Below are 144,179 nucleotides of genomic sequence, written 5' to 3' on the forward strand. Positions count from 1 at the left end.
CCATCCTTCTATTAATACAGCCTACAATTGCATTGGCTTTTTAAACTTAAAACTATAATCCTCAGGCTTTTAAGCATGCAGCCCAGGGATGAAATGCTCCCAGTTCGGAGCAGATTGCCCGATCCGGTAGCGATGGAGGAGGGTGGTTCGGAGAACCGGTAGCAAAAATCCCTGCCCCCCCTCCATGCCCAGCTGAGCTGTGCAGTCATCAGAGGCTTTCTTTTTAACTTTTAAAAGCATTTTTTCTACAACCTCTTTGGCCGAAAAAATGCTTTTAAAAGTAAAAAAAAAAAGCCTCTGATGATCGTGCGGCTCAGCTGGGATCGTCAGAGGCTTTTAAAAGTATTTTTTTACAACTTCAGCTGAAGAGGTTGTATAAAAAATGGTTTTAAAAGTTAAAAAAAAAGTTGGCCACGCCCACCCAGTCACATTACCTCCCCACCAAGCCACGCCCACAGAACCGGTAGTAACAAATTTTACATTTCACCACTGATGCAGCCTATTTTTTAAAAAATACCTTTTTAAAATTTATTATATCTATATCTCTAGCCAATACTTTCAAGAAATCTCGCAAGCATGCATGCTCTTTTATCTTTATTTATATCATTGGTTCCTGTTGACTATGTGGCTGTGTTTGCTTTTTAAGCAAGCGCAACCAGTTTTGTTAATTGTGGTGTACTTCAAGCCCTCAATTGTGGAGTATGTCAAGCTCATAAACCATGGTTTATGGCTGAGATCCCCCAATCTGATAAGCAAAAATCCAAAGAGGCCATATTAGGATTTGGGAAGCCTAAATGAAGCCACTAGGAAAAAATATTGCACAAGAGCATCATTAAATTGCTTATTTTTAAAATAAGCATGTGTACATGCATACATGTGATGCATGTATATGGAACTCACTTCTCTGCTGTGCATTGAAGTGCCCTCTCATTTGGCAGGTTCTGTGCAAGCCAGCAAGAGAAGTATGGCTGCTATAAAAATCATATTATAATCAACTCCCTAAAGCAGTGATACCATATATAGGCCTAAAGCATTCCTTCAAATCTTGTTCAAAGCATGCACAAATATGTAGTTTACCTTGTTTTTCTACTTCTTAACCTTTGGTAATTCTTACACTAGAAAGCTGATTTGTAGGTTGTATCCATGTATCTGGGCAAATGCATTGGCCATCAGACATTCGGTCACAAAAAGTTTTCCAATTTTCCATAGATGGCAGCAAAGTACAGTCTTGAAGATAGAACATGAATGATCTCTACCAACTGAAGCAGCAAACTCAATGTAATAGAACTGTCTTTAAACCTAGTTTTTTCCTGTAAAAATAAACAGAATTTCCTATAACCAAGAAGCTTAGTTATTATTTATAAATTTATATACCGCCCTTCTCCCTGAGGACTCAGGGCGGTGTACAGCCAGAATTAAAAAAACATGGAATACAAATATTAAAAACAATTAAAATATATATAAATTTGGCCCAAAATTAAAAATACAAACCAATTAAAACATTTAAAATTTCTTCTTAAGCCAGCCCGGCTTGCTGGAAAAAGTGGGTTTTAAGGGCACGGCGGAAGGCGCTAAGGTCTTGGATTCTCCTTATCTCTGGGGGCAACTGATTCCAAAGGGTAGGTGCCCCCACAGAGAAGGCCCTCCCCCTGGGGGTCACCAGCCTGCATTGATTGGCTGATGGCACCCTGAGGAGGCCCTCTCTGTGGGAGCGCACGGGACGATGGGAGGTCGTTGGTAGCAGCAGGCGGTCTCGAAGATAGCTAGGCCTGATGCCATACATACAGGCTACCTGTAGTCATCTGTGAATTAGTGTCCAAAAGAAATGTACTTTAGATCCTTTAAAATCACCTAGTTTTCTCTTCTAAAGGTGTCCTTTTAGATCCAATAGCAGGAAAAAGATAATTTTGGTTCTTATCTGATCTAAAGATGAAGTTGCATCAAACCAGGATTGGTTTAGCCATAGTTTAAGCTACAATAGGCAAATAGGCTGAAAAAACAGCTTCTATCCCAGGCAGTGGTAAGTTTCAAATTTTTTTACTACTGGTTCTGTGGGTGCGGCTTAGTGGGCTTGGCATGGCTTGGTAGGTGTGGCTTGATGGGCATGGCAGGGGAAGGATATTGTAAAATCTCCATTCCCACCCCAATCCAGGGGAAGGTTACTGCAAAATCCCCATTTCCTCCCAATCAGCTGGGACTTAGGAGGCAGAGAATAGATGGGGGCAGGGCCAGTCAGAATTTTTACTACTGGTTCTCCGAACTACTCAAAATTTCCACTACCGGTTCTCCAGAACAGGTTAGAACCTGCTGAAACCCACCTCTGACCCCAGGGCAATAACCATATTGAATTCTACGGTATAGTGCAATATCGGGTTTTCAATTTCAGTTATATATAATGTAAAGGATGTATGTTTGTGCTTTTATTTTTATAGTTATAATGTACACTGAAGACGGCATTTAATTTCGTTGTACCATGTGCAATGACAATAAAGTAAAGTAAAGTAAAGTAAATTAATAGAATGTATTGAGCTGTGGTGGCACAGTGGTTAGAGTGCAGTACTTCAGGCTACTTCTACTGATCACTGGCTTGCCAGCAATTTGGCAGTTCAAATCTCACCAGACTCAAGGTTGACTCAGCCTTTCTTTCTTCCGAGATTGGTAAAATGAGGACCCAGATTGTTGGGGGCAATATGTTGACTCTGTAAACCGCTTAGAGAGGGCTGTAAAAGCACTGTGAAGCGGTATAGAAGTCTAAGTGCTATTGCTATTCACACAATGTACTAAACTACTTACCACAATTTGCACATCTTAATAGGTTGAACTAGCTTTTCTAAATGGTCCCTCTCTTTGTGATGGTCTCTACATCATCAACCAAATGACTGAAGACAATGACTGAGGTGATGGTGAATGAGATATGATCTTGGACAGCAGGGAATACGGCTAACTTTTTCATTCTGTTTTCAGCCACTTATCTAGCTGTGTTTTTCTTCAGTACAGTATAATCCAATGTTTGTCAATCTTAGCAATGTTAAAATGTATGGACTTCAAGTCCCAGAATTCCCCAGGCAAGAAAGGAATTCTGGGAGTTGCGGTCCACACTTTTTAAAGATGACAAGCTTGTGAAACATTAATCCATACACTGAATGTTCTACCATCTGGTATCTTACAAGGTGCACAATATTCTGTCAGCAAAAAACAATGATGTATCTTTTAGAATAAATAAAGAATAACTGTCAGGTTTCGAGGTCGTCTCAAATAAATTGCATTTCAAACAAAATCTTTGAAGAAAAAACTCCCATTTATTAAACACGACATTCTAGCTCCAACTCATCGCAGCCAACACTGACTTCCAGACCCAAAACCCGCCCTTTCTGTTCCCCACTCCCCTGCACTCATTAGCCATCTTCCAAGTCACTCTACCCCTAATCTACTGCTCCAGCTCAAAGGAATTTCCCCCCTCCCATCCCATCTCCTAGAGGATATTATCTCCAGGGAAAATAAGTAGGTGAAAAGTCAAACGTCCCTTTTCAGACGCCTCTGCTTCTCCTTCTTATGTCAGCACTAGAGTAAATGCAGCTTGAAGTGCTGACAATAACATTGATTCCTACACAAACTCTGTGGAACACAGTCCATACACTCAATGAAGTGGACTGGAACCCATAACAGCTTAAAAAGAAGCATTATTCTTTAAAGTGATACAGGGAGGAGGTTATGATCACTGGCCATGTTAGATCCCCACTGCATGGTCTTGTAGAGAGGATTTTCACAACATCAGGCGGCATCTAGTTGAGTGTGGACGACCCTGAAAAAAAAAAGAAACCTATGCAGGATTAGATTTTATTCATAAATCGGCAGAAGACCAGGAAGAAGTCTCAAGGCCATAAAGAAGACTATATGGAAAATAATCTTAGAAAACATTACAGTTTTATCAATTTTTATTGTGGTTGTTTTGGTGGTGTTGGCATTGTTTTTGTAGGCATCCACTGTTGTTGTTACAACCATGAGTGACTAAGACTTTTCTTTTCTTTTTTTAAAAAACAGGTTTTATTGGTTTTTTTCTCCTCTCCCACATTCACCCGCATCTTTTTTTTTTTTTTGAACAGAGTGTTGGCCGTTTCTTGTCTTATACAATTAATCAAATTCAAATACATTTTACTCAATTACGGTTCTTGCCAAAATCGTCTTCCCCCCTTTTCTTTTTCTTTTAAACATATCTCAATATTTCTATACTTGCATACATAAACACCATCTTCATTTGTCCCTAAATTCTAACTTTACTGCATATTTATTCTCTTTTATCCTTAAACAGTTCATTCTTTATCTGAATAGATTTATATTTGTTTGTTCGGCGTTGCCTTTCTTCCACTTCATCTTTTTTTTGTACAGCAATCTTTCTCCTCAAACCTACCCTCTCTCTCTTCCCTATCCCTTCCAGGGGGGAAGAGAGGCGGAGAAGGAGAAGGGAAGGGGAAATAGAGAAGAGAAGAAGAGGATGGGGAAAGTGACTAAGACTTTTCAAATGAATAAATACTGTAAATGGTAAACCGTTTTTGTATTCGATGCAACATTGTAAGCACCAGAAGTCGAGCTTAATGGAAAGGAATTTTTTAGTTTTTCCTCTTAGGATTCGCCTTCCCCTGAAAAGGCAGTGTGTGGGTACCTTCAAGTCAATTTTTGGCTTCTGGCGGTTGCCTGGTCTAGTCCCTGGAATTTTCTTGGCAAGGTACAGGTAGTTCTTGCCTTACAACAGTTCATTTAGTGACCATTCAAATTTACAAGGGCACTGAAAAAAAGTGACTTATGGCCGTTTTTCACAGTTACCACCTTTGCACCATCCGGATGGTCATGTGATCAAAATTCAAATGCTTGGCAACTGATTCATACCTATGACCGTTGCAGTGTCCTGGGGTCATGTGATCACTTTTTTTGGAGACCTTCCGACAAGCAAAGTCAATGGGGAAGCCAGATTCACTTAACAACCAAGTTACTAACTTATCAGCTGCAGTGATTCACTTAACAACTGTGGCAAGAAATGTCGTAAAATGGGGCAAAACCCACTTAATGCATTCTCACTTTAACAACAGAAATTTTGGGCTCAGTTGTGGTCATAAGTTGAGGTAAGTCCCTGTATTTCAGAAGTGGTTTGACACTGCCTCCTTCCTAGGGACTGAGGGAATGATTGGCCAACCCAAAGTCAACCGGGGAGCTTCATGCTCAAGGTAAGACTAGGTGGCGCAGTGGTTAGAGTGCAGCACTGCAGGCTACTTCAGCTGACTGCTAGCTGCACTTCAGCAGTTCAAGTCTCATCGGCTCAAGGTTGACTCAGACTTCCAACCTTCCGAGGTGGGTAAAGTGAGAACACAGATTGTTGGGGGCAATGGGCTGACTCTGTAAAATGCTTAGAGAGGGCTATAAAAGCACTATGAAGCGGTATATAAGTCTAAGTGCTAGTGCTAGTGGTAAGACTAAAATTCATGGTCCCACTTCACCATAACCCTGGTGCTTTCACCACTGCACCCAACTGACTCTCAGAAGAAGGCAGAGATGCTTTCAAATGCAATTTTGGATTAAGGATGACTTAACTGATCATTTGTATTACACAATAATATGCTTGTTACATCTACCAGTGAACAGGCATGCCATTTTGAAGGAGGGGACATGGACTTTGGTTTTTGTTGTTTTTTGTTACTTGATAAATAACTTGCAGTAGGTTATTTCTTGCCAATGCACAAGTGAAGTCTTTCCTGGGGATTTCTTTTATTCTTTTGCCTGTTCTTGCTTTGGAATTTACATCATCATTATTATATGATCTCAGACCATAACTAAGCTCAATTTCCCAGTGCACACTGAGCTTGCATCTAATAGCAATAGCACCGGGGTGAAATCCAGCAAGTTCTGACAGGTTCTGGACAACCGGTAGCCGAAATTTTGAGTAGTTCAGAGGACTGGCAAATACCACCTCTGGTTGGCCCCTGAGTGGGGTGGGAATGCAGCAGGAGTGGTTTCTACTTACCTTTACTATCCGTTTGCAACGGGGCCACGTGCGTGCGCTTGCTTTGCTCACGCGTGCTGTTCTGTCCCCCTTCCTCACACAGGCAAACGTAATACCAAGCACGCCTGCCAATATTTTATTAGGTAAACAGATTAGAATTCCTGGCAGACCAAGGTTTTGGCAGCAAACTGCCGAATGCCTGCCAAGACCGTTTTCACTCCCATAAAGCAGAAGAGGACTTATCTTCAGTCCGTTCCAGGAGCAACAAATTATCCACGAGACAAGAGTTTAGTCAATGTTCAGTCCAAAATATATCCAAGCCGAATTTCAGAGATCACGATGTGACTTTCAGGGTTTAACTTTGTCCGTCACAAAGCCTGAAGAGTAATCCCACCCACTTTTATTCCTGGCTCTGTGACTCAGCTCAATCTCTGGCCCTCCCACGCCTCTTCCGTTGCTGCGCATGCTTCTCCCTCTGACGCTGCCTGGGATCAAGCCAGGATTCAACATCCTCGCTCCCTATCAATTGTTGCTCCGATATGCCTTCCTCCTGGCACATCCCAGGCTGTTCCTCTTGGCCTTTGGATGGAACCTGAGGCATTGCCAGAAAGGAGGGTTCTGGAGAGGGAGGCCTTGTCAGTTCCTCCCCATCACCTTCTGAGTCCTCCTCCTCTGTTAGGACAGGCTCAGGAGTCGGGGTCACAACACGCACACTTCTGCACATGCGCAGAAGCTTCCTGATGATGTCTCGGTAGGTGGGCGGAACCTCCTGCCGATTTTACTAGGCTTGCAAACCGGTCCGAACCGGGTGCAACCCACCACTGGAATAGAGATTTTTCAGTATCCTTCCCCTGCCATGCCCACCAAGCCACGCCCACAGAACCGGTAGTAAAAAAATTTGGATTTCACCACTGAATAGCACTAAGACTTCTATACCACTTCACAGTGCTTTACAGCCCTCTCTAAGCAGTTTAAAGAGTCAGAATATTGCCCCCAACAATCTGGGTCCTCATTTTACCGAACTTGGAAGGATGGAAGGCTGAGTCGGTGAGATTCGAACTGCCGAACTGCAGTCAGCCAGCAGTCAGCAGAAGTAGCCTGCAGTACTTGCATTCTAACCACTGCATCACCATGGCTCATATCTAAGCTGATATTGGGCTTGAGGCTGATTCACAACCTTGTTACACCAGATCAGTGGTGGGTTGCCCCTGGTTCGGACCGGTTTGCAAGAACCGGTAAAACCATTGCCCTGGATGTCATCATCAGCGATCTGCTCATGTGCAGAAGCAAGGTGTGCAGGCGAGCGAAGCAAGTATGCGTCTGTGATCCTGTTGCGAACCGGTAGTAAAGGTAAGTAGAACCCATCCCTGCACCAGATATAGATCCAGCAGAAATGTTGAAACTAGGGCTGGAAAGACTTAAATCTTACTTTCTTATTACAGATTAATCTACACATTTATTCAAAAATCAGTGCCAGTGACTTCTGTGGATTTTAGAGAAACCAGTACAGGATTTATATTTCTGTAGAAATAGGTTGTAGAATACTGCATCATGAGCCACTCTGGAACAACCTACTGTCTCCCATCATCCCCAACTTCCCCACCCCCCATGTTTTATTCCAAATTTAAAGAGAACGTAATAACACAAACTAGTGTAGAAGAAAGAGAAGAAAGAAAAAGAAGAAAAAATGTTTGTGCCGAAAGGATAAAAAGAAAAACTTTCAAATATATATTTGTATTTGCACCAAATAAAGGTATGACCGTAGTTATTTGTTTTGTATCCTGCCTTTATTTTTACAAATAACTCTCTATGATTACAAAAAAGTTCACTTTTTTCTAGCACCCTATTTTTTCTTAATAGTCATGTTTATTTTTTTCCTGTTTCGTGAAAAAAAAAATCTATAAGGGGTTTCCAGGCAGCCCCACCTATCATGGATCATGCTAATAAGATAGAGGCAATATCTTTCCCCCAGGAGTTGGGGGGGGGAGAATGGGGATTTTGCAATATCCTTCCCCCAGGAGTGGGGAGGGAATGGGGATTTTGCGGTATTCTTCCCCTGCCACGCCCACCAAGCCACACCACACCCACCAAGCCATGCCCACAGAACCGGTAGTAAAAAAAATTGGATTTCACCACTGCATTACAGTATCCCGTCACATGATCAAAATTCGGGTGCTTGCCAACCGGCATGTACCTACGATGGCTGCAGCATCCCAAGATCATGCAATCGCCATTTGGAACCTGCCCAGCCAAGCTTCTGATTAACAAAGTCGATGGGAGACCCTGATTCACTTATAGAAGGCACAGTTCACTTAAGAACTGCAGTGAAATTTTGGATATAATGTGTTGCTTGAACAATGGGAAAATATGTGGATGAAGGGTTTAAAATTTACATTAAATTATAATTCAAAAGAGAATTTTTATAAGAGGATGTATCGCTGGTAATTAACACCAGATAAGGTATCTAAGATGTATAAAGGTATGTCAAATGAATGTTGGAAATGTAAGAATAAGGAAGGGACTTTTTAATCATCTATGGTGGACAGGTGATAAAGCAAAAAAAAAAATTGGAATACGATTCACACCCTAATACAGAAAATCCTGAAAATGGAGATAGAAATGAAACCAGATTTTTTTTCCTTTTGGGACTAATGGAAAAAGAACTGGAGAAAAAAATTGGAACTTTATTATTATACATGTTGACAGCAGCAAGAATATTGTATGGGCAAAAATTTATTTATTTGTTCAACTTGTATGCCACCTTTCTCCGAAGACTCAAGGTGGCTTACAATGCATTTAAAAACCTTATATAAACATTAAAAGTTTAAACCATTAAAAACAATTAAAACCCATTCACACCATTCATGGCTGGATCTCTCCAGATCGCAACAGCGAGATCAACAGCCCCAGGCCTGCTGGAAGAGTCAGGTCTTCACCGCTTTCCGAAAGTCCAGTAGGGTGGGGATGGTCCGGACCTCAGGAGGTAACTGCTTCCAGAGAGCTGGGGCAGCCACAGAGAAGGCCCTCCCCCACGGGCCCGCCAGCCGGCACTGTTTAGCTGACGGGACCCAGAGGAGACCAACTCTGTGGGATCTTACCGGTCTCTGGGAGCTATGTGGAAAAATGGAAAGACACCTTGATATCTACCATGGAAGAATGGTTGCAGTTGATGGAGTTAGCAGAAATGGCAAAACTGACTATTCGGATCAAAGAAAAGAACATAAGTACTTTGGTTTCCACGTGGAAACCGCTTCTGAACTTCATGCTTGATGTGGAAAAGAATGTAACTCTGACTTTGGGTTTTATAGATTAGATGGATAGATCTTTATAGACTTGTTCATATTATTATGGAAAAACAAAAAGCTGTGATTTGATGCTAATGCCTTATTCTACTGCAACAGAGAGAGTTGGAAGTCAATGCTTCTTTTTCTTTCTGCCCGCCCCCCCCTCCTCATTTTTCTTCCCCCTTTCCCCCCTCCTCGTTCTGCTCGTTCATTTGCTTTTGAATTTTGTATTTTATAATATTTAATAACTTAATAAGAATGTTTGAATTCAAAGGAGATGAAAAAAAATCCTGCAGTGGTTTATTAAACAACCATGGCCAAAAGAGTCATAAAATTGGGTATCACTGACTTAACATGACCCCTTGCTCAGCAACAGAAATTCCAGTCCCAATTGTGATTCTTTCCTGCCTGGACTGCCTCTAAGGCAGTGTTTCTCAACCTTGGTAGCTTGAAGATGGGTGGACTTCAACTCCCAGAATCCCCCAGCCAGCAGCGCTGGCTGGGGGATTCTGGGAGTTGAAGTCCACCCATCTTCAAGCTACCAAGGTTGAGAAACACTGCTCTAAGGGCTAAAAACATGAGCCAATATTGTACAAAACTAACTTTTATACTTCTGTCACAATCAGCACCCCAACACAGCAATACCGGTAGGAGGTTCAATCCCACAGAAGCTTATGGAGTGTTTTATTCCACTCTTAACCACAGTTGTTCTTAATTAGTGGTACCCATGATCTGTAGGTGGAAGCAACTCTCATCCAAAATTGGACAAGAGCCAGAGGGTGTCTCAAAGGGAAGTTCAGCTGGTTTCTAGTTGAGCGCATCAAGATTGTATTGAGATAAGCCACTCTGGTCTAGTGGTTAAGGCACCAGGCTGGAAGCCAAGTGAATGCGAGTTCTAATCCTGCTTGTGGTATGAAAAGCAGCTGGGTGACTTTGGGCCAATCACTCTGTCTCAGCCCAACTCAACTCACATTGTTATTGCTTTGGGGGAAAAAAGAAGTGGAAGGAATATTAGTTATGTTCACTGCTTTGAGTTACTCGAACAAACCTCACTTAACTGCCTTGCTTAGCCACAAATTTTGGGCTCAATTATGGTCGTAAGTCGAGGATTACCTCTAATGCAAAATGTTACATATCTGATTTTTTGGGATAAATTTTCAATTTAGGCCTGCAGTGATTCCCAATGTGGAATCCACGCCCCACAGGGGGGCAATTTGATTTTTAATGGGGGCAATTGGAACCTTGTTTAAACCAAGTTAATGGCCTTTTAGGCTTCCTCCTGTGAGTAGGAGTTCACTTTTTGAATAGTAAGAATTATATGTCACGGGGGAAGGGGGGCATCAGGATTTTCGAGATGCTTAGGTGGGCCATGGCCAAAAAAAGGTTGGGAATCACTGGTTTAGGGGAAGATTGTTCCTAACAGTGCCTCAGCCCAGTCGGTTCCCATTCCTTATTTTACAGTTAGTGTAACAAAAACTGCCAGTAATGTGATTACAAAAAAAGAAAAGTTCTTTCCACTTACTGTATCCAAGAAAGGTAATACTGTAACAACAGAATGCCTATAAGCAGTTATTTCTGAAAGAATGGGCATTTTCTCTCCATCTTGGCTCAGATGCTTTGATCAATAGATGGGTGCAACTCAAAATACCGCATGGAAATGTGAGAAGCAGCGGTCTAGATACAAGAGGAAGTTTTCAGGAATTTGGCATCTTGGCCAAACAAGGCCCAATAGCAGCTCTGCATTTTCTACTTTTCCAAAGTCAGAACCATTTTTTTTGAAAGGTGAGATGGAAACTACCAAGCCCCAGGCCTTCAAGTCCAAAAGGGAAACTGAACTGGGCACTCTGTCTCTTCCTTGATGTTTGTCCATCTCCTTATCAATAAAGCAAAAAAGTCTACGAAAATTCTCAACCATCCAAGGTCCTCATTTGACCCTTTCCAAACATCAACTGGGCTCTCTTGGGTTTTTTTTTTCCCCCTTTGAAAACATTTCACTTCCAAGAGCTTCTTCAAGTTCTTCTTGGATAAGAAGTGAAACCAAACCAAAGGAGAGAAAAAAAAAATATATCAAGGAAGTCCAGTTGCCTTTTAGAAAAGCATCTCTGGGACAATAAGCAAAATGGAACACCAGCGGGAGCCTAAGAGATGGTCTACATCACCTCCAGATGATAATGGGGCTTTTTTACCTTCCACAGCTCCAAAAATACCAGCTAAAGCAGGGGTCCCCAACCTTGGCTACTTGAAGCCTGGCGGACTTCAACTCCCAGAATTCCCCAGCCAGCAAAACAGCCAGCAAAGCAAAGCTTGCTGAGGAACTCTGGGAGTTGAAGTCCACATTTGGTGGTTATTAGGATGCTGTTATCTGCTCTTCTTTATCAATAGCAATTAATGATTGTTGCATCTTCGGCATTTGGATTATTGCACCTTTTAATTTTTAACTTTAATTTTTTTAATTTTAATTTTAATTATTATTATTATTATTTATTTCTATGCCGCCCTTCTCCGGAGACTCAGGGCGGCTTACAATGCGCTAAGCAATAGCCTTCATTCTTTTGTATATTTATACAAAGTCAGCTTATTGCCCCCACAATCTGGGTCCTCATTTCACCTACCTTTGAAAGGATGGAAGGCTGAGTCAACCTTGAGCCTTGACGAGATTCCAACCTGCAGTAATTGCAGGCATCTGGTCTTAATAACCAGCTTAATAACAGGGTGCCTTAGACCACTGTACTACCAAGGCTATTTGTTTTATTAAATGTATAACTATCTTTGACTTGATAAATGTTTTAACTGTGTTTTACTGTTGCAATTTCAAGGAGTGCCTTGGAAATTTAGTAGTATCCATGAATCAATCATCCTCCTGGTTCTTGATTTACAACTGCAGGTAGTCCTTGACTTAAACCAGTTCGTTTAGTGACTGTTTGACGTTACAACAGCACTGGGAAAAAAAGCTTTGCTGGCTGGGGAATTCTGGGAGTTGAAGTCCGCCAGGCTTCAAGTTGCCAAGGTTTGGAGACCCCTTTGAGGTAAAGCCTCTCTCGCCACCTGTTGATTCTCGTCAGAAAAATCAATAGCGTCCCTTCCTCAGGCTGGCAGCGGCACCGGCGCAGAAGCCAGGCGAGCGGGAGCGCCCAAGCCGAAGAGCCGCCGCCTCGGCTGCACTTGCGCAAGTTCACTTTCGGGGTTTTTTTTAACCCGCCGCGCCAGCCCCACCCGGAAAGTGGGTTGCGGGAACTCAAACTCTCCCTCCTCCTCCTCCTCCTCCTCCTTCTCCTCAGGCGGGTCAAGCGCGCCCTCCCATCTCCGGCCTTTTTTTTTTCTTTTTTTCTTTAAGGGCCCCGCCCCCTTCCTCTTCCCCTTCGGGCGAGCTGCCTCCCCCACTCCCCCCCCTCAGCTTTCCCACCTTCCCCCGCCTCGGCCGGTGACGTCATATTCGGTTCTGCCAGCGCCATTTTGAAAGGAGGAGGAGGAGGGGGGGCTGGGGAAGGAGGAGGAGGAGGAGGAGGAAGCGGAGAGCGGGGAAGCCCTGGAGAAGCGAAGCCGGCCTTGCCCTCCCCCCCCTCCCCCCGGCGGGCGCGATCCGCTGCCATCCTCCCTCCACGTTCTCTCCGAGACCGGCCCGGCGAGAGGATTGAGAAGCTGAGAGGCCGCTTCCTCCCGACCGCTAAGCATTGGGCGCCCAGCATGGCAGGTAAAGGGGCCAAGGAGCCGCGTTCTGCCCGGGCGGGCGGGCGGCTTGAGGGAAACGCTGCTTTGCTCTTGCAGAGCCCCACTGATTGCCCGAACTGGGCGCCGGCCCTTTTGCTTCTTTCTCTCACCCCGTTGCTTGTTCAGCGGAAAGTCCCGGTCGGCTTTTAATTCCCCCCCCTCCCTCTCGCTGCCTCGGAGGGTCTCCTGAAATGCTGGCCTCCCCCTCCGCCTCGATCCCCCTTGAGGAGGGACGGCCGGCCGGGATCGGGTTTTGAAAAAGACGCCTCTGCCCGTCAAAGCGGGCGGCTCGGCTCCTTGGCGAAGGAGAGGCAGAAGTTGGAGCGGGGGGTCCAACCGAGGCGTGCGCGGTGGGTGCCTCTATCTGTGTGTCGAGGAGGGTTGGGGGGTGGGGGTATTGATCTTCCCCCTTTCCCCCCCCCCCCAAGCCTCGATAAGGCTTTTTTTTCCCCCACCCCCGGGCGGGGATTCAGGGCTGGACCGGCAGGATTGCTTTGCACGCCCCGTGTTTGGGAAGTGAGGGCAAGAGGGGCGCGTCGGGAAGGGAAGGGAAGGGAAGGGAAGGGAAGGGTGGGCTCCTTTGCAACAAGCCAGCGTGCTCCCATGCAGCCGCTTTCGTGGGAATAAGAGAGACGTGCAATCTTGGTGGGAAACCGAGGGGAGGGGAGGGGAGGGGAGGGGGAGGGCGGGTTTGCTGCTGACAGCTTGAGCAGCCTACATGTGATTAGTTACGTGAAGCTTACATCTCTTCCTGCTCATTTGAGGGAGGGGAGGGTTCCCCCACCTTACTAGTGCTTGGGGTGGGGTGGGGGGTTGGCATGAAAATGCACCGGGGTGGGGGGGGCTTAAACACCAGCTTCCTTCTCTTGCTTTCCCCATTTATTTATTTATTTTTTCCTTTTTCCTGGAATTCGTTTCACCCGCACCCAGTTGCTCTAATTGCTCCAGGTTTGAAAATGGAGCACAAGAGGTCCTATTTAGAGCTGCTTTGCAGCCCTGGTGTGCCCACAACACCTCTGTGCATCCACCCGAACCTGGGTTTCTTTTCTTTCTTTTTTTTTTTCATCAATGGAAGCAGAGCAGGGAGTTACAGCTGGATGGGGACGGCCTAATTTTTTTAAATTTTTTTTTCTGAAATGAGATGTACGTTTTTCATTTATTTTTATAGAAGATCTTTGGGTTTCCAGGCAAAGCTCAGCTACGGGCCTCGGCTTTTGCTCCTTCAAGGATGCGATTCGGGAATACTGTACACGCCTGTGGATTTATTCCCATTTTCTAAACATCCTTTCCCATTTCCAGATATGGTCAAATGATACAGGACATTGTAACAGAAGGGAGATTAAAATAGAATACTTTTGTTTCCACTTTTCCTGTGTTCTCCTGCTTGTTCTTGAGCCAGGAAGGAGTAAATAGTTGCTTCAAACTTTGTTCTCCCTGTTGAGTTCAGCCTTAAGCAGAAAAGGGAGAGAGAGAGAGAGAGAGAGAGAGAGAGAGAGAGAGAGAGAGAAACACTTTTGCACCGTTTTGCATTTGATTTGGAGGGGGGGGGCGTGAAAAAGAAAGGGTTCCATTTTGACAGTCCTCTTTTCAGGAACTAGAAGCTACCAGCTTGTAAATTCTTCACCGTCTTCTTTTCCTGTATGAACCCAACCCAAATGACTGACTTCAAATGACATGAAGAAGAAATGGGTGGTGTCTGCTGGGTGTTTTGTACATGCCTTGGCGGCAAGGTTCAAGTGATTCATTGTTTTCCGCCTAGGCAGAAATGTTCCTGAAATTTTCTCTTCGATCCGTCTTTTACGGTAGTTTGAAACTTACTTGTAACTTTAAAGCAGCCTGACAACCTCTTCAGCTTTTGAGGTTGTAGCTTCTGCTTTGTATTCCTTTTTTTTTTTTTAAATCATGTTTTATTTCTTTCTGATGCACATAGGAAAGGTTCTTGGCTTAGGTTTCTGTTTTTTTTTTTTTCTTTAGGCGGTGAAGTTTGCTGTTCCTGCTGCTGCTAATGATAATGTTGATTTATTGTTTTTAAATACGGTGGTGGTGGTGGTGGAAATGTAGCCAGGTTAGGGGCGGGAGAGGATTTAATGTAGAAAATGAATTTTTGTTCGTTAAGCCAAGGAAGCACTGCATTTTTTTCAGGGAATTCTAGAAGACATCCGAATTCATTTCTGGGAACTGTGGTGTGATTTTGGGAATGTATTCAGGAATGTAGTTTTGGAAACTGCTAAGAATTAGCTGAGAAATTGCAGTGATTCTGGGCCGGATGGATAGATTTGCTCTGGGCTAATTCGAACCCAATGCTTAGGTGGCAGGTGGAGGAAGAGAATGGTTTGCGAGGTTTATCCGTGGGGCTTCAATCTGTGCTGAGAATATCCTTGTGGGTGTGTAGAGTTTGCCTTTGCAGCGTCATTCGCTGCACTGTTTATCAGAGCGGAATGATAAGACGGTGCAGCCAAATTTCAGACGATGGGGTGTGGAATTACGTTGATTTAACTTCTGTTCTGTTTCTAGGAGCTGGCGGTGGCGGGAATGACATTCAGTGGTGTTTTTCTCAGGTGAAAGGCGCTGTGGACGATGATGTAGCGGAAGGTAAGAACAAGTTCTGAGCCCCCATTACCATTGCTAATGAGAGCACAGTGGAAATGCTGCATTCCTGGGATAGTTAAATCTTTTCCTATTGTTGGGCCTAGAGAGAATACCCTGGAAGTTTACTGAAGTGTCTTGAATCTCGCTTAATAGTTGTTGGGGCATTCATTTTCTTTTGGCTCGGTATTAAATGGTTAGAATCAGGGCAGTTTTTGAAGGGATGCTAAACATTTTTCTCATGTCTCTTTTCTCTGTATTGGAACTTGCATGCTTTGAAAATAATTTGGAAAAGACGCTTTGATTTGCACATGGCATAGTACGTCTTCTCTATTAATTAAAGCAGCCCAATTTTTTAAGGGATTTGCTGGAGTCTGGAAAAGACGTGGCTGCTTTAAGAATTGTATTAATTTTAATAAATTAGGGCAAATTTAGGTATGCTTATAAACATGAAAACAAAAGATATAAGTATTTTGATGAATGGCAGATGGTTTTCTGGTCAATGCAGCGTGTATATGTGGGTGCATACTTACGTGCATTATAATACACATTGCATGCAAGTGTGTAAAATGACCTTTCATTCCTTGAGTTATTGCATTTTAAAGAAATCACCTGTGGCTGTTAAACCTGGACAATTAATCACGCATTGTGCTTTTCTGAATAGATGCCACTATTAGTGTGAGCACGTGGTGTTACTAAGCCATGCGTTCTTGCTGTAGAGAAAAAATGTAGCAGGAAAATGGAGAATGATTTCTAGTTTCTTTTTAATGATATATTTCTGGAAGCATTGGGAGAATTGGAGCATGCATAGTATGGGTCAAGAGATCACACTGATAAAGAAACAGTAGCAGTTTCTGGAAAATAGCTGTGTAATCTAATCTGCTTGAGCCTTCTAAGAAGGGAAAATGAACTTTTTCCTTGAAGACACATCTAAGTCCAAAGATTTGACTTTCCTTTTTCTTGAGGGTGGGTAAAACTTAGATGATAAAGGGCCTTGCCTTGTGTGCAGATGGATTTAGACTTTATTTCTGGAAGCAAAACTTCAGCCTGCAACTTTCAAAGAGCTACTGTGGTTTGAGTAATAGTAATATCCCAGAGATACGTAGTGTATTAATACATGTGCCCCCCCTAAACCTTTGCTGGAATCACATATTCTGCTTAGCTGTACAGGTAGTCCTCGACTTATGGCCACAATTGAGCCCCATGTTTCATTCGTTAAGTGAGGTTTGCCCCATTTTGCGACTTTTCCTGCAACAGTTGTTCATCTTGAATCGTTGCAGTTGACAATTTAGCAACTTGGTTGTTAAGCGAATCTGGCTTCCTCGTTGATTTTGCTTGTCAAAAGGTCGCAAAGCGGGATCACGTGACCTTGGGGCACAGCAACGGTCGTAAGTATGAACCAATTGCCAAGCATCTGAATTTTGATCACATGATCATAGGGGTGCTACAAAGGTGGTAAGTGTGAAAAATGGTCATAAATCACTTTTTTTCAGTGCCATTGTAACTTTGAAAGTCACTAAATGAACTGTTGTAAATCGAGGACTACATGTAGTACTGTTTTATTGGTGAAATATTATTGTGCATTAGTTGACAGTGCAGATCTGTAACTCTCTAGCGCAAGATGCACAAAAAGGGCAAAACTTGGTTCAGAATAAACCTTCATATTATTCCCATGCTGCTAGACCTTTTTTTTAGGTCAGCAGGGGGAAAAAAAAAATCTATGTTGTCAAATAGGAGAAGCTGGTTTGTATCTGCCCTTCTCTTCCCTCCCCATAATGGCTGCTACTGGGCCATCTGCTTCCTTTCTCTCTCATCTTCTGTCCCTTCCGAGTTCCCTTCAATTCCTGATATCTTTGGCCCCTTCCCCTATTCCCTCCCCGTAATCCTGCCTGCCTGGCTCAGATCAGCCCAATTTTGCTCTGTTTACGGACCAGAGCAAGCTGTTTTGTGCACACAGTGTTTTGTACCTCCCTATTTCCTCCAGCAAGTATATTCTACGGTGGATACTGTTGCTAACTAGAGCTGAGTGTATGGCTTGCTAAATATGCATCGGTAAAGCCTACTGACCATTGCTGTATGAATTACTGCGCTATTGATCTGTTGCAGCTGGTGCAAAAGGAACGCCCATTGCTGTGAATGCTGCCTGTATTGAGAACAAGAGCAGGCTGGAATGATCTGGGCTTCTTTTTCCCTCTCTGGTACCGGAATCGTGCTGGGGAAAAACAGTCTGAAACTTAAAGAACATAGCCTAAATAAAAGAAGAATTAGGGGTGACATGATAACAGTATTCCGGTATTTGAGGAGCTGCCACAAAGAAGAGGGGGTCAAATTATTCTACAAAGCACGGGATGGCAGGGCAAGAAACAATGGATGGAAATTAATCAAAGAGAGACGCAACCTGGAATTAAGGATAAACTTCCTAACAGTGAGAACAGTTAACCAGTGGAACAGCTTGCCACCAGAAATCATGGGTGCTCCAACACTGGAGGGTTTTAAGACGAGACTAGATAGTCATTTGTCTGAAATGGTGTAGATCCGTGATGGCGAAACTATGGCACGCGTGCCACAGGTGGCACACGGAGCCATGTCACCTGGCACGCCAGCTCAGCCTCTCTAGTAGTCTCTGGAGGCTGGGGACAACAAAAAATGTCACTTCGTGTCCAACCGGTAGTTGGGAAACAGGCTGTTTCGGGCCTCCAAGGGGGTGGGGAAGGCTGTTTTTGTCCTCCCCAGATGCATAGAATGGATCTGGAGCCAGGTGAGAAAGAAAAATGGGCCTACCGGGCCATTGTGTGCCAGGAGCGGGGGGCGGGGACATGCATGCATGCACAGGGCAGGGCGCATAGAATTATGGGTGTGGGCACGTGCACGCTTGCGAACCTCCCCTCCCCCTTTCCTGGCACGCGATGGCAAAAACGTTAGCCATCACTGGTATAGATTCTCCTGCTTGATCAGGGAGCTGGACTAGAAGAGCTCCAAGGTCCCTTCCAGCTCTGTTCTATTCTAAATTCTAAATAGTTTCATAACATCCGAGTTAAAAGCAGGTTCCTTTTAGGGTGAAGATTGGTGTAGATCAGGGGTGTCAAATTCGCCTTGGTGGCACAGCAGATTAAACTGTTAAAGTAGCCCTTAGCTGCCAGCTGCCTGCAATTACTGCGAGTTCAATTCTCACCAGGCTCAAGGTTGACTCAGCCTTCCATCCTTCCGAGGTAGGTAAAATGAGGACCCGGATTGTGGGGGCAATAAGCTGACTTTGTATAAAAAAGAACACTGCTTGGGGGGGGTGGGGGTGAAAGCCCTACTAAGCAGGTATATACAAAAGTATGAAGGCTATTGCTTAATGCATTGTAAGCCGCCCTGAGTCTCCGGAGAAGGGCGGCATATAAATCGAACCAATAAATAAATAAATGTGACGTATCATGACATGTTCCTCCTTCACTAAACTGGGTGTGGGCGTGGCCAGCGCTTGATGCATCTGGCCCCCGGGCCGTGAGTTTGACACCCCTGATGTAGATAGTTCTCTGTATAGCCTCCTAGAAATTTATTCTCAGTATGGTTGAATGGAGAGAAGCAGGCATATAACTAGGGCTATAAATGTACCAAAGTTGATGAAAATAAATACATATAGATAGTCCTCCACTTACGGTCACAATTGGGACCAGAACTTACACTGCCAAGTGAGACAGTTGTTCAGTGAGTCAGGCCTGATATTATGACCAATTTTGCCATGGTTCTTAAGCAAATCACCACAGTTGTTAAATGAATCGTGCGGTCGTTAAACAAATCTGGCTTCCCCCCCATTGACTTCGCTTGTTGAAAATGGCCGGGAAGGTCATCGACGGTGATCACGTGACCTGAGATGATGCAATCGACATAAACAACACGCCATTTGCCAAACACCCACATTTTGATCATGTGACCATGGGGATGCTGTGACAGTTGTAAATGTGAGGACCAATTAAAAGTCACTTTTTTCGGTGCTGTTGTAACATTGGACAATTGCTTAACAGATGGTTGTAAGTGGAGAATTACCTGTATTGAGAATATTCATAACAGGATCTAAACCAAGCACATACCTACATGGATGATAGAAAAAGAGAAGGACCAGGGGAGACATGATAGCAGTCTTCCAATATTTGAGGGGCTCCCACAGAGAGGAGGGGATCAAACTATTTTCCAAAGCATCTGAAGGCCAGACAAGGAATAATGGATGGAAACTGAACAAGGAGAGATTCAACCTGGAAATAAGGAGGAATTTTCTGACAGTGAGAACAATCAACCAATGGAACTTAAATTGCCTTCAGAAGTTGTGGGAGCTTCATCACTTGAGACTTTCAAGAAGAGACTGGACTGCCATCTGTCAGAAATGGTGTAGGGTCTCCTGCTTGAGCGGGGGGGTGGACTAGATCAGTGGTCCCCAACCTTTTTATCACCGCGGACCAATCAGCCTTTGATAATTTTACCGTGGCCCGCTGAGCGCGCGCAGGGGTGGGGGCTTTGGGCCACACGTGCGTACCTGCGCGGGGCTCTCTTCCCTGGAGCCTTTGCGCACGTCCCAGGAGCTTTTGCGCACGGCCCAGGAGCTTTTGCGCACGGCCCAGGAGCCTTTACGCTGCAGCGTTCATGTCCCCCGGCCGCTGCGCGGCCCGGTGCCAGGTACTCCACGGCCCGGCACCGGTCCGCGGACCGGGGGTTGGGGACCACTGGACTAGATGACCCACAAGATCCCTTCCAACTCTGTTAATCTAATCCTGTGGGTGAGATACATTTGCCAAAAAGTTGGGGAGAGTTTTAGCTGAGGATCTTTGGTTTGTCTAAGCTGGGAAGACAACTTAATTGACATTTAGGATGATAGGGGCTGAAATATAGTTTGCATATCTGTGGTTGAATAATCAGTAGCAGGCTACTCCTGACACATGAATCCATACGTGAAGGCTTATGAATGTTAGTGACTAACTTCATATAGCATTCTGAGTTGAAGCCAAGCAAAAACCTCACAATGGCTTATTGAGATGCGTGATACTTGTTGCAATGATCAAATAAATATTGTAAGAATAAAGATACTGAGACCCATCTGTTATTGCTAAATTGTAACTTTTAGCCTCTCGCAAACTCCTTATATTGTCTGAGATTGCTCGGAATGATAACACTAACATTATAACACTAATGTTCATAACCCTTCATTTAGGGATCCATGGGTTCAGACTAGTATATACAATGTATACAATGAGAAGAAATGCCACTCTCTTCTAGGGCTGTTGATGTTACCTAGTTTGGTAATGAAATGTCTGCGAGAAAACAAACTTAGAGAGCAACAAAGACTCCACAATTCAGGCATTTTCTGTAAACTACACTTATTTTCCTGTTATTTAGCATCTTTTTTTTTTTTCAAGAAAGTTTTCCCCACTCAATCTATTTCTGAGGGTTTTCTCCCTATCTAAAATTGCATTCAACTTTTATCCATAAAAATGGCTGACTGAAATGAACAAGTTTTCTGTTTTACATGTTTTCTGTATTTTTTAAAAAATAAAAACTGATCTTAATATGTAGTTCATATTGCACATTTTACAGTCAGTGTTAATTATCAACAATCCCAAAGTTGCCTGAGAAGCAGATAGCTTGCAAATACAGTGAGAAGAGAACTATCTAGAATTAAACTGAAATTAATAGACAAAAGATATCACAGAAATGGTTAGCATCTGAAATGATTGATTTTTATTGGGGGTATTTAAACTGCTATGCAAAAAGCAGTAATCATAGTGAGAATTGGGACTACCTTGAATTTGTGATTTCAAACCAATGGAAATAATTTCTTTTTCGGAGAACATTTTATTTATTTAATGCACTGGTGTCAGTTATTGGGGAAAACTATTTACACTTGAAACAAACAATAACATGTTACATTAAATAACTAACCAATTATATGGCATGAATCCCTGAGACTGGTATTCACCTGTTTTGCCTTTAAGATTTTCAAGTCTCTTGAAAATCTGTGAGAAGTTGAGATGTATGTACAATTATATTTTTCTTTGTTCAAATTCATTTCCTTCAGGAGCTTAAGGAGGCATATTCTGCGCCTCAATTTATGACTGTAATGGAGTCTGGAATTTCTGTTGTAAGTCATGACAGTCATAAGTTGCACCTGCGTGACCAGATCCGATTTCATAACTTTTGTTTTGCTGCACACAATGCTTATTGTCTTCTAATTGCAATGGTTTAGAGATCTAATAAATAAATAGATTATGTAAGACAGTTTTCCTGTTACTGTTAAATTAATAATACAGTGGGTAGATAATCCCTGATCCCATGATTGCTGAATTAATCTGTTTTTAAAAAAATTGAGATCTAGCTTGCCCAGGCTCAAGGACTTTGAAGTGATTATGAAGTGTCAATGAGTTGATTTCTTGTCTGCTTTGTCAATCTTCCTGTTTGTCTAAATCATTCATCTGTTTTCCTTGAACTGATTTTGCCCGTTCATTCATTTGCTCTGTCTCAAAATCGGGATATTAAATCAGGGTATTCAACCCTGTTTAATTTTGCTGCTATTACATGAGAGCTATACAACTCTTTACCATGCCTGACTTTTCAAAGGTAGCTTCCAAGAATGAACCTTTAGATGAATGAATGGATGATTTACTGACAGACTTCTTGATACTGTGGACTACTAAGACTAGAATAAATGCTTCTTCTTTTCCTTTGAATTTGCAAGCGGTTCTCCCGTAACAATGATAATTAGTTCTGGAATTTATGTCACTAAACGATGCAGTCATAAAGCATGACATCATGTGGCCACATCAATTAGCATTGGCAGTTTCAGCAATCCCTGGTTATTGATATGAAGTGAATCACCGATTGTTAAATGAGGACCTCATAGAATCATTCCAACAATTCCTGTCAGCTTTCCCATTAACTTTGTATGTGGGAAGCCAAGAAGGAAGCTCACAAATTGTATTGTGTGAATGCGACTCTAATGGTCAAAACTCCAAGCTGCTTGTTGAGCACTCAGATCAGAAAAAACAGCTCTGTGATGCCTGGAACTTTGAGAACTGCTCATGATTATCACTTGTTTGGTGTTGTAACAAGATTGAATGGTCAGTGAACAAGTCATCATTAAATGAGGACAGGGTGGATAAAAATTGATGGTTTTTAAAAAAAATATATCAAAAAAATCTGATTTTTTTCATTTAAATTGGATTTTTAATTATTTTTAATTAAATTTATTTTAATAAAATGCTTTTGGAGTAAAAATCTATCTAAACATATTTTTCAATTTAAGATACATCAATAATTTAGTTTATTCAGCATGAAACGGAGCTTAGTTATGTAGCATGAGGCTGTATATTCTGCAATATTGGGACTGTCGGTCAGAGGAGGAGGAGCTGCTGCGGAACAGTTGCTCTTTAAAAATCATGATTTAAATCGAGCTGATTTAAATCAAGCCTTTTTACTAGTGATTTAAATCATGATTTAAATTGTGGTTTAAATCGACTTGATTTAAATCAAATCCACCCTGAATGAGGAGCTCCTGTCCTTTTAATTCTTTGAAAGTAGGTGTGTAAATTAGTTGTTTCCTTGTGGTATAGTTTGAAATCATGAAGAAGTTCTCATCTCCACATCTTCTGTGTACTACAGGTATTTCTCGATTTATGACCACTGTTGTGCCTAAAATGTCCATTGCTGAGCGGGACATTTGTTAAGTGGATTTTGTCCTCTTTTATGACCTTTCTTGCCACGGTTGTTAAGTGAATCATTGTTAAGTTGTTAAGTTAGTAAGATGGTTAAGTGAATCTGCCTTTCCCATTGACTTTGCTTGTCAGAAGGGCGCATGACTCGGGTCCTGCCACCGTCATAAATATGAGTCAGTTGCCAAGTATCTGAGATACTGCAACAGTTGTAAGTGTGAAAAAAGGTCATGTCACCTTTTTCAGTGACGTTGTAACTTGGAATGGTCACTAAATGAACTGTTGTAAATCGAGGACTACCTGTAATGAAGTTTTAGCCCAGGTCCATTATTTTATGGCATGTCTAGTGCAGATTTCCTTCTTATTTGTATCTTAAGAAGCTACTCTGTGGATTATCTTCAGTGTTCAGGGAAAGATTGAAATTTATTGTGATACTTTTAATGAAGGAAAGAACCCCAATCTTAATTCTTATGCTAAGGTACCCAGTTATGATAACAAGATAATCTGAGTTGCTGCTTTTAAAAAGATTGAACTAATTCAAAACCAACAGGACTGGAACTGTTTAATTTGTAGGAACTGCTTCTGTCTTGGCAGGTGATCTGTGAATCTATCTGGGTTTCAGATAGGAGCCCTTCTAATCTAAGATGATTATGGGGTGTCAGAGACCAAGACATTAGTTATGCTTAGCTCAAATGTTCTTTGGGTGCCCCGGTGCTGGCACTCTGATCAAATCATATTAGATCTCAAGATTGTCTCATCCAGTCTTATGAACATGTTTGAAGGATGGATTTTTCTATCAGTTATTTGAAGATGCAGCCTTAGTGCACCAAGGAGCTTTGGTGGCGCAGCGGCTAAAGTGCTGTTAAAATAAAGCCAGCTGCCTGTAATTACTGCAAGTTCAAATCTCACCAGGCTCAAGATTGACTCAGCCTTCCGTCCTTTCGAGGTAGGTAAAATGAGGACCCGGATTGTGGGGGCAATAAGCTGACTTTGTATATATATAAAAAAAAACACCGCTTAGGGGCCCCCCGAAAGCTCTACTATGCAGGTATATACAAAAGTATGAAGGCTATTGCTTAACGCATTGTAAGCCACCCTGAGTCTCCGGAGAAGGGCGGCATATAAATCGAACCAATGAATGAATGAATGAATGAATGAATGAATGAATGAATGAATGAATGAATGAATGAATGCATATAGATTTACGGCCACAACTGGAACCAGAATTTAGATTGCTAAGCAAGGCAGGTGGTAAGTGAGTCACACTCAATTTTACAACCTTTTTTTGCCATGGTGGTTAAGCAAATCAATGCAGTTGTTAAGCGAATCATGTGGTTGTTAAGTGAATCTGGCTTCCCCCATTGATTTTACTTGTTGGAAGCAGTTGGGAAGCTTGCAAATGGCAGAATGCTGGAACAGCTGTTAAGTACATGCTGGTTGCCAAGTGCCTGGATTTTGATCACTTGGTCATGGGGATGACCATAGCTGTCCGCAGTCCTGCAGCTATGTGAGGACTGTTCATAAGTCACTTTTTTCACTGCCTCTGTGACTTCAAACAGGCGTTAAACAAATGTTTGCAAGTTGAGGTCTACTTGTAAAACGTATCATTAACCATTCTAGAGAGACATGCAAATAGTATGCGATGCATGTAGAAGCTATTCAGTTTTCGAGTAAAAGTTGGCCAGAATGCAACTGTTGAAAAGTTTCTAGGTGAAGGTTCACTTGTGTAACAGACAGCAGTTAAAAGTAGATGACATCTTCTAACCATGTTCCTGCACCAAATACAAAATATTTCATCATCCTCAGAGATGCAAGACACCAATAAATCTATTGTTGATTGTGGCAAAGAATGGGTGGAGAGTGATAAAGATAACCTGGTTTTCTCAGCTAAGTCCTTGTTACATCCATTGGGTTGCCTCTGGGAGTTACAGTCTATCACAGTGTTGGCGAACCTTTTCGGCACCGAGTGCCGAAAGGTGATCTTCCAGTTTCCGGCATGTGCATGAGCACCGGCCAGCTGGACTTCACACATGCATACACACCAGAAACTGGGAGATTATCTTCCCAGCGCGTGCATGCGTGCGCCAGAAACTGGAAGATCATCTTTCCAGCATGCGTGTGCTGGAAACCGGAAGATCATCTTCCCAGCGCACGCATACGCACTGGGTCGCTGCTCTTTTGGTTTCCAGCGCTCCCGTGCACGTGAAGACCACCTGGCCGGAACCCGGAAGAGCATGGTGAGATGGCTCTGTGTGCCACTTCCAGCACGCGTGCCATAGGTTCGCCAACACGGGTCTATCACATCTTAAAGTCACCAGGTTGGGAAGTCCCTTCCTGCAGACTTTTGGAGAAAAGGAACTGTCTCTGAGCAGAATATGTGTACAATTGGTTGTGGGTTAAGCCAAATTGGCTTTGGAAAGCTTTACAGAGCAGATGTGATCTGAATTCAGTTTCTTTTCCCCTTTCAGCTCACTGTCCTTGTCCGAAGATAGTATTCTGTAGTAGCAGGAAGTGCTCTGCCCGCAAAGCTCTCATCCACTCTGGTTTCAGGAAGGCTTGGCAGGCTTCTTGTTATGAGAACTGTCAATAAATGAGGATGTGTGTAGCTCAGGGTTGAAATAAGAGGGTCCTTGGTGCTCTCTGAGCATGGTGGTTTTCTTGCAGATTTCATTACCCAAACTAGGTCACATCATCAGTGCTAGTCTAGAATTGATGAAGCTACCTAGCACTGCTGATGTGATGTAGTTTGGGTAATGAAACATCTGCAAGAAAACAACCAAGCTCAGAGAGCACCAAGGAGCCCTTAATAGGACTGTGCAATGCTTTGAATAAAGCAGAGACATCACCCTGCCAACAAAAGTGCGTATAGTCAAGGCTATGGTTTTCCCAGTTGCAATGTATGGCTGTGAAAGTTGGACCATAAGGAAGGCTGAGCGCCAAAGAATTGAGGCCTTTGAACTCTGGTGCTGGAGAAGACTCCTGCGAGTCCCTTGGACTGCAAGGCGATCCAACCGGTCAGTCCTAGAGGAGATCAACCCTGACTGCTCTTTAGAAGGCCAGATCCTGAAGATGAGACTCAAATGCTTTGGCCACCTAATGAGAAGGAAGGACTCCCTGGAGAAGAGCCTAATGCTGGGAATGATTAAGGGCAAAAGAAGAAGGGAACGACAGAGAATGTGGTGGCTGGATGGAGTCACTGAAGCAGTCAGTGTGACCTTAAATGGACTCCAGGGGATGGTAGAGGACAGGAAGGCCTGGAGGAACGTTGTCCATGGGGTCGCGATGGGTCGGACATGACTTCGCAACTAACAACAATAACAACAAAAATGCTTTGAACGTAGAAGTTGAGAAAGGCATGCAGACTCACCTGTTCTATACTTCCCAAAACCAAACACATTTTTTTCTGGTTCATGCTGGAGCTATGCGGTCCTGGGAACAGACACAATTGCTTTAAGGCAATAAGAACAGATCCTCATGAATGTCTTCATGCTATTTTCTTTGAATCCAAAGGGCTATATGGCACTACTGGTACTTGCTGTCTCCTATAGATCTGTACTGTCTGGACAATTGTTAGGAATGCATCCTTATTTTCTCTAGTCCAGAAGTGTTGCCCCTCAAGCTAATTCAGATAGATATCATCACAATCATATTTCCCGCTTGGACTACTGCAATGCTCTCTACATGGGGCTCCCCTTGAGGAGCACCCGGAGGCTCCAGCTGGTCCAGAATGCGGCCGCGCGGGTGGTTATGGGAGCGACGTGGCACTCCCATGTGACCCCCCTCCTGCGCGAGCTGCACTGGCTCCCGGTGGTCTTCCGGGTGCGCTTCAAGGTTTTGGTTACCACCTTTAGAGCGCTCCATGGCATCGGACCGGGGTATCTATGAGACCGCCTTCTGCTACCAATAGCCTCTCACCGACCAGTACGCTCCCATAGAGAGGGGCTCCTCAGGGTGCCGTCGGCCAAACAGTGTCGACTGGCGGCCCCCAGGGGGAGAGCCTTCTGTGTGGGGGCACCTACCATCTGGAACGAGCTCCCCCCAGAGATACGGAAGATCCCGGACCTGCGCACGTTTCGCCGTGCTCTCAAAACTTTTCTATTTCAGCAAGCTGGCCTGGCCTAACTCCCCTCTTTTAAATTCTTAAATTTTAAATTTTTTAATTCGTGATTTTATAAATTGGGTGTTTTAATCTGTGTTTCGGCCGAAATATTTAATAATTTTAAGGGATTTTTAATATTTGTATTGTCTGTATTTTATCTTGGCTGTTCACCGCCCTGAGTCCTTCGGGAGTAGGGCGGTATAGAAATTTGATTAATAAATAAATAAATAAATAAATAAATATTAGTTCTGCTTTAATTATAAGGATACACAATCTTGCAAGCCCATCCTTTCTCTTCCAAAAAAATAAAACACTCCCCAAAATAAAAACTATCGCAAAAATTAAGGTTGGTCCCTTCTCAGATGCTTTGTACATCCCTTTTGGACTCAAATTTCATTTATCAGACTGTTATCTATACCAGGAGTCTCCAACCTTGGCAACTTTAAGACTTGTGGACTTCAACTCTCAGAATTCTGGATGTTGAAGTCCACAAGTCTTAAAGTTGCCAAGGTTGGAGCCCCCTGATCTATACAGTGGGTCTTCCTCCTGGGTCTCCCAAGGTCATTCTCGCATTCCATTTCAAGAGTTCGCAAACTTTGTAACACTGTGAGCCCCCTGAAATTATAAAATAATTTGTGTAACCTGCCTCTCCCCACAATTGGATTGTCAGAATGTGCTCTGACAGGGTCTCCGCTCTTCCTAGGCAAGTTGTTGAGAGAGTCCAGCAGGTAAGAGGATAGTCTCCCCTGTTGTGAAATGTTGTTCCCTTGCAACAAGTAGAAGAGCTCACACTGCCTGAAACAGGCACTCAGTTGTAGTGCCAAGGATCCAAGATGATGGTGATGATGAAGATGATGTTGATAATGATTTTATAACTTGATCTCCTCTTCCTCCAAGAAGAACCATCTCCTGAGAAAGATGAGACTATGCTAAAGTGCTTTGATCCCGGGTAGAACATCATGTGGGTTTTCAGATTGGGTCTGTTCTAGAAGCTGTTACTATAAGGGCAAAGGCCGTCAGAAGAAAAACAAACGTTGGATCCTGGGCTCAGCCTGTATCCAGGCAAAGAGTAAATGAGAGTAACCCCCTCTGCCCCAAATTAGTTTCCTTTTGCTCTAGAGAAAGGAGAAATACAAGAATTTCTCAATGACACAATTCCTCTCCTTGGTGACAGCCCTGTTAATAGGAACTTCTAGGAATAGAAGGGGAACTTACCAAATTTGCAGATAATACTAAATCTCAAATTGTGTTTGTTGATCCGATTGAGAACTGGTAGAGAATAATAGTATTCTCTGTGAAGTTCACACAGATACGAAAACCATTTGCATGGATTATGGGTGAAACTCTAATCAACTTTCACAGTATTGGTTTGTAGCAGAAGCTGGATCTTAATAGAGGTTGTTATTATTTGTGAAATTTATTTGCCACCTGTCTCACTGCGGGGTTACTTTAGGCCAGGGGTCTCCAACCTTGGCAACTTTACAACTTGTGGACTTCAACTCCCAGAATTCCTCAGCCAGCATTCTGGGAGTTGAAGTCCACAACTCCCAGAATTCCTCAGCCAGCATTCTGGGAGTTGAAGTCCACAAGTCGTAAAATTGCCAAGGTTGGAGACCCCCTGCTCTAGACGGCTCACAATAATAAAAAGGAAGAGCCTTGGTAGTACAGTGGTCTAAGGCACCCTGTTATTAAGCTGGTTATTAAGACCAGCTGCCTGCAATTACTGCAGGTTCGAATCTCGCCAAGGCTCAAGATTGACTCAGCCTTCCATCCTTTCTAAGGTAGGTAAATTGAGGACCCAGTTCTGGGGGCAATAAGCTGACTTTGTATAAATATTGAAAAGGATGAAGGCTATTGCTGAGCACATTGTAAGCCGCCCTGAGTCTCCGGAGAACGGCGGCATATAAATCAAATTAAAAAAAAAAAAAAAGAAATGAAAAGAGGGTGAACAGAAGTAAGGTAATAGATCAAAATAAACAATGAAAAAGAACACAAGAAGTAAAAAAGATAAAGGTTTCCTCTGAATGCTCCAACACTGGAAATTTTTAAGAAGATGTTGGATAACCCTTTGTCTGAAGTGGTGTAGGGTTTCCTGCCTAAGCAGGAGGTTGGACTAGAAGACCTCCAAGGTCCCTTCCAACTCTGTTATTCTACTCTATTCTATTCTAAATCCCCATTCTTTTTCCTCCCTTTCAGTTTCCACCAGCATCTCAATGTTTTATGCTTTGATTATTTTCGTGCCTATTTTTTCAAACAGAAAAGCAGGACTTGACTGTTCTTGGGTTTATGAGCTGCTAATGAGAGGAGGGGTTTTGGGGCTAAAATAAACAGGCTAAAGTATGCCATTTCCTTCCCACGGATGACCACAGCATCATTTTCAGAGAGGAAAGGAACTCTGCTGGCCGTTTGCTCCCACAGCGAAGGTTCCTGAGACGTCTTCCTATTGCCATTGATTTGCACAATGTGTCACTTTTCCCCTGATTGTGTTTTTCCTTTTTTTCAAGTGTCAAAGTCCCTTGATAGATTAACTTGGCCTTCCTCCTTATTTTGAAAAGGTCCTGACATTTTGGCTTTCAGTTCAGCTGAAAATGAAAGAATTGGGCAGGCCTTGATGAATTCTAAGAGTCCCAAAGACAAGAAAGTGGTTTCACGTATTAATCCTTAAACTGCAAATGTGAGTTTGCCTTGAGCTCTGCCCAAGGACATCTTGAAGGGGAGAATTTTTCGGTGGAACAGCACATTCTCTGATGTATAACACAACATTAGATTTTTGCACTTTGATCTTATTGAGAAATGTACAGTGAAGTAGAAGGAAGGCATCTGTCCGAAATAGTTTTAAGAGCCTGTTGATAATATTCAAAATTGTACGGGGTTTTTTTCCCCCATGGACTCTGTTCTTCAGAATTGCTTCAGCATTTGGTTTACATAGAAGACGTTGATGGATTTTATTTGTTAACCCGTTTGCTTATAGTTGCAAAATAAGGAGAACTGAACAGGTGAGAATAGCTTTTTGGCAAGTAAGTTTGTTTGCTCTCTTTTGTTTTGGCTTGCTGGCAGGATTTACCTTTGATGTTTGTGTGTTGTTATGTCTTGTTGAGTCTTTTGTGTAGAATAGAACCCTGGACAGTGACTTCATTGACAATTGGAATAATAGAAGTCTTTGAACTGTGGATTTACAAAAACATGATTTTAACACGTCATGGGTTGAATATAAAATACAAGACAGTCCTTCAAAGCATGGACAAAGATAGGGAAATTGTGAAGAAGAGGAAATGGCACCATCCATTGTTGCTATTATTATTATTGTTATTTATAGTGTTATTAAAGTGGTATTTCTTAAACTCATGTAATAAATGTGTGCAGGTTGATGAATAATCTGAAATTTCATGAAAGAGTTTATAAGTTGAAGAGTTTGAGGACTCTAGTGTATATCTTTGCACAAGATTTGTCAAAATGACAATGTCATTATTTCTGAAAGTGATATCAAAAAAACAAGTAGCATCGCTAGTCACCAAATTCCAGTAACAGATGGCATTAGAAGAAGCAGCGTCATGCTTACTGCTTATGAGTAGAAACTTTTATGAGATAAGGGAATTTCCTCCTGGATTGGACAAAAGCCATGTGCGTCTGTCTGTTGTCTGTCTGTCTGTCTGTCTGTCTGTCTGTCTCTATCTATCTATCTATCTATCTATCTATCTATCTATCTATCTATCTATCTATCTCATCTTCCAGCAGTTCCATGTCATGGAGTGGCCAGTGAGATATTAGATGCACGAGAATTCCCAAGCACATTTCTGAGCTTGGAATGTTCCATTCCAAACTTAAAATGTTCGTTCCAAGAACTTGCCCTCATTCTCAGAATTACGCTCAGCCACTTCAAGCAGCATCCTTTCCAATCTCTGCTGTTCCAATTCCTGCAATTGGAATGTTGTGGCAGCATATCAATGTGCAATGCCCCCCCCCTGCATTTCCCAGCATAGCTGGGATACAGCAACAGAAACAGCTGCGTCCTTGCTTGGTGGAGAGGAAAGGAGTGGTAAAACACAGGGTCAAACAGAAGTAAGGTAGGAGAAAGTGGTTTGCTGTTTGCAGCCTGCTTGGTAAGTTTTTGTTTGTTTTCATGCCTTGTTACAAGGTAATTCCTGGAGGGGTTTATTGTGTTGTGCAAGAGGTGTCCTTACCTGCAGAATAAAACAGGTAACTGCAATTGAAATATATTAGTAGATGAATACAAAAATATGTTTATGCGTATGCTGAATACTGTTGTATGTATCCCAAGCAGCCTTCTGTGGCTCAATCCTTCTGAATTCTGAAAGGCTGAGGTTATTTCCCTTGCTTAGAGCCTGGGTGTGTTTTGTCTAGAGCAACTTCTAGTTTTGTCTAGAGAAACCTCTTACAGTTTTTCCTCAGCAGAAGACAGCAAACCACTTCTTTTCCGTAACAAACTGTATTGTTTTGGCTTGGCCCTAAGCCTTTGAGAAAAAGCTGACGGTTTCTCAAAGACTTTCTATCATGTACACTTTGCAACAAGTTGAGTGTCGACTCAGGTTCATTCTTACTAAGAAATTGGGAAACTTGGGGTTGAAATCTTCATGGTCAGCTTTTAGCATCAAATTTGCAAGAAGAAAGATGAGTTGGACTTTCCTTAATCCCGTGTCATACTTTCTCGGTTTCTGATTCATTCTTTCTCATCCTTTGTTGTCTTAAGCATTTACTATGGTTAAATATATATAAAACAATTATATTATGAATCTATCAAATACTGAATTTATTATTGGGGATAGAATTGGCTATTGTGTTGGTGCAGTGGTTAGAATACAGGATTGCAGGCAAACTCTGCCCACAGCCAGGAGTTCGATCCTGACCAGTTCAAGGTTGACTCAGTCTTCCATCCTTCCGAGGTCAGTAAAATGAGGACCCAGATTATTGGGGAGAATGTGCTGACTCTGTAAACTCTGAGAGTGCTGTAAAGTACTATGAAGCGGTGTGTAAATCTACATGCTATTGCTATTATTTTTCTGTTGATGTGATGTACAAGGATTATTCTTTCTCTCCCTTGCCCTGCCATCAATCTCCATGAAGCACAGAAGCAGACAAAATGCTTAGTTCTACACAGGCAAGGCTCAAGTCAAAGTATAGCTCCAGGCTGAAAAACATTGCCTGCATTTGTCTTACAAGAATGAAAAAAAAAATGCTTTTAAAAAAAAAAAAAGAGAGAGAGAGAGAGAGAGAGAGAGAAGAACAAAGGTACAAAATATAATAAGATTTTAAAATATGTCAACCGTTCACTGATTATGCATGATTCTACTTTCTGTTGCTAATAAAATTGGAAGGAAAGAGAATTGCATTTTCATGAGTTGAACCTTTTTTCTTCTGTCTTTTTGTTCAGGAGTTCAAGGCAACCTAGAGAGTGTTCCTTTCTATTATACCCTTTTCACCACAACAACCTTGTAGGTTGGATTGGAAAGGAAGACTTATCTCAGATCACATGAAGTATTGGTACCAGTTTATAAATCCTTAGTAAGGCCACACCTGGAATACTGCATCCAATTTTGGTCACCACGTTACAGAAAAAGATGTTGAGATTTTGGGGAAAAGTGCAAAGGAGGGCAACTAAGACGATTAAAGGCCTGGAGACTAAAACATATAAAGAGAAGTTAAAAGAATTGGGTATGGCTAATCTGGAGAAAAGAAGGACTAGGGGTAACATGATAGCAGTGTTTCAATATTTAAGGGGCTGCCTCAAAGAAGAGGGAGTCAACTTATTTTCCAAAGCATGAAAAGGCAAGACAAGAAGCAATGGATGGGAACTAATCAAGAAGAGAAGCATCCTGGAATTAAGGAGAAACTTCCTAACAGTGAAGACAATTAACCACTGGAAAAACTTGCCATCAGAAGTTATAGGTGCTTCATCACTGGAGGTCTCTAAGACAGGACAGCCACCTGTCTAAAATGGTATTCTGATTGAAATCATTTTATACTATGTAAATCTGCAGAGTGAGATCCAAGAAGTGGACCTGTTGCAAAGCCCCAATACCAAGGGGATTTAGTGCCAGCAACTGAAGGACAAGCCTTCTTAGTAATGGCCCCTCTTCTCTGGAGGAACTTATCCTGGCAAGACAGATGCATTTGGCATTTGCAGGAGGGCGTTCTCTGTGGGAGCCCCGACCCTCTGGAATGGATTGCTCACCGAGCTCAGGATAGCCCCCGACCTTCTTTCCTGCCATCGCGAGCTGAAGACGTGGCTCTTTGGTCAACTCAACTGATCCGTTTGGGGATACACTGTTATAATTTTAAACTGCTTTTAATAGGGTTGTTGATTTTAATTTATTTCATTGTGATTTGTATTGGAATTTGTCATTTTGTAAGCCGCCTTGAGTCCCTAGGGAGAAAGGCGGCATATAAATCGCAATAATAAATAAATAAATAAATAAATAAATAAATAAATAAATAAATAAATAAATAAATAAATTTTCATTATTCTCTCATCAGAATACTATCTGGAGTTGAGTGGGTGAGATTATTGTCTTATTTATTTATTTATTTATTTGTTTGTTTGTTCAACTTGTATGCCGCCTTTCTCCGAAGACTCAAGGCAGCTTACAATGCATTTAAAAACCATATATAAAACATTAAAAGTTAAACCATTAAAAGCAATTAAAACCCATTCACACCATTCATGGCCGGATCTCGCCAAATCGCAGCAGCGAGATCAACGGCCCCAGGCCTGCCGGAAGAGCCAGGTCTTCACCGCTTTTCGGAAGGCCAATAGGGTGGGGATGGTCTGGACCTCAGGAGGTAACTGGTTCCAGAGAGCTGGGGCAGCCACAGAGAAGGCCCTCCCCTGCGGGCCCACCAGCCGGCATTGTTTAGCTGACGGGACCCTGAGGAGACCAACTCTGTGGGATCTTACCGGTCGCTGGGAGCTATGCAGCAGAAGGCGGTCTCGAAGATACCCTGGCCCTGAGCCATGTAGGGCTTTAAAGGTAATAATCAACTCCTTCAATTGTGACTGGAGACCAATAGGGAGCCAGTGCAGCTCGCGGAAAATTGGTGTAATGTGGGTGTACTAGGTGCACCGCCGACAGCTCTCGCGGCTGCGTTCTGGACCAACTGTAGTCTCCGAACACTTTTCAAGGGTAGCCCCATGTCTTGTTTGTTTGTCTAAGGTTTATTGTTTTAAAACTATTATTAAACTGAAGTTGATCAACCTCTCAGTTAAGCAACTTGAATGGCAGAAAAGTGGGAAGGAGGGTCACTCGCTTGGTGGGTTTATGTACTGTATGCTCTTAAGCTGATTAATAGATGGACATTATTTCTTTAGAAAGTAAACAAAAGGAGATGTAAATAAAAATAGAAGAACAAAGTACAACTATCAGAGTGCAAATGGATAGACAAAGAATCTAAAATATTATAAAGGCTATCGTCTTCCAATTACTTATGGTATTATACTGTAATATATACCATAACAAAAAATAAACCAACCCCCCCCGTTTTTTGCACACATGTTTTCTTGATACTTTTTTTGTAAACATAAAAAGTTCCATATCTATCTGAACAGTGTGTTGTCTGAGCACAATTACCATGTTCTCCCAAAAATAAGACCCTGTCTTATATTTTTTTGAAGCCCGAAATAAGCACTTGGCCTGATTTTCAAGGAGGTCTTATTATTTTCGGGCGCTTGGAACAAGACGGGGCTCCTCTTGCCGTCTTATCTGATTTCCAGCTCTGTCTCCCTAACCCTAACAAGAGGAAATGGCGGGGATTGGCTGTGCATGCGGTTAATTATTTTTGGGGAGGGCTTATTTTCAGGGGAGGGCTTATTATCTGGGGTGGTCTTATTTTCAGGAAAACACGGTAGTTTTAAGTAGAGATACAACAACAATAGTAAACATAATAAACATCAATATTAATCACAAAGTAATAATACAATTAGTTTATCCATCTTGAAAAATTTTCACTACAAATTTTTTTGTTATCTTTTTAATCTGTTTAATTTCTACCCTATGTTTCTGTTGGTTATCCATTGGTAAAACAAGTCCCATGTTAAAAAGTATTCTGTTTCTTCCTTTTCCTTTAAATGTTAAGCTATCCATCTCAGTACATTCTAATATTTTTTATAACACTTTCCTCTGTAGGGATCTCATTTTTCCATTGTTGTGCAAACACAATTATTGCTGCCATTAACACATGTAAAATTAAGTATGTATTCCCTTTATTATACTGTTCTGTTAATATACCCAACAAGAAAACTTTATTGAGCTTTAAGCTAAAGATACCTGTGAACCCGATACAAGTCACTTTCTAAATCAATAAACTACAATAGCCACTACTTAATTTAAAAGTATGTAAAAGGAAGCAATAGTTTTTCTGCATTGCATTCAAAACTGAATAGATCCTGTGTATGCGTGCACATATAGGAGTCAACACTGCCTAAAATGATTATTGTCAACACTGCCTAAAATGATTATTGTCAACAGAGAACAAAGGTTCTCTGTTATACACGTACAAATCTTTGAAGTGATGCTTTCCTTTGAGGAAGGTTTTGTGTGGCATTTCTCTTTCCAACAGCATGTGTATATATGTATGTATGTATGTATGTATGTATGTATGTATATTTGTGTGCAAAAATATACAGTAGGGATATACAGCAGATTGTCTGTGCCTAGAATAGACACATGGCCTATTTCTTTTGAAGGCATGAGATGTAATTTAGGATTTTTGTAAACAACTAATGGTGGTGTGCAAATAAAACACAGACAGCTTTGAACTTAAAGAGGAAAGCAAACAAATGAATTTTCTTGAAATTAGACCATAGGACTAATAAATACAGCTAGTCCATAACTTACAACCATCTGTTTAGTGACATCTTGAAATGGCAAAGAAAAAAATGACTGATCTTCATGCTTATGACTGTTGCAGCGTCCTGACAGTCACCTGATCAAAATTTGGCAGCTTGGCAATGGGCATTTATGAGCCGCGGTGGCGCAGTGGTTAGAGTGCAGTACTGCAGGGTATTTTTGCTCACTGCCAGCTGCCTGCAATTTCAAATCTCACCAGGCTCAAGGTTGACTCAGCCTTCCATCCTTCCGAGGTCAGTAAAATGAGGACCCAGATTGTTGGGGGCAGCAGGCCGACTCTGTAAACCGCTTAGAGAGGGCTGGAAAGCACTGTAAAGCGGTATATACCGGTAAGTCTAAGGGCTATTGCTTGTAGTGTATTGTATTACAATACTTGTAGTGTCCTGGGGTCATATGGTTGCCATCTGCAGCCTTCCCAGTTGGCTTCCAATGAACAAAGTCAGTCGGGAAGCCAAATTTGCTTAACAATGACATAATTCACTGAACAACTTCAGTAATTCAGAATAACAGATTTGGAACGGGCCTTGGAGGTCTTCTAGTCATCCCCCTGTTCAGGAAACCCTATTCCATTTCAGACAAGTGGCTGTCCAGTCTCTTCTTAAAAACTTCTAGTGTTGGAGCATTCACAACTTCTGGAGACAAGTCATTCCACTGATTAATTGTTCTCACTGTCAGGAAATTTCTCCTTAGTTCTAGGTTGCTTCTCTCCTTGATTAGTTTCCACCCATTGCTTCTTGTCCTGCCCTCAGGTGCTTTGGAGAACAGGTTGACTCCCTCTTCTTTGTGGCAGCCCTTTAGATATTGGAATACTGCTATCATGTTACCCCTAGTGCTTCCTTTTGTTAAACTAGACACACCCAATTCCTGCAACCATTTGTCATGTGTCCAGTCCCCTAATCATCTTTGTTACTCTTCTCTGTACTCTTACTAGAGTCTCAACATCTTTTTTTTTTACATCGTGGTGACCAAAACTGGATGTATTCACTCAACAACTGTGTTAAATTTGCTTAACACTTGTGGCAAAAAAAGGTTGTAAAATCAGACATGATTCACTTAACATCTTCCTTGTTTAGTGGTGAAAATTCTGGTACCAATTGTGGTTGAAAGTCACAGGTCGCCAGGGTGGATTTGATTTAAATCGAGACGATTTAAATCATGATTTAAATCACTAGTAAAAAGACTTGATTTAAATCAACTCGATTTAAATCATAATTTTTAAAGAGCAACTGTCATCTCTGCTACTCCTTTGATCCGCTGTTGACTCACCGATAGTCCCAGCGTTGCAGAATATACAGCCTCATGCTACATAACTAAGCTCCATTTCATGCTGAATAAACTAAATTATTTATGTATCTTAAATAGAAAACTATCTTACGATAGATTTTTACCCCAAAAGTTTTTTATTAAAATAAATTCAATAAAAATAAAAAAAATCCGATTTTTTTGATTTTTTTTAAAAAAAATCATTGATTTTTATCCACCCTGCAAGTCGCCCCTAATAATTTTCAAGTGCCAGTTCTCCAGTATCAGAAATGCCAGCATATGAAAGCTTTAAACTTTTCCAAGGCACTATTTAATGATATATAAGCTAAGGTCACTGTACTGAGTCTTTGTTTGTGTTTGCAACTGGTTGCACCAAGTCTTTACACATCATTAAAGGCAACTGAAATAATATGATTGTCCTCTGAACCTTAAAGGCCGAGAATCCCTTTGACTAGAAACAGGATGACTTGTTTTCCAATTCCAGGAGCAAATTAGCATCCTTTAAGCTTCCACCCATCTGCATTTTGCATCTTTGGATGGGAAAACACATTGTGTGGTCTTAGGCTTACTCCTAGAATCCTCTTCTTATTTGTTTAAGAAACCACTTAAAGGTGATATCTATGAAGAGGACCAACAGTGACATATTTCTGTATTGTGTACCAGGATGGATTTGATTTAAATCGAGTCGATTTAAATCATGATTTAAATCACTAGTAAAAAAGGCTTGATTTAAATCAACTCGATTTAAATCATAATTTTTAAAGAGCAACTGTCATCTCTGCTACTCCTTTGACCCACTGTTGACTCACCGATAGTCCCAGTGTTGCAGAATATACAGCCTCCCGCTACATAACTAAGCTCCATTTCATGCTGAATAAACTAAATTATTTATGTATCTTAAATAGAAAACTATCTTACGATAGATTTTTACCCCAAAAGTTTTTTATTAAAATAAATTCGATAAAAATCAAAAAAATCTGATTTAAATCAAAAAAATCCAATTTAATTCAAAAAAAATCTGATTTTTTTGATTTTTTAAAAAAAACCATTGATTTTTATCCACCCTGTTGTGTACCATGGTCTAGTGAGACGTGAACAGTATTACATACATTCAGTTACTAATAACTGAATAACTGTGCCCCCACAGAGCCTTCTCTGTGGGGGCACCTACCATCTGGAATGAGCTCCCCCCGGAGATACGGAGCTCCCCCCCGGAGATATGGAGATACGGAGGATCCCGGATCTGCGCTCCTTCCGCCGTGCTGTGAAGACCTTTTTATTCCATCAAGCGGGCTTGGCCTAATCTCTTCCCTTTTTAAATATGTAAATTTTAATCTGTTTTTAAATTATTGGGGTATTTTAATTTGTCTGGGCCAAATAATTTAATTTGATTTTATCGGGTTTTTTAAATTTTGTGTATTTATGTATTTTATTGTTGGCTGTTCACCGCCCTGAGTCCTTCGGGAGTAGGGCGGTATACAAATCAAATAAACTAAACTAAAACTAAACTAAGGTAAGTATTTGAAGGACAGGGTTGAACTGAGGGGGTCCTTGGTGCTTTCTGCACTTGGCTGTTTTCTTGCAGATGTTTGGTTACCCAAACTAGGTAAATTCATTAGTGCTAGACAGTCTAGTACTGATTATGTTTACCTAGTTTGAGTAAAGAAATATCTGCAAGAAAGCACCAAGTACTCCTCAGTTTACTTATTATTATTATTATTTTTTTTGACATCCTATAGTGTTTCAAACACAAGTTCAAAATTAGGATCGATTCTCTCCGCAAACCTGGAGCTCACGGAACGATTTTGAGCCAGTGATACTCAGCTGAAATTATTATTAGGTAGGGAGGAAGGGAGCTCTATATATACCACCGTGAATTCCAGGTTGCAGTAAATAAATAAAGCCATTCTCTCAGTCTAATCATTTATTTATTTACTTATTTATTTAATACGTTTATAGAGCCATCAATCTTCTAACCAACTTGGAAGCTCCCCATGAACATTTATGTTCAGCTAGCTGATCTCATATGTCACCCTAAACCAGTGTTTCTCAACCTTGGAAGCTTGAAGTTGGGTGGACTTCAACTCCCAGAATCCCCCAGCCAGCACTGCTGGCTGGGGGATTCTGGGAGCTGAAGTCCACCCATCTTCCAAGCTTCCAAAGTTGAGAAACACTGCCCTAAACCAAACAGATCAGTGATTTAGTGTGTTGGTGCTCCTGACCTTCCTTTCATCTAGTATAGGTAGTCCTCGACTTACAACCACAATTGAGCTCAAAATTTCTGTTGCTAAGTGAGACAGGTGAATTTTGCCCCAGTTAATGACCTTTCTTGCCATGGTTGTTAAGTGAATCACTGCAGCTGTTACGTTCACAATATAGTTGTTAAGTAAATCTGGCTTCCCCGTTGACTTTCCTTATCAGAAGGTCGCAAAAGGGGGATCACATGACCTCGGCCCAGTTTGATCATGTGATCATGGGGTTGCTGAAATGGTCATAAGTGTTAAAAACCAGTCAGGTTACTTTTTTCAATGCTGTTATAACTTCAAACCGGTCACTAAAGTAACTGATATAAGTCCAGGACTACCTGTCCTTGTAGAATGGATGGATTTTTTTCTCCTTCCTTTCAATCATTTCCGATTCTCAGAGACTGCCTACAAAAGTCCCTGCAGTTTTCTTGGCAAGGTTTTTTTTTTTTTTCCTTCAGGAGCCTTGGTGGCGCAGCGGACTAAAGTGCTGTTAAGTAGCACTTAGCTGCCAGCTGCCTGTAGTTACTGCAAGTTCAAATCTCACCAGGCTCAAGGTTGACTCAGCCTTCCATCCTTCCGAGGTAGGTAAAATGAGGACCCGGTTTGTGGGGGCAATAAGCTGACTTTGTATAAAAAAGAACACTGCTGGGGGGGGCCCAAAAGCCCTACTAAGCAGGTATATACAAAAGTATGAAGGCTATTGCTTAACACATTGTAAGCCACCCTGAGTCTCCGCAGAAGGGCGGCATATAAATCGAACCAATAAAATAAAATAAATAAATAAATTGGGTTTTCCATTGCCTCCTTCCTAGGGCTCAGAGAAAGTGAGTGGCCCAAGGTTACCTAGCTGGCTTTTGTTTCTAAACTAAAACTCAGGACTAAAACTCACGGTGCCCCAGTTTCGGGCCTGATACCTTAAGCCCCTGATGGCGAACCTATGGCACGCGTGCCACAGGTGGCATGTGGAGCCATATCAGTGGGCACGTGAACTCAGCTCCGGCGCGCATGCGTATACCGGCCAGCTGATTTTTGGGCCTTCTGGGCCCACCAGAAGTAGGGAAACAAGCTGTTTCCTGCCTCCAGAGAGCCTGGTGGTGTTGGGGGAAGGCCTGTTTTTTGCTCTCCCCAGGCTCCAGGGCCTCTCTAGGAGCCTGGGGAGGGCAAAAACAGCCTTCCCCACCCCCTTGGAGGCTTTCCGGAGGCTGGAAACAGCCCATTTGCTGACTTCCGGTCCCACTTTCCAGCCTCCAGAGGGCTTCATAGAATTATGGGTGTGGGCACGCATGCGTGCTCCCCCCCACTTTTGGCATGCGATGGCAAAAAACGTTAACCTTAAGCGCTACACCCAAGTGACTCTCTGGATGGCTTGGATACTTGTTTGCATTTCAAAACACTGACCTTATTGAAGGCCGTTTCAGGGAAGAGGAAGTTATTGACGGCTTTATTTTTGTATCTGGAATACTTCTAGGAATAGGAGGAGCGCTATGATGTTCAGCGCATGGCATGTAGTAGCTTTCGGCTGTAGTACTGGAAAGCAATGAGTCTATTGTGGCTGCTTAGAAATTAAGATATGCTTGTGTGTGGGAACTGCTGGTGCTGCTTGATTTTGAATACAGGCTGCATCTGACCTTTATGGGCTTGGAGAAATTGCTTTTGCTTCTGTTACTGGAAAGATTTGGAGGAGGGTTTTCGGGCCCCAGAGGTTAAAAGATACAGGGAGGGGCAAATCAGTCACTTGTTTTGCTTCCCATTTGATGCCCTTTGCCAATGGCAGCATCTATAGCCAGATTTAATCATTTTGTTTGGTGAGGTTCTCTGTTTGGGCCAAGGATTCTTGGGAGGTGGAACCAGAAGACTGTTTCCTTATTTCACATCCTCACATCTAACCGGGTTGACACGACTCAAGTATTCAGTTACAGATATAAGACATAGTCAAGTGACCTTAAGGGTATTTTAGGATTTTATGGACTCCATCCAATGTTGAGGCCGTGTTGGAAGCTGCACAGTATCTGGATAACTTTTCTAGGAATTGGAAAAGAGTTGGAGAAACCTTCTCCATTAAACTCAAGAAATTTAAAGATTTTTTTCTCCCCAACTCTCCTAAAGGTTGGCATGGATACTACATGCTATCTGTAACAAACAGCTCTTTGTATTATTTTTGAAACCTTTGAACTTTTCTTTCCTTTACGACATGTGAATTAATGACCTGGTTTTCCACTTAAGCTGAGCCTTGAGGGTGAATCTAGACCATGGTTTAACATGGCATTAAAGGGTGCTTTAAGATTAACCTATATTGTAGTGTCTTCAGTAATCTCAGATCATATTTCATCATCATCATGGACAACAGAGAAGTTAAAGCAGAAGACCAACCATGTATAGTGATTTTTGTTGCAATCTATGTCTTTGGTTTCAGACATTTATAAAGGACAGGGTAGTGCTTTTAGGATGGTTATGACATTGAAATCAGTTAGCAAGCGATGTCATCACTATTCCCCAGTTAGTGCCAAACATGGCTTAGCATGTCTTGGAAATACATCCTCTGACTGGGCTCACAATAGAACATAGAATATGGTGGCGCAGTACTGGAAGAAGGAAGGTTTACCTACTATTCAAGAATGGACATTAAAAGTAGTAAATTTAGCAGAAATGGCGAAAATTTCAGCCATTCAAATGAGAAATATATGTTAGAATGGAAAAGATGGATTGATTATATTCAAGGCAAATATTGGACTAAAAAATTTCAAATAGCTTATGAATGATCAAAGAGATTTTATAAAGTACTTAAATTTAGTTTAGTAAAAGGGGAGTTAAAAGTTCAAGAGGGGGATAGGAGACTATAGATAATTAGCTTATGTTAGCTTATGATTGTCAAATGTTATACCCTGTACTTTGCTCTGGGAAGTGGGGGGGGGAGGGGAGGGAGGGAAAGGGGAGGGTTGGAAGGGGAGCAGGGAGGGGGAAGGAAGAATGTTTGTAAAACTTTTTAATAAAAAAAAAATAGAACATAGAATAATAGGATAGGAACAGAGAGTCTATATCCGTGATGGCGAACTATGGCACGCGTGCCACAGGTGGCACGTGGAGCCATATCTGTGGGCACGCAAGCGTTGCCCTAGCTCAGCTCTAGCATGCATGAATGCGCCGGCCAGCTGATTTTCAGGCCTTCTGGACCCACTGGAAGTCAGGAAACGGGCTGTTTCTGGCCTCCAGGAGGGTGGGGAAGGCTGTTTTTGCCCTCCCCAGGCTCCACTTGTAACCTTTTTGTTGTTGCATGCCAAAAGGGGGGGGGAGCGCAGGGGTGTCATGCGTGCATGCGCGGGGCGGGGAGGCATTAAATTATGGGTGTGGGCATGCGGATGTGCGACCGCCCCCGCTCCCCCCCCCGCTTTTGGCACGCGACGGCAAAAAAGTTAGCCATCACTGATCTATATCATTCCAAAAAATGATTGTCCAATCTCTTCTTGAAAACCTTCAGAGATGGAGTATCCACAACTTCTGAGGGCAAGTGATTCCAGTGATTTAATTGTTCTCCCTTTCAGGAAATTTCTTAATCCCAAATTGGATCTCTCTTTTAATGGTCTTCCACCTGTTATTTCTTGTCCTGCCCTCAGGTGCTTTGGAGAATAACTTGACTCAATGATCTCTGTGACATCCCCTCAAATATTAGAATACTGCTATCATATCATCCCTAATCTTTCTCTTAAAGAATCCCAGAAGTTGTCAGTGGACAATTACTATATTATAGCCAAGAAAACTCTCTGGTTCTGTCCATGTGGTTCTGTCCATGCACCGTTGAGCCTGAAAGACTTAATTTTACCAGAATTGCCTTATACATCATGGTCAACTTGTTTACTGGGCAAAAATTAGGCCAGAGAAGCAAGTAGTAGCATGTATTTGGTGTGTGCCAAGTATTTTGCCTTCATTTTTCTGAAATAGGTTATGAGAACTGCTATTGAGTGAACGATATGGAGACCTTGTGGAATATTATGGGAGATAGCCGAAGACAGAGGCAATTTCTGAGTTAATTAGGATCAAATGAGATTATCATAATGAAAAATGCTTTCCCTTTTTCTAAATAAGGGAAAATCCAACCAAACCAGTTTCACGTATTGTCCTAAACCCAAATGTGACTTGTGTGGTTTTGGCATAGCATGTTGATTAAGCAGATCCTGATGTTAAGGAAACTATGGCTTAGTGCAGTGTGGTTGACAAACCACAATGGCTGGGTTTATTCATCCCACTAAGCCAGAACAAAAGAAACTACATTATAATGTATGCAGACTGTTTTCTGAGTTGCTATTTCACGTGTACAGTGAATGATTGACGAAGGAAGGACTTGGGTAGTTCTTCATAAAGAATTTATTTGGTCCTTGAAACCCTTTTCTGTCTGAAACCCTTCAATGAAAGGCCTACATTAAATGACTGAGATTTGCTGTCTCCATCTCTTGAGAATCTTCCAGACAAAATGGTTTTCTGGTCTTGGAAGTGTGGCTCGCCTTTCACCACCATATTTCTCTCTCCCTGTTTTATGTGGTTGGGTTGGGATGGGTCTGGTTTAACGTTAATGTAAGGCCTGTTCATGTAGAAAACATTAGCTCCTCCTTTGCTGTCTTCCAGCTCAACAAGATGTTCTTGTGAGGGACAGAAACTGCCTTGCTGTGTGTGAACTCTTGCATGAGTGGAGGCATCTCTGTGCTGGCCAAGAATAGGTCACAAGTTTGCCTGGAACTCAGTCCTGAAGTGGCGAATATTTTTAATTATCCTTGCCTTTGCTCAGCAGCCTCTCCTCAAAAGCTCTTACTTGTTCCTCTTTCCCTCTTGCAGAAACAACCACCAACCACTCAGCTAAAGTTCGTTTGCAGAGTGCAGTCAAACAACAGAGTTATTGTTGGCCTTTTTGGCCATGTGAAGCTCTTTCATTGTTCCCGAACCTCTGGTATCCATGCACAGATTGCCATTTATGGCTGTCGTCCTTTCATCCAGGCTCTCCTATTAAGGGAAGATTGTCTAATTCTGAAGAAAAATCCTCAGAACAAGAGTCCTTGCTGACTTATCTGTATTTTTGTGCCATGCCAGCATTTTCTCTTCTGTCTTTTCTAACCGTTCTCCTTCAGTTTGATGGCAAAGAAATGGCTTCTTATTAATTTTTTTTCTTTCAAGGAGGGGAGAAAAAATTGGACATTCTCATGGGTATCGTTTATATCACTAGTTTTACTTATAGCTAGCATAATAGTGTCCTCTTTTTCATTCTCCAGGCATGCCTTCTTGTATGCTTCCCCCATGCCCCCCGAAACAATTTCTGTATTATCACCTACTGGATAAGTCAGCAGGCATCCAATAACTGCAACTTTTTAAAGAATGCACTCTAGCCAAATTAAAACAATAAAAAAAGGAGTAAAATGGCAAATGTTATATCTTCTGCTTAACTTAAAATCCCTTTCTCACAAATCACAACAACCACGGCGTACAATTTCAGTATGCTTGTTGCAGTTTAAATGTATTAGGAAACAATTCTATCTTTAACAACCCTGAGTTTGGAATATTGCAAAAGCTTTTCCATTATTGCAGTTTGCCAAACTGTTAATAAATAAGCCATTTAGATCACAGCGGTGTTTGGCAGTAACTGTACAAGCAGCTGGATATGAGCAGGTTCTATAAGTCCAATAAAGCAGTTGTTGTGGGGTGAGTTTTACACTTACTGATAATAGCAAAACTTAAAATCTGAAAGATATACAGGTAATCCTCAATTTACAACAGTTCATTTAGTGACCATTCAAAGTTACAACAGTACTGAAAAAAGTGACTTATGACAGTTTTTCACACGGCCGTTGCAGCATCCCCATGGTCACATGATCAAAATTCAGGTGCTTGATTCATATTTATGACGGTTGCAGTGTCTTGGAGTCATGTGATCAGATTTTGTGACCTTCTGAGAAGCACATGGGGAAGCCAGATTCACTTAACAACCATGTTACTTATTTAACAATTGCACTTAATTGCACTTAACATTCACTTAACAACAGTGGCAAGAAAAGTCATAAAATGGGGCAAACTTACTTAACAAATGTTTCACTTGGCAACATAAATTTTGGGCTCAATTGTAGTCATAAGTTGAAGACTACCCGTACTTCATTGGATAGGAAGAAGCATTCTTGGCCAATTCTACACAGTATTGGCAATGGCTAGGTCTTTGAACTAGTTGCATGAAGTTAGAAATCCTTGTTGCCCCATGGCAGCTGGTTAAGGATTGGACATTTAAGGGTCCAGCAAAAATGTTGCTTTCCTGGTTGTGTTCTAAATTGTGACTCTTCCACACCATATGAAAGGAAATGATTTCAGATTATTTGGTAAATTAGATATTAACTCAGGCTGCTGTTGGAAGAAATAACCATAGTTATAGATTACAGAATAAGGATTGGAAGGGACCTTGGAGGTCTTATAGTCCAGGGGTCTCCAACCTTGGCAACTTTTAAGACTTGTGGACTTCAACTCCCAGAATTCCTCAGCCATGCTGGCATGCCAAAGACTGGTGCCAGTCCATGGACCAGGGGTTGGGGACCCCTGGGCTAGACCTATCTATCAAGAGCAACCAAGATGATTAGGGGACTGAAGGCTAAAACATACGATGAACGGTTGCAAGTATTCAGCATGGCTAATCTAGTGAAGTGAAGGACAGGGGAGACATGATAGCAGTGTTCCAATGTTTGAGGGACTGCCACAGAGAAGAAGGGGTCAAGCTATTCTCCAAAGCACCTGAAGACCAGACAAGGGATAATGGTTGGAAACTGAACAAGGAGAGATTCAACCTGAAAATAAGGAGAAATTTTCTGACAGTAAGAGCAATCAACCAATGGAACAGAAGTTGCCTTCAGAAGTTGTGAGAGCTTCATCACTGGAAGCTTTCAAGAAGAGACTGGACTGCCATCTTCAGAAATGTTGTAGGATCTCGTGCTTGAGTGGGATGTTGGACTGCATTCTTCCAATTCTGTTTAATCTGTTGTTATTATTATTAGTTCCCCCAATTGTTCATTATATGCTTAGCCTCCAGATACTTATCTCAAGGTTCATGGCTCAGTAGCAAAGTAGGTTGAAGGCTGAATCAAAGACCATCTGAATGCTGTGTTTTTTCAATTGTATTAGTCAAAAGACATGGGCAGCTGCAGGTGAGTTGGGCGACAGCTCGCGTGCCTGGAAAAATGGCTCTGCGTGCCACTTCCGACACACCGGTGGTGAAATGTAAAATTAGTTACTACCGGTTCTGTGGGCGTGGCTTGGTGGTGGTGGTGGGGTAATGTGACAGGGTGGGTGTGGCCAACTTTTTTTTTTACTTTTAAAAGCATTTTTTCTACAACCTCTTCGGCCCAAGAGGTTGTTAAAAAAATGCTTTTAAAAGGCTCTGATGATCCCAGCTGAGCCGCGGGATCATCAGAGGCTTTCTTTTTTACTTTTATAAGCATTTGTACAAAAAATGCTTTTAAAAGTTAAAAGCCTCTGATGATCCTGCGGCTCAGCTGGGCATGGTGGGGGAGGGCAGGGATTTCTGCTACCGGTTCTCCGAACCACCCACCGCCATCGCTACCGGATCGGGCGATCCGGTCCGAACCGGGAGCATTTCACCCCTGCGGCACACGTGCCATAGGTTCACCATCACTGAAATAGGATATGAAAACAAGCAAATACTGCTTTTTATTGTAAACATATTTTGCTTTGTTTGTTTGGTTTAAATAGAAGGAAGGCAACCCACACTGGATTTATCTGGAATAAATCCTTGGGAAATGCCGATATGTTTAAGACTTGGTTAACTTTTCTTTTAAATCAAAAATTTTAAATCTGTTTTTAAATTATTGGGATGTTTTAAATTTGTCTCGGGCTAAATTGTTTAATCTGGTTTTATTTCTGCTTTTAAATTTTGTATTTATGTATTTTATTTTGTGCCTGTTCACCTCCCTGAGTCCTTCGGGAGTAGGGCGGTATATAAATCTAATAAAACAAACAAACAATCAAACCAATTCTGCCTGCTGTAAAGTGAGCCTTGTAGGAGAAGGACAAGCAGAGATGGAGTGGAGTCAAGAGAGGAATCAGCCTGGAGTTACATTCCCACAAACAGTCTTAAATCCAATCTCTCGAATTCCCTTAACTCTTATCTAGTTAGTGCTGTTAATTGACTAGATTCTTGTGTGTGTGTAGGCATGAGCAATAAATCAACTTAGTGTGGTCCTGATTCTTTGCATCGGAAAGCCTTGGTTTTATATGGGCACATCTCAACATGGTTTATCACTGCTTTCTTTCAGGACTATTTTTTGGGGGGCGGGGTTGCTTCTCACTCTAATCTACAGACTTGGTAATCGCTTCTTGTCATCTCCAAATGCTAAAAAGTTGTAACTCTCATTTGCTTTTCTGACATCAGTTGAGAATGACTAAGATATTCCCCACTGGTCATTATTTAAGTATACTGACCAAGTAATTAACATACCGTGTTTTAAAGTAGATATGAAATATACTGTACATATTTGTGAGAAGGTATACGTGAGGTTGTTTGCTTAATCCTCTTGATTGCAAATCAAACTTGATAGTATCTTCTGGCCTCTTAAAGACTTAACAGATACATTTTTGGAATAGAATTTCACTGGCACTTACTTCCTCTGATCTTTGAAGTTGCTGTCGGCAAAGGATCAGGCTTTTGCAGTGTTTTCTGTGAAAGGTTAGGCTCCCTTAAATGTTATTATGCCACCCATCTCTATCCAAAGTGATTCTCCAAAGTGATTCTGGGTGGTTAAATTGGAATCTTAACATCTCCATTGTCCATTTTTCAAGGTGCCATAAGACTGCTTTCATACAAAATATGAGCATGAATACTCGCCTGAAAGTTGTAATTTTGAGCTATGACTACATATTGTTTAATTGACCATATTTCTTTAAATTCTTCATAATTTTTATATCCGTATTTGAAATGTCAAGATTAGACTGATTGTATCAGATGATGCAGTATTCATCCCTGATGTGATGTACTCAATTTACTATTAATTCCGTATTTTTATGTCGAAGTACATAACAGCGTGCCAAACGATACCAGAAATGGGGAAGAGATTTGGATTTATGAATGGATTGATATTAGTCTGTCTTGTATGGCGATCAGATACAGCTGATGTGAAAAAGGATGGATTTTCTTGAAATCCAGCAAATGTTGAATTGGAAAAAAAAACAAAAACCAGTCAGCTGAAGAGAGAAAGCATGCAAACGTTGGATTTTGCAATAATGCTTTATTGAATAAATTACTGTTGCTTGGGTTTGTTCATCATTGATAAATCATAAGACATGGCTTACAAAACACAGTACAGCAAACTGCGTCAACACCAAACAAATCACTTTATTATATATTGATTAACTCAGACCAAAGAGTTATTATTCTGAGCTTCTTGAAACTCAACAGTACTGATTATACAGGTGATGAAACCACGAGCAGAAAACCAAGGAGGCAATTACTGTAAGATGAGATAAAAACCTGGAAGAAAAAGTCTTTTTCAGAAATGTTATTTATTTTTTGATTAAAAATTTGGTCAAAATAACAGCATGTGTTTTTCTTTTCTTTTGGTAAAGAGTGAGATAATCAATTAAAGGTACTTGTTATCAGCCCCTCTGGAACCACCTGTGCTTCGCAGGGCAAACACCACATACGCACAAGAGAATTTCTCCAAAACCCGGTTTAATTGTAGCTTACGCAACGGTTTACAGTAGGCGCTGAAGCCTTATACAGAGCAAAGTCGGAGACGCTTGCTTAGTCCGCTAGCATAGCTTTATAGAGCGGTTTTCAATCACCCTATATCCTTCACGCTGCACAGTTTTGAATCTGACGCTTATTCTATTTACTCTCAGCTGCGCAAGCTTATGACGTTGTCTGCAGCTCCAAAGTTGTGCAGTTGTGCCCGTCTGCAGCGGGCGCGGCTTCAAGACGTCATCTTCAGCTCACCAATCGAAATGCTAAGCATCAGACCGCTAACTGTGGATTTCCCCCCCCTTTCCATATACCGCCCGCCACCTAATATCACCGTGTAAGCAAGTCTAGGCATGACACCCCTCCCCCCTCCATCGTGTTTTGTTGTAAACTTGTTTCGGAACCCCCTCACTTGGGTGTTCATTGTGGCATTGTGTCGAGGGGTTACTTGACACTCGACACTTGTTAACTTTGCACAAGGTTACAAAAGGGGATCCCATGACATCACATCACTGCAACCATCATTAATGTGAGTTGTCAAACTCACATTTGTCAAGCATCCGGATCTAAATCCTGCGACCATGAGGATGCTGCAAAGGTCATAACTGTGATCATAAGCCACTTTTTTCAGTGCTGTTTTAACTTCAAACGGTCACTAAGCGAACTGTTGTAAGTCGAGGACTACCTATATTTACATTTCTGGAAAATTCAACAACTACTTTTAAGCTGATCAGCAATGCTGTCAGAGCTGGCTGATGCATGAAGCTAAGTCAGGAGTTCAGTTGTCATCTACCAGGTACACTTCCTGAAGCAGTTGCTCACTCACTGCATTCATTCACCTAAGTCAGAGGTCAGCAACCTGCAGCTCTGGAGCCACATGTGGCTCTTTCACCCCTCTGCTGCGGCTCCCTGTCACTCAAAATATGCATCACGACCACCAATGTGCGACATCCGCTGGCACGCGATTTGTTGAGCTTTTCAACCCCTGGTAGGCCAACCATGTATATATTCTAGAAAAGAAAAATTTCAGAAGAAAACAGAACATTTAATTCAACTACATATGCTAGTTTTGTGGCCGCTCAAGAAATAGGCACGGGAAGGGTTTTGTGGCTCCCGGTGTTTTCTTTTCTGTGGGAAACGGGTCCAAATGGCTCTTTTGAGTGTTTAAGGTTGCAGACCCCTGACCTAAGTGGTTCAAGCCTCATCTAAATCCACTGATGCAACACAACCATAGACACATGCAAGCCACAATAACATCACGTCATGCAAATGACATCCAGTCATTTTATGCTGTTAATGATGTCATCCCTCTGCCAGTGCCAACAATTATTAGTATGACTTTATTTAAAAAGACTCTTCTGAATACATAGCAAAGCATTTATGTAGGAAGCAGCCTTGTTACAATGAGAGATCTTCTTCAAGCTTACAACGTATTGATGCTGTTGAAGAAGACACATAGCCAGTACGGCCTGCGGTTGCTCATTGTTGGAGAAGAGACATAGCTGGTATGGCCTGCGGTTCCTTCTGTTCATAGCTAGATTACTAAACCTGTATCTGTATTTCCTTCAAATAGTTCCTGTGTCGCTACCCATTCAAGCCTTGCAGCCAACCTGTCAAATGTGGTTAAAGTCATTCACGCTTCCTAGCCATTCAGTTAATCATGTTGAACAGAGATTTGAACCCAGGTTTCCTGTGTCTGCATATGTTAATCCCACTAGTTGTACCGGCAGAGTCGACATGTCTGTCCTGATATCTGAGATCAGCCTGATCTCAGCTGAATGGCTCCTTAGGGCAATGGGTGGAAGAGCATTAAGAACCAACCTAGAATTGAAATTTTTGATGGCAACTGCTTATAAGGAAAATTTGTACAAGATGGTGTACAGGTGGCACCTCCCTCCTGCCCGATGTTGTGACTCCGACCCCCAAGGCCGACTTATCGGAGGGAGAAGGCTCCGAACATGAAGGAGAGGAGTTGGCCAGGCCTTCCCCCAGGACCCTCCTCTCTGGCAATGCCTCAGGTGTTTCCCGAAGGAGAAGAGATTGGCCAGGAGCCAGGTATCTCCTCGCAGTCAGACAGTGACAGATATAAGTCTTGGCTGGATCCATGCCAGCGTCGGAGAGACAAGCGCACGCAGCAGAAACGGAGCTGTGCCAGAGATTAAGCTGAGTCACTGGACCACACCCCACAGGGGATAAAAGGGGGTGAGGTGGCCATTCAGACTCTGTGACGGACAAAACTTAACTACTAGCGAGTCACATTGTATCTTTGAAACAACGTTATCTGCCTTGGATTTAATACAGACTGACTTGACAATTCTTGAGCTGTGTGTATCTTGTTTGGGTTTATCTGTCGGAGGAACAACCCCTCCCTTTATGAGTAAAGTTCTTGGCAAGCAGCTACTGGGTTGCTGCCAATCCTCTTATTGAAAGAATTTGTTGTCTGCCAGTTTTATTTAACCCCTGACTATCTGTTTGTGTGCGTGTGTGAGACGGGGACAGAACACCCGATTATCCAAAATGTTTCCTGGACTCTCCCCAAACTGTTGGAAGTGTGGGGAGCTAGGTACTTATTTCCACGTATGGTGGACCTGTCCCAGGGTAATTAAATTTTGGAAACTTATTCAGAGGTGGTTGTTAGAAATTACTGGATACAAATTACAATTGAAACCTGAACTTTACTTACTAAACATTAGGCCAGATAAAATAGGTACTAACAAATGGTATCTGATTGTCTATATTACAACTGCAGCAAGAATATGTCTCGCCCAAAATTGGAAGGGAAAAGACCTACCGTCTGAAGATTTGATTTTAGGGAAAATTATGGAATGTGCAGGAAGCCGATAGGCTAACAAAATTTTTAAGAGATCAAAAAGATTCCGCATATTTCCAATGTTGGGACCTATGGTATGTTTGGTTAAACAACAGAATAAAAAGAGGACAATGTTAGCTTAGTTTTTATTTCTCATTTGTATATTTGGACTGAAAGTAATGTATTGTGTAAGGTTCCCACCGCGATGTGTTTGTTGATAAATTTTCTGTTTGTATTTTTTTTAAAAGAAATAAAATTTATACAAATAAATTAAAAAAAACAGACCTTCTTGTCTGACAACAGACAGTTAAAAGATATTAGATTGCCCCCCCCCCAGCCTAGAAAAGAACCAACCTAGAATTAAGGAGAAATTTCCCATCAGAAGAGTGGAATGACTTGCCTCCAAAAGTTGTGATTGCTCCATCACTGGAAGTTTTGCAGAGGAGACCGGATAGCCATTTATCCAGAATGTTATAGGATCTCCTGTTTGAGCAAGGGGTTGGATTAAAAAAAAAACCCAAGATCCCTTCCAACCCTATTATTCTTTCTGTTATTGGTCTACACTTGTATCAATCCAGTCTTTGAATCTAAGAGCTAAACTTGTTTCCCCGTCTTTTTTAAACCTTGATTTCTCAAGGAGCTACATATTGAGATTGAGCTTGTGTTATACACCTGTCGCATTCCATAACGCTTTCAATAATCATTCTGTCATAATCATTCTATCCTGTAAATAGAAAATACAATCTTGTATATTTTTAATTTTAAAACAAGTGTCCCCCCCCCGAAACCCACCTATTTTGTTTTAAAGAATTGCAGAGTTTAGAACTATAAATATATTTTCAGATATACACTGCTCAAAAAAATAAAGGGAACACAAGCAGAAGACATACGAGATCTGAATGAGTGAAATAGCCTTATTAAATACTTTGTTTGTTACATATAGTAGTTTTGTGTTCCCTTTAGTTGTTTGAGCAGTGTATAAACTACTGTATGTAAAGAACAAAGTATTTAATAAGGCTATTTCATTCATTCAGATCTTGGATGTCTTCTGCCTGTGTTCCCTTTATTTTTTTGAGCAGTATATTTATTTATAAGGAGGTTTTCAGAATCCACAATTTATTATTTAAATTCATTACAAATGCATTATTGCATTTATTATTTAAATTTGTTATTTAAATTTATTGATTGCTCGACTCCATCAATATTTATGCCCTCAAACAAACATTTACTTAGGTCTATAAATAGAGGCAATTGTTAGGATTGAATATGCTAATATACCTAAAAATGTGGAGTTGGATATGAGTAAAACACTTCCTTCAGTTTTCTTTTTCTTCAACAGCAAGTATGTGTTAATTTTGTTAATAGCAAGAAATACATTAACATTCCAACTAGTGCGGTTTCCCATACTTTTTAATTCCATTGTTCCCAAGAAAAATGTAAAACAGGTCATTTGGGGGGGGGGGGGTTGCTATATAAATTTGGCAGATAATAAAGCCAAAAAGCAATGGTATATTGCTCATGGGGGAGGGGGGAATTGACAATAAAGCCATACTAGAATTAATTAAATTAATTGTTCTCCCTCACACCCCCACCCCCACTCATTTTCAACCAAAGTATCAAAATATTGCCACCATGGAGGTTGTTTCAGTTTGAAGATAACTTCTTCCAAAGCTTTTAGATAAACTCTTGACTAAAATTACAGTTTGAAGGAGAGTGTACTACTGACAATATTACTTTTACAATCAATTCCATGCTGACTTCTTAGAATTACCGTGTTTCCCTGAAAATAAGACCCTGCCTTATATTGTTTTGAACCCTGAAATAAGCGCTTGGCCTTATTTTCGGGGAGGTCTTATTATTTTGGGGCGCATGGAGCAAGATGGGGATCCTCTTGCCATCTTACCTGATTTCCAGTTCTGTCTCCCTAACCCTAAGCAGAAGAAACGGTAGGGACCGGCTGGCCATGGGTTTAAATATTTTCAGGGAGGGCTTATTTTTGGGGAAACACGGTAATTTAAAGGGACTGTCACATTTGCTTGTGTTATCTGTTTGTGTTAATATTGCAAGAGGGGGAGAGACACCTACACTCCAAGCTTATGTTGCAACAGAGGGTCACATTTCTGTATTTGGTAGGAAAAGTGAGGTCCTACACAATTACACTGATTCTTCATTGGCATTCTGGTTTGAACTTCAGAGCTGTTTGGTGAATGGATGACTTTCTCTTCAAAACATGACTTCAGGTTGTCCTAATGGAGCCTCCCCATCATGGTTGTAACTCCTGACAGTTGTAAAATCAGGTTACCCACATGGCTGACCTCTTATGACCTTTTTTGTGGTGATTACTAAACAAATGCAATGGTTGTTAAGTGAACCTATGGTTTGCTATGGGCGTGTCTTGACAAAAACCAGAAGTAAATGTCAGAAAGCTAGAAATACGTCTGAAATCTTTCCCACTCTCTCTCTGTGTATATATGTGTGAATAAATAAATAAATATCTCTGACAAGATAACCAGAGTGTTTTGGGGTTGTCTACTAGAAATATACAGACAGGATGTTTCTATCACTGCAGCTCCCTGTTAATACCATGCCTATTTTGACTCTAAAGGCCAGGACAACCAGACAAGGACCTTCTCAAGATGAAGTCACCTGTCAGACAGACAAAAGACTTAAGCCTTGTAAAAGGCTTCACCAGTTAAAACTAGCAGTTGTGAATCTTCTGATCGATACCATCTGACCATACCTCTCAAGAGTTTCATTCTAAGCTGTTAGGTATGTCTTTAGTGTAGAAAACTGAGATTTTTATACCCCATGAGTTTAAAATTTGGGTGAAATTGGACCTTTTCTTCCTTACCATGTTTCCCCTAAAATAAGACCTCCCTGAATAATAAGCCCTCCCAGAAAATATTTAACCACATGCACAGCCATTTGGTCCCCGCCATTTCCTCTGGTTAGGGTTAGGGAGACAGAGCTGGAAATCAGGTAAGATGGCAAGAGGAGCCCCATCTTGCTCCATGCACCCCAAAATAATAAGACCTCCCCAAAAATAAGGCCAAGCGCTTGTTTTGGGGTTCAAAAAATATAAGACAGGGTCTTACTTTCGGGGAAACACAGTAGATGAAATATGGGCATTATTTTTAATCAGGGTGGATAAAAATCAATGGTTTTTTTAAAAAAATAAAAAAAATCAGATTTTTTTAATTTAAATCGGATTTTTTTTTTATTTAAATCAGATTTTTTTGATTTTTATCGAATTTATTTTAATAAAAAACTTTTGGAGTAAAAATCTATCGTAAGATAGTTTTCTATTTAAGATACATAAATAATTTAGTTTATTCAGCATGAAATGGAGCTTAGTTATGTAGCACAAGGCTGTATATTCTGCAACACTGGGACTATCGGTGAGTCAACAGTGGGTCAAAGGAGTAGCAGAGATGACGGTTGCTCTTTAAAAATTATGATTTAAATCAAGTTGATTTAAATCAAGTCTTTTTACTAGTGATTTAAATCATGATTTAAATCGACTCAATTTAAATCAAATCCACCCTGTTTTTAATTGATCAAAAGATCTGGAAGAGTATGTTATGAAGACACACAAAAGGGCTGTGATGCCTATCCTTACAACTAGAGTCTTCTATTCTTCCAAGAAGCTTTCTCTGCCATCCCTGCTTAGTGTTGCTCTTATTTATCCAGGCAAGACATATCAAACAAACCTCTGGGTCATATTTTAATTTATTCTATTAAAGGGCCAGTGTAGGATCTAGCCACATTCCTGAAATGAAATTGATGTTTTGGGGTTGGTACACTGGAGCATTCTGGTATGTATCATTTTGTTTTTGTTTTTTTAATTTAAGGGAAAAGAATTTTAGATAATAACAGTTGGGTAGGGCAGGTTTCAGGAGAGTACCAAAGGAAGGCCTAGGTAGGAAGATTAATATTTACAGCTTCCGTTGTTGCCCACTGCTTTAGGACACGGCTTGAACAGCTAAGTTGCATTTGAGTTCCTTTCCTTTATTAGTTTTCAGCGATGACTTTTTGGCAGTTCAGATTCTGCTGTTCCACTGTTTTAAAAGTTCCACACTACAGAAGCCCTGACTTTGATTTATAGAGGCTGCATGGAATAGCTGAATCCACCTCCTTCGAGCAGTGGTTTATTTTTGGAAAGGAGTTATCGAAGGATGACAGAGTAAATGGTAGAGCATCTCTCTCCCCCACTCTTTCTCCTTCTCCCTCCCTCTCCTTCTCCCTCCCCGCCCCTCATCACACGCTTCTTTGGTATGATTTCAGCAGGCTCTTTCTATTGAAATGACCTTATTTTGTTCGATCTGTATCTGTGAGTGGTTTCGGTCTAAAGGAGAACATACTCAACTATAGGACACTGCACAACAAACTCCAGATGCATTGATCCTCTATCTTCCCTCCTCTTTCCTTCTTGCTTCCCTCGTAGTAAAGGTCTACTGCTCAGACTAGCAAGCACAGATGTGAGTTACGTTAAGGGGCTGCAACCCTCACATTACAGACTGTAGCCCCCCCCCACCCCTATAGCATGGCTGAAGGAGAGACAAGAACGCAGCTTCTGGATTCTCCCTTACCCGCTGCAGCACTTGAAGGACAAAAATAACCTCTGCCATCATTGCCACTGAAATACCAGTTACCCCTTCAAAGGAGAGGCTTGCATTTGTTTGGCTTGGCAGCCAGGGTGTTAACACAGATGAAAATATCCAAGCAAATCGGTGCCCTGCGGAAGATGAAATGCTTCCGGTGTCAGTTCTCACACGCAATTAAATCTGCCCCATTGAACATCAGTGCCTTGATGGCTGCTGGTTGCTTTGACCAAGGTATGAGAATGCACTATTTTTAACGGTGAGTTTTTTTGCTTTCGCATGCTGGCCGTGCCTACTTCTTCTGGCTGCTGATTTTATGCATTGGCTGCGTTGAGTAAGTTGTCATACATTTATTAAATGATTAAACTGGTATTTTTCAAATGGAACGATGCCTGAGTTATTTTCTCTGTTGAGATAAATCACCTGAAGCTTGTGTCTGTAGATGGGGGGAAATCTCAATTTAAAATTGCTTGTATTTCAGAAACTATAGATTCTAACTGTTTGGTAACTTTTAGTTGTGATATTGCCTACAAGCTTGTCTTTTTTGGTACAATTCATTATTTGGGGTACAAGTCTGACCTGGAGGAAGTAAATAGAAGGAAAGACCTCTTCAATGTCCTCAAGTTCTCAAGACCTCCGAAATTCCTCAAGTTGTTAAATAGTAAATGGCTGCACACTATTGCTAGACATCGCATGGATCCCTAACGGGTCTCCAACCTTGGCAACTTTAAGACTTGTGGACTTCAACTCCCAGAGTTCCTCAGCCAGCAAAGCTACGGACCCCAAAGAACGCAGCACACACAAAGTCTGTTCAAACCTTAGTTTACTAAATAAACCAGTTTTTTACAACAACGGCTGTTAATTATCTGCATTAACAGCCGCCAAGAATTCAAAGAATAATACTGAAAGCTTACTGTGGTTGGCAGAATGCCCAGAAGCAATTTGCAGGAAGCTGATAAGATAAGCAAGACAAGACACAAAGGTATGTGGACGAAGTTGTTCCCTGCAAATTGCTTCAGTCAGCGTTCCTCCTTAAATAGGCTAAGGGAGTGGCCAATTAGCCCCAAGCCTTACTCTCAAGGAGACCTCCTCCTGAGGAGCCCCTCCTGCCTTTTGGCAGTTCTGTGCACCTGTGCATCGAAAAGAGGATCCTCCTCTTCTTCCTCTTCACTTAAGGGAGCTTCTGGAAGTTCTGAAGGCCCTGGCTGAATCCCCGCCTCTGGCACCACATCTTCTCCAGCCTCCTCATTGTCCGACTCGAGTGCCAGCTGCACAGGCTGCTGGCGCAGCACCACACCAGCCTCCTCGCTGTCGGAATCAGCTACTAGCTGCACAGGCCGCTGACGGGCCACAACACTTAACGAATGTCTCACCTAACAATGTTGGGCTCAGTTGTGGTCGTAAGTTGAGTGCTACCTGTTGTAATTCCAACAAATTTTAAACTAGCAAGCCCTCAGGAACGGAAACTCATATTCACTTGAGATTTCTAGGAGCTATTAAAAGCAACCACAGATGTTTTAAACCGTGGCTGGAAAAAAAATTCAATAGTCATGCAATAATTTTATTAAGAACAGCTAAAGCAGCATCAACCAATAAAAGCTTTTGAGTATGTTGGGCATACAGCAGTGTATTAGGCTGTTCCTAATAAAGCTGTCCTGCAATTATAGATGGAACTGTGTGTTGTCATTGTGATTATCCAAGAATATTCTTTGTATTCTGTTCCTAGCCTTCCTTCAAAAGGCTCTCTTTTGAGCATGTATTTTCCTGGCTCACTGCGCTGCACTGCTCGGTTGATGTCTTCAAGGTCATCTTGAACTAATTAAACAATCTGGTAGTCTTCAATCATTCTTCGGCTGTCAATAAGTTGAGTTTAATAGCATTATGCATCTATATTAAGATTGAATGACAACTACGGGCATTGAAGTTTGCTTACGCGCATACATACACACATTACACACATATCCTATTTTACCAATTGCTCAGTCTTAGTTTGCCCGCTGGTTTAACTGAACTTATTTTACTGTTTCACCAAAAAACGCTTTTGCAAATCAGTTTATTAGGAGAAGTAAATTTCTAGAAGCCTAAAAAATTAGGCCGGAGTTGCCAATCTTTCTTTGACCTTTTAAAAGGTCAAAGACCTTCCCGCCTGGATTACTGCAATGCTGTCTACATGGGGCTCCCCTTGAGGAGCACCCGGAGGCTCCAGCTGGTCCAGAACGCGGCCGCGTTGGTTATGGGAGCGGCGTGGCGCTCCCATGTGACCCCCCCTCCTGCGTGAGCTGCACTGGCTTCCGGTGGTCTTCCGGGTGCGCTTCAAGGTTTTGGTTACCACCTTTAGAACGCTCCATGGCATTGGACCGGGGTATTTACGAGACTGCCTTCTGCTACCAACAGCCTCTCACCGACCAGTACGCTCCCATAGAGAGGGGCTTCTCAGGGTGCCGTCGGCCAAACAGTGTCGACTGGCGGCCCCCAGGGGGAGAGCCTTCTGTGTGGGGGCACCTACCATCTGGAACGAGCTCCCCCCAGAGATACGGAGGATCCCAGATCTGTGCACGTTTCGTCGTGCTCTCAAAACTTTTTTATTTCAGCAGGCTGGCCTGGCCTAACTCTCCTTTTTTAAATTTTTAATTCATTTGATTTTATAAATTGGGTGTTTTAATCTGTGTTTCGGCCAAAATATTTAATAATTTTAAGGGACTTTTAATGTTTGTATTATCTGTATTTTATCTTGGCTGTTCACCGCCCTGAGTCCTCCGGGAGTAGGGCGGTATAGAAATTTGATTAATAAATAAATAAATAAATAAAAAGGGAAGCATTATTTTTTTGACACAGCAAAGGGTGAAACTCATGCTTGCATCCGCTTTTACTGTTGCTTGTGAAAATATGCAGACCTCACTCTAGAGGGTTGGGTGGGGGCACTTGATGTGATAGAGAAAAAAAAACTTGACATATTTGGGTCAGTGAGAAAGAGGGAAGCAGAGCTTTCATTTGGTTGCCCAAGAAATCATTAAGACGGGGCTTAGAAAAGCCCCTTCCCTTCATATTTGATCACTCAGGCAAGTAGGAAAAAAGGCAATGGAGATATTTGACCCTCGTGGTCCTAACTCAAAGATATTGACTCGAAATAGGTGGAGTTGCTCACTGAAAAATGAAAATCGATGCCAAGTGGTTTATGTTTAAGGGTAATTGAAATGAAATGGGGTGAATGTGGTTGCTTTCTGATTGTGTCTTTAATCGGGTCTCCTCTTTGTCATTTTAAAACGTTCAGCTGGATCTTTGGGGAAGCAACTTGTGCTTTGACCATTTATGGTCCCAGCACTACAAGCTATGAAGCTCACAAGTCAAGAGAAAGAGAGAGAGAGATAGAGAGGAAGAGAAAGGGGGGGAGAGAGAAAGAGAAGGAGGGTGGGAGAGAGGAAGGGAGGGGAGGGAGAAGGGGAGGGAGAAAGGAAGAGGGAGAGAGCACTAACAGATGGGTGGAGAAACTCTTGGTACTTTATAACAGGTTGAAACTATTTATTTATATATTTATATTTATATTTATATTTATTTATGCAATTTATTTATGCAATTTATATGCCGCCCTTCTCCCGAAGGACTCAGGGCGGCTTACAAGAAGGAACAAAAAAAAAAAAAATTACATAAACAACAAAGTCAATTTAAAATTAGTTAAAATTAATTAAAAAATTAATTAAAATTATTAAAAATCACCCCTCCGGATTCAGCCCATTTGGTGAAAAAGCCACGTCTTCAATTCGCGGTGGAAGGAGAGGAGGTCCGGGGCTGTCCTGAGGCTGGTGGGCAGCCCATTCCAGAGGGTCAGCGCTCCCACAGAGAACGCTCTCCACCTGGGGGCCGCCACCCGACATTGTCTGGCTGACGGCACCCTGAGGAGGCCCGCTCTGTGAGAGCGCAGCGGACGATGGGAGGATGGCAGGAGATGATCCTACAGATACCCCAGGCCTAAGCCATGTAGGGCTTTATAGGTGAGCACCAGCACCTTGAAACGAACCCGAAGAACCACCGGTAACCAGTGCAGGTCGCGCAAGAGAAGTGTCACACAGGAGTACCGAGAAGCCCCCGTAACAACCCGCGCGGCCGCATTCTGGACTAACTCTAGCTTTGGGTGCATCCCAAGGGCAGCCTCATGTAGAGGGTGTTACAGTAGTCCAACCTAGAAAGAGATCTAGTAATCTTGACCTTTTTATGTAACCATATATAGGTAATCCTCAATTTATACTCATAATTGAGCCCAGAAAATGGTCATAAAATGGGTCATCACATAAACACATCAAATTTTACCACTTTTTTTTTTTGCAGCAGCAGTCATTAAGCAATGGTGCAAGTGGCCGTAATTACTGACCCTTTACTAGGCCCCCAAAATGTGATCATGTAATCTAAGAGGGTGGGTGGGGGACTTTGGAGTCTAGGTCTTAAGTAGCCCTGGGGAGGTCTGTTGCAACTTTAAACAGTCATTAGGTGGCCAGTCGTAAGTCGGTGACTACCTGTATCCTGTTTCTAGATTCATTTCTCCCTTCTTTGGGGACAATAAATAAGGTCCTTTTTTTTTTTTTTTTATTTTAATTTGATTTATATGCCGCCCTTCTCCGGAGACTCAGGGCGGCTTACAATGCGTTAAGCAATAGCCTTCATTCTTTTGTATATTTTATACAAAGTCAGCTTATTGCCCCCACAAACTGGGTCCTCATTTCACCTACCTTAGAAAGGATGGAAGGCTGAGTCAACCTTGAGCCTTGGAGAGATTCGAACCAGCAGAAATTGCAGGCAGCTGTGTTAATAACAGGGTGCACTAAACCCCTGTACTATCAAGGCTCTTTATGACTCTGGTCATGTTCTAAGACCTAGAAATCCTATACCTTCTGGCAATTGGGATTTGAAAGTTTACAAAATGTGTGTTGAGAAAGGGAAAAAAATAGTTATTTTTGCTCTTTCCTTTCCTCCTCCTCTTCCTGTGCACATTATTGTTCACCAACAAACAAACTGCCTATGGATCTCTTTATTTTATTGTAGGTCCGAAATCTCATGTTGAAAGGGTTCCCAGTCCCCCATGACTCTTGGATTTTTTCAGCTGTATTTTATCCTACGGTCCTTTGAGATTTCATTCATTGCATACCTGCGAGAAGACAACTTGCTACATTGGGCTGTTTGTAAGAAAAAGTGAAATTGGTAATGTCAATGAAGGCCGATTGCGGGGAACAAGCAACAGTTTGTGTTTTCTGCCTCTTTTCTGCCTCTTTTCTACACTTCTTCCTCATTGGCTGCAGGATTGTAAAGAACAGACATGTGTGATAGAAAAGGAGGGTGCCCATTTTGTACCTCTGGTTCCTGAAGTATGAAATGGAAGTCACCAAAGCGATGTTTGAGCAGTTGCTACATGTTGTTGAACTGTTTTACTTTGTGATTTTTTCCCCCTTCTTTCCGTAAACCATTGTGTGATTATAAAAGCTCTTGAGATCCTTCCAAAAAAAACATGCTTTGAAAAGGAAGTAGGAGAAGGAAGTGAGCAATTCATAATTTGTACCTTCCAAACTCTCCCACACCAGTGGCTTCAATATCATTACACCTCTGCTTTTCCACTAAAAAATAATGCCAAACCATAAACTTAGGTATCTGCTGGCGTAGCCTGCAAATATCAAAACTCGAGGATGATAAAAAAAAAAATACTACCCCAATAAAATCAGATTGTATTATTAAGATCTATAGAGAGGTCAGCAATTGTGGCCCCTTCCTCAGCTGTCAATCGTTTTTCCTGCTGGCTCTTTAAGCTAAAGAAAGCAGGAGAAGAAACGTTTCAAATAGCAATAAATACTTCCAAATTAAAGATTAAGTTGGCCATAGACTAGGGCTACGGGATTCTTTGCTGGGAATTCTGCAAGGTAGCACAGAACATCTGGAGGCAAGTTTGGGATTGTCATTGGAAGTTGCAAGTAGTATTTAAGATCCTGTCGGCATTTTGATGACAACTGATGATGATGGGAAGGGCAGCTTCCTCCCTCTTTTCCTGAGTTTATTTCCCAGCCATGGCTATGTTTGAGTTGTAACCATGGGTGTAGAAGGGTGCCATACAGTGGTGGGTTTTAAAATTTTTTGCTAACGGTTTGGTGGGCGTGGCTAGGTGGGGCATGTGACTGAGTGGGCGTGGCCAACTTGACATCACTCATTCCCACGCAGTCACACGACCCTCTCTACCTAGCCACGCCCACAGGAAAAGGTAGAAAAAAAATTGGAATTTCCACCTATCTACCCCCACCCTCCCTTCACCAGTCTCCCCCGTTTCCCCTCCTTTAGCAGCCCCAGCCCGAGTTCTGCTTCCTCCCCCACCACCGCCTCTTTGTTCGGGCTGCTTACCTTCCACGGTGGCTGTTCCTGTGTCCGGAAGGCAAGCTGACTGGAATTTTTGGTGGCCACCAGCCAGCCACCGCTGCTGGAAAGCAGCTGGCAAAGAAGCCACTTTGCGGCTGTGGCGGCTGGCCGCAGGCCACCAAAACGTACTAGTGGTCGCGGAAAAGCTGCCATCGCTGCCATGTTATTCACGCATGCGCATCCCATTGGACTTGCAAGACAATGGGATGCCCATGCGTGAAGAACATGGCGGCGATGAACACGGAGGGTGGGCTGATCGAGCGGTTACCGGGGGACCAGTTCAGGGGCGTGGCCAGCTGGCCATTGCTACCAGTTTGGTGACCTTGGCTATATTTCTGCCAACGGTTTGCGCGAACCGGTGCGAACCGGCTGAATACCACCTCTGGTGCCATACTTGAAATAAAATCATGTTTGGGGACTTGGTTACTCTCACAATTTGGACGTTGCTGGCTAGGTGTAAAACCTGGATCTACCCCAGGATGGGAAGGAGAGCAAACTTTATATCACGACAGCAGTTTGCAGAGATAGTATCTTAAAAATGAGCCATTTGCAGCATAGAAGCAGCTGCCAGAATATCAATCAATTCAGTTCATTGTGGTCAGAGACCATTACAAGCAGAGTGCTCTTATGAATGAACGGATGAATGATTTATCGTAATAGATGTGGATGATAAAATCAAGTTTAAGGCAGAGTTAGAATACATTTATAAAACAGCTTTATTTATTTATTAAATTTATTCACTGCCCATCTTGCTGTCCTGCAACTCTGGGTGGCTTATAATAAAACAATATTATAAAAGATTAAAACCATAAGGTAAATACCAGGAAATAGCTAAGGTAGTGGGGTGGTATACGATAGAGTGGAGGTGGGATTGTTTAGTTTCCATGAGGGAAGTCTTAAGTTCAGCCTGTATTATTCTGTAAAAACTAAAATTATATTAAATGCGAATACGTCTAAAATGGCAAAATAATGATATTTAAACTTTAAATGAATTACAGTTACACGGAATGCATAGTGGAAGACTGGCCCATCAGGATCAGTCTTCCATTAGGATCAGGCACAAAATCAGAATAGCTAAATTTGATAGCTAAATTTGACTAAGGCCATGTTTTCCCCACATGAAGCATTTGGAGCAGGGTGGATTTGATTTCAATCAAGTCGATTTAAATCATAATTTTTTGTCTGTCCCTCAGCAGCTCCTCCTCTGACCTGCTGTTGACTCACCGACAGTCCCAATATTGCAGGAATATATAGCCTCATGCTCCGTAACTAAGCTCCATGTCATGCTGGATAAACTAAATTATTAATGTATCTTAAATACAAATCTAACTTTAGATAGATTTTTACTCCAAAAGTGTTTTATTAAAATAAATTTGGTAAAAATATTTAAAAAATCCAATTTAATTTAAAAAAATGATTTTTTAAAATTTATTTATTTATTTTTTAAATCATCGATTTTTCTCCACCCTGATTTAGAGGCGGTATTGTGGATGGTCTTGAAAATGTCTACTGAAAAGACCTGCCTGTTCGTGAACACAACTGCGGTGCAATGCAGGGCTTACCAGAATATCATCCTGCCTAGCTCCCACTCTTACTTTGTCCTTTTTCTGTTGACATCCTTCCAAATAAAGATTTCAGTAGGATTCTTGGATATAAAGAGGATGCTAGAGCTTTGTTCCTTGCCAGCTTCCCTTTTTAAAATTGTTACTTGGAAGAGATAGTTAGGTACCTTGACACTAAGCCATAAACCATTGATTGGTTTTGACTTAGCATGTTTTGTGAAAAGCAATTTATTTGCAAACCACGTTTAAATAAATGTGGTTTAAGAGAGGGGAAGAACGCAGCCGCTGTGTTCAATTGACTGTGCTGGATTAATGTCAGTGTGCAAAACTTCCGTCATACCCATGGATCAGGAAATCAGGGTTTTGGTGAACTTGACTTCCTATTATTATTATTGGAGCTCTTGTGCAGGTGCTAACTACAACCTAATCATTCCTCTTTGACTTACCTGACAAAGCAGAAATCTTTATGTTGGTATTCTGCCAGAACCAGGGCTTCTTGTTGTTGTGAACATTTATAAATAAGGTTACCTAAACCAAGATTTGCTTTAGATTTTGGAACCTTGCCTTGGAAGGGATATAAAAGAAACACTGGTTAGATGACATGTCTGGCTTGTGTGATTAATTGCATTGGTGAGAGTAACCAAAAACAGGAACAATCAGGATACAGGCACATGCCTTCCTAGAAACTTCCCATTCTCTGCTCAGCCATAGGGCTTATTTTGACTGATTATGTGCCATCAAGTCAACTCTTAACCATCATATAGATCAATATTCTGTATGATAATCCTCTCCTAACTATAGGAGACAAGCAGTTTGAGCCTGTGTGTATGTTTGTGTCAAATTTGTAATGTCTATTCCCCTGTAAGAGTCCTAATTCCAGCCCCAGTTGAAAGTCCGTTGACTTATCTGGCATCAATTTAGCTTTGACCATTAGTAGTTCAGATTCTTGTGTATAAGTAGCATGAAATAAACTTGTAGTACTTTTGAACTCTATCCTGGTTCCTGACTTCTTGCGCCTGACACTAACTCGGTCTTCCAGATCTTCCAATGGTGCATCCACATGACTATATAACTGAATCTATCTACTTTCCTGCTGGATGTCTTCTTCTCTTTCCTCCCACCTTTGGCAACCTCAGAGCCTTCTCCAGAGAGTTAGATCTTTGCATGATGTGTCCAAAGTATAGAATACCCTGATCCTGGTGATTTGTGTCTCAAGTGAGATCTCTGGGTTAATTTGTTCAGTGATCCCTTTGGTTTGTTTTCCTGGCTGTCAGAATATTCTTAGGAATTTTCTCCAACACCATAGTTCAGAAGCATTAATACTCTTCCCATCCGGCTTCCGCAATGTTAATACCTAGAATTGAATGTTCATAAAAAATTGTAACCTGTGTCTTTTTGCTCTTTATTGTACAGCTGACATAATATCTACAGTAGAATTTAATCATTCTGGAGAATTGCTAGCGACGGGAGACAAAGGCGGTAGAGTTGTCATATTTCAACAAGAGCAAGAGGTAAGGTTTTCCTTTTTTTTCCTTTTTTTGGGTAGTTGCTCCAAAGTAGAATTGATTTAGTCATAAAAGTGCCACTTGCCCTATTTGATATGATTGAGTTTAGGTACCAAAAAAATGGGCAAAAGTTTCTCCTTACATTACAGATGCAGTTGTGCCTGTTTACATAGTAATTCCCTTGCATTCCCTTGGATTGTGGCTAAACCTGCATAGGTAGAATTACAGGAAATAGTGACAAGCATGATTATAGAATCACATACTATGTTTGTTTGTTTTCTTGCATCCTTGCTTGCTTTAAGCCAAAAGGAAGACCAATATCATCTGACAATTGGAAATGAATGAGACTTGATTTCTTAGGAACCTTTACGTTTAATATTAAAAAGTACAGGTTTCTTTGACTTACTACCTTAATGGAACCTGGAATTTCTGGCATATGTGATGATGGTTGTTAGTTGAAGCATCCATGTAACCAATCTGATTTTATGACTTTTTTTTTTTTGCAGCAGTTATTAAGCAAATCCATGCTTAATAACTGCTAAATGGGTGATGTTTTTTGTTGGAAACCAAAAGTGTACAGGTCTACCTGTATAGCCTGTATGTAAAATGCAGAATAAAATAATCTGTGGCTTAGGGTATATCTAGGGCTTGGGGTTGGGGGGGGATTAAGAAAGAAATAGGAAAAAGCCAATATTGGGTCCTTCCTGGAATAATGATGAGCCTAGTGGTATATTGAAGTACCTGCTGTCTGAAATACCATACTCTTCCTCCTCCACCCAGACTTGAAGGTTAGAAGGTTAATGAAGCCCATGAAAAGTTATCTGTTCTTGTTATTGTTGTCCTTGGCTGCTACTCTAGGTATATTTACTGTTTTTGCTATTGATTGCTTTGTTGAGTTTACGTTGGTTATGTCAGGTGTGAAAGACCTGGTCCACATGTGAAGGTCCAATTAAACTGATTTATTACCACTCATGCCTATGCACAGGAATCTTCTCAACTAAACACTTAGCATCTGCTTGAAGTTAGATAAGGGTCAACATAATTCAAAGGAGATTGGTCTGTTTGTAGCTACATAGGGATTCTAGGTTGGTACATAGGAATTCTAGGTATAAAGAGGGCTACATAGGGATTCTAGGTTTAAAGAGGGTTTAAAATCCCTCTTTTAAACTCCATCCTAGGTTCTGCTTCTCCTATAGCAGGGGTCTCCAATCTTTGCTGGCTGAAGAGTTATGGGAGTTGAAGTCCACAAGTCTTAAAGTTGCCAAGATTGGAGACCCCTGTCCTACAGGTTCAACACCAAGAATCACTGTTAAAAGACGGACAACTAAGTCAGTCGATTAAAAAAATCAATAGCCAACCCTTCTCTCAAGTGCTGAAACAGCCATTGTGTTTGGCAAGTCACGGTTTCTGCTGCTGTCTGATGCACAAATCCAAATAATTGTGGTTTATACAGCAAACTTCAATTAAAAGAGATTAGGATAACAGTGGGTCAAGCTGAGACATCCAATGCCTTTTGGGATCAGGGCAGTGTAACTGGTGAAGGGATGTAGCTGAGTGTGGAACCAGGCCTCTCATAGGACCAGGGCTCAATTTCATTAGTTGAAATTTTCATTCAGAGGCTATTGGGGGACGGACCAAATGAAACTTTGAAGTGTGCCTTCCGTTGCTCCCAAAGCAGAATTCTTGAGTGATGCTGTCCAACTTCCATACACTTGGCATGGTCGAGCATTTTGGATGATGGGTAACTCCTGAAGACCCCTGGGTAGGAGAATCCCATGCTGCCTAAAGCAATCCTCTGATACTGTAGGAAGCGTTTTCTGCGCTGTTGACTTTGTAATCTGTCACATATAAGTCTTTTTCATCACATCACGGTCATCTAGATCCAGGCCATTACACACAGCCTATTAAAACAAAGCCTGTTCTTTTTTAGCTTGTGGATGATGCTCAAGTTTCAACATAATGTTCTTTTGTTCTGGTAACATCCTTCTCCAGACTCTTATTTGTACCCATAATAGAATGCCCTACTTTGGCTTCCTCCCACAGCAAGAAGCACTCATAGACTACCCAGGAGATGAGTAGGCACTGAACACATGTGGGCAGGGAAGAGATTTCTCTCTTGAATAGCAAGTGTTCTCCCCAGGTTTTCATTAAGCAGCTTTGAGAGTATCTGACAAAAGATGGCCTTCAGAAGTCGTGAGTCTTTAGATACTCTTCCATTGTTGCATAGAAGGCTCTAACAATTATTAGTGTGTCTGTGTGCAACTCTGAAAGCGAAAGCTTTTTCAATAGGATGTTATAACAGTTCACAGGGCAAGGAGACAATCCTAAAATATGCATGCAAACCTCTTAATAAATATTTGTATCTTTGTACTTCATAGTGCATGTCTGAAAATATTTGAATTAAAATGCAAATTTTTCATTAGACTCCTTCCGTTTTCAGGTTTAATCTAAAAATCTCTAGCTTCCCTGATGCATCAAGAACGAAAAGTCCTTGAATTAGTTGATTTTAATCTGCATTGCAGAGATCGGTCTCAATCTACAACCATTCTTTCGGCGACTATTCAAATTAAAATGGCACTGAAAAAAGTGACTTATGACCAGTTCTCATACTTATGGCAATCAGGTGATCAAAATTCCAGTGCTATTTATGATAGTTGTTGCATCCTGTGTCATATGCAACCTTCCCACAAGCAAAGGCAATGGAGGAAGCCAGCTTCATGAGTCACAACATCTGCAGTGATTTGCTTAACGACCATAGCAAAAAAAGGACATTCAATTGGGTGCATCTCACTTAACAATCACCTTGCGTAGCAGTGGAAATTCTGGTCCCAATTGTGGTTGTAAATTGAGGACTGGCTGTACTACTTAAAGTTACAAAGTAGGTAGAACTAGGAAGAACTAGCCGCCTTCTCCTGGAAAACTTTCCCATCCAGAAGATAGATTGGCTAGATCAGGGGTCTGCAACCTTAAATACTCAAAGAGCCATTTGGACCTGTTTCCCACAAAAAAGAAAACACCGGGAGCCACAAAACCCTTCCTGTGCCTGACTATTTCTTGAGCGGCCACAAAACTAAAATATGTAGTTGAATGAAACGTTCTGTTTTCTTCTGAAACTTTTCTTGGATTTATCCATGGTTGGCCTACCATGGTTGAAAAAGCTCAATAAATCGCATGCCGGCGGGTGTCGTACATTGGTGGTTGTGACACATATTTTGAGTGACAGGGAGCCGCAGCAGAGGGGTGAAAGAGCCACATGCGGCTCCAGAGCCACAGGTTCCTGACCCCTGGGCTAGATTATAGAAACTCTTTGCCTATGAAGAGTGCTTCTTGTTGACATCCTTCCCCTTAGGTTCAAGTGGTACAGTTTAGGGAAGGGCTTGCTACTTTTGCTAGTGATATTAGTGATATCCAGAGAGGTCAGATGATATGCATGTCCTCTTCTGGACTAGGAGAAGAGCAGGCAAGAACTGGAGGGCGGAATTAAACATGTCATCAGTTTAGAGTCCTTACGTTACTACAAATGATCCAAGTCCACCCTTTCTTGAATCTGTTGACCCTTATCTAGCCCCAATTTAGTGTTCACCCATTGAACCATTCTTGTATATAGATTTGAATAAATCTTCTGTGCTGCAACTTAACCTATGGTCCTGACCCTTTGCACTTGACATTAATCTTGTTTAACTTTGCCCCCAGCCTGCTGTTCTCTTACATCTGGTTCTTAAATTCTCTGGGTGTCTCAGTGAAGTCTTACATTTCAGGTTGTGCCAGGGTGGATTTGATTTAAATCGAGTTGATTTAAATCACAATTTAAATCATGATTTAAATCACTAGTAAAAAGGCTTGATTTAAATCAACTCGATTTAAATCATAATTTTTAAAGAGCAACTGTCATCTCTGCTACTCCTTTGACCCACTGTTGACTCACCGATAGTCCCAGTGTTGCAGAATATACAGCCTCATGCTACATAACTAAGCTCCATTTCATGCTGAATAAACTAAATTATTTATGTATCTTAAATAGAAAACTATCTTACGATAGATTTTTACCCCAAAAGTTTTTTATTAAAATAAATTCAATAAAAATCAAAAAAATCAGATTTAAATAAAAAAAAATCAGATTTAAATTAAAAAAATCAGATTTTTTTTATTTATTTTTTTAAAAAATCATTGATTTTTATCCACCCTGGGTTGTGCATTGGAGAGCGCGTGGGAAAGGCTAAGTTTAATACTGTTACTATAGTGGAAATTTTCCACGGAGACCCAGATAATGCAGTTGTCAGTCCTGGAAGCCATCTTTTGCATTGGGCCTTCAGACCTGCCACATTTACTACTGTGGGAAATTGGGAGGGGGGATTGTATGGAGCATGGGTGATATATAGTCATAATAACATTCCTTTCTCAGAAAGTCAAGGACATCTTGCCCTGCCCCTGGAGGCCTGGAATTGGGAGGCATCTCTAGTTGGGATGGTGCTTGGATTGGACCATGTGATGGACTTGTGGGTGCTGGGCAGGGACTTGAACTTTCCTTTGGATGGAGAAAACCTAGAAATTTTCAGATTCGGGTTTCCCCAGATGTGCCAATATGACATCTCTAATAAAATGTAACTTTGAGGAAACTCAAGCCTTGGAGTTTTCTTTCTTTGGGGGTGTTACTTGGAACCCTGACAGCAGTAAAGATAGGAAACTGGTTCTGGTCCAGGAGCTGGGTCTATCTTTCATCTGCTTTAGGAGGCCACAGTGATGTCAGGAGTAGAACTCAACGAAGGCAGGCCCCTTCCTGCATACCACTCACGTCTCCCCCATTAAGCCAAAAACGATGTGATGTTTTTGCTCTCTTGTTAGAAGGAAGACATGAGCCTTTCCTACTTTTGATTTTCCAGGTACAATACCTGGAGATACTTTGCTTGCGTTCTTTCAGGAAAATGTAAATAGCTGAACAGTAGATCTTGTAACAGGATCTTGTAATCCTGATTTAATATTGTAAGCAGTGTGTGTTTGTTTGTGTGTGTGTGTGTAAGGAAACAATGGATAACAATTCTGCACTTATAGTTTTAATTTAAAAATATTCAGTTTGAAATGATATCAGGTCTCTGTGTTGATTAATTGATACATTCTTCTGAAAGAAAGAACTGGGAAGTGTAAAATATTTTATGTGCTTAAGAGTGGGGAGGTTATGAGTTTGTCCTTCACGTAGACTTAAGATAAACTTCTAGTGCCACCTCGTGGTCACAGTGCTGGGGACAAGTCACTCATACAAGTGATCAGCCTACCCCATATTTCTCTTTTGACCTATAAAATGACAAAAAGAATATTAGTTATTATACTTGTTCTTGCCTGGGGGCATCCAGGATATTGGATATATCCCAAGACACCAATGATCAATCCTTAACTAAATTACTGGAAACACTTGTATGGTTCAGATGTAAAACTAGCTCAGGCTGTTTCTTGAATGCTAATTGATATTTCATACATGAATTGTAATGTGGGTACCGATAAAAGGAGAATATTTGTAGATCAGGGTTGAAATGTGGAGTCCTTGGTGCTCTCTGAGCTTGGTTGTTTTCTTGAAGACATTTCATTACCCAAACTAGGTAACAATATCATCAATGTGAATTTTGTTGAATATGCTGAGGATTGCAGACAGGTAAGGCAGCGATAGTGGTCAACTGGGAACGGAGCGGTACCCATTTTAAAACGTAATCTGAGCTTATTTTCTCTCTCCTTCTTAAAGTAAGTAAATTGTTTAACAGAGGAAATAATCTTGGAGGCTTGCAGAAGATGTACCCATATTGTAATGATGTTCAAGGAAGATTAGCCACAAAAGCGTCAGTATTTGGAATATATGGACTACAGATGCTTGAGTTTTTTCCCCTTCAGTTTTGGACAAGCAAGATTCTTCCCACTTATGGGGGGGGGGTGCCAGGGTGGATAAAAATCAATGATTGTTTAAAAAAAAATCAAAAAAATCAGATTTTTTTGATTTAAATCGGATTTTTTTAATTTAAATCAGATTTTTTTTTATTTTTATCGAATTTATTTTAATAAACTTTTGGGGTAAAAATCTATTGTAAGATAGTTTTCTATTTAAGATACATAACTAATTTAGTTTATTCAGCATGGAATGGAGCTTAGTTATGTAGCATGAGGCTGTATATTCTGCAACACTGGGACTATCGGTGAGTCAACAGTGGGTCAAAGGAGTAGCAGAGATAACAGTTGCTCTTTAAAAATTATGATTTAAATCGAGTTGATTTAAATCAAGTCTTTTTACTAGTGATTTAAATCATGATTTAAATTCTGATTTAAATCAACTTGATTTAAATCAAATCCACCCTGGGGGGTACAGATAAACTTTTGCCTCCCCCTTTTCTCCTTGAAGTTATTTGAGTTGATGATAAATTCACTTATTAATAAGTATTACAATAAAAAAATAAAAATCTAAATATCTTCTAGTATTGACCTTAGCCTAGGGCAGTGATGGCTAACCTTTTTGCCATCGCGTGCCAAAAGCAGGGGGACCTCAGGGGGGGTCGCGCATGCGTGTGCCCACACCCATAATTCAATGCCCCCCCCGCACATGCATGCACGACACCCCCACCCCACCCGTTCCCCTCACTTTTGGCACAGTTAGCCCAGTAGGCCTGTTTTTTGCCCTCCCCAGGCTCCAGAGACTTTCTAGGAGCCTGGGGAGGGCGAAAACAGCCTTCCCTACCCACCCCTGGAGGCCCTCTGGAGGCCGAAAACTGCCTGTTTCCTGACTTCCAATGGGCTCGGAAGGCCCGAAAATTAGATGGCCGGCACGCGCATGCGTGCTGGAGCTAAACTAGGGCAATGCTCATGTGCCCAGAGATATGGCTCTGTGTGCCACCTGTGGCACGCATGCTATAGGTTCGCCATCACGGACCTAGGGAGACCATAATCCTTCACCAATCTGTTCTCTTTCCCCAATCTATGGAGGGCTTTTTATCTCACCTTTGGTCTTCCTGACTTTCACAACTGAGATAAAGGTACTTGCGGGACTGCCTACTACCACCTATAGCCTCCCACCGGCCGGTACGCTCTCATAGAGAGGGGCTCCTCCAGATGCCGTCGGCCAAACAATGTCGACTGGCGGCCCCCAGGGGGAGAACCTTCTCTGTGGGGGCACCTGCTATCTGGAACGAGCTCCCCCCCCGGAGATACGGAGGATCTCAGATCTGCACACCTTCCGCCACGCTCTCAAGACCTTTTTATTCCACCAGGCGGACTTGGACTAACTTTCTCCCTCTTTTTAAACATTTTTAATATTTTTAAATATTTTTTAGTATTTTTAATATTCAAAGTTTAAATTTGTTTTAAATTGATTGGGTTTTTAATCTGTCTGGGCCAAACTATTTAATTTGATTTTATCTCTGCTTTTTAAATTTTGTATGTATTTTATTGTTGGCTGTTCACCGCCCTAAGTCCTTCGGGAGTAGGGCGGTATATAAATCAAATAAAAGTAAAGTAAAGTAAGATATTACCTGGATTTTTCACTAAACTTGATTTAAATTTTAGCTTCTGTTCCTTGAGCTCAGAATTGTGTGAAATCCTTCAAAGCTATCCTTGTCTTCAGATAAAGCAATGCCAATAATAGGATTCCTGTTTCTTTACCACCTTTCACAGGGGTGTGAGTGCCCAATTGATACTGTGTTTCTCCAAAAATAAGACCCTGTCTTATATTTTTTTGAACCTTGAAATAAGCGCTTGGCCTTATTTTCGGGGAGGTCTCATTATTTTGGGGCGCGTGGAGGAAACCAGAGGAATTGGCAGGGACTGGCTGCACATGCATTCAAATATTTTCCCGGGGTGGTGGTGGCTTATTTTAGTGCATGTGCTCAAAAGCCCGATTGGGCTTATTATCAGGGGATGTCTTATTTTAGGGGAAACCGAGAACTTAGCTCAAATATTTAAACTTATATTTTTTTTAATGTTCTCTGAAATGGTATAGTTGAACTAGAAGATCTCCAAAGTCACTTCCAACTTTGTTATTCTGTTACTTGATTTATTAAGCAAATCAGTGGTAGTATTCCATTTTTTTTATTACCAGTTCTGTGAGCGTGGCTTGGTGGGCGTGGCAGGGGAAAGATACTGCAAAATCACCATTCCCATCCCACTCCTGGGAGAAGGATACTGCAAAATCTCCATTCCTACTCCACTCTGGGGCCAGCCAGAGGTGGTATTTGCCGGTTCTCCGAAGTACTCAAAATTTCTGCTACTGGTCCTCCAGAACCTGTCAGAACCTGCTGGATTTCACCCCTTAAGCAAATTTGTACCAACTCTGGTGATGGCTTAAAACTTTAAAATTTCACAATGGAAGAACCCAGAAAGCCCCATCCCCCATCAGCGGCAACCACACAATCCACCAACCACTTTTTTTTTATTATTATTTGATTTATATGCCGCCCTTCTCCAGAGACTCAGGGCAGCTTACAATGCGCTAAGCAATAGCCTTCATCCTTTTGTATATTTATACAAAGTCAGCTTATTGCCCCCACAACTGGGTCCTCAATTTACCTACCTTAGAAAGGATGGAAGGCTGAGTCAACCTTGAGCCTGGCAAGATTCGAACTTACTAATTGCAGACAGCTGGAGTTAAATTACAATGCATTAGTCTGCTGAGCTATCCAGGCTCCAGGAACTTCATTGGCTTTGTGTCAACCTGGTGTCCCCAACAGTCCCTGCTGACAGAACCATGTCTTCAGAGCTTTCCAGAAAAATATCAGGGCCACTTTTGCTGACTTTTTCCTTTTTTTTTGTTTTAAGGATGATGTCAGAGGGGATGTCTTCTGTTATACAAAGCCTATTCATGCCCTTCACTTTGTTGTAAATCTTTCACTGCCTCCCTTTGTACCATTCACGGTAATTTAAACCCTCTTAATGGGAGAGGGGGAGGAATTTCTACCAGAACTTCCTTCCAAGGTTTAACATATCCCTTCCTTTATTCTTGGCAATTCTTTATTAAACCATCTACTTGCTGGTTAAATTACAATAAAACGCTCGATTAATAGAATTTCTGAGCATTTTTTTATTTAGCGTTTCTTTCTTAGACTTTTACATTTCTACTTGCGTTGCATTAATTAACATTTCTGTTGGTGTACTCAGTTACGATCTATCATTCATACAGTAAATATTTTCTGATTTCTGATTCTAAAATGGTACCTTGTGAGCTTTCCTTAGGAGATTGGCAACTCAGAGCTGTTCAACGAAATTCAGCAGTGGAATTTCTTGCTTTTTAAGAAAAATAAGAGCTGTAACAATGGTGTGGTGTCCAGTCTCTGCTAAACTTACCAACCTTTTTTTTTTTTTTTTTGGTCTTTAAATAGTATTTGAAACACCCCGAAAGGCAGAAAAATTGAAGCTTATAATCCCCAAATTCCTCAATTACTCCCCCCCCTTTCCTTACCTTTGCCTGAAGAATCACTGAAAATCCATTGATTTCTGGGCAGGTATTTTCCCTTGAAAAATAGACACCCTGTTAGAGGTGTAAGTGGTTGATTTATACACCCAGAATCAGGAAAATAGGGAAGAAGTCGATATTTAATTATCCAGAGCTTATTTTGATCTATGACCGTAAATAAATAAAGAGCTATGCTAAATGGTCTCGGCATTAGGCAACGTCCTAAATTAGTTCCCCAACTTGGGTGGCCGTGAGAGCCGAGCACAGCCATCATAGCATTGCCAAGAATTCTGGCAATTGAGATCCAATTTGGGACAGGCAGGCTGAGGCTGGTTGAATACAGGTAGCCCTCAATCTGCCATTTAGCAGACCAATTGAAGTTACAACATGGTTTTGATGGACCTACTTACGACATGGTTTTCAAGTTCTGACAGCTGCCCCCCCCCAAAAAAAAAAATCTGGCATGGTCTCATAATCACATTTTGGTTCCTTGATGAGTGGGCTGCAGTTACGGCCATCCCTCAATCATCTGACCATGATGTACGTTGTTTGCCAAAAGTTCGTGTTTCCTTCTTGTTTCTGGGGGAAAAAAATGCCCATAGAGTACAATGGGTTTGCTTAATGACTGCGGTGTTTGCTTAACGTCCATTGCAAAAATGGTCATCAAATCGGGCACAGTCGCATGGTGACTCGCTTAATGACCACCACAATTTACTACTGTAATTTTGAGCTCAATTCTGGTCATAAGTTGAGAACTGCCTAGGCTGCCTTTCAGTACCTAGGGCAGTGATGGCTAACCTTTTTGCCATCGCGTGCCAAAAGCGGTAGGAGCGCGGGGAGGTCACCCACGTGTGTACCCACACCCATAATTCAATGCACCCCGCCCCTGCACATGTGCGCGCCCCCCCTTTAGCACGTGATGGTCTGGTGGGCCCGGTAGGTCTGTTTTTCACCCTCCCCAGGCGCCAGACGGTTTCTAGGAGCCTTGAGAGGGCGAAAATGACCCCCCTGGAGGCCCTCCGGAGGCTGGAAACAGCCCATTTCCCAACTTCCGGTGAGACCAAAAGGCCCAAAAATCAGCTGGCTGGCACACAGATACATGCTGGAGCTGAGCTACGGCAACGCTTGCGTGCCCACTGATATGGCTCCATGTGCCACCTGTGGCACCCATGCCATAGGTTCGCCATCACGGACCTAGGGCATCCAAGACAGTTGAGGACCATCTGCAAAGCTTCTCCAGATGCCACCAGGCCTGTAATTGCATTGGCCACTGGGCTTGTTTGGCTTAGAACGTGTCAAAGCTATGTGACCTACTAGGCAGGAAATGACTGGTGTCTCCCAACTGATCACGTCAATGAGATTCATGCCAATAAAATTTTAATTAGTCTGGCAGGGAATTCAGCTTAGCATGCCAACATTGATGGTATCCTCTGGCTTAGAAAATAGGCTCAGAAGAAGATCATCTTCATCTTGCCTTATAAGTTATGCCTTGAATCTAGATCAGGGGTGTCAAACTGAATTTCATTGAGGGCCACATCAGGATCGTGTTTGACCTCGGGGGGCCATGGTGGGCGTGGCCAGGTCAACGTCACTCCTGTCAGGAGCACCTGTGGTGGCCCGAGCACTCTGCCACCGAAAGCAGGCTCCCGAGCTCCGTTTTCGGCTGCTACGGCCTCCTGCATCCCTTTGCCAGTGAAAACAGAGCTCGAGCTCCGTTTTCACTGGCAGAGGGTTGCAGGAGGCCGTGGCGGCCGAAAACAGAGCTCAGGAGCCCGTTTTCCCTGGAAGAAGCACCATAGTGGTCCTTCGCTGTTTCCAGAGCAGTCCTGTGGGCCAGATCTAAGTACCCCATGGGCCGAATCCAGCCTCTTGAGTTTGATACCCCTGATCTAGATGGTCGCCACCATAGTAGACTTGTCAAGTAAGTGCCAAGACGTTTCATTAGGAGGAGAGAAACACCAATGAATAATGCAAGACGTTTGATCCAATACAACAGGGATGCCGCAACCCAGATTTCGCTAGCCTAACCTTTCCCAATTTGGTATCCTTCTGATGATTTGGGACTTAAATACTGATCATTTGAATCTGGTATGGCCTCTATGAACATGGTAGGAACATCTGGGTCGATATGAAGGTCTTCCAAGATATGAAGTGTTTCCTCTTTCAGCCTGTTATTAAACACTTGGAAGTAATTATGTTGTTGTTCAAATGCCCTTCTAATAAAAAGGGCGGCTAATCTTTAATAATCATCGGTTGCTCATGCTTAATAAATCTCATTTAAAGGGAAGTTCTACTCCATGAGACAAAGAGAGGAGAGGTAGTGTGGCACTTCGACCCCTTGTCTGGCACTTCTTGTAGCTTACAGAAAGAAGTGGAAGAGGCTTCTGCACACAAACAGAAAGCTGTTCCAATCCCTGGAACTTTGTTTTGAGAAGCAACCATAAAAACCTGTGAAATGCAACATTCTTCAATCTTTGTGCGCCCATGTTATAGATCCATGATGGCGAACCTATGGCACGCGTGCCCGAGGTGGCACGTAGAGCCATCTTTCCAGGCACATGAGATGTTGCCCAATTCACCTGCAGCTGTGCATGCGCGCGTGTCCCAGCTGATGTTCGGGCCTCCAGTGCACATATGTGCAATTCAGGGGACCCAGCTGGTCTTCGGAGCTCGCGCATGCATTTGTGCATGTGCATGAGAGTACTTGTGCGTAGTGCGCACATGCGCAGATGGCATTTGCGTGCATTCATTGAGTGCACAAAACATGCACATGCACAGATGGTGCGATTGCATGCGCAGTGCATGGGGGGAGCTGCGTGAAACCTGTGCTCATGCACCGGTGGTGCAATTGCACACACAATGCACAGATGGTGTGGTTGTGCACGCAGCACATATGGCACGTGCACAGGTGGTGCAGTTGCACACACACCACACCTGGGAGGAGCTGTGACTTGGCGCAGATGGCACATGCACGCACAAAGCGCATGGGTCAGCTTTGGGTCAGTCTGAAGCCAGAGTGGGTTTGCTCAGCTGTATGTGCTTTAGAGGTGGGTTTCAGCAGGTTCTGACCAGTTCTGGAGAACTGGTAGCGGAAATTTTGAGTAATTCTGAGAACCGGTAGTAAACATTCTGCCAGGCCCCGCCCCCATCTATTCTCTGCCTCCCATGTCCCATCTGATCGGGAAGAAATGGGGATTTTGCAGTAAGCTTCCCCTGGATTGGGGAAAGAATGGAGATTTTACACTATCTTTACTCTGCCATGCCCACCAAGCCAAGCCAAGCCCACCAAGCCACGCCCACAGAACCGGTAGTAAAAAAAATTGAAACCCACTACTGATGTGCTTCTGTTATTTTCCCTGATGTCAAAGATATTAAAAGGCCTGCATAGGCGTATTAAATCTATGCTTATTTTTGTATAATTATATCTCTTTGTATGCCTGAGGAGCAGCTTATCACATTCGGATAAAGGTGCAATAAACCCAAAATTAATCCTTTCTTAGGCATATGAGATGCCTGGGGGACTTCAAGCTAGTCTAACCCACTTCACTAAAGGTGAGAGGAATGGGTGGACAGCAGGTCAAACATTTTCAAAGACAGCAACCAATATCTCTTCAAAGTTGCAAAGTGGGAATTATGGTTTTGACCCACCTCCTTTCTTCTTTTTAAAAATAACCTAGCATAACAAAGAACAGATGATCATTAAAACAACTTTTTCCTGAGTGTTTAGTCTTCGATGCTCCAGGAGAACACAACCTCCCCACTCACACCCACCCCCCAGTTTATGGGATATTCATCAGACAAGAGTTAAATTACAATGTTTATTCAGCTGATTAGACAAATTACAATCATTAGTTAAGTGCTTTAAAGTGTCTCCTTTTCTCCCCAGAGATGTTGGATTCATATGCTAATAACTTCGAATTTTTATCAAAAGGCTTGTTCAGTTGATCAACTAAGTGTTTGGCAGCCCCTTAAATGATTCGTGTTTGAATTGATTCTAATTCCCTTGAATTCTCATCATTCTCAACTCAATAATAGATACCCTGCGGAACAGTAGCCAACATCCTATATGGCAGGGCTCTCCAACCGTGGCAACTTCAAGCCTGGTGGACTTCAATTCCCAGAATTCCCCAGCCAGCTTTGCTTTGCTGGCTGGGGAATTCTGGGAGTTGAAGTTCTCCAGACTTAAAGTTGCCAAGGTTAGAGAACCCTGCTATATGGTGCTGTCTCATTATGCTGAGCTATAACCCCTATTACACAATAGAAAGAGTGAACTACGGTGGTTGTTCATTGAATTTCTCATCTTTTATTTTTTTTAAAACTGTCTTTTCAGAACAAACTACAGTCTCACAGCAGAGGTGAATACAATGTTTACAGTACCTTCCAAAGTCACGAGCCAGAGTTTGACTACTTGAAAAGCTTAGAAATTGAAGAAAAGATCAACAAAATTAGGTGGTTACCCCAGAAAAACGCTGCTCAATTTTTATTGTCTACGAATGGTAAGACTTTCTTTTGTTAATTCTTGATGGTTGACTTTTATTAAACCAAGTTCCCCGTGGCTATCTTTGTCCTAGAACAGGGAATGGACAACTATGGCCCCTTCAACTCCCAGAATTGCAGAGCCAACATGCTCTGGGATATCTAGCATTTTCTGGTATACTCAGCATCTTGGCTCAGGAATTCTAGGAGTTGAAGTCCATAAGTCATAAAGAGACCATAGTTGCCCACCCCTGTCCCTAAAAGCTTGTCTTGCAAATCATCATTCCTGACACTGATGTTACAAGATTTTTCGAGTGGCTTCCTGGAACCATGTGATACAATTCTACAAGCACCAGAAGGCACATTTTGATCTAATCTGCTTCTATGTAGAGTACTATTATTGTTTTGAAAGTTATAGAGTTTGAATTCTGTGTTTTAATTTTTCTTGATGACTGTTCTTGGAGCTTACAGGAGAGGAGTAATGTAAAAATTATAATGAATCGATAGATTAATCAATCAATCAATCAAATAAGGTTCTTGCTGTATTTTTACTGCTCCTGTAACATTTTTTGTTCTTCTTTGAACTTTCTGACCTGTTCTCGTTGCCTGTCTTTCATCCTTGACTCCTGAGATTGGGGGAGCCTTTGAAATGATGTAATAGTATTAGTCCTTTTCCTTCCAAGCAATCCTGCCTCTAAGCAAACTTAAAAGTGTAACAGTTATTGAGTTTTATATTTTGAATTAGAAAACTATAATACTTTTGTTCATCCCTCTAACCAAATTTCATCTATTGTTTTGCATTCCTTCACAACTGCTATCTTTTTAACCAGGAGCCGTGTGACTATTGTCCTTTGGTTCTTGATTTTTGCTTCACAACACATCCAAGTCACCCCTTCTTACGTTCTTCTTCTGTGAGCTTTCTTTGAAAGTTCAAAAAGTTCTTTGCTATATGGATGGAAATCAGCTTTTCTTGACATGCTTCTGCAGGATGTTTTAAGTCTTGTAAACAAGACTACGCTTGTTTGGATATCAGCTCAAGTTCTTCTGTAAAGCTTTCGGCATAAACTTTATAATCCCCTTTAACTAACTATTAGATGTCTTTCACCTGGTACTTTCCTGATGTGATGGATTCTGATTTCCAGATTCCCTAGCTGGAGATCATGGGAGTTGAAGTCCATTTCATCTAGAACAGGGTGGGCAACTATAGCCCTTTTATGACTTGTGGACTTCAACTCCCAGAATTCATATTAGCCATATTAGCTCAGGAATTCATATCAGCCATATTAGCTCAGGAATTCTGGGAATTGAAGTCCACAAGTCATAAAAGGGCCATAGTTGCCCACCTCTGATCTAGAAGGTTCCAAGGGAAGGTTAAGGGATTAAGGGAAGGTGCCCCAATCAGCCTAGAGCAGAGGTTAGCTGAATTCTCCAGCTATGCTGGCTGGAGAATTCTGGGAGTTGAAGTCCACAAGTCTTAAAGCTGCCAAGTTTGAAGACCTCTGGCCTAGAGCATGGTTGAGTTGGCACAATTTATTGAGTTAAATTAAAATAGGATTAAGTACTTGGTGATTCCAAGAATTATAGGAAATCCAGCTATAGTATAGCTTATTTGTTTGGGTATAGAATATTACAAAAACATAATAGCTACTGTATATTTTCTTAATATAGGGTTAGAGTTTGAATTATGTGAATTTAGCTGCATATACAGGTAGATCTTGACTTAAACCACAATTGGGACCGGAACTTCTCTTGGTAAGGAAAGTAGTTGTTAAGGGAATTATACCCAATATTACCTTTTTTTTTTTTTTTTTTTTTTTTGCTGTTGAATGAATTACTGCAGTTGTTAAGTGAACCACATAGTTGTTAAGCAAATCCAGCTTCCCCGTTGACTTGCATTTGTCGGAAGTCATCTCACGTGACTCTGGGATGCTGCAATTCTCGTAAATACATGCCAGTTACCAATTTTGATCACGTGACCGTAGGGACATTGTGGTACTCGGGAGGGCCAGTCAAAAGTTCCTTTTTTTTTTCTTCAGTGTAACTTTGAATAGCCACTAACAAATGGACATAATTTGAGAACAACCTGTAACTTAAATCTTTTTAAAAAAACCTTCTGGTTTGCTCTGCCTCCAGGGAGTTGATGTTTATGTTCCAAGCACCAAAAATCAGGGGTTTTGGTCTCTTGCATTTTGCAAAGCTCTGAGCGGTTGATGCCTTTTGTCCTGGCAACCCTTGTTGAATCCCAGGGGCCATGATGAAACAGAGAATTTTCTAACTTGCAAAAGCCATTGTCTTAATAATTGCTAAAAGGGACGCAGTGGCTCAGTGGCTAAGATGCTGATCTTGTAGATCGAAAGGTCGGCAGTTCAGCGGTTCGAATCCCTAGTGCTGCATAACGGGATGAGCTCCCATGATTTGTCCCAGCTTCTGCCAACCTATCAGTTCAAAAGCATGTAAAAAATGCAGGTAGAAAAATAGGGACCACCTTTGGTGGGGAGGTAACAGCGTTCCATGCACCTTTGGTGTTCAGTCATGCCAGCCACATGACCATGGAGACGTCTTCGGACAGCGCTGCCTCTTCGGCTTTGAAACGGAGATGAGCACCGCCCCCTAGAGTTGGAAACGACTATCACATATGTGCGAGGGGAACCTTTACCTTTACTTTAATATTGCTAAATCTCATCCGAGAACTTGGGGCTTTTGTTTTATTTCATTTGGAGACCTGGAGGCATCTCTTGGAATGGGAGGTATTGCACTGCCAAGGCAAGTTAAAAGTGCAAATTATCCAACATCTGCATGTGTGCCTGGAAATTAACAGTCACAGCAAAAGGCTCTGAACTATGGTAAAAGTTCCAAAAAAACCCCCCGCAACCCTGTTACCGGTAGCTATTTGTAACCACACCAAATATCCACCATGGTTCTTATAAGGCATGAATCATATTATATATTCTGTGATCACTTCTGCTGGCAAAGAGCTGGAGGTTCTCAACAGCCCAACGTTACCCTAATGTGTTTCAGACAAAACAATAAAACTATGGAAAATCAGTGAGAGAGATAAGCGGCCGGAAGGCTACAACTTAAAAGAAGAAGATGGCCGGTATAGAGACCCCACAACAGTCACTACTTTACGGGTGAGTAACCCAGAGCTGGGCATCATAGCATGGTTGGGTTTTATTCTCTGGTTCTTTTTTTGCCTGGTTTTTATGCCCCAACCCATTCTGATGTTTCCATATAGGGAGATCTTGGTTTCCCACCTTTTAATTTGTTGATACTGAACTGATTTAATTTAATTTAATTTAATTTCCAATTTATATACCGCCCTTCTCCCTGAGGACTCAGGGCGGTGTACAGCCAAGATAAGAACATAGAATACAAATATTAAAAACAGTTAAAAATATATATAAATTTGGCCCGAAAGTTAAGAAATCACAAACTGATTAAAAGAATTTAAAAATTTCTTCTTAAGCCAGCCCGGCTTGCTGGAAAAGATGAGTTTTAAGGGCACGACAGAAGGCATTGAGGTCATGGATTCTCCTTATCTCAGGGAGCAACTGATTCCAGAGGGTAGGTGCCCCCACAGAGAAGGCCCTCCCCCTGGGGGTCACCAGCCTACATTGTTTGGCTGATGGCACCCTGAGGAGGCCCTCTCTGTGGGAGCGCACGGGTCGATGGGAGGTTGTCGGTAACAGCAGGCCGTCTCACAGATAGCTAGGCCCTATGCCATGGAGCGCTTTAAAGGTGATGACCAACACCTTGAAGCGCACCCGGAAGACCACCAGGAGCCAGTGCAGCTCACGCAGGAGCGGTGTTACATGGGAGCGCCATGTTGCTCCCATCACTACCAGCGCTGCTGCATTCTGGACCAGTTGGAGCCTCCAGGTGCTCTTCAAGGGGAGCCCCATGTAGAGAGCATTGTAGTAGTCAAGGTGATAACAGGTACAAAGGATAAGGAGAGTGAATTAAATTGCAATTCAGAAGTATTTATTAGTCAAGCATATACACAAGAATCTAGTCAACTAAAATTAAATCTGAATTGGCACCAGCGAAGGATTAACAGAATACCAAGGGAGAAGGGGCTGAACGCGGATTGCTTTTGTCAATATAATGATTCTAAACTGATGACATGTTTAACTTTGCCCCCCGTTTTGCCTGCTCTTCTCTGACAGATTTTTCTATAAATTGCTCACATTTTTTTTTCAATCCTTTGGTTTACAGGTGCCAGTATTTAGACCCATGGATCTCATGGTGGAAGCCAGTCCTCGAAGAATATTTGCCAATGCTCACACGTATCACATCAATTCTATCTCCATTAATAGTGATTATGAAACATACTTGTCCGCGGATGACTTGAGGATTAATTTGTGGCATCTAGAAATCACAGATAGAAGTTTTAGTATCTTTTTATTCAGAGTGTGTGTGTTCAGCTGGGCTGAAGATCAGAATGTGCAGGACTTTGGAGTCTATATGTTTTCCTACTCTCAGTGCTACTATATCATCACAATACATGTGTGCATCACATGCATCTGGAAATTTATACATACATACATACATACATACATACATACATACATACATACATACCATATTTTTCAGACTATAAGATGTACCTGACTATAAGACGCACCTAAATTTAGAAGAGGAAATCGCCAAAAAAAAGTTTTTGGCCTCTGCGTGCCCCATTTTCGGACCTTTTTTTGGCCCATTTTTGAGGCTTTTTTCAGACTGTTTTTTCCAAAAAAAAATTTGGCAAAAAAAGCCTCGAAAACAGACAAAAAAAGCCTTGAAATGGGCCAAAAAAAGCCTAAAAAACCAGCCAAAAAAAGCCTAAAAAACCGGCCAAAAAAAGCCTCAAAGGTGGTCTTGAAAAACGCTGAAAATGGGGCATGTGGAGGCAAAAAAAAAAAAAACAGCTGGTGGGTGGGTGGGGCTTCGGCAATATTCGGTGTATAAGATGCACAGACATTTTCATCCCCTTTTGGGAGACAAAAAAGTGTGTCTTATAGTCTGAAAAATACGGTACATGCATACATACAATCTTGGAAGATCTGGGGAGACTACAAATATATTCTGGGAATTGACACTTCAATTTCATTTGATTTCTACATAGATACCGTGAATTTATTTTACTACATTTTTATGCCACCCATCTCCCCTACAAGATAACTCTGAATGTCCAATGAATGTAAACAGTTTTAATTAAATGCAATTTATAAATTTACTTCTGATATATTTAACAGCTTTTCCAAAATGTCAAGTTGAGAGCAACTTTTCAACAGTCATGTGGACTCTATAGAAACCCTAGGTGGTGGTAGAAGTTGTCACTTTAGCTTTTCTTCAATTATTTTGTAACATAACCCATGTTTCTTATACATAAACTGCGTAAGCCTTGAGTTTTGGAATCCAGATCCCCACTAGGGGTGATAAAGTAGCATAAATCTTTATTGTTTAAATATAAAGAATAATTAATTACAATACCATAATTGCTCTCTGGTTAACAGTGGATGGGAGCACCTAGTCACCTTTGGCTGATACAGTAAAAGCTGGGCAGGTCAGGACTGATTAGTACTTGAATGGGAGACCACTAGAAGATCCTTGGGGTACAGAGGAGATGGGGATAGGTATAAAGTATAAGAATGATGAAGAGAGCTTTGGCAAATCACTATAAAACTGCAGCCAAGAAAATTTGGCTGTGTGCATGTATGCATTGAAGTCTACCTTCTATCTTTCTTTCTCTATGTAAAAATGGGTGAGATGGTCCTTTTCCCAAAAGCTAAAATTGATGGAATTGAGTTTTGCAGCCTCAAAAAACCCAATTCCAACAGTCTATGTAGTCTAATAACTAGTTTTACCCAATCTCTTGCCCCAAAGAATAATGCTTTCTAGCAATTTATTTTGTCCCCCAGTATGGGTTAGAATAGGGTGACATGATGGCTCAACAGTTTAAGATACTGGGCTTGTTGGCTGGAAAGCCGGCAGCCCAGGTTCAAGACCCAAGTGCCACACAATGGTGTGAGCTCCTGTACTCTCCCCAGCTCCCGCCAACCTAGCAGTTCGATAGGATGCAAATGCAAGTAGATAAACAGGTACCATTTTAATGGGAAGGTAACAATGCTCCATGATGTCATATTGGCCACGTGTCCGCAGAAGCGTCTTCGGACAGCTCAACGGCCTTGAAACTGAGATGTGCACTTCCCCCTAGAGTCAGCAACAACTAGCAGAGTAGAAATTGCAGGGCCTCCTTTTATGTGTTAGAATGCAAATGTCAAACCTTTGAATGTCACTGAAAAGAAGACTCCTTAATGCCAACAATTTCTAGATATCGTAGATATTAAGCCTGCCAACATGGAAGAGCTGACGGAGGTAATAACAGCAGCCGAATTCCACCCAAACAGCTGCAATACTTTTGTGTACAGCAGTAGCAAGGGAACTATTCGCCTGTGTGACATGCGTGCCTCGGCGCTCTGTGACAGGCATTCGAAATGTGAGTAGCTTTTTCTCTTCTAATTGAGTTTTACCACCAGAGCAAATTGGTCTGAAGCAACAGACTGGAAAGTCCATTTAACTTTATATCCCCCAATTGTAAAACAAAAACAAAGCAGTTTAAAAAATACCTTTGACTTAAGTACTTCCACATCAGGATAGCAAACAAACGGAGCTAACTGTGGAAGGATGGAAGTGAATTTTAAGAATGCTCTAATTCTCCAGATACAGGAAGCACACAATCAGACCACAGAAGGAGGAAAGTGACTGATCCATAAGCTTTGGGTGGACATGAAGATTAAAAAAATAGAAAATGTCAGGGTGGCTCCATTTTGGGGGTGGGGTTGCATATTCCAGGATTTAACAACCGTTTCAGGCAGAAGTACCAGCAGTGCAGAGCTGTGCAACGGAGCAAACTCTTGTCTGAGGATCTCACAAAATCACTCCAAGATTTGCAGGGTTTCAGCAGCCTCTTAAATTGTATGCAGGAGGTGCTCATTTTTATGTGTGTGCCTCTGGGTCTGCCACAAACACAATTTTTGGATTCCATGAGCACCTTTTAGGAGTTGATGCTGCATTACTACCCATCTCCACAACCCTGTATGCCCTTCCTTAAATCAAGCTTCTTCTCCTTGTTGTTGGCAAGAACGTACACAGAAAAACACATCACATTGGCAGCGTGTTTATAGATCTCCATCGAAAAGATCATTATCCAGTGGTTGGGCTTCAGTCTCTTTTGGAACACTTTTGCTCCGGATAATTAGAAAACTTCATTGCTTCATTGGATTTCTAGACAGCAGAAAGTCAAAAAATATGAGTTACTTGGCTATGGATAGTAATTTATAAATATATAATATATCAAGGTCTGCTTCTACCGGACCTTGGAACTGGAAATGGGAATAAGGAAAGTTGAGTTCAAATTACTTCTGACCCCAGAATCGTCGTTTATTTGGACCTCTGGTGGATAATTTTTCATCTCAGCAGGATATGGCTTCCAAGGGTTAATGCTTTAGGTTTTATGTGTTAATGTACAGAAAAAGGGAAATCTTCATGTCATCGAGGCAAGTTTGGCAAATGAATGTGCTTATATTTCACTTGCAGTATTTGAGGAGCCAGAAGATCCAAGCAGCCGATCCTTTTTTTCAGAAATCATCTCCTCCATCTCTGATGTCAAATTTAGCCATAGTGGTCGATATATGATGACTAGAGATTATCTGTCTGTGAAGATTTGGGATTTAAATATGGAAAACCGACCTGTGGAAACGTACCAGGTATGCCATACTGATAGACAGTTTGGGGGAATCAAACTTGTGATTAATTAATAATTAAGTCAAGATTTGGTAGAATAGTAAATATAGATGCTATAGAGCACATCTTCATCTCCACAATGAAATGTTTTGTTTATTGATTTAAATCAGAAATAAATAATTCAGAATATCCTGAGGAACTTCTCTCATAGGTTCTGATGAAGTTGTGGAAGTTGTGGGTTTTTAAGGTTTAAAATATATATGTATCTCTTGGTATTTGTAATACTGTAATGGGCCCTATTCTTGCAAAAGTGGCTGATCCTAGCTAGATATGATTTATGGATGAATTTTTTACATGAACTGGTAAAACTATTTGAGAATGCATTTGCTCAACTAGCAATGTTAATTCTTACATTTGTTTCTTTTAAACAATTTTAATTTTTGCATTATTTCTCATTATTTACCATCCTGAATCCTGAAATTTGTATAAAATTTATACATCCCGAAGTGTGTATGCTGGAAGAATGGAGTATAATTTCATACACTGTATGTCTGTATGAATTTATACTTTTGATCATGATTTCAGATCTAGGGTATGCATTTGAGATTATCAGATTTTCTTTTTCTTTCAACTCCTTAAATAGTTTCTTAAAAGTGGTCAGACAGGTTCAGAGATCTCCTAAAATGAACTAATAGAGTTTGAGTAGCTGAAGGTGCGATATGAAGTTATGAGGCTGCTATCGAATTTAATAAAAAACTTTTATTAAGCATGATACGTTTTGCTGGAATAAGAACAGCAATCTAGAAATTAAAGGTACTTTATTTTTAGATGATGTGAACTTTCATATTCACACAATCATTTGCAATCTTACATTATAGCCTCAAAACAGTTAATAACTGTTAATATGACAACTAGATACAAGAACAGTTTTTTTCTGAATGCCATCATTCTGCTAAACAAATAATTCCCTCAACACTATCAAACTAGTTACTAAGTCTGCATTACTATTAATCTTCTCATTGTTCCTATCACTCATCTCCTCCCACTTACGACTGTATGACTGTAACCTTGTTGCTGGTATCCTTACGATTTATATTGACTGTTTCCTAATATGATTTGATTGCTTATTTGTTCCCTATAACTATCATTAAGTGTTGCACCTTATGATTCTTGATGAATGTACCTTTTCTTTTATGTACACTGAGAGCATATGCACCAAGACAAATTCCTTGTGTGTCCAATCACACTTGGCCAATAAAGAATTCTATTCCTGTTCTGTTCTGTTCTGTTCTGTTCTGTTCTGTTCTGTTCTGTTCTGTTCTGTTCTGTTCTATTCTATGTTATATTATTTCTTCTTCAAACTGTTTTTTTTATTTCCAGGTACATGAATACCTCAGAAGTAAACTTTGTTCGCTCTATGAAAATGACTGCATTTTTGACAAATTTGAGTGCTGCTGGAATGGGTCGGATAGGCAAGTTTCAATTTTTTCCTTCTTCTTTTAACATGTTCTTACTAATTGACAGTTAAAACTTTTTTTTCAACTGAATGTCTAGGAAGCTTGGCTGCATGGAAAGCTTATGTAGCTTGCACTGTGTTTTGGTACCTGTTTGGAAATGATTTCTAGAAAAGGACCCGGTTTGTGGGGGCAATAAGCTGACTTTGTAAAAATATACAAAAGTATGAAGGCTATTGCTTAACGCATTGTAAGCCGCCCTGAATCTCCGGAGAAAGGCGGCATATAAATCACATTTTTTTTTTAAAAAAAAGGAAAGACGATAATAAAAGAATTAGCTGGATAATTTTTGTTATTATTTTGGTTTATCCAGTGAAACGTCTAAATGGGTCAGTTTATGTTTTATGTTTAAACTTGTGGAATAATCTATTGTTTGGTTTGGACAGACTGGGTTTTTTTTTCTTTTTGCTTTATTTATTTAAATCTTTATTTACCTATTAACATGTGGACCAAGCAGGGAGATCTGCTCAAAGTTTGGCTTGGGGCCTCTGATGCTTTGTGAATTCCAGATGAAATTGTATTAACCGATCCCAATCTTAGGTTATCCAGGCAGAATGGAATGCAGTTATATAACCCAAGGTCAGATAATTGGTTCATTTAGTCTAGTATTACATGCTGTATGAAGCAATTGATGCTACCTGATCTTATGAACTGGGGATCCTAAGGATTGGATCTTCCTGCAAATACAGTTTATCCTCTCCTAATATACATCAATTATCTTCCTATAGTAAATAATTACTGCATTGGTTGTAGTTGATGGTCTTTACACTGCTTAGGCTAACCTTGATAAAGCAGTGTATAACTTTAAAAACAAACCGTAACAGAACTCATATATACAATTGCTAATATTTCTGCCTTAGTGAGATCAGCAGTGTCTAAATTTATTTATTTATTACACATATACACCCAGTATATATATAAAATATAAATTTAGGCATTGCCAATCTCACTATCGAAATGTGCAGCTTACAGTAAAGAAGTCAAAATCATATAAAAGATACAGTTAAAACAGAATGAAAAACAGTTGGCAGATTTTTAAAATTATATTTTAGTATCCATTTGCTTTTAGTTAGCTGCCTGCAAGAACCTCAGTCTGAAGAAATTGGGAACTGAAGGGGGAAAATGTAATCATTATGCCCTCATTTTCCTGATTAAAAACTGCTTGATTAAATTGTCAGTAGTCAAAGTCTCTTAAATCTGGGATTCCAGTTCTGAAGAATTTCAATATATAAATTGACAACTCTAGGCCTGTTTTGTTTTTGTTTTTTTCTCCCAAAGGAGATTTTATATTTGCAACAAAAATATGTAAAATACTCCATCTTATGTCTACATGTACTTCATAATTACTAATGTATTGCAAATGTTTTAAGCCAAACAGACTGGATAAATTTAAGAAGTCCCATTAGCGTAACCTTTCTAGGTAGGTGTAGCTTCCTCACACCTACCATCCGTGCAAATCAAGTACCACCAATTGAATGAAAACAACCAGCAACAGAAAGTCGAAGGCCAAATGATCGGAACGTTCCCAGGATCAGAAACACAACCTCACTTTTTCTCCTCTTTGTCTACAGCGTCGTCATGACTGGCTCCTACAACAACTTCTTCCGAATGTTCGATAGAAACACCAAGCGTGATGTCACATTAGAAGCTTCTCGGGAAAACAATAAGCCTCGTACGGTTTTGAAACCCCGTAAAGTCTGTGCGAGTGGCAAACGGAAGAAGGACGAGATAAGTGTCGATAGCTTAGACTTCAACAAGAAGATCCTCCACACAGCCTGGCATCCCAAGGAAAACATAATTGCTGTAGCCACTACAAACAACTTGTATATATTTCAAGACAAAGGGATTTAGGGTAGTGGTCCGATCAGAGGAGTTCACTTCCTGTCTAGTTCAGATAGGTGAACTTAGCATTTGTAAACAATATAGGGGAAGAAATGGAGCCAGAGAGAGAGAAGTTCGTTGCGGTGCACCTTCCCCAGTGTTTAAACAATGTGCCATAGTGACAACTCATTTTTTCTAGATAGCTACATGGATGGTCTCTCTCTATCTATCTCTCTCCCTCTCTGTCTTTCTGTCTCTCTCTCTGTTTCTCTCTCTCTCTCTCTCTCTCTCTCCCTCTCTCTTTTTCTGTCTTTGCTGGGCAGTTCTCCACTAGCCATTTAGGTGGGGGGTAGGGCACTTTTTAACATAAAATGACTACTTGCACCATCTCACCAAATGGACTAGAGATTGGATCATTGTCAACATTGGGTTCCTCCAATTTTTTATGCCTTCCATTGTGATGACGTCAGCCACAGAGCAAAGCCTTCAAGTAATGCTGTGGGATTTCATTGTGTAACCTCATTACTGTATTATTTGTGCCCCCCCTTTTTTTTAATTAAATAACAGCTTGTTCTTGCTGTGGCTTGTAGCATTCCTCTTATGTCTCCTGGACTCCTTCTCCCTTTTACAATCCCTTTCTCCAGCCCGGTGGTGGTGGTGGTGGTATCTAGAGAAGAAGAAGAAGGAAAAAAAAAATGAAAAGCACATGAAATGGATCGGTGGTCAAGGGGAAGGAAAAAAGGGTCTCTTGCAAAGAGTAAAATGTTTTAATGAAATGTTGACTGCAATCACTCCTTGACATGTCTGGCGCTGAAAATGAAAAAGGAAAAAAAAACGTAAGGGGGAAAAATATACTGAATAAAAATGTCGAATAATGGCGAATTGTTTTTTTTTTCTTTTCAATCTACCTCTTTATATTAAAATTGTTTTTTTTTAAGTTAGATACATGATAAAATGGTTTGATAATGATTTTAACCAGTATTAATTTTCATGAGGAAAGGGAGAAGGTTTTTTTTAATGACTTCTATTTCAAATTGTTAAAGACACTTTAATATTTATCTGCAGTTTCCATTAAAATAACTTTTTGGAACACTCTTGGATTCTGCCGAAAGCTTGAACAGTAATTGTCTTATTTGTCTTATGTCACCTCCAGCCTTCTCCCTTTCTTCTTTATTAACAGAATTTTGTCAGAATTGGGGAGGGTCTGAATTTTGTAGAATAGTGTTAAAGTTTTATGGGACTAAACTTTTTCATGTGTTAATCCCTTTGTCCTAATTTCAGTGAATGCCTTGTTTCAGATTCAGACTCGCACAACAGTGCTTTTCTTTCCTTTCTGGAAAAAAAAAAAGAATTAAAGTTTCTTGTTTTTAAAAAGTATGTCGTACCAAATTTAATATGAAGTGATTTGAATAGATAAAAATTATTACATGCCTGACAACCCCGATACTTATGTATTTTTATTGCTACTAGGAACTTGAATGGAATTGTAGTTTGACCTTACAAACATTCCTCTTTTCTTGCAATTTTTTTTAAAACACTTGCTATTACAGGATATAGAAAAAAGTTACAGTAATCAAAAAATGCTTCAAGTCCCCAGTAGATCCAATAGTAGATGTTGGCATACATTTAAAATATTTATGCACCATTTTTAGCACTCACATATTCTCCATCTTTAGGTAATTTTCCCAAATTTTCTATAATCTCCCAATCTAAAGACAGCACCTCTGAAAGCTAGTAGCCTTCCTTTTAGCAATAGCACTTAGACTTATATACCGCTTCACAGTGCTTTACAGCCCTCTCTAAGCAATTTACAGAGCCAGCATATGGCCCCTGACAATCTGGGTCCTCATTTTACCGATCTTGGAAGGATGGAAGGCTGAGTCAACCTTGAGCCGTTCAGGATTGAACTGCTGGTTGCGGGCAGAGCCTGCCTGCAATACTCCATTCTAACCACTGCACCACCATGGCTCTTCTATATATTTTTAAGAATATAATCCAGGCCATTAGTTTTCAAATGAGGACTATATATTTATTAGTTTCAAGAGCTATGGGCTTGAATGCAAGACTGGTGGTGATATTATGAAGTCCCATTAATGGGCTGGAACTATTTCACATTTTTATTTTGAGGAATAACTTCGATTGTTTTACTCCTTTAGGTACAACATGCCTGGTTGAAAGCTTAGCTGGATGCTTCTTACATTCCTTGATTTATTTCTGGAAACTAATAGAAAAGCACACTAGCTAATATTGTGTGGTCATTCTTGTCATTTTCTCTTTTGAATTAAAGATACCAGGAATTTGTTCTAGGACCTTTTTGTATGTCAAATAGTATGTCCTCTGCCATTAAGTACAGATTGCCCCACCCTTAAGGAAAAGAGTGCTAGCCTAGAGTGTGTGATGGTTTCTAATCTGGTACACAAAATAGGTATGTGAGCACAGCAAAATCTGAATGATTATCCCCACTCCAAAATGACTCATTTTGGGTGGTTGCCAGACCCCTTTGGCTCCATCTGAAATGACCATGGGAATGCATTCCCAAAATCTATTTGCATTGCAAAGTGGGTGAGAATGAACCGCTTTGTCCAAAAGATGTTCAGAAATTTAACAGAGTACTTGTGTAGCCTTTCGGGAAATAAGCCAGAACTCTACAACTGACTCTTATTCCATGTTCTGCACTATACAGCTCGAAACCACTCCTGGGGAAAACACTCATTAGCCTGAGGGATCTTTAGGCATGACCCATGGGGGAGGAATCATTTTGATCACCTGAGATGAGATCATCATCATTCCTCAAACATGTATGAAAGGAGCAAAACAACACCTGGTTTACAATCTTAAAAAAAAAAAAAAGAGGGGGGGCATGTGGAATTTTGTATTTGCTTGGAGTTGAAATAAAATGAAACAGCTTTATGTACTGTTTTATATGTTCAAAAGGTGCGGTTCTATTTTCAATCGTGTGGTTCTTATCTGCAACTATAATCAAAATTTCGGTGCTGAATACCAGTTCCAATAAGCTGCTACATACATACTTATTAACTGATTTAAGCAAGGCTTAATTATCTTCCTATGCAAGGAAGAGATGGAGAAATTTTGTGCCCACATGTGCTGTCCACTTGTTCTTGGTGCAATCAAGAATCATGATTGACTTATTTGGAACAACTCAGGATGTTCAGTTTTAAACTGTATTTTAATAGTTAAACCTTTTTTCTGAAATTGGTAGATATAGGAATTGTGGTTAATTGGAAATTCTTGACTGTGGGCTCATCATGCAAAAAGAAGAGTATGGGGGAAAGACCTATTAATATTTTGGACTGTTATGTTGAGATAAAATACCAGTGTGATCAATATCCCATTCTAAAATAATTGCCTAACTAAATTTGAGTCTTTTGCTTTAAGTAGAAAGTGCTTTCAAGAAAGGGTTGGTAATGTAAAAGTGGAAAAACCAGAACAGTGTGTACATATGAACAAATTAAGGAAAATGATATATGGGGGGGTGGGGATGGTGCAAAACTGACAGGTCAATTATTCAAAATAACAGCATAGTAATGACTTCTAGGATAATAGAAATGTCAACTCACACAGTTATAGAAGTACTTTGGGATGAACATGATCAAGATTTTTAATAGTTTGATTTATACTGCATATCTGAATTGTTTCAGGAATTCTGCATTCAGCGCTCAGAAATCTAGAAAGCAACTGGATTTCCAGGGACATCCACGGACTAGGAATGTGTGCACCTATGTCTGCTCCCTGCTTTTAGCTTTATTTTCTTGATGATGGCCTGCTTGGGAAGGCTCTATTTCCCACTTTTTCATATAGGGTAATGGAAGGATGCATTTAGATGGACAGCTCTTGTTGGTTAAAGGATATTTGTATGTTTCTCTCTTTCCTCCAAGAGATCCCTAAATGAGATCTTTGGGGGCAATGAGATCTATTGTGCAATGAGAGCTATTGGATAATAAAAGCCTTGGCTGCAAGCATCTGTCTACTGTCTACTGAGAAACATACCCACACAAATAACTAATGAAAGTACAGTAGCCAAGTTGTGGTTAGCCTGAGCTGTGTGTACACTGAAGCAGAAAGGCTTGAGTTTTGGAAAAATGCAGAAGATGGCAACCAAGCTGATCAAGGATAAAGAATTGAGCAACTTTACCAGGAAAAGTTAATAGCTATAGGATTAGTTCAAAACAAAAGAAACTGAAGGGAGATATGTTCAAGGTGTATAAAATCAGGTAAAGAGGAGGGTAGCCTCTTCCAATATATTAGGAATAGGGTCTTCCAAGTAACTGGAAAAGTTATAAGGGAAAGAAAAAATATTCCACACAGCTTGGAATTGCTTATGAAGTTCTTTATCATGAGGCATAATGTTGACCACTGGATACCTTTCAAGAGAGAATCGTGGAAAGTTGTGCTAGCAAGGGACTCATTGTTGAAAATCAAGTTTTACCTCCAGGCACCAATTGTAGAGGGGACTATGGAAGGGAAAAAGGAATGCATCATGTCAATCTGATTGTGAAAAGCAATTGGCAAGGAGAAACAAAATGCCTCAACCTTGGCAGTTTTAAGATGTGTGGAGTTCAATTTCCAGAATTGCGCTAGATTAAGATAGATCTTGGTTTGACTCTGAATGGCTATTCTTTCCGATCTTGAATTTTATTCTGCATTTTAAGCACGTGCAATACTTAATTATCCATTTCTTGATAAAGATTTTTAGGCTGGATCTGGATGGGGAGGAACTCTTAGCACTAAACTGATGGACACATGCAGTAACAAGTCTGTCCCTAAGCTTCAGGAAAAGTTTAATAAAAGTAGGTGCACTTCTTCCTCTCCTTCTGTTCTAAGACGGTGAAGCGTGCAGTTCCTGACATTTATGAAACTTCAAGACATACTATCGAAGTAGAGAAAGCCAAAAACATGTTTTGTGCATCAGTTTTTATCTTTAGAGGATCAATCCCCCCTTTGTTTTTAACAAAAGTGGGGGAGGAAACAACCTTCCTGGATGTCTATTATTTTCTAGGTAACTATTTGTAGCACTTGTAAAACAGTTCGGATCTGTTATCATTTCAGTGGACATTTTCCAGATCCCCTAGTTTGGTTACAATCTTGGATTTCCTAGTGGTCCCCTATCCAGGCACCACCCTGCTTAACTTTTTAAACCATCATCCCCTGATTTTATTATGAGCCCCAAGCTATAATGTCCCCAGTTCGGCGCATGCGCAGCAAAAGAAAAAAAAATAGTCCACCAGGCAGGTGGGGGGGGGGGTGTTGGTTGAGAGAAGCTGCGTGCGAGGATCGAGGACAAGCATGCGCATTCCCGCCTGGGAACACCACGCCCCCCTCTCCGGCTCCGAATGGCCTACGTGAGGAGCGTCAGGGAGGAAAGGCTGCCATCTGCGTGAGTGGGCGGGGCCTGTGCCCAGGCTAGGCGCCCAGGCTTCCACGGCGCGTGCGCAGCGGCTCGGCGGAGGCGGGATCGCTGGGGCTGGCGTCGGGGAGCGTACAGATAGCCACTCGCGATCCCAGCTGTGCTGCTGTTATCGCCGCCGCCGCCGGTCTTGTCCTCGGGAGCTGCCTCCGCTCCTCCTCCACACGCTGCCTCAGACGGACCAGCTCCGCGCTCGCCGTCACCCCGTTCCGCCGCCATGTCGTCCCCTCAGGACTTGTCTCACCACAACAATAACAACAACCTGCCGCCCGAGGGGACGCCCACCGAGCCAGGCCTCAACAGTGAGTGGGGGCTGAGGGCGGGTCGGGCGGCTGCGGCGGCTCCCCTTCATCTTTCCCCTCATCATCGCCTTTCCTCAACCTTCCCCGCTCCCGCGCGAGAAGAAGAGGGGTTTCCCCCCTCCCCTCAAGTGACGGTTGGCCTCCCCCCCCCCCGCGCCCAGTGCCCGTGGCAGGGATTGGCTGGTCCCCTGGCCGCACGAGCCCCTGTGGACCAATGAGAGAAAGGGTGGGTGGCAGCGGGAGGGGGGCGAAGGGTTGAGCGAATGGTTCCAACTTTCCCAACCGGGAGTCTTCTGGAGCTTTGGACTACAACCCCCATAATGCCGTCGCGTTAGCATGGGAGTTGGTGTGGTGGGGAGGGGGAAGCAGGGCGATTGATATTAGACGGTTTTGAATGTCATTCTTTGGGCAGCCTCAGAGGGGGCACGTTGCCTTCCTCAACCCCATTTCATCCCTCTACACCAGGGCTCTCCAACCTTGGCAACTTTTAAGCCTGGCGGACTTCAACTCCCAGAATCCCCCAGCCAGCTTTGCTGGCTGGGGGATTCTGGGAGTTGAAGTCCGCCAGGCTTAAAAGTTGCCAAGGTTGGAGAGCCCTGCTCTACACAACAACCCTCGGAGGTCGGTTGAGCCTGGAGGCATCAGGTGATTTTGCGTCAGCTGGGGATGGGAGTGTGGATCTTCTCTGCTTTTTTTTCCTGAGCCTTTCACTGCCCCTGGTTCAAAAATGGGGAGGGAGGGCAGAAGGAGATGAATAGGAAGGGAATGAGCTGCCTTTATTGTTTATTAGTTCGATTTATATGCCGCCTTTCTCCGGAGACTCAGGGCGGCTTACAATGCATTAAGCAATAGCCTTCATACTTTTGTATATACCTGCTTAGTAGGGCTTTCGCCCCCCCCCTAAGCGGTATTCTTTTTTTATACAAAGTCAGCTTATTGCCCCCACAAACCGGGTCCTCATTTTACCTACCTCGAAAGGACGGAAGGCTGAGTCAACTTTGAGCCTGGTGAGATTTGAACTTGCAGTAATTACAGCAGCTGGTGCTACTTAACAGCGCTTTAGTCTGCTGCGCCACCAAGGCTCTTACCTTCCATGGGAAGGAGTCCCATTGAAATGAGAAGAGCGGCTGAGAAGGTGTTTTTCTCAACCTGGAATCTCCAGTCTCTGGAAATTAATAAGGTTATTGTACCACCCATCATGTTCTGTCTACGGAGGTTCTCAATCATCCAGATCATGGTTGTCCCAAAGGTGTGGGTTTTTTTTTTCCCCCTCAAAAGCCAACTGTATCTTCTTGGGTTTTTTTTTTTCCTTTCAAAACATTTTGCTTCTCATCCAAGAAGTTTCTTCAGTTCTGAAGCGAAACGTTTTCAAAGGGAAAAAAAAAAGTTCAGTTGCCTTTTGGAAAAAAGCACTTTTGGGATGTTCGGCCAACATTGCCTCCTGATGGCATCTCGCAGTGGCTTATACTTTAAAAAAAAAAACACCTTTCAAGATTTAAAGTTTATTACCCATTTTATTTTCTTAGCTTTAAAAAGTCTCCTTTTTTCCTCCCTGAAAGCTATCAAGGGTGACATACTGCCCATTTAAAAATAACTCTGAAACTTTTCAAGGCATTAGGTTAAAAAGTGTGTACCAGAATGGTCTTAAGCTTTTGTTCTGTACTCTTTTTGTTCTTTGTGTTCAGAATAATGATGAATCTACTTTTCTGATGTTTGTTATGTCATGGTATTTGTCTTTTAATGCTGATGCTTGAAGAAACTTGTTTTTCCTCCTCACTCCCCCCACCCCCTTGTAATATGCCACAGGGAATTTAGTTATTGCACTGGATTAAGTCTACAACTCAGGTTGAAAAGTGGCTGTCCTTGTATGGTAGATTGCTGCCAGGTTAAAAAGGAGACAAATATGTATGATTGCTGTGCAACAGTCATCCAAAAGGAGAGTCATTCCTTTTAACAGTGGGAGGTTTATGGACAGAGTTGATGAGGTGAGGTGATGGCATGTGACTGGCCTCTGGGTATTATAAGGCAGAATGGAATGGAGCTTTGTAAAAGAAGTACAAATTAGTGATACTTTTTTTCAGGATAGAACAGGAACAGAGAGTTGAATCCAGTTTTTATAACCCTTTTAAACATTTTGTTGAAGGAAAACTGTATTAACTTGCATAAAATAAGTATCAATGGACTTTGGTTGCTGGGTTGTAAAAAGGATTTCACAAACAATTGTGAGGAGTAAATATCTCTTTAAGTTATGGAATGAGTGAATTGTGAATGGATGCTTCAATTGAGTAAATTGTTTATTTCTTTGCTAGTGGCCTTAGAAAAGGAGCTACAGTTGATGGCCTGGGTGGGGACTGGAGTGTTCAGAATGGGTTTATTTAGCTGCCAAATCCTGTGTATATAGTATTATTCTCTTGTATCCAGGTCAGTCAGGTCTTCTATTGTAAATTTTCGTTCAACTTGTGGAGATAGCTTTGAGTTGTACTATGTATCTTTTGGATAAGTACTGTATAATGTTTTTTGTTGTGGTATGACTTTTTGGTCTTTAAGCAGGATTCTCTGATTTGTGTTTAATGTTTTGTTATTGTTAATGTTTTTTCTGAGTTAATTGTGTTTGGGGTTTTGAACTCTTGCACATAAAAAACCTTTTTGTTTGGATTTTTTGGTGGGAGGGGGTAAATTAATATAATTAATACAATTGCATTAATTTATTGCATTGATATTGTGCCACAATCAGATGTTACTTTCAGCTGCATTTTTAGGAAATATTTGAACCTGGTGTAAATATTTCTTGACCTGCATTGTGTTATAAAACTCCATATGATTTTCTCAACAACTTATAGTAGTAAAGAAATATACATAGTTAAATTATTCAGGGGAAGTTGTTCCTCATTTTGTTGAAATAGCAATATGAACAAAAAGCTTGTGAGGAAAATTAAAGTTACCGATAATATTGCACAGAACAGTTGAAGGAAAAAGGTTAAGGAACTGTTATCTTCCTATGTTCTTTTTTTTTTAATTGAGCCCTTGCTTTCTTGTCTTCTTAGCTTTCTTAAAGAAAACGTGGTTCCCTAATAGTTCCAAAGGAAATGCATAGAAATCATTTCACTTCTTAGTGAAAACTTTATGGGTACCCATCATTCTTTCATTGCCGATACTTTAATGTTTTTCCATTTTTTTTAAAAAAAAATGCTTTTACTTTGTTATAAACTGTTCAAACTCTGCTAGGAATAGGGCAGGTTACAAACATTGTTAAATAAATATAAAAGAGGACAGGACTGTTAGGAGATACTTCAGTCATATGATTAGACTATACACACATAAAGAGAGGGAATGTGTATATTTACAGAGAGGTAAACCACACTAAAATGCCTCTGTTACTTCATCAGGGTTTTGCTACATTACCACCTTGTTAGAATTTTTTATGTTTATAACCTCCAAGCATAGAAGCAAATAATATCCACATGACAATGAACCATATTTATTTATTTATTTATTTATTTATTTATTTATTTATTTATTTATTTATTTATTTATTTATTTATTTTTCATATTTGTATACCGCCCTACTCCCGAAGGACTCAGGGCGGTGAACAGCCATAATAAATACAAATACATATAGAAGTTAAAAACTATTAAGAAACAGATTAAGTAATTTAGGCTCAAAGATTAAAAACATCCAAATTTATCTAAAGAGGTTTAAAACCCAATTTAAAAGCCAGTTTAAAAGCCAATTAAAAAGGGAGAGTTAGGCCAGACCAGCTTGTTGGAATAGAAATGTTTTCAGGGCACGGCGGAATATGCGTAAGTCTTGGATGTTTCGTAACTCCGGGGGAAGCCCGTTCCAGATGGTAGGTGCCCCCACAGAAAAGGCTCTCCCCCTGGGGGCCGTCAGTCGACATTGTTTGGCCGACGGCACCCTGAGGAGTCCCTCTCTATGGGAGCGAACTGGTCAGTGAGAGGCTATTGGTGGCAGGAGGCGGTCTCGTAAGTACCCTGGTCCTGAGCCATGGAGCGCTCTAAAGATAGTAACCAAAACCTTGAAGCGCACCCGGAAGACCACTGGGAGCCAGTGCAGCTCGCGCAGGAGGGGGGTTACATGAGAGCGCCACATTGCTCCCATTACCACCCGCGTGGCCGCATTCTGGACCAGTTGGAGCCTTCGGGTGCTTCTCAAGGGGAGCCCCATGTAGAGAGCATTACAATAATCCAGGCGTGAGGTGACAAGGGCGTGAGTGACCGTGCGTAACGAGTCCCGATCCAGAAAGGGATGCAACTGGCGAATCAGGCGAACCTGATAAAAAGTCCTCCTGGCTACGGCCGTCATATGCTCTTCAAAAGACAGCCGTGAGTCCAGGAGGATGCCCAAGTTGCGAACCCCATCTGTGGGGGCCAACGACTCGCCCCCAATAGTCAGAGATGGCGCCAACTGACTATATCGGGACGACGGAAACCACAGCCACTCGGTCTTGGATGGGTTGAGTCTGAGTTTGTTCCTCCCCATCCAGATCCGTACGGCCTCCAGGCACCGGGACATCACCTCGAGGGCATCATTGGGGTGGTCTGGGGTGGAGATGTACAGCTGGGTGTCATCAGCGTACTGATGGTACTTCACCCCAAAACCACGGATGATCTCACCCAGCGGCTTCACATAAATGTTAAATAGAAGGGGCGAGAGGACCGATCCTTGTGGCACCCCACATATAAGGGGCCTCGGGGTCGACCTCTGCCCCCCTGTCAACACAGACTGCGACCGGTCAGAGAGAAAGGAGGAGAACCACTGTAGAACAGTCCCCCCCACCCCCAACCCTTCCAACCGGTGCAGCATGATATCATGATCGATGGTATCAAAAGCCGCTGAGAGGTCTAGTAGGACCAGGACAGAGGAGCAACCCCTGTCCCGAGCCCTCCAGAGATCATCAACCAACGCGACCAATGCTGTCTCTGTGCTGTACCCGGGCCTGAATCCCGACTGGAACGGATCTAGATAATTCGATTCATCCAGGTACTGAGGCAGTTGTCGTGCAACCACACTCTCAACAACCTTTGCAACAAAGCGAAGGTTGGAGACAGGACGATAATTTGCTAATACAGCTGGATCCAGGGAGGGCTTCTTGAGGAGGGGCCTCACCACCGCCTCTTTCAAGACGGTGGGAAAGACACCCTCACTCAAAGAAGCATTTATAATCTCCTGGAGCCAGCCTCGCGTCACCTCCCGGGAGGCCAGTACCAACCAGGATGGAATATGGCTAAGTAATTGTATAAATATCAAACGGTTATGAATTTACTATGTAATTGTACATGTGATATAAAATAGCTGTACATGCAGGAAGAGGAGTGGACAGAAGACATAGTGTGTTTGAATTTACATGTATATTTTTTAAAAAGTAATTTGTAGGATTTTTTGACTGCCAATTGTTTAGTAGTAGTGACATAATTTCTTCCCTTAAATTCTATTGCTGAAATGAAGAAAACTAGAGGTAATAAATGTAATAAAGAATAGATTTTTATTTCAAAAGAGTCTTAGCTTAATTTTTTGCTGATTACACAAGACGAATTTGGTGGATGAAAATTCTTTCAATTTCTAATGTACATTGTTCTGTATGTTGTGTGATTTTGCTATAATTATTGGAACTTTGGTTTTTAATGTATTTTAAAACAAGTTGATTCCAAATGATTTGATTTTGCAGTTGATTCATCATTTTATTTTGTTACATTTATAACATGGATTTTGTTTATAGGTTTAAAACATCATACATAATACTCCTTGCTATACCCTCTTCCCTTTACTCCACAATAATAACTCTATTAAGAGAGGTTAAGTTGAAAGAGGGTTGGGTCAAAGTCACTGAGCTTCCATGGTTGAGGATGAGGATGGACTAGAACTTGGCTCTTTCCCTTTAAGAACATCACCACATTGGCTTTTGACTTCTCTGCATGTTTAATGGTTACTAGTAACAGTTAAATCCTGTTTTCAGTTAATAAGATCATATACACAAGCATGGACACAGATTTGCCATGACAGACTAATACAGGTAGTCCTTGACTTACAACAGTTCATTTAGTGATCGTTCAAAGTTACGACACTAAAAAGGTGACCTATGACCATTTTTCACACTTATGATTGTTGCAGCACCCGCATTTTCATGTGATTTACATTTGAATGCTTGGCAACGGACATTTATGACCGTTGCAGTGTCCCAGAGTCATGGGCTCCCTTTTTGTGATCTTCTGACAAGCAAAGTCAGTGGGGAAACTAAATTCATGTAGAACCGTGTTACTAATTCAAGAATTGCAATGATTCATATAACAGATGTGGCAAGAAAAGTCAGAATATATACACCTGGCCTGGAAAGCTTGCTAGTAGTCTTAATACATTTACTGTGTAGACCAGGACTGTAAAACTTGTGGCCCATGGGCCGGATCTGTCACGCGCTGGCCACCCCCATGCCTGGTTTAGCGAAGGGAAAAGTCACGATACGTCACGTGACACCGCTGTGATGATGTGAGTTTGACACTGCTGGTATAGACCCTTAAAATGTTTGCAGTATAATATAACATGCTTGACTTTACCACTCCTGAGCCAAAAGGGCAAGTATGTTCTCATAGGGAAGCCTTCCAACAGAGCAAATGGAAGATCATTCAATCAAGCCTGGTACAAGATTGTGTAATAATTAAGCAATTCCAAAGTGAAAGGATGTTTGGTTGGAAATGTTTGCTGTTTTGAGTCCCAAATTCCAGAGCAAAACTATTAGGGACTAAATTCAATTGATTTTGCCATTCTTGACCGGGTTACACTTTTTTAAAAGAACCATGGCACAGACTCTGCAATTTAACTAATGGGATCTGTTTCTAGCCTAAATGGAATTTATTACAGTAATCAGGTCTTTTAGATAAAGGTTCAGTTTTAACCAAAAATTAAACATTGCCACCTAAGCATGAATCTCTCCACCTTTAGTAGAGAGCCAATTTGATGTACTGATGCTGTCCTAGAAACCAGGAGAGTATGAGTTCTAGTCCTACCTTTGGCATGAAAAACTGGCTGGGTGACTTTGAGCTAGTCATATTCTCTCAGCCCAATCCACCTCACAGGATTGTTGTTGTGGGGGAAATAGGAGGAAGGTGTTGTGCATGTTTGTCACCTTGAATTATTTATAAAAAAATAAAGGCAGAATTTCCTTTAAAAAAATCTAATAAAGTAAATTAGCCTCCAGCTGAAGGATGGACTTTGGAGCACGTTGGGATCTGAAGTATTGCTTTCAGGAAATTGGACTGAAAGCTGAGAGTACTATAATGGTTGGAATATGGACTTAACTGGATTCCTTATGAAAGCTGAGCCTTAAGTAATGCAATAGAAGCAGATAGGAATGTTTCCTTTCACATAGAAAAACCCTAAAATACGTATTGCATTTTCAGCTTCTTCTTGCCTGGGTCATAAAATAATAACTCCAGATATGTAAAACATTTAATTTGCTCAGTGATATTCCCTTGGATGTTCCAAGTTTTTGATCCAGAGTTTTGGAGGAAGAAAAATAGAACTTTGTGTTATATAATCAGAAGATTATTATCTGTACAGTGTTAAATTAGATTCTGTAATGTTCTTCTGAGAGTAACCGGTATCTTTGATAAGATCATCTCCATAAAGTCACTGAACCTTTGCTGGCCATTGGAGAGATGAGAGTTCAGTTCTTACAAGTCTGTAAACTAGAAGTAGAAAAATAGAGGAGCTAATTAAAAGGCCCTGCCAAATCTGTTTCTGGTTCAGATTACTTATTATCTATAAGATGCCCCAAAGGGTTCATCTTACTTGCAGGCCTGTGTTCATCTTCTGTGGCTTATAAATTAGTAGTAGGCATAGTTGGAGGCATAAAATGTACCTCACAAGAATTTCTCTTCAGATGGAATCAAAGGTACTCTCAAAATTCCAAGTGCAGCATAAAGTGGTAGGTTTACTTAAGTATATTTCACCGATGTGTTGTAAGATTTAAACCTTCCTGTTCTAAAGCCTGTTGCTCCTTGACAGAATATTCTGTACCAGCCAACCCTGAAGTTGCATACACAAGTTCTTGGCATATAATTAATTATGCTCAAGAAGCTTATAGGATAGTTAGCCAGGTAGTTAACTCAACTCTACTGAGTTTCTTAAACCTAGGAATGATCACTTCCAGAACCCAATTGCTAGGAATGAGGACAATGGTTACAAAGCATTATTTTCTTTTTTTCCGTTCTCAAACAGAACTTTTTTCAGTTCTCAAAATTTGGTATGACTGCATATTTCTGCATGTAAATGTTAAATGCTCTATTTGGACTTGGCCTATAGTTTCTGATGAGATATCTGGCTGTTCAATAGGTTCCTGGGTAGAACTGCAGATGAATGGGAATGGGAATGACAATGACAACAGCAATGCAAAAAATGGGGGTCTAGAACATGTTCCTTCTTCATCTTCCATCCACAACGGAGATATGGAGAAGATACTTCTCGATGCTCAGCATGAGTCTGGACAAAACAGTTCAAGGGGTAGTTCTCATTGTGACAGGTAAGCATTTATTTTTTACATTTTAAAAAATATTTTGGAATGAGTTATTTTTTGGAACTGTCACTAGTATTTTATTTCCTAGAATGCAGTTTTAGCTGGACTTACGCCTTGTATTAAGCCAAAGTTTACATTAAGTATATATATATATATATATATATATATATATATATATATATATATATATATATATATATATATATATATATATATGAGTTGCTATATAAATATGCTAAATAAATATGTAAATTGCTTTTTGAGGACTTTTTCAGTTTTATTAAAGTTTTTTTTATATTGTATAAGGGAGGCTAGAAGGAAATTCTGAAGGAAAAATATTTTTCAGTTGGGTAACTGCCCCACATAATCAGTTATTGTTTAAATCTACTGTTTATTTTTGAAGAGTCTTTTGCAGTAGATACTTGTTATTTATGGAATAGGATGGGACAGAAATCTGTTCCTTTACTAAAAATAATTATGTGGGCAAGAATTCATTATGTTTATATTGTAGTCTATTAAAATGGTGATACACTTAACAAGGCACTAAAACCACAGACTTAAAAAATCAGTCCTTCATTAGTACACTAGGTCTGTGATGCGTTATATTACATCTATGCCCTCAAATTGACTGCTTCTGTTAAAGATGATTATCTTCACTGCTTAAAAGTTTGAAGCCTTTTTTAATAAAATGCTCTTTGTGGCCTTGTTTTTCAATGTGTTATGAAGCAGATCTTCATCAGATCACTGGAATTGCATGTATTAGGAATTCATGCTAAGTCTTCGTGCAATTATTTTACATAAGAAATTCTCTACTTATTATTGGAAGTCACAAAGATAATAAAACTAATAAAAGCAACACTAGCCTTTTAAGTATTATAAAAAATATACTTTTTTCCTATAGTCAAATTGTAGAAATAGAAGCATGTCCTGCTAGTGATTGTTCATCTCTTAATATGCTGTGCATCTGATGATTAAAGATGTCTTAAACATCAATTTCAGTCTGATGCTGGTATGTTGCTTACCAGGGAAGAGAGCTGGTTCAGGAATTAGATACTGAATGATTTAGTGGAGGTGGGTGTGACTGTATTTCCTCCCAGGAAACAACAGAGGAGGAGTTCAACTCCTATAAAGAGGAAATCCTTATTAAAGGAAGGAGCAAGGGAAAGGCACATAAGCAGAGACAAGTAGACAAATGTGAAAGTTAATTATCAAATAGGTAGGGTAAAGAACCTGATGCTAAATCAGCCACTATCAAAACAAAAAAAACAGATATTGAATTTCCTGCCACAGAAAGAATAGCTTTTTAATATAGAATGGACAGAAGAAAAAGTCTCAAGCAATGTGAATGCTAATTATTTTAAATAGAACTTACATTTAATATCCAGCAGTTGCTTAAAAAAATGTCTTCATAACTTTTTTGCAATAAATTACTGATCAGAAATTTCTGTATTCCTATGTGCCTGGGTAAGTTATTTCAAGTCCACTTGCCAAGGACAGTCTTAGCAGCTAATGATACTTTTTTTGTTTGTTGCTGTTATCAACTTTGAACATAAACGTTTAACTGCTTTTGCAGTCCTCTGAGAAAGCACCAGATAAAAACTGTTTGAATTGAAATTTCTAATTTAGAGAAGGCCAGCAATAGCCATAACCAACACATTAATGTACAATTATTTGTTTTATACTGCTGATATATCAATATTGGCTTTTTCCTCAATAAAAATTATAAAGTAGTTTCATGTGCATTTATTCAATTTTGGCCCTGTCTGTTTCCTCAGAAGAGAATTAAGAATGCTTTTTTCTCATTGGGGCTCTCTTAACACCAGTATTCCCCCCGACAGACAAGCACTACCTGTGGGGAAATAAGCCTGATCTGGAGAGCCTTCTGGACTCATGATTCCTCCTCAAGCAGGTAGAAGCTGTGACAAAGAGAACTTTTGCTCAACTTCAGATGGGGCAGTCTTACCTGCTGCAGAAGGACCTGGTTGCAATAACTCTTGTCCTCATTATCACTTGGTTTGATAAGCACAATGTATTTTGCAAGGGAATTACTTTAAAAGCTACTTGGAAACTATGAGTTGGTTTCCAGGTACAATTTAAAGTTTGAGTTTTAAACCTGTGAAGTCTTTTATGGCTTGATACCAGGTAATTTGCAGGACTGTCTACTCCCATCTTGAATCAGTCCAATCTACTAGATCTCTTCTTGAGAATTTCCTTGTAGTCCTTCACTTCTGACAGGAAAGGAAAGTCAAGGAAAGGAATAGTCTCCCACGGTAGTAGAAATCAGGCTATCCCTTTCTTTCATAGCTTTTAGGAAGAAGCTTTAGGAAGCTATTCTTCAGAGAGTTCTGATGATACAACATACTGTGCTGTCTTTTTATTTATATTGCATTGATCTTATTCCTGTTGTATCTAAAGGTTTTATGGTTTAGTGATTAAGTTGCAGTTTTAAAGTACTGCAGACATTTTATTATCTGAGCCACTGAAAACTCTCATATATTAATAGGATATAAAAACATTAAATAAATATTCTTTTGTAATAGGTGTAAATGAAAATTAATAACAATGCTTTGTAATCACATTTTATAGGAAACTAACAATGATAATATCTTTCTTTTCTGCAGTCCTTCTCCTCAAGAAGATGGACAGATAATGTTTGATGTGGAAATGCATACAAGTAAAGACAATAGTTCTCAGGTATTTTCCTTCCATTTACCTACAATCTTGTTTGCGAAGGATTAAGGTAGCACAATTTTAAAACTCTATTCTAGCAGTGAGTTTTTATTCATTATCTAATCCTGATAAATAATCTCATTGCTGTATTTTTTTTCCAGGGGAGAGGTATTCTTTTTATTTAAAATTAAGTTTTTGTGCTCCTACAGGCATTTTAACTTGTATTGTTATGGCAAGAAGTGTTTGATAACATACTTGTGTACCTTTCTGCCTCCCAAAAATTGTCAGTCAACAGCTGGTTATTTAAGACAGCTTCAGATAATATATTAATTTTTGTGGCAGGGTAACTAAAGTTTTGAACAAACTTTTTGGATTTTAATTAAGAATATTGCTCTCACCCATAAATAGTTTAAGTCATATTTTTAGAAGTTGTTCTGTAGTAAATTGCCTGTAACCTTTAGCTGTTTGTTTAATCTCATTAAAGACTTAATCATTACAGTTATACTTAACTGCTATCTAGGATTTCAGGATCTTCAAGATGTAGGTCTATTGTAAACTGATTCATACAAGTCAAAGCAATAAGAATATTAAATATAGGAAGAGAAAATGACAGGGCAAAGAGATGAGTTACTTTTAGATAAATATGTAACAAACAGATTATTTGTTCAGTTTTTGTCAAACTGAGTTATTTTCCCAGCTGTATTTTGAGCCCTTCCATAATTTGAGACCGACTTGATAGCTTATGTTTATTCTTTGTATTATGATAATTACTTTTTGAAATAAAAGAATACATTTGATAAAGGCATGCTTTGGGCTAAGTAAGCAAAGCACAGTTTCTTATAAATGACATAAAACTAATTCAAATGAAATTTTTTAGTTGTCGTTCCTGATTTGAATTTTTATAAAACTGTCAGAATTGCCAGCATAGTCTGCCTATCTCCTGATCAATGCTCTGCGGGAAATACCAAGAGGAACAATTGAAGTAAAAGAATTACAGAATTTATTTATTATGTATTTTCAGTCTGAAGAGGAAACAGTAGAAGGCGAAAAGGATGTGGACGTTTTGAAGAAAAGTGCTGACTGGGTATCAGATTGGTCAAGTAGACCAGAAAACATTCCTCCCAAGTGAGTTGAAATCCTTTGTAATAAATGTACTTTTGCTGAGAAGAATTGTTGATTGCAACAGTATATTAAAATAATTATTTTAATTATAAGCTTCAGAAAGCTAAGAGTAAACAACCCAATCAAGGAACCACCAAGATCACTCCCACCAATACTAACTGGGCAAGCCATAAAATGAGAGCAAACCCCACTTCCTTGGAGCACTGATGATGTTACCTAGTTTCGTAATGATATGTCTGCAAGAAAACTATCAAGCTCAAAGAGCACCAAGGACCCTGTAAAATAATTATAAAAAGTAAACTCAAGAACTGTTTTTCTTACCAGGAAAACCCAGATGAGATTCTGAGTTTCATATTTGTAAGGCTGTAACAGTCTATTGCAATTTCCATCCATCTTTATTAGAGTGCTACTATTGAAGAGTAGCTACTCATAGGAGTCAAAGAAAACAACATCCTTTAATAGTATTTCTAGATAAGAAAGTTAGAAGTAAGGTAGAAAACTATTTTTACTCTTTCCCTGGCTTTGCATCATCCTCAGAGTCCTAGTCACAATTTGCTCAAAATTAAAAATGTGTTTCCCTATCACACCATTGTGTCCCATAGGTTTCTGCTAAATCATTTCAGGTTGACTAAGGTTTGACAGAAACAAAACCTAGAATGTTTCTATTCCATATTTTGGCCAAACCCGAAGAGATTTTACAGTGATTTTATGGGTCATGTAGCCAATGCATCTGTGTGTAGAGCCTCTTTCCTTCTCTCCTCTCAGGACCTACCAGAGCAGCATAGTCCACTATCCTACCTACCCTCACTGAAGTCCCAGTATGGCATATCCCATCAACCTGCCCAAAGGTCTACTTTTTGAATAAACCACCCAAAGCCAGCTGTTTTGGAGTGTTTTGCACATTCTGGGTCCCTTTCAACTGAGCTGCCAAATTTTAGCTAGGAAGTTCTTTGCAATTTTGAGGCAAGAAATCCATGAAAGCTGTTGATCATAATTTAGATGTAGCAGTTCTTTATCACCTCTATCTTAATAAAGGCAGAAAAAAGGAAAACTCCCCTCCATGAAATAATTTTTGCATAATTCGTCTTAGTACTTTGGCCTTCTTTGCCCAAGGTCAAGTACAGCAGAGCCACTAAAATGTTGCTCACCGCTGCATTCCAGGGAATTAACCATCAATTTGCTTATGTTTGTTGCCTTGCTTCTTAACACAAATATGCTGGGTTTGTTTTCTAGAAATGAGTCAAACCTAACACGGGTTCTTCTTGATATAAATTGCCTATCTTTATAAGAGTGTAAAGGGTGCTTTGTTCATCAGCAGCATGAGAAAATAACAGTTTTTGCTCCTATGGACCACTGTAGTCTGATCTCATTATGTATTCACCATGGAAGCAAAATTGTTCCATGCTTGAAAATATCGAAGAAGTAATTTAGCTAGACTTAATAGTTTAATCATGGCTCACTAATTTGAACTTGTTCATTTCCTCATTTCTGCTAAGACTGATCTAATGTTTGTTAGATACCCAAGAATGCTCTTCTGGTTTAAGATTCTTAAATTTGAAGAAACATCTATAACAAAATGCAAATAAAGTTTGACATGCAGATTTCCTGTTATGTAAAATTGGGATGATTCTGTTAGAGATTTCTCAGCTATTGGCCCATGTTTTCATATCTGAAAGAGGGCTTTCCATTACAGTTCTTAACTCTTGCTTTATTGTTGTTTTCAAATATCAATATATTCTATACAATATATTCTATCCTTCTCTCCCCCTCCCCCCCGCCCCACTCTTTCAGGGAGTTTCACTTCAGACATCCTAAACGAGCAGTGTCTTTAAGTATGAGAAAGAGTGGAGCTATGAAAAAAGGTGGCATTTTCTCAGCTGAATTTCTTAAGGTTTTCATTCCGTCTCTGTTCATATCTCATGTTTTGGCTTTGGGACTAGGGTAAGTATGTCTACATTCATTGAGTGATCGGAATGATGAGGATTATTTTCAATGGTTCTTAAAGCTTTGAATTCCAGAATTGTTCCCAGCAACTTCCAAGAATAGTGCTGGTGGGAGTGCCAGTGTTTTTGAAAAGAGAAGAAAATAAGCATATACATGGCTAGAGCAATATTGTATAGCAGAGTTAGTATAGGTCTACCTGGAATGAGAGGGACATTATAAAATCAGCTGCAGGGAGAAAAACCCTAAAATATTTTCCCATCATTCTACTGAAGAGAGAAAATAAATTCCTGCTATTTAGGGTAACCTCTGCTCCTCCTGGGTCCCTTTGGATCTCTGTGAGTAGGTTCTTTCTTAGTAAGAATTGACGTTAAGCAGGAAGTGCTACTTTAACAAACAAAATGCAGAGCTAAACTGCAAGAAGTATTTTGTTAAAGGATGGATGTACATTATAGATGTCATGACAGCTTTTCTGAATAACAATTGGAGTTACCCTGATGAAAAAAACTGGGGACTTTTTGGTGGTGACGAATGGAAGATACATGAAGTTCTACTTAGCTGCCATGTATATAATACCCCAACTTGAGGGATTTATTTTCCTTTGAGCTTTTATTAAGGAGCTAGTTTAGGAACAAGCAGTAGAAACAATTATAAGTGTGTTTGTTACTTTAGACATCTTGTATCCATCGCTGATATACAACAAGCACAATTCCTATACTTCGTTAAGGAACAATTGTCAGTTTTCAGAATGTTTTGAAAATCTGTAGATGTAATTTTCATGTTTCTTGATGTTACAATTACTTATCCTTTACCTTAAAAGCCTAATTTGAATGGTCTCAACAATGCCTTTATGTAGTTTTTGCCTGGGGAAGAGGAAATTGTAAGTGAGGAATGGTACTTGTGGGATCTACTTTGTTATGTTTTGCTTTTAGATCCATGTAGAAAACCAAAGATAATGACTAGCTCTGGAGTTAATTTTCTATATCAACACCAAGGAGCTTATAATATTTCCATGCAAACAACTACTCTTGATCTGTTACATTAATAATAATCTATCAATGGTTATATGCTCTAGAGCAAGGGTGTCAAACTGGCAGCCTGCAGGCCGAATGCGTCACATGCAGGCCACGCCCACCCAAGCTCCATGAATGGGAAAAATGTCACGTGCGGCAACATGATGCCGTAAGTTTGACACCCATGCTCTAATAATTTAATATATTTCATATTTGTTCAGATTTAATATAAGTAAATAACAAACAGGATACTTCAGGAATGCAGGAGAAAAGTGTGCACAGTACCATGTGCTTTTTCAGATACCAGGCACCTACTTCTAATTAAAGAAATGGAGGTAGAAGATAGCAATAGCACTTAGACTTATATACCACTTCACAGAGCTTTACAGCACTCTCTAAGCGGTTTACAGAGTCAGCATATTGCCCCCAACAATCTGGGTCTTCATTTTACCAATCTTGGAAGGATGGAAGGCTGAGTCAACCTTGAGCTGGTGAGAATCGAACTACTGGCAGTCAGCAGAATTAGCTTGCAGTACTGCATTCTAAACAGTGTGCCACCACAGCTCAGATCCCTGTCCACCTACACAAAATAAACCATAGAGTTGCACCGTCTTACTTTCTTTGCCAACTGCAGGTGCTAATGATCTTCATGAAACATGTTAGATGCACATCATGTTTGCATGCTTTGTAAAAAAAAAAAAAAAAAGGTACAAATGAGTACTAATGTTTCCTTAATACATTTTAATTTTCTTGATGGATGTTAGAATTGCAGCATAGTTTGGAAGAATAAAGTAAGCTGAAAAAGTCTTTGGGGCAGGGGGCAGATATAAGTACCAATGTACTTTGCTTTGCATTTCATTGCAGTATCTACATTGGAAAGCGACTGACCACACCTTCAGCTAGCACTTACTGAAAGAAGCAGTGCACAAATCCTGGAAATCTTGTGATGATCTGTGAAGGAATTAATGTCCTACTAGTACCATTGGAACTTGAGACAATTCTAAGCATGATCTTCCTTCCCCTCCCCAACCTTCACCTTTTTATACATATCCCGGTTCCACTAACTCTTGGAATTCAGTATTGTGTTGGAACCCTGTGGAGGTGTTTCACTAGTTGTCTTTTCCCGACCACCTTCCGTATCCTGCAGGACACATCAGAGTTGCCTAACCGAGTTTACAGTTGCCTACATGTCACAAGGGCTTCTTTCAGTGCAAAATGCCACCAGCAAATTATAATCGTTATCAGTGATGCCTCTGCCATCTCTTTATTACAATACCAAATAATCTGCCCAGTGCTTAAATCAAATCTTCAGTATGACAAGTCCCATTTTTAAAAGAGACTGATAATTAACTGCTTATAAAACAAAAATAATTGGTAGGTTTATTTTCGTTCTGCAATTTATTTTGCAGTTGTCTTGGGTTAATTTTTTTTTTAATTTCAGGAGGCAAAAAACTTCACAGACATCAAAAAAGAATTAGAATTTGATTCCTCGGCAAGTTTGAATACCAAGTATCTGTCATTAGGTTGTGTTTCCATGAAGTAGTGAATTTATTTCTGATAGCATTGGCCAGCATTTAGGTTTTAAAAAACTATTTCATTTATTTGCATGCGAAGAAATTGCTAGTATTCTTGAGCATTTTATTTAATGGAAGTCTTCCTTTCAGAGTAGTTTGACTTGAAGTATCTTTGAAGTATTTAGACTCCGTGTAAAAAGAGATACCTGTATATTACTTGGGAACAGTCTTGCAGTTTTGGGTTGTTGTATTTTTAAAACCACAATATTTTGAGCTGTCTTCTGTGGTTGAGTTCCACTTCTTCCATATTCATGGTTTGAATCTCTCATTTGCAATTGCTGAAATCGTAAGGATTTTAGTGTCAAATTTTTATTACAGTCATAAATAGCATAAAAGATAATAACATAGAAATCTCACTATGGGAATATTTTACATTGTTTTGCTTCAGGTACACTTTTCCCCTTAATTCAAATTTTTAAATTTGATATCAACCAATATTCCTAAATAGATTTAGTTTGATGTTTAAGCTTTTATAGCATCATTTTGAAAGCTTTCCTTTAAATTGAGCTCTCCTCTGTATTTCCATGGAGAAGCCCCTGTAGTTTGCTTGTCTTCTTCCACAAAGTTCTTTGACTTCCTCATTATTCGACTGTTCTTTGTGGTTCCCACACACAGAAGTACTGACCTTGCCCATTTAATATTCAATGCCAGACTAGGTTTTTCAGGTGCTATTATGTGTGTGTATGTATATGTGTTTGTGGTACCTGCTGAGATTTTTTTCTTCCTGCTCATGCATGTGCTCTGCATGTTAATCATAGCAGGAGGTAGCACCTAGATGACTGGGCCTGGGCGTGGAAGGTAAGCAAAATTGGGTCTGATGAGTATTTAGAGGGGAAACCACATAGCAGTGCAAAGATTGCAGACTAGTCTTAGGGGCTCAATAAAAACTGGAAGAAGCTATTGATAGGTTAGGTCCATATTTGTTGCCAAGAAAGCAACAGGGGCCTGTCGTGGATGTCCATCAGCAAGTAAGCTTAATTTGAAGAAGGCTTCACATGCTACATATTGAGGTAAGCATGGCTGATTTTAAAACTGGCAGAAATCAGTAGATTTTATTAGACTGACAATAAAGTGTATACAAAACCTTAAGAGCTGATAGACTTCTGAAAACTTAATAGTGCAAGAACAATAGCTAGTACCAATAAGTGAAATAAGTGAAGTGTGTGAAGTGAAGAGGATTTTAATGATATCCATTCCTAAAATATCTTTGTTTCAGCCTCGTTTCTTTATAATTTACTGGAAATCTCAATCTTTCTCTCTCTCCCTCCTTCCATCCAGTAAGTTATGCATATTCTTGAAAACCCATGAGAGGGTTTTCCTTTCAGCTTTGAATAGTAGCACTTGTATTACTTGCAACTATGTATTTATTTCCTGTGTGGATATTGGAATAATTTTGAGGTGATTAAATAGAATAAGGATTGTTTAAAGCAACAATTAAAAGCCAAGTGTAGAAGTCTATAGAGTACTTTTCAAAACCAATTATTTTATTGCATTTTTTTATAATTGGACTATGACATATGTATAAAATTTGGACCATGTTTATTAAAAAGCGGGGGTGGGAGGGAATACACTCCTGTCCAAAATACATTATGATTAATCTGCAAGATGCTGTTTGATAAGATAGAAGGCCTATATGCTTGTGAATCAATACCTTCAATATTATTTAGGCATCTGTGAGATTAAAACTGATGGAAAAACATCATTGGCATTTATGTACCTGATCACTGTTGAGCTGGTTGCCACTGCAGTGTTCCAAAGCAGTATTTATTACTAACTGATTAGAAGCTTGAAATATCCTAACTTTTTATATTACAAAATGGATCAGTTTGTTAAAATTTGAAAGAGATATCAGTTGTAACGCTTTGTTTAAGTTAAACATTATTAAGTAGCTTTTTACTTGTTTACAGTTTGAGGGAAAACACAGGCCTCATTTTTCAAGCAGTGAATGAAAAATGGGATGCAACATTTGTACATAGGATCAAGCAGAAATGCATAAGCTCGCACATTAGAAAAAGCAGCAGGCTGAACTGCAACACTAAACAAAGCAAACAAATTCAACTATTTACTACTTTTAAGAAATGAAAACCGAAAACTCACTTTTTAAAAAAACAATAAAAGACATATTGCTGAAATTATTGGAGTTAAATGAGCCAAAGTGATTATGCATTCTTCATCTTTAGTTAGCACTTTGTAACATGATAATATACAGTTTACAGTACATGTATAAGGTGTAGCTATAAAATTTTGTGCCATTAAAGCTGTCACAAAACTGAATTTGGTGGTTGCTTCTTGTCAGTGTTTTACCCAATGTTTAGATGATAGATTTCTGTGACTGCCCTGAGACATTGCCAGGATGTCTTCATAAGGATCATGTTTAGATGTACCGTATATACTAAGTATTTTTTTAAAAGAACACTATTAAGGTTTTTGTAACAAATATGAATTCTGTGCAGTTACAGATACATACCAAAAACTTGTAAAGACTTGAAGTTGGTTGTTCAATGTCCCATGTAACTGCAAATACAAGTGTGTTGCTCCTTCAAGAAAAACAAGCTTACTCTATTGAGTTAATCATCGAACAAGCTAGTATTTTACCATGTATCAGTAGAGATTCTTAATCATCCATGTCATGATTATCCCAAAGGTGCTTTTCCAGAAGGTAATTGGACTTTCTTGGGTTTTTTCCTTAAAAATATTTTGCTTCTCATCCAAGAAGCTTCTTCAGTTCTAATATTTTACCACCATTCCTTTGGAACTTAATCATATCAGATGTCCTGTCTTTATATTGTTTTATTCATTTGGCAAGGATGCTATCACATCTCCAAAATACATTTGTAGTTTTCAGACTATGTGCAGATTGGGATTCAAAGTTGTAGTTTGATGGTTATGTTCCCAATTTGACTTTTCTTTCATTACCTATTTATTTCTTTAGCATATGGCATACAGTGTCAGGGAAATCGACAAATGCTAGACACAAAGCAGTCCTCACAGCCTGGATTACCTATTCCTACATTTTGCAGACTGTACTTGGGTTAGCTGTTAATGTCAAAGAGTGGGGTAGGCAAAGCTCCTATTTGGAAAGTATGCTCCCAATCTTCCCACCTTCTATATCTACAAAATCATGGGCAAGAAGGTCCTTGGCTGTAAGTGAATGGCATATTATTATGAGATTAACTTTTAGAGAATGGCTGTCGGAGAAGAACAAGGACAGATTGAGGTACAGGAATGTGTGTTCCTTCACATGTATATGCATGACTGTAATTATTAAGTGATTAGACTGACCAGTCTTTTTTTTTTCTTTTTGTTGATTATCTCATAAATAACTCTTAAAATTTGACTTTAAAAAAAGACTTATTGGATATTAACAAATACCATATCAACTATTCCCTTTTCCTAATTAGGTATAGCTAATCCCTTCCAGTTTTGTAGTCATTATGTAAAAGGTCTGTTATTGTGATGTTTTAATATGTTACAAATACTGAAGACAAAGCCAAGAAGAATAACAACTTCTTACACACAAGGTCTGGTCTAAAGTCATAGTGGATGTCAGTACCCGAATGTCAAATATAAGACATTAGTGTTCCAACTCTTGAAGTCAATAGCAACCAGCCAATATACTTTGGGGATGTTCCAGAAGTTGGATGTTTCTGAATGAAATGATTCACATCAGGTTTGGCTGTATCGTGGTTATCCAAATGCCCCAAATACATTCCTCAAAACTGAATTAAAACATAGCTGTCCAAATTTAAAAGCAAGTTTACTTTAAAAATTCCACAGAGACAGATGTAAGAATGAATCAATGAATGAACAGAAGAAATATGAGTCAAATGAATAATGAAAAAAATAGGTACAGGTACTCCTTGATTTAAGGCCACAATTGGGACCAGGATTTCTGTTGCTAAACAAGATTAAGTGAGTCACACCCATTTTATGGCTTTTTGGCCACAATTGTTAGGTAAATCACTGCAGGTATTAAGTGAATCGTGTCATTAAGTGAATCCAGCTGTCCCCATTGGCTGCTTATCCAAAGCTGGCTGGAAGATTGCAAATGGTGATCATGTGACTTTGGGATGCTGCATTCATTCTAAATACTACTAGATTGCCAAGTGTCCAAATTTTGATGAGGTGACCATGGGGAAGCTGCAGAATTGTAAGAACAGTCATAAGACACTGCCTTTGTAACTTCAGTCACTAAACAAATGAGGACTATCAGAATTGCAAACCGGAAAGAATAAATGAATTAAACTTTCATTCCTTGCATAATAGGGAGATTGGGAGAGGCATTTTAGAATTGATTTGGTGACTTATATAAATCGAACAGTCTAGATAGAAATTCCCCATTGATGATCCTTAGTAGGCTTGAGAGGTAGAAGAATTTTGGGTGTGTGTGTAAAGCTGGTTTTTCTTGTTAATGTGGGTGAGATGAACAGTTAGCACTACTTTTAGCTGACATCACTACTTTTAGCAAGACTTGAAACATGCATTCAACGTGCCTTAAAGGCATTGGATTAATCATCCACGGAAGCAGCATGTCACAGAGGCTGCTTGGATCCTCGAGCATAGAGAATTATTTGTATTCCAGCACAGGGTGGAGAACATGACTGTAACACAGCTGAGAAGGGAAGTCCTTCCACGTAAAATCTCTCAGAATTTCCTGGCGTGAGCGTTTCTATCATCAAGGAAACCTCCACAATTGGCTGGGATATCGGTGGCCTGATTGATGCATGCAGGCTTGGCTTATTCTCCAGATATTTCAAAGCTGGGCTGCTTTTGAAAGAGAAGCAAGGGCTTTGATGCTTTGGTGAATCTCTCTGTTTGTGTGTGAGCTCCAGAGAGACTGCTGTGCTGAGGTCAGGGACCACTTAAAGGCTCGCCAAAGCCCAATAGGAGTAATATTAAGACTGAATTTTGATTATGCTGCAGAGGGATTCCTGGTTTGATCACCCAGCTGCTCTTACAAAGCTCTGGTCTGGGAAGGATTTTCAGTTCTTCATTCTCAATCTCAAAAAATACTACAGCCCTATTGAACATCTGCCTCTGGATTTATTTCCTGCTTAGGACAAAGCTCTGGATGTATATGCATATGTATTTGTATATATGTGTGTGTGTATATACGCGTATGTATGTATATACACACATTATTTACAATAATATTTACATTTCATCCTTTGTTTAAGAATGTTAGAATTGATAATGATTTTTTTTTTTTGCCGCCAGAATTGGCTCATAGATTTAAAATGTAAACATTCATTCACATGAATATGGCGCCTGTGTATTGGAAACAAGTTTCTTTACTCCCTCTTTTCATCACACTTGGAAGATTAGAAAGACAAAGAGCAGCCTAACTCAATTAACATATGGTAGTTTCCAACAATTCTACCTTACCTTAAAGATGAATGGTAAAGCCAGTTCTTTTTTCTGGTAATTGCAATGTGAAGGAATGAATGTATACATCTGTTGAGAGTCTTAATTCTAATTAGACTGAGACTTATATTTGGGTTGTGTTAATCAGAAGTTAAGTACCTTGGTGCAAGGGAGTTTATGGTAGCAACTGTTGAAACCAATGTGAATGGGCAGCTTGAACTTCTGGCAAGGTCACTTCTGCTAAGATTGAAGGGGGAGGAATAAAATTAATTCATTACAGGAGAGAAGAGAATTGTGGCTTCAGATAAAATAATCCATCTAGTTCTAGGACAAGGAACCCCAGAATCAAATCCAGAAAGTGGCAGTGGCAAACCAGTCTGTCTAATAGCCAAGAGATTAGTTTGGGTATCAGATGATGGCATCTTCAGATTAGGTGAAGCTACTGATGAAGTATATTAACACTTACACTTATATACCACTTTACAGTGCTTTACAGCCCTCTCTAAGTGGTTTACAGAGTCAGCCTATGGCCCCCAACAATCTGGGTCCTCATTTTACCCACCTCGGAAGGATGGAAGGCTGAGTCAACCTTGAGCCTGGTGAGATTTGAACTGCCAAATTGTAGGCAGCCAGCAGTCAGCAGAAGTAGCTTGCAGTACTGCACTCTAACCACTGCGCCACTGTGGCTCATAATGTTATATTACGTTATATTAATATTAGTCTTCATATGCAGCTCTGGAGTTGATAAAATAGTTAAAATTGCATAGACGTTATTCACTGATCCTGCCAATCCTAAAAGAGGAGTGCCTTATTTTATGAAATCACATATGGTTAAAACTTGGAATTGAGAAGCAAACCCCAGAAATGCTGAAATGCTAAAAAAAGAAATTACATTACTAAATTGAATATTTCAAGAATAGATGCATGTAGAAGAACCAGAATGGGCTGTTGTAAATTACATTCAGGCCATGAGATCATACAAAGGATTGGAATGGTGATGTTGCAAAGTATGTTCCTTGTTATTATCCAATAAATGACACAAAAACCGGGAGTCTGGAAGCATGTTTTCTAACATAATTATGTTTTCTAACATAAGATTTTGGGAGCTGCAGTTTTCTTCATCCAGTGATTACAGTGATGTAGGATTTGACATGAACTAGGAAGGTAGAAAAGGCATGGGGAGATAGGCTTGTTAGGCAGTTACAGTTTACATGTGAAATAGATTACGTACAAATAGATCATATCTATGAGAATTAGTGGCTATTGAGGTAATATTGATGTTATGCTAGTCTGTACTAGGCCACAAATATGATGATGGAAGACACTGAGGAATTCTGTGGCAAATTGCATGAGTTACTAAATGTGATATCTAACACAGGGCTACTAATAGACAGTTGGAACACAAGCTTTGGAGAAGCTGAGAATCTTAGAATTACAGGAAGCTTTGGAAAATCTTGCAATTACAGTTCTTACAAGTTCTTAACAAATCTTTGGACAAATGCAGTTGTGCGTTAATAGAATTTTGCAAATAATTCTTCATTGTAAACACATGCTCCAAATAACATAAAAACAGATTCTACAGCTAGAAAACTTTGGAAGTAAATCTATTTACACAATAGAAAACAGATTATGAAAAAGAGCAGTGACTTAACCAGGATGATTCTAAGTGCAGACTATTCTAATCAATAACCATGAATTATTTGTGTCAACTATGGGCTAAACTTAAAAATCAAAGAGAAAAGGTCTTCCATCCAGTTGACCTAAAAGACATACAGTCAGAATATCGCATCAATATAAAGAAAATTGCTTAACTTATATAAGAGAGCTTGAGTTGCTATAGGAAATGATAAACATTGTGGAACCATTCTGCTTGCTATTTAAAACATCTTATCAGAGGACAGTATAGGGCAATTCAATGCAAACATTCAACTTGGACTAGGGAAGAGCTGTAGCTAATTGGCAGAGAGCACATATTTCATATGCAGAAGGTCATAAATTGAATTTCTGCATCTCCAGGGAGGTCTACAAAATATTCTGTCTGCAGTCCAGAAGATTGACTCCGAGATAATACTTGCTAGATACATGACCTGATACTTTACAAGGTAGATTCCTATACCTTATAGAAATTCCATCTGGTCTGATTGTATTTCTGAATATAGACATTCCTGATAAGTTACTGAGGTAAAGAGGCCAACAAAAGTATATGGCAGGAGGAATAATAATTTGCTTCCTTCATCCCACAGCCCTAGGCTGGATGCAACCTAAACATCACAGTATCAAACAGAACAAGGGTTGAATGTCTGGGTCTTTTCCCAGATCAAGCAGATTTAATGACATGTCATTGTCTTTTCCTGGCAAATAGATGGGGAAGAAATGGAGGTAGTGACAGATTTTATTTTCCTGGGCTCCAAGATCACCGCAGATGGGGACTGCAGCCAGTAAATTAAAGACACTTGCTCCTGGGGAGGAAAGCTATGGCAAATCTAGACAGCTTACTAAAAAGCAGAGACATCACCCTGCCAACAAAAGTGCATATAGTCAAGGCTGTGGTTTTCCCAGTTGCAATGTATGGCTGTGAAAGTTGGATTATAAGGAAGGATGAGCGCCAAAGAATTGAGGCCTTCAAACTCTGGTGCTGGAGAAGACTCCTGCGAGTCCCTTGGACTGCAAGGCCATCAAACCAGTCAGTCCTAGAGGAGATCAACCTTGACTGCTCTTTAGAAGGCCAGATCCTGAAGATGAAACTCAAATATTTTGGCCACCTAATGAGAAGGAAGGACTCACTGGAGAAGAGCCTAATGCTGGGAACGATTGAGGGCAAAAGAAGGAGGGGACAACAGAGAACGAGGTGGATGGATGGAGCCACTGAAGCAGTAGACGTGAGCTTAAATGGACTCCAGAGGATGGTAGAGGACAGGAAGGCCTGGAGGAACGTCGTACATGGGATCGCGATGGGTCGGACACAACTTTACAACTAACAACAACAACATTGTCTTTATGCCCAACATGATGGATTTCATTTTGCAAGGCTACCTCACAAATTAACTTGTAATTTCCCAAAATGTTTAATTCTTCACTTGTACAAGGTGCCTGAGAATTGCTTTCTGAATTTCACTGATTGTGTTTCTGAGATGATTTTGTTCTTGGAAATCCTTTCCATCACCCTGAAACTTCCTTAGCTGTTAATTAATCTTAATTAATGTACCGGTATGTGTCCTGTTGGAATTGTATTAAAGTAGGGGAAGGCAGAATTCTGCATGGCATGGAATAAAAAGACATGTTGTTTAAATAAATAAAAATAAATAAATAAAAATAAATAAATAAATAAATAGACTCCTTGGTGCCCTTGTATCTAAATCAGAACAAACAATAAAAATGGTGTTATTTTTAAAAAGTATATAGTTGTGTGAGCTTCCCTTAAGGATTCATTGAAACATGATTTGACATCCATGGATGCCTAACCTTTGGAGCAAATCTGGTCTCTGATGTCAAAATAACAAAACTCAAAAAGAAGCAAACTACAGAAATTGCTTTTTGCTGCCACAATAATGAGGACCTGGATAAAATGTTTTGAGGTATAGGAATCATCCTAAATAATATAATTTGGATAACTAATTAATGGATAATTATTTGGGATAATTAGTGAATCTAAATAAGAAAGGAAAGGACAATGCATGCCTCTGAAAGGGCCCAAATCTGTCTCCGTTTCTGAAAATTTCACCTAATTATTATTTTTAAAAGCAAATTCTACTTCATCAAACTGAAAGCGAGTAACAGAGGAAAATGCAGCAGAAATGTTGGGCGGGGCATTGATCGTTTTGAGAGACGCAGAGGGAGGCTTCCTCCTTTGAGGATTTCCATCTCAAAGATTGAATATTCAAATATCTGGACCAAATCAGGCTCTAAAGATGAAGCTGATATACCGAGATTTAGTAGTGTTAGAAAATATTAGTAAAAAATGTTTACTAATATTTTCTAAGACTACTTTTGACAGTTTCTCAAAATGTATTGAAAAGAAGGAAGATGTTTGGAAAAGAGAGAGAATGATTACAATGCAATGGCTCCTTCATTTAAACCAAAACGTCTATGGTGTTCTTAAGGGAGGGTAATTACTGGCAGTGTGCTTTGACCTCTGGTGAACAATGAAAACAAAGTGGCTAGGCCACACAAACCTAATATTTAATGCAGGAAGGCAGCAAGCCAAGAACCTTAATGATGGTCCTTTGGGGCACATACTGTGAGATGAGAATGCTGCGTAATGGAATAATTCATGCTTCTTTGGGGGAGCAAAGTTCCATAGAGTGTTTTAACATCCTCTCTCATGAATCAAAACTATAAAGAGAAGTTCCCACGCTCTTAGTGCCGGGTGAGAAATGGAATAATAGCCTTGGGTAAAGTGGCACCACTCCTTCTCAAGGCCCATTTTACATTCTGGACTGTTGGAATGTCCACCTCAAGGAATCATCTCAATTTGGAAAGTCTGGTCATGATGCCCTGAACTGAGATGAGTTTGAAGACAGCTTAATTTTAGCGCTTCTATCTTGAACAAAGGAGCCTCTGCATGTTCATCTGTAGATTTACTGTGATGGAGTCCCTGTGATTCCACATTTTGCTTTGACTCGGAAGGCAACTTACTTGGTTTTTTGTTAAAACAAGTTTCTTTCAAGATCTAAACAGGTTCGGTGATAACACTTGTGATTGGGCGCCCATATTGGGCTAGGTCATAGTGTAGCCTCGTGGCTTCATGTGTTACGCACATCTACATTTTGTGGTTTAAAACTCTGGCTTATGATTTCATACAGTATGTGAAGACAGCTGATACTTGCTCATTCAAGGCATGGTGGTTAAAAGATTATTCAAAAGCGGTTTTTAAAAACCATCCTGGCTTAGTTCATCCTGATAAATTAAAGATGTATTTCAGCAATTGGTAAAGGATGAGGGTTGTCTTGGAATTGTGGCAACTAACTTTTAGCTTTTTTATTTTGTTGCTGGCTTGTTTTACTTTATAATGGGTTTTTATAAAGTAAGTGATTGTATGATATTATTGAAGCATTTTTATATGGGGAACCTCTTTCTGAAAGAAAGAGATTGTGGTAGAGTCAAGAGATAATTTTGTAATGGGGTATGGAAGAAAATAAATGTAATTTATAGAGATTCAGAGAAAGAAAATGACCTACAGGTAATCCTCAATTTATGACCCTTGGTTTAATGACAAAAGTTACGACTGTGCTGAAAAAAGTGACTTGCAATCAGTCCTTGCACTTATGACCATTGCAGAATCCCATGGTCATGTGATCAAAATTCAGTTGGCAACCGAGACATATATTTATGATAGTTGCATCACATGATTGCTATGTGATGCACATGATTACCAACTTCCCAGATGGCTTCCGTCAAACAATGTCAGTGGGGGAAGCAGGAAACAGACCATCTCATTAGCTTAATAACGGTGGTGTATTGCTTAACCACTGCAGCAAAATAGATCATCAAATCGGATTCAATGTTCATATCTCTTAGCGGTGGAAGTTCGAGCCTCAATTGTTATAAATCGAGCACTATCTGCAGAGGAAAACCTGGTCTAACAACTTTAAATGCTGGTGACAGGGTTGGCATCATCAGCAGTTGTTGTTGGTTTAACAACCGGTTCAGTGAGTGTGCACACGCATCTAAGTCGGGAATGGACATTTTACAGTATCGTTCCCCTGCCACGCCCACCAAGCCATGCCACGCCCACCAAGCCACACCCACAGAACCGGTAATAAAAAAAATTGAAACCCACCACTGGTATGAAACATTGTTGAGGTCTAAAACATCCAAATAACAACTATAAGAAGGAGGAAAACACACAGTACAACCAGACATGCGAGATTCTGTTATAGCCAATCTCAATCAAGAGTAGCTTTAGCTTCCTTGTGGACGTGTCTAGCAAGCAGGGATGACAGGCTTCTTCGAAAGATCGCAAAGATCACAGCCTGGGGGAAGCACTGCCAACCTGCAGAGGCCTCTGATCCTGCCCTGTCATTTCCTTGCTGTCATTTTCTATTCGTAAACCCAACTCCCAAGTTGGCAAACCTTGATAGGAACAGCAAGAAGGAAAAACTACTTTTGTCTGTGTCTGTGTGCGAGAGAAGATCCAGAAGCTGTTACGAGAAACATCTTTTTAATGAGACGTCTCAAAAAGACAAAGCCAGATCTATTTCAAGATTAGATGCCAGAAATGGGAAGCTGCCCTTCCCATTTCTTACTGCAGTGTAGAGATTAAGGTATCTGGTTCAAGTTTCTATCAGGTTCGCCTGATTCGCCAATTGCGTCCCTTTCTAGACCGGGACTCCTTACGCACAGTCACTCAAGCCCTCGTCATTTCCCGACTTGACTACTTGACTAATGCTCTCTACATGGGGCTCCCCTTGAAGTGCACCCGGAAGCTCCAACTGGTCCAGAATGTGGCCGCGCGAGTAATTATGGGAGCAACATGGTGCTCACATGTAACACCTCTTCTACGCGAGCTGCACTGGCTTCCGGTGGCCTTCCAAGTGCGCTTCAAGGTGTTGGTTCTTACCTTTAAAGTGCTCCATGGCTTAGGACCTGAGTACTTACGAGACCACCTTCTGCAACCGATAACCTCCCACCAACCAATACGCTTTCACAGAGTAGGCCTACTCATAGTACCATCATTAAAACAATGTCGTCTAGTAGTTCCAAGGGAGAGAGCCTTCTCTGTGGGGGCACCTACTCTTTGGAACAAAATACCCCCTGGAATACGAATAATCCCAGATCTTCGCACTTTCCGACGTGCCCTGAAGACCTTTCTGTTTCAACAAGCAGGGCTAGCATAAACACCTAAATTCTATGCCAAGGTCTTAGCAGATACACCAAGTTGACTCAATTTATTATTTACTGTTTATTAAAAAAAAAATTATATGTATATGAAATCTTAATCTGTTCACCGCCCTGAGTCCTTCAGGAGAAGGTATAGAAATTCAATAAATAAATAAATAAATAATTAATAAATAATAAATAATAAATAAATAAATAAATAAATAAATAAATAAATAAATAAATAAATAATAAATAAATAAATAAATAAATAAATAATCAATCAATCCTCAGATCCAGGAAGATGACAATGATTTTGAGTCACTCCCTGCCTCCTAGCTCATACTAGATCTGTAGCAGAAGTATAATACTTGATATAGTAACAGAATAACCGACTTAACAGAGTTGGAAGGGACCTTGAAGGTCTTCTAGTCCCATCCATTGCTGAAGGAGGAAACCTTATTCCATTTCAGACAAATGGCTGTCCAATCTCTTCTTAAAAACCTCCAATGTTGGAGCACCCACAATTTCTGAAGGCAAATCGCTCCACCGGTTTATGGTTCTCACTCCTATACTTAAACCGAAGAAATGAATGAATGATATTTGCAGTATTTACCATTTTAAAAAGGCCTTAAACAGCAAGCTAAAGTAATTGATGGAATCCTAAACGTAAGTTTAAAAATTACAAGGCAGGAAAGAGTCAGAAAATGCAGCAAAACTGCTTATTTTTTTGCCTTCAGCATCATAAACCAGATCAACGATTTTTCTTCTAACTGTATCTTCAGTTATTAGACAGTGATAGCTTTACTGGCTGGGCACGATATAGTACCAGCTGGCTGGATGCTATAGAATGACACTGGGATAACTATGGTGGATCTGAAGGAGGCAGTTCGAGACAGAGGGGCATGGAGTGGCCAAGGGTCGGACACGACTGAATGCCTGACGACGACAAGAATAGGGTCACTCTGTAATCTGCCACAATTACAGATACTATATGGAATATAATTATAATGTCACTCGGGTGGTTGTTTTCCTTTTTTATATATATATGAGGATATTCATTACTGATGGGGGCAGATGATGACCGAGGATTTTGAACAAACTGTTGCAACCAGGATGCTATGTTACCCTAATATGGATGATGGACTCAACAATCCAGTGGAAAGACATCAAAGAAGATATTATATGGATTATAAATTTAAAGTCATTGATTTTTTTTATATAACGGAATATATTTTTTTTAGCAGGGCGGGCAGTAGATTAAAGATATTAAGAATTGTTGTGCATGGCAATTTTGTAGGAAAGTGGGTGGAAATAGGTTAGTTTACTGCTTGTTTAGTTTAAGAAAAGGGATGTTTAAGTGATATATTTAGGGGAGTGGAGGAAATGGATAGAGTTGAATAAATGTTAAATTAAGATTTATGGGGAAGGCTGCTTTGAAATGTTATACATATAAGTATGGGGGAGGAGAAAAAAAAGGCAGATTGTTGCTAGATTGGGAGTTATAATAATATTATTATGCTAAATTAGAAGTTATTATATAATGTTATTTTGAAATGTATGGTAAAAGGGGGAAGTAATAATAATATTATTAGCATGTAAGGGTCAGTATTTAGAGGAGGGAGTAAGGGGATGGTAAAATATTATATAATCTGTTATGAATTAGGTTTTTGTTGTGAAGAAGTCACAGGGGGGGATGGGTGGTGAGGGGGGGTTAGGGAGGAGGGGGGGAGAAAAATGGGGGGAAAATTTGTATTTGAAAACTTTTTCAATAAAAAAAAGAATAGGGTCACTCTGTATCGCATACTAGTAGCCATTACAAGCTATGTTTGGCCTCTCCAGGCAAAACAAATAGGGAATATTTAAGGAGAAGCCTGTGCTAGCAGCATCACCCATAAAGGTAGTCCTTGACTTTACTAGTGGGACCAGAATTTCCTTTGCTAAGCGTGAAGGGTGACTGGGTGACTTTGAGCCAGTCCTTCACTCTCAGCCCAACTCACCTCACTGGTTTGTAACAGGAGGAAGGTACATTGGGTATGTTATTTGTAAAAATAATGAAGGCAGGATATAAATAGAGCCTTGGTAGTACAGTGGTCTAAAGCACCCTGTTATTAAGAACAGCTGCCTGCAATTACTGCAGGTTCGAATCTCGCCAGGCTCAAGGTTGACTCAGCCTCCCATCCTTTCTAAGGTAGGTAAATTGAGGACCTAGTTGTGGGGGCAATAAGCTGACTTTGTATAAAATATACAAAAGGATGAAGGCTATTGCTTAACGCCTTGTAAGCCGCCCTGAGTCTCCGGAGAAGGGCGGCATATAAATCAAATTTAAAAAAAAAAATAGATGGAGCAGAGTTTTCCTTCTCACTGTTAGAGAAGGAGTTGTCTTGCCAATAGGAAGTCAACCTGCTGCTGCTATGCTCTTCTATCTTAAACTCTATCTTGTACGCCATCTTTCCTTGGCCCTTACAAATTAGGCTCAGGTTTCCTAAACGGCCAAATCTGGAAAGCTCTCCATTTCTTCACTCAGCTTTCTGTCTGGCACAACAACATTTCTTTCTTCACTATGGCGAAGAGGACAAAAGGAATTCTGATTTTGACAAGACTGCAAAGGCCCCCCTGGTTTGATGATTGGTAACCAAGGCAACTGGGCTCTCCTTGAAATAATTGCTTACTGCACCGACAACACCCACCTGCCCCCTCCATTTTGTGTAGAAAACTGCCTTGCGTTTCGTTAGAAGGGGCATTGTGAAAAAAAAAAAAACAAAAGACAAGAAAAGGAGCTGGCAGTTCCACTGCTGAACAAGGACACAACTCTGGCCCTTTTAGTAAACTGTTGAACAAAGGATTAGAAATGGCTGCATCCATCTTGCTCACCCTTGCAGGCTCATTCAGAATTCCCCTTTTATCTCTGAGATTCTGCTAAAAAGGTTGGGGGGGGGTTGTCTCCTTGCTTATTAGCTTGTGCTTGTCAATTTTGGCAAATATTTGACTGGATGGATTAGTTTTCTGCTCCCGTCTGCATGCCTCTTCTCCAGAGAAGCTTCTAAAGATGATAAATTGAAGGGGAAAATGTTACAGTGCAGACCACATAAAATGAGTCTGGGGTCCTTGCATAGGCTCTCTGAATAAGCTATTGTGTGCGTGTTTGTTTTATTCTGCAAGGGGGGGGTAGATATAACACACGCACAGCCCAATTTTAGGCCACATCATCAAGAGCCAATTGAAACTATTTCAATGAGGACCCAGTTTGTGGGGGCAATAAGCTGACTTTGTATAAATATACAAAAGTATGAAGGGTATTGCTTAACGCATTGTAAGCCGCCCTGAGTCTCCGGAGAAGGGCGGCATATAAATCAAATTAATATATATATATATATATATATATGCATATTCTTTCTAGCCAGGTTTTACCTATGTAAACTTAGTTGTTCTTCAGCCCTAGGTTCTGTGAAATCTCATTCACAAGTTCTTGGGCCCTTTTTCTGCTGCCAAACTGCAACTCTGTGTTGCTTCCTGGGAGACCCATTCTGCTGCCATTCTGAAGCAACACAGAGTTGCAGTTTGGCAGCAGAAAAAGGGCCCAAGAACTTGTGAATGAGATTTCACAGAACCTAGGGCTGAAGAACAACTAAGTTTACATAGGTAAAACCTGGCTAGAAAGAATATGCACATAAAAGCCTATGAAAAAAAAAAAAGAAAAAAGATATATATATATATATATATATATATATATATATATATATATATATATATATATATATATATATATATATATATATATTCGAGACAGATGTTACTGGAAAGCCTTTTAAAAAGGGGATCCTATATGGAGAGTGGAGGAAGCCTGAAGACAACCCCATGTTTAAAACTAAAATTATTACACCCTGCCTTGATTTTGTACAACTGAAGGCAATATACATAATGGTTTTCCCACAATTTCATTTCATTTATTTAACTTGTATCCTACCTTTATTATTTTTACAAATAACTCAGCAAACTTATCCAACACATCTTCCTTCCTCCTGTTTTCCCCACAACAATAACCCTGCAAAAGGGGGGGGGGTTGATCTGAGAGAAAATGACTGGCTCAAAGTCACCCAGCTGGCTTTCATGCCTAAAGGACTAGAACTCCCAATGCCTGGGTTCTTAGTCCAGCACCTTAATCACGACACCAAGCTGACCAGTATTTTTTGTCACCTAACGATCACCTGGAGTTTTGCAACCAAGGTAAGGTAGCCCTTTTTGTTGTTTTTTAAAATTCCTTCATAAATCAGTTTAGACTTTTTGGTAATATTAGCACAGAAGAGGACTACTTTAAAGAATTTTTTGGAAAAGAGCGATAAGGAACAAGAATCATATTTTGCCTAGTTTGGAGAGGTAAGGTAGTTTGGTAAGGTGAAAAGGGAAAATAAAAAGATGAAAAGTATTCATCTTTACTTACTTAATGTATAAATTACTTGTAAAGCATCCAATGTTTCTGATTTGAGAGTATATTTTTTTCCTAATCTGTTTTAAAGATGGACCTGCAGATGACTGTTTAAACATTCCTTTCTCTTTTCTATATTTCTTTCAAGACCCTCAACTCAAAATTCAACCTTGTGTTCCTGAAATATCAAAAGGCCTATGTCTTGTGCTTTTTCTCAGCTCAGCTGTTTCAGTTGACCTGGAAAAGATGAGGCCAAGGCCACTGGTGGGCCTGAGTGAGTAGTTAGTGACAGGAAAATGGCTAGAGGCAAATCTCTAAACTCTGAGACCTTCTCTTTAGAGTCTGAAGACCCTCCAATGCAACTGTCAAAACCTAATTCTTCCTGCTATACTGAGCTTTCAGAATAAATTTGAATTATAAATGAGTTTAACATAGTTTTTTATTTATTTACATATTTATTAAATTTATATGTGGCCTATCTTACTGCTGGAGTGATTCTGGATATTAAAAAAACACCTCCAAAATTCACCTAGTATCACCCATCCCAACCCAACATGCATCCTAGTGTATTTCTTCTCTGCTAACTAATCTATCTAGAGCAGATCTCCCCACACGATATTTTTTAAAACAATAATTTGGTGCATCCATGGTTCATTTACTTATCACCTAATATAGGTGATAAGCAAACAAACCATTTACTTATCACCAAGCCTGCCCTTCAAACTACAGCAATGTCTCCAAATGCAGATTTCCGCTTTTAGCATCCCATTGTAAATTGCATTGCACAGCTGGAATTTTCCAGCAGGGTCCCAGTTTAGAACTCTGTTAAGAATTAAAAGCCAGGAACCGTTCAACATATTCAGGCTGTGATGTTATGCCTGCAGGTCTTGGAAGGACCCCAATGAACCGCAACAGGAATTATTTTTTGGGTTGAATCAGAAATATGATAAGAACCCCTTTATTAGAGTAACACCACAAGCTCCTTGAGTCTCCTCCTTGGAAAAATTGCTATAGCAACTTCCTGAGTTTTTTGTTTCCTGTGAATGGCAGTGGTGTCTCTGTGCTCCTGCATTCAACTCCTATTCCATGAAACTTGCTTAGGGGGAAATTTTTCTTTTCGGTCATTTAGAGAGCAAAGCTTTGATGAAAGAGACTATGCAGAAACTCCTGCTTTGGGCTTGCTCAGCTTGCATGTCACAATTTGGAGAGAGAGGAACCGTTTGAAAAAGCTGCAGACAATAGGAGTATTGGTTCACGGGTTTTCACGGAGATAAAGAAATTCTTATCTTTGGATTCGCATCCATGCTGATCTGAACTTTAATGTAATATAAATTATTGGATCAACGGTGATTGATTAAGGCTCCTATGTTCTCATCCCGCTTTCTCCTTATAATTCTTGTTGAAGAGAAAGGGAACTCTTGTCGTACTATCTGTATTAATCAGCTCCCCAATTCAAGAAACTGAGCAATTGTTTTTCCAATTACATTTATTAAAGGAAGATTGGGAGGTGAGAAAACACTGTAGAATTTGTCAATGGCAAACTGCATTCTTATATGGCCAAGAAAGCTCCATGAAAGTGTCCCAATGAAGAAGACTTGCTCTGATAGTCAAAAGGGTAATGATCGGGGTGGGCTTCAAAAATTTTAGCAAGGGGTTCTCTACCCAGTTGCTGGGTGGGTGTGGACATGGTGGACATGGCCTAGTTGGCCTCCTGCACCACAGTGGTGGTGGTGGGGTGTTTTTGCCCTCCCTGGGCTCCGGAGGCTTTTCTTGAGCCTCCGGGAGGGCGAAAACAGACTCCGGAGACCTTCTAGATACCAGAAATGGGCCCGTTTCTGGCCTTCCCAAACTTCCAGTAGGCCCATTTTTCGCCCTCCCTGAGCCTCTGTGTGCAGCCTGCACTTATCTGCATCCAAAACTGGCCACGTGGGGACTCCTGGGAGGGGCGGGGTGGGCGGGGCCAACCAGGAGTGGGATTTGGGGGTTCTCCGAACTGCACAGAATCTTAGCTAGAGGTTCTCCCAAACCACTCAGAACCCCCAGCAGCCCACCCCTGGTAATGATTACTATCTGCCCCTCCTATATTTTGTTTTCCTCTAGTCTCAGTCATTATTATTCCCCTATCCATACGTGGGTGCATGGACATGTTTGTCTGTGTATTCCTATCTCAACCTGATACTAGGGATCCTAATATTAAGAGGATTCTCTGGTATATTAACTTGGTTAATCTTTAAGGTGCAAAAAGACTTTTTGTATTCTGGAACGTGTTACAATTCTATGTGCTAATTAAGATCAGTGCTTGGAGTGTGGGGAGGCAAATGATGCACATTGTGACACCATGATGACATGTAAGACTAGAGCTTGCATTACGATGTCACCATGGGCGTTTCATTTTAATGGAATTCTTAGTTTGCTGTCGACATCTCTGACTAGGAACATCACCCGTTGGAGGGATCCGTTTCTTTCCCAGAGATGCAATCACTGTGCATCTGGTTTCCCCCACCCCCATTTCGTAAAACTGACAGGAATGAAGTAATAAACAAGTTACAAAAACACCCATTATTAATTGAAGCAAATTTTGTATTGAGCTATTCACTCTCAAATCCTCCTAAACTGATTCAGGCACATAAAGCATTTCAAAGGAACAACTAGCTCACCCTCGTATCAGTCAGATGCAGTAAATAAAGATGTTTCAAAACAGCTCCTTTCATAAACATAATTATAATCAGTTGGGTAGAAAATTAACACAAAGCAACGTCATGTATATTAATTTGCTCTGTTGTGAAATAGCATCAACTGAGCATTGGAAAACCCAATAGAAAATGCAGTAGAACAGCGAACATGCTATCCAACTGCTTATAGCCTTTTCTATACACAGGATGGAGGCATGTATAGGTTGCAGAATTTTTTTGAGGGGAGCAGTGGCAAAGAGAAAGTTTCACACATGTAGAGAGTTAAGGAAGATGACCTTGATAGAAACTTCTAGGAACCATTACCTAACGCAAAGTGGTTGAAGCATTTGTCAAGTCCAATCTAATGTGGTAGCATTTGGATTCAATTGCCCAGGCAGAAATGTTTACTGCACTGTAATCGGATTTACACAATTTTGTCTTAATATAAGTAGTTTTAGCCTTCATGTGGAATTGTCTTCCTGGTCTGGTCTACTTAGTAGGGCTGACACCAAATGGCCCAAAGTGACTAAGTAGGCTCAGGGGGTAATAATAAATGCTGGTTTTTAGGAAAAAATAGAAGATGAAATGGAAAAGCACATATAGTATAGAAAATATACAATATTGTAAATCTTGCTGTGTTCTGTTTGCCACCATGTTTTTTTTTTAAAAAAAATTTTTTGATTTATATGCCGCCCTTCTCCGGAGACTCAGGGCGGCTTACAATGCGTTAAGCAATAGCCTTCATTCTTTTGTATATTTTATACAAAGTCAGCTTATTGCCCCCACAAACTGGGTCCTCATTTCACCTACCTTAGAAAGGATGGAAGGCTGAGTCAACCTTGAGCCTTGGAGAGATTCGAACCAGCAGAAATTGCAGGCAGCTGTGTTAATAACAGGGTGCACTAAACCACTGTACTATCAAGGCTCTTGATGTTGATGAATTCAGAGGAGTTAAACAATATATTTTAAAACTGTAAATTCTATGACCATCTGACCCCATTAATGTGGTTATAAGTAGATATATTGGATGAGATTGGTTGTTTTCAACCATGTATCCAAGGGTATCTATAGAATATGGTAAAAATGTCAAGACTCCAGCCATTTTTTATGCATGTCACATTTAAACAAAGTGTCACCCATAAAAAGACAAACAGAAAACAATTAGGAAAGTTATTTCTATCAATGCATTTATCTGTCTGTTTACCTACCAGTGAATACCTACCAGACTCTCTCTAGAAACCCAAGTTATTTCATTACAATGAACCAGTAACAGAGATCATTGCAACTTCATAAACCAAATACTATAATGATGTCCATGCAGCTAAAAACATGTATCCAGGTACAATATCCATCACAGGTAATGGCAATTATTTTGATTGCTCTTGAAAGGTAGAGTTGAACCTTTCTACTGCTATGGAAATCCACTAGGAAAATCGAGAATTGTAAATGAAATTAAAAAAAAAACAACTTACCTGCATTAAAAAGAAATGGCCAGGCATTCCTAGAGTCTGATTGTGAAATGATTATACAATGAAATGCACAACACTCACATATACAGCTCTTGGTCACTTTAACAGTAAGGTAAGTGAAGAACTTCATGTCTTACCTCTGTAGATTTTCCTGTCATCTTTTCCTTTAAACATCCTTGCAAAAACTTGACAAAAAGTTCAAAGACGCACAAAACAACTCAAATAACACCTTGGTAGAAAAGTAATGGTAATACAGTAATGTAATTAGAAACACAGTTCTAAAATTTTGTATCTGGTGTTTAACACCAGTAAAAATTTAAGGTTTTATCCTTTAAATTTGAACATCTTCATTGGTGCAAATTCCCCCATATGACACATATGGATTGATAGTGAGTTATATTCAAGTTCCATAAGTGCATAGACAAAAATAAACTCACTGAATCCATTGTAACTTGCTCCCATGTTAAAATTGAGGTAAGACCCATTAAATTTGATGACTTATCTGAGTAGCATCTGTTAAACATACTTTAGCTGCACCAACTGTCCTACCTCACCAGTGCTTATTTTGCAAGATCCATCTCTATTCTTAGCAGCTACTCTTGGTGAAGGTAATTATCTGAAGTACATTCCTCCTTATTCTACATAATATAGTTCAAAATATGAGACTGTGGACTTAATAGTGATTTGCCCTATAGCATGCATTACTTTGTTAGATTCAAAATGTGACAAATCAGATGCATTTGGTGGTCTTTTCTACTCATTGGGTTAAATAGTACTTTGCCTCAAATGAGATAAAACTAAAGAAGATGGGATTCAATGGTCACCTTGAGGATACCTTGATCTCACCAGTACAGCCATCCATTGGACATGACTGATGGCACAGTTAAGTTGAATCCCAAAAGGGAAAAAGGACAAAAATATTTGGATATGAGGGAGAGAGCCTTACAGAATAAAGATCTACTTAAGAGTACTTTGATACCTCAAATGGCTTGCAGTCACATCAGACTTAATGAACACCCACTGAGTAATGGTGGAGTAGCTACAGCCTATAATATAAAGCTCTCTGTTTGAAAGCAGCCTTTTTTTTTGAAGCCATATTTGTTGCTTGTGAGCCCATGTGATTTGCTGTCATGATACTTTAAACTGTGAGTACTTGATATACTTCTAGCTATTATTTCTTAATTTTTTATAACTGCCTTTCACTTTCAGTTTTGCTCTCTTGTATTACATCTAACATGATTTTCTATTGACTTCTGGAATAAGTCCACTTATTACTCTTCTGTGAATCCCTTTCACTGTGAATATTCTGTTTTGGAATTAACGTTTAATGATACAATTACAATACACCTTTCCCTGGTCTTATGTTTGACTGTGTGTAGATTATTGTTGGCATCACTGCTTCTAGCCAAGCTTTGTCTCTGGTGATCTATGAAAATTATTCTGTACTCTGCAAAAAAATCTTATTTTCAACACTTTTCTTTTGAAATCTCCATTGGCGGCTTCTATTGACTACTTAGCCAGAATAGTGGTATTAATATTTATAAGCTTTCAATAATGCAGACTTTTGTGTTTCTGGTAGACCATATGCTGCCCTCTGTCTTCTCAAAACAGCTGAACCAACAGAACTCTCCATTACACCATAGTGCTATTTTTTTTTTGAAGGGTGAAAAAAAAGGGTAAACAACTTTCACCCCCACATGCATTCCTCTTCATTAATCCCCACAGTTCATGCATGGACATCACCCAACTCAAATTATTTTTCTCAGAAGTCAATTTTCTCTTAAAATAGTAAGTTTTTTGTCCTGTGTCTGCCATTATTTTCCTATATACATGGTGCCCTATTATAAAAGCAAGGGTTTGGATACTTTATATATATGTGTGTGTGTGTGTGTGTGTGTGTGTGTAGTTAATATTTTGGGTTTCTTCCTGTGTAATTGTGGATATATCCCTAAAAGGGTAGAAGCGACGTTTCGACAGAATCTCATCTGCCATCATCAGGCTTATATATATATATATATATATGTTATAGGGTGATGAGGCTGAGAAAGTGGTGGGGAGAGACAGACTGAACATTTAAATTCATGAATCTCAAATAATGAATAATGCATAGCAATAAGTGGCTTGGAGAAATCCATTTGGATAACACAATGTAGGTTAAAAGTAATAATACGTCTGAGCAGCATTCTGAATTACCTTATGTGAAGGGCGTGTCAAGCGCTTCATGCTAATTTATCTTGGGGATTCTAGAAAATCTGTGTCTACAGATCTATTTAAGTATATATTTCATATTCATGGCCATCTGCAAAGGTTCATTAATTGGAATTGTAATATTCTAAATCTCCTTGTCAATAATAGAAAATTAATGGAGATAAATGATTGTGAAATGACCTCTTTATGCACAGAAAATGGAGGATCGATTCTCTCTCTCATTGTCTGTATTTGCTAAGATAACAGCTGTGATTAGATAACTTTTCATAGGTAACCAAGAGCCAATTTGGGCTAGCGGTTAAGGCACCAGGCTAGAAAATGGGGAGACCAAGAGTTCTATTCCTACCTTAGTTATGAAAGCGAGTTGGTTGACTTTGGTACTGTCTCTCACCCAGCTCACCTTATAATTGGCTGTTGTGGGGAAAACAGGAGGAGGAAGGTGTGTTGAGTATGTTCACCTCCTTGAGTTAACTTATAAAAGTAATAAAGGTGGGATACAATTTTTTAAAAAAATCTTTCAGTGCTCACTTCCGAAAGAAGCGTTTTCCCTTTCCACGTGGTGCTGAAGGGACAGCGACAGTGACAGTGACGGCCCAAATAGGAACAGTTCTCTCGTTCAACTTGACGAAGGTAGACTTGTCCACCAATAGCTATAGTGTTTAGGCAACGTTTGAATAAGGCTCTTTTCACAAATGAGTGCAGGGCAATTTTATTCCCAGTCCTCAATATGGAAACGCAGCCCTGTTCTGCCTATAGAAGAAGGGATTAAAATTCTGTTTTAGGACAATCCTTTTCTTGGATCTGTTCAGATGTCACAAACTCCCGTTCAAGCTTTTGAGTTCTGCAGCGTTCCTCCTCAAGGAAGATTAAAGTAAAAGGGGAGGGGAAAGACTACAAGATAGAGGGAAGGGGAGAGAGAGAAAGAGAGAACATGATTTTGAAATCCTAGTGTTGGCCGTTAATTCCACTGTTAAAATAAAATTCAGTACTACAGAGCATGTACTTTGCACATCAGCAATACTGCATTTAGGGGTGAAGGGTTTTAGGTAGCAACCGGGTTGGAAATAATACATCCCTAAGACTTTAACGAGCTGTCTAGAAAAATAAAATTGTCTTCCTTGACCTGGAGTTTTCAGGCAAGTTTGATGGGTCGTGTTGGGTGGTGAAAGAGTAGGAGTCCCTTCCAACCGATCTAAAGGGCACCTGGTTGCGGGAAGGCAGGAGTGAATAATATACCGTAGATCAAGACCATAGGAAAACATGCACGTTCAATGCACCTTCCAGCAGCTGATTTATCTAGCGACACAAAAGAGATCCACTTGCCAGCCTTGTCAAGGTCAAATCTTTGTGTTCTGAAAATTGACTCTCCCCTCCACACCGCCCCCGCCAAGAAATTCTCTCCCCTTGCTTTGTCAGTGGTTTTTCTTCCCACGGCCAGCAACAAGGGGTGGGGTGGGGTGGGGAGGAATATTTTAAGCCACTGCAGTGGCACCCCATCTTTTTTTTTGACTCGGCAGTTCCACCCCTCTCTCCCGCACCGGTCCCTGTGCCCAAATCGGGTCTCTCTTTCACCGGTTCCTGGGGAAAAAAAAAAGAGGCAGAGGGGCGTGGGCTCCGAGGATTCCCACGCCCGCTTTTCCCTGAGTTGGGTGGGGCTGAATTAAGGAAGCCTTCCAGAAAAGGGGGTGCATCAGCTTCTGCGGCACCTCCACACACACACACACACACCCTCCTCTTCCCTACCACTTGTAGGAGCTGCAGCGCGCCGGGGCTTCCCCTCCGAAGCAGCTGGTCCAGCCCAATTCGCCAATTCCGATTGTCACCTCATTTCCGGATCAATCCTTAATTTCTGCTGCAGAGTGAGTGGGGCTTTCTCACCCCTTTTCCCTCCCTCGCCCTCCGCTCCTTTCCTGCCCGCTCCCACCCCCCCAACCCCCGCCCCTTCCTTCTCATCTGGCTGCTGGGAACTTGAACCCAGCCCTCCCGCCGGCTGCGCTTGCAACCGACCATCTTCGCCCGCCCCTCCACGCCTTTTCCCGGCGCTTTCAGCCTGCGGGGCTCCCCTTCCAACCTACCCTGCCTGGGATCTACGAAGGCGGGAGGAGAGGTGATACAAAAGGCTGCTCCCTTCTGCCCATCCCCGCTTCTAGCCAGGGCCGGAGACTCCGCGCCTCGAAGCTGCCGGCTGGCCTGGTCTCCGCCGCTTTCTGTCTCCTCCAGAGGATTAAAGCGAACCGGGCGAAGCCAGACGTGCCCCGGAGCGAGCCATGGCCGAGAAGAAGCAAGCGGCCAAGGCCGGCGGCGGCGAGGAGGAGGAGGAAGTCCCAGCCTTCTTCAAAAACCTGGGCTCTGGCAGCCCCAAACCCCGGCAGAAATTTTGTGGCATGTTCTGCCCGGTGGAAGGCTCCTTGGAGAACAAGACCATCGATTTCGACTCCCTCTCCAGCGGACGCGGCTCTCCCACCGGCAAGATCGTGGCCAAGCAGCGGGACGTGGCTCACCTCGGACCCGACGCTCCCTCCGTCTCCTCGTGGCAACAAGGCAGGAAGGTGGAGATCCGGAGAACCGCCGGCAAGGAGGCTCTGCAGAACCTCAACGACAAGGTGAGTCGGAGGCCGGGAAGGTGGGTAAACCGGGCAGGTTTCAAAGGCGATCACCGAGGGGGCGTCTTTGGGAGACAGGCGGAAAAACCAACAGACCCAGCGCTGCCTTTCTCTCTCCCCCCCCCTTTCTTTCTTGCTAAGGGGAGATCGGAGCTCTGAGCTGCAAGCTGAGCTAGAAGAAAGCCCCACCCACCTGATGCAGGGTCCAAAGCTGTAGTAAGCAATTGCTAGACAAAGATGCTGAATGGTAAACCAAAGAGAAATAATGACAGGGTCAAATCAAGCCATCACTCACATGATGGAAGGTCCCTTTGGACCTCTGCCTTCTGAGACCCCGGGACTCCTTTCTGCTATCAGTCCCTTTAGGAGAGAACTATAAGAAGTTCTGAACCCTAAAGGACCATGCTTGTCTAATCATTGGTAACAAATAGGAGACACTATTTATTGTGTATTTTGCCCAACCTTCCGTTGGAGGAGTCCTGTAGAAGATCTTTCTAACTTGGAGCCAATGGTGGTCTGTCCAGCCAGGTTTGTAGCTCACTGAAGTCTGGTTTTGGGTTCTGGAGATGCACAGAACAGATTGTACGTTTCTCCCAGTTACATGTGTGTCTTGAATTCGCTGAGCTGATGGGATTTGTAGCCCAAAACAATAAGGATGTCCAACCTGATAAACGCTGGCCTAAAGACATGAAGGAACTACAATGCCCAAATAGCAAAAACCTTAGTGTATATTTTGCAAATGGGTAAGAAATTTGCTCAGGTCATGATGACAACTGCAGTAGGAGATCAATAACCCAAATATTCTTTAACTTGGGGGAAGAGATGCTGCCAGATGCCACTATGAAAAATCCTGCAAATGGGTTGGTCCAGAAATGATGTGCATTAGAATGGGGTATGTGTGTGTGCAGCAGCTCTTACAAGAGATATTTTTATAGGTGATGACTTAATCTCACATTTCATATGTCGGGAAAAATGTTTCCTCAATACACCGGTGCTTACCTCAACACTGGGCATCTTCAGGCACATTAGATATATTTTAAAAGTCCTTGAGATGGATAAAGATATCCATATTATGTTCTTAGTAACAATGTGGAAATGGCTTCCCATTGCCTTCTTCAAGAATCTTGTTGGCTTCTCAGGCTAATTTACAAGATTTAGGTTTCCTGATGGCTTCCTGTCCAAGAACTAGAAGATCCATGTTCTCCTGCTCACCATTTATTTTAGACCAGTTAAGGTGACCTGGATGCTGCCATCTGCTGCTGAAACCAAATAACAGACGCAGGCTGGCTATATTCACATAGCAGATCTAACAAGGTCTATAATACCCAGAAGTGTGAAATTTCTTTGTACTGGTCCAATAAATCATTATTGACTTAATAGAGTCATGGCAACACATGGTTTCAGACTTTCAAATAGGACTTTCACATGCTAATCTGGAAATTCCTTAATCGAGGACTTTTGATATATATAAAGGATGAGCTTTGTTGGTTTTGCTTTTCTCATAAACCCCCAATTTTTCTTTTGCACAACCTATGACTCATTTTAAAAGATGTTAAAAATGGACCCATCGACTTCTGTGGAGTTTTGAATTTATATTATGATAGCCCAATGGCTCAATTAAAGAAGCTATGGATGCTAAAGGTTTGCACATTAGCAAGTCCCAGAAATGAGATGACTAGATAGAGATGTTCCATCTCCTTAAAGGGAAAGATACTGTGACAGCTTCAATTCATACAAACCATAGAAATTGATATAAAACATTTTCCAGCAAAACTTGGTATCTTTTCTGTAAAGTGTTCACTGTACTGATCTATGAATAATGTTGCTCAGATGGCAACCTGCATTCATTGCACAATGACCAAGCAATTCTACCTCCAGCCCTACCATTAGGCAGAGGGAAGAGGTTATCTCAGAAAGCTGGTTCTGTCTGTCATTGATGGGGCAGTAGATTGTGAGTCATGTGCTTTATTGTATATTTACTCCCAGGAAAAGGAAGTTTCTTATGCAAAATAACTCGGCCAGCTATAATTATTCTGCATGCACTCTTCCATGCAAAGCATCAATATTGTTCATAGTCTGGCCTGGGGGAAGAGAGAAAAAGGAGGAGGACTTCTATGTTTTACTTGCCAAGAGAATTAAAAAAAATCATCATCATCAAATGAAATCGACAGGATGTACAGTACGAATTGACAAACAAAAGTTGCATCTACACGTTCAGCTTGTTCCTGTTCAAGGTTCACATGGATAATGCATATACCGAGAATGGGGAGATCTGACAGAAATTCAATTCTAGGGCTTCTAGACTTGGACTGCAATGAAGTGTTTTCCATATCACATATCTCTCTAGTATTTGTTCTGGTCTGGAAAAAAAAAACCAAGAAAAAAAATGGCGTCTGCCAATTTTGCATCTCTGGCTCACCTTTTATGATTCAAATTAAGAAAGCTACTCAATTCCCAAGAAGTTGACTAGTGATATTCCATGAGCTCAGGAAGCCTCCTGAATCGGTGTTTTTCGGGAGTAATCTAATTATTTGTCATAGAGATGAAAACATTCATTTTACAAGTACAACATACTTCTATACTGCAATTGCTGGGAGAGGCAGATGTTAAAAGGATAGTATCTGCTTTCTTCTCTTTGATGCATGGACTTCCTGGATACATCTGATGGGCAAACAATGTTAGGGTCCAATGGTATTTTTGGGAACAAGCTATGCATGCTTCCAAAATAATTCAGATTTTTCTAGTCATCTCTACAAGACATAGCTGCTTTAAGAGCTGTGATGACTTTAACAAGTAGACTCCTTAAAGCTGTGTTTCTCAACCTTGGCAGCTCTAGGTATGCTGGGAAAATCAGCTCCCAGAATTTCCCTAGTGTTTTCAGTGTTGAGAAACAGTGCCTTAAAGCAGGTGTGCTTAGATCTGGCTCGCGGGACTGCCCTGGAAATAGCGAAGGACCAGTCCGCGGTGTCTCTGCCAGCAAAAACAGCTCTGTGCAGCCCTCCCGAGCTTTGTTTTTGCTGGCAGAGTGCTTGTGCCACCACAGGTGCCCCTGACATGAGTGACGTCGAGCTGGCCATGCCCATCCTGACCACGCGCCCCCAGGTCAAACATAACCCTGATGCCACCCTCAATGAAATCGAGTTTAACACCCCTGCCTTAAAGTAATCGTGTACACATTATTTTCTCAAGTATACATCGAAAAATGTATGTATGAGAGTTCATCTAAGTAGACTGTATTCATGTAATTAGCAATTGTGTGAATTATTTTTAAAACACAAGCATGGGTCTCCTACCTCACATCAATGGAGACCTTTACCCTTTTCCCATCCTGCTGAAGTACAAACCTGGATTAAACTTCTGTTATAAATCAGAACATTCCTTCTAGTGCAAAAGAGGAAGAGGAAGGAGGGAAGGAGGTATAGTTTTACTGGACCTGTTAGAAACTGTAGAGGATGGGTAGCTAAGGAGTGCACACTATGCAAATTAACCAACAGCTGACATGAATTTGTGAAGCATTTCAAAAGATTTATTAAACTTTGCAGATTGAACTGATTCAATCTGATAATTATATAAAAGTGTGCAAAGGTCCATCGAACCTATGGATGGATTTGAACACACAGGTTTTTTTTTATTAAAAAGTTTTACAAAGAAAATCCCCCCCCAATATTCCCCCACATTTTCCCTCCCAACCACCCCCACATCCCTTCCCCCCTTCCCCTCCCCCCCCTCCCCCCCAGACTTCCCAGAGCAAAATACAGGGTATTTTGATTAACAATCATAAACTAAATTAACCTAACTATTCTTATACTACCAAATCCCCCCCTGAAACCTTAACTCCGCTATGGGTAACATAATACTTCTAGAGTTTAACATTCATTTATAAGCTATTTGATATTTTCTTGTCTGATACTTATTTTGAATATAATCAATCCATCTTCTCCATTCCGATATGTATCTTTCTTGTGTATAGTCCTTCAAATACGCTGAAATTTTCGCCATTTCTGCTAAATTCACTACTTTCAATGTCCATTCTTCAATAGTAGACAAAGAGCCCTTCTTCCAGTATTGCGCTACCAACAGCCTAGCTGCTGATATTAAGTTTAAAACCAGTTTAGTCTCTAATGCTGTATAATCCATAATTATACCCAATAAAAACAACTGAGGAGTAAATTTCAACCTTTTAAAAATATGGAACGCTTCACGAATTTGCGTGTCATCCTTGCGCAGGGGCCATGCTAATCTTCTCTGTATCGTTCCAATTGTGTATACACAGTTTTGATGATGTCTCCAAAGTGAAGTCTCCCACAAGTGTATGCTTAAAGCCAAAATAAACTAGGTATCCACTTGCTTATTGTTTGGTGATGCCACATCTAACTTTGTCTTTGGGGGGAAATGTTACTAGAATAAGAATCATGCATGTACCTTTGTCATAGAGTTTCCTAGCTCTGTCAAAAGACACAGAGAGGTCCAGGGTCAATATTCCTGAAAGCCTGATGTTATGCAAACCAATTTACTGTATATGTTGTGGTCCGCCAGCAGCCTATGGACCTGGCAGCGGAGTCAGACAGTGAGGAGGCTGGCGAGGACAATGGGCCAGTCATGGAGTCTAGGGAAGGCCCGGACGAGGGCTCTGCATCAGAGGCAGAGATGGGGCCAGGGCCATCTGGGAGTGATGTGCGGACTCTGGAGCCTCCAGAGGTGGACAGCAGAGAGGCAGAGGAACAGGAGGACCCTGTTTCTAGTGCACGCATGCGAAGAGCTGCCAGAAGGCAAGAGCAGCTGAAGAAAAAAG

At 40.7% G+C, this 144,179-nt stretch overlaps 3 protein-coding genes and 1 non-coding gene across 5 annotated transcripts in view; 3 read left to right on the forward strand and 1 right to left on the reverse strand.

Annotated features, from left to right (window-relative positions):
• The first annotated feature begins 12,754 nt into the window (after nt 1-12,754).
• PPP2R2A (protein phosphatase 2 regulatory subunit Balpha) lies at nt 12,755-91,298 on the forward strand. Its single transcript, XM_070952289.1, has 10 exons — nt 12,755-12,967; nt 15,499-15,576; nt 66,206-66,303; nt 80,046-80,211; nt 83,210-83,322; nt 84,407-84,584; nt 86,508-86,672; nt 87,773-87,942; nt 89,300-89,391; nt 91,005-91,298. The coding sequence occupies exons 1-10, from the start codon at nt 12,961-12,963 to the stop codon at nt 91,282-91,284; spliced, it is 1,347 nt and encodes a 448-aa protein (XP_070808390.1). The 5' UTR covers nt 12,755-12,960; the 3' UTR covers nt 91,285-91,298.
• Nucleotides 91,299-92,053: 755 nt separating this feature from the next.
• BNIP3L (BCL2 interacting protein 3 like) lies at nt 92,054-116,103 on the forward strand. 2 transcript variants are annotated; one of them, XM_070952292.1, is made up of 6 exons: nt 92,054-92,090; nt 105,329-105,515; nt 108,131-108,203; nt 109,201-109,304; nt 111,093-111,242; nt 113,120-116,103. In XM_070952292.1, exons 2-6 carry the CDS (start codon nt 105,349-105,351, stop codon nt 113,166-113,168), a joined length of 543 nt encoding a protein of 180 aa, XP_070808393.1. In that variant the 5' UTR covers nt 92,054-92,090; nt 105,329-105,348; the 3' UTR covers nt 113,169-116,103. The 2 variants fall into 2 exon arrangements, with proteins under 2 accessions (XP_070808393.1, XP_070808392.1); XM_070952291.1 differs by lacking the exon at nt 92,054-92,090 and adding an exon at nt 96,740-96,981.
• A 22,948-nt stretch (nt 116,104-139,051) lies between these two features.
• DPYSL2 (dihydropyrimidinase like 2) overlaps nt 139,052-144,179 on the forward strand; it is a 91,643-nt gene continuing 86,515 nt past the window's right edge. Inside the window, exon 1 of the mRNA XM_070952573.1 lies at nt 139,052-139,387. Within this exon, the coding sequence (XP_070808674.1) occupies nt 139,052-139,387 (336 nt within the window). The remainder of the gene's footprint in view (nt 139,388-144,179) is intronic.
• LOC139323331 (U6 spliceosomal RNA) lies at nt 143,570-143,672 on the reverse strand. The gene has a single exon (XR_011600977.1). It is a non-coding gene; the product is annotated as a U6 spliceosomal RNA (small nuclear RNA).

The sequence above is a fragment of the Pituophis catenifer genome, unplaced genomic scaffold (assembly GCF_029215685.1).
Source record: "Pituophis catenifer annectens isolate HBS135680 unplaced genomic scaffold, rPitCat1.0.hap2 SCAF_12, whole genome shotgun sequence".
Classification (NCBI taxonomy): domain Eukaryota; kingdom Metazoa; phylum Chordata; class Lepidosauria; order Squamata; family Colubridae; genus Pituophis; species Pituophis catenifer.

What these genes read in the sequence shown, in the direction of transcription:
- BNIP3L (XM_070952291.1), top strand. Translation starts at nt 96,897, where the DNA reads ATGTCGTCCCCTCAGGACTTGTCTCACCACAACAATAACAACAACCTG. An exon ending in CACCGAGCCAGGCCTCAACA is followed by an intron (nt 96,982 to 105,328) that starts GTGAGTGGGGGC and finishes GCTGTTCAATAG; the next exon opens with GTTCCTGGGTAGAACTGCAG. An exon ending in CCAGAAAACATTCCTCCCAA is followed by an intron (nt 109,305 to 111,092) that starts GTGAGTTGAAAT and finishes CCACTCTTTCAG; the next exon opens with GGAGTTTCACTTCAGACATC.
- PPP2R2A (XM_070952289.1), top strand. An exon ending in ATTTTTATTGTCTACGAATG is followed by an intron (nt 80,212 to 83,209) that starts GTAAGACTTTCT and finishes AATGTGTTTCAG; the next exon opens with ACAAAACAATAAAACTATGG. An exon ending in AATCACAGATAGAAGTTTTA is followed by an intron (nt 84,585 to 86,507) that starts GTATCTTTTTAT and finishes AACAATTTCTAG; the next exon opens with ATATCGTAGATATTAAGCCT.